General features: G+C 50.7%; 2 protein-coding genes and 2 long non-coding RNA genes across 12 annotated transcripts; 2 read left to right on the top strand and 2 right to left on the bottom strand.

The window, feature by feature from the left end:
- Positions 1-13,121: 13,121 nt before the first annotated feature.
- Positions 13,122-17,139, bottom strand: LOC131486155 (uncharacterized). The gene is made up of 3 exons (XR_009249204.1): positions 16,849-17,139; positions 14,693-14,785; positions 13,122-13,301 (listed from the first exon to the last, which is right to left on the bottom strand). It is a non-coding gene; the product is annotated as an uncharacterized LOC131486155 (long non-coding RNA).
- Positions 17,140-64,486: 47,347 nt separating this feature from the next.
- PDIA6 (protein disulfide isomerase family A member 6) lies at positions 64,487-86,864 on the top strand. Its single transcript, XM_058682539.1, has 13 exons — positions 64,487-64,625; positions 70,453-70,594; positions 74,839-74,896; positions 75,260-75,386; positions 77,121-77,227; positions 78,447-78,577; positions 78,962-79,076; positions 79,642-79,782; positions 80,537-80,621; positions 80,749-80,821; positions 81,929-82,087; positions 85,698-85,794; positions 86,391-86,864. The coding sequence occupies exons 1-13, from the start codon at positions 64,607-64,609 to the stop codon at positions 86,457-86,459; spliced, it is 1,323 nt and encodes a 440-aa protein (XP_058538522.1). The 5' UTR covers positions 64,487-64,606; the 3' UTR covers positions 86,460-86,864.
- On the bottom strand, positions 79,030-140,014 carry ATP6V1C2 (ATPase H+ transporting V1 subunit C2). 9 transcript variants are annotated; one of them, XM_058682536.1, is made up of 15 exons: positions 139,918-140,013; positions 138,563-138,718; positions 136,296-136,363; positions 112,327-112,412; positions 111,401-111,430; positions 106,117-106,211; positions 101,403-101,494; positions 98,680-98,778; positions 98,034-98,102; positions 95,694-95,786; positions 95,490-95,583; positions 92,993-93,130; positions 92,051-92,148; positions 87,898-88,030; positions 79,030-79,154 (listed from the first exon to the last, which is right to left on the bottom strand). In XM_058682536.1, exons 2-15 carry the CDS (start codon positions 138,689-138,691, stop codon positions 79,134-79,136), a joined length of 1,245 nt encoding a protein of 414 aa, XP_058538519.1. In that variant the 5' UTR covers positions 138,692-138,718; positions 139,918-140,013; the 3' UTR covers positions 79,030-79,133. The 9 variants fall into 9 exon arrangements, with proteins under 9 accessions (XP_058538519.1, XP_058538513.1, XP_058538516.1 ...); XM_058682530.1 differs by lacking the exon at positions 79,030-79,154 and adding an exon at positions 87,343-87,600 and having other exon boundaries at positions 87,894-88,030; XM_058682533.1 differs by lacking the exon at positions 79,030-79,154 and adding an exon at positions 87,343-87,600.
- Positions 105,143-106,887, top strand: LOC131484356 (uncharacterized). Its single transcript, XR_009248184.1, has 3 exons — positions 105,143-105,666; positions 106,025-106,269; positions 106,578-106,887. It is a non-coding gene; the product is annotated as an uncharacterized LOC131484356 (long non-coding RNA).
- Positions 140,015-141,790: the final 1,776 nt, after the last annotated feature.

Below are 141,790 nucleotides of genomic sequence, written 5' to 3'. Positions count from 1 at the left end.
CCCCCCTCTTTGGGTTCAACTGATTTGCTAGAGCAGCGCCTGGAACTCAGAGAAATATTTTACTTGCCAGATGACCAGATTATAAAAGGATATCACTCAGGAACAGCCCAATGGAAGAGACGCACAGGGCCAGGTATGGGGAAAGGGCGAGGAGCTCCCATGCCCTCTCCAGGTGCACCGCTCTCCTAAAGCCCCACGTGGGCCTCAACCCGGAAGCACTCCAAACCCTCTCCTTCTGGGCTTTTATGGAGCTTCGTTACCCAGGCATGACTGATTAAATCATTGACTGCTGCCATCTGAACTCCATCTCCGGCCCCTGGTCTCGTAGGAGTAAAAGCACCAACCCTGTAATCCCAAGGTTGGTTTTCCTGGCAGCCAGCCCCCATCCTTAGGTGTTTTCCAAAAGCCACCCCATTCACGTAACAGGACACCTGTATTGCTCTCATCATTTACGAAATTCTAAGGTTTGGGGGAGCTCCATGCCAAGAATGGGTCAACGACCAAAAATATAAGTGACCTTATTTCAAAGGAGGGTCTTTGCCGGTGTAATCAGTTTAAGGTGAGCTACGAATGATGCTGTACATTTATCCAGTAGAACTGGCGTCCTTGTAAGGCTCACGTCGCCCGTCCGACCCCCACCTCTCAGTACAGGAGGATAAGGGACTCCTCTCTGGGACAGCGTACGGCTTCTGACATCAGTCCCTCCCCTTCCTCCGTCCCGGTCATTTAACCAATCGGAACGGTACTAACTGGACGTATCAGAATAGAAACTACATCATCAGGCCGTTGTGAGATACACGGGAGATGACGAAGGTAAGAATTCTCAAAACCCAAAGGTGTTGCGAAGCAGATGTCACCTGCGTATGACCAACTCCGGCATCTCAAAGTTGGGACAGTAACCCTGGGGACATGCGCAGCTGGGTCCCCTGAGACCATAACCTTCTCAGGAATTCATTTGCCACCAGGTATTCCGCTGATGGCCGAGCTTCCAGGGGGAAAAAATCGGTCATAAACAGAGCTCCTAAGGTAATCTCTCCCTCGTTTTCCTTTGTACGAAATAACTACGGAGATACAAGTACCTGCTAATGAATAATGGCTACTAAGGCTAGTAGCCTTGAACACGGACAGTTCAAGAGGGGCAAGGTGAAATGTCCTGCCGGGACTTGGCATTTGTGCTCGCGGGTAGGGCCCGTCATTGAACGAGCTTCCGTAGCTCATCGGGCATCTGTCGGCACGCGCGCTGAGGAAACCGAACACGGAAACTCAGAGACATTAGCCCAGCTCAACGCCACCTGTGTCTTCATTTTATGAGATGGCTTTTTAATCCCTTCACGTGGGAAGGAAATGTGCTTCCTAGACACTGAGCACCTCCGGAGGGACGGTGCTTGCAGCGACAGTGGACTCCCCCTCCCGTCCCAGCCCCTTGCCTTGACAGGTGTTAATTATACCGTTGATCAGAGAGGAACGTCCGTGCGCCTCAGCATGGGGGGGAGGCAGCAATTTTCGGCTCAGTGGGAAATTGCTGGAATCTTGCTGGCCGCGTGGGAACCATCACTGAGATTCCCCGTGACTGTGGCTCCCCACCCTCAACGGACAGACAGGCTCCCCTTGTGTGTCTGGAGCACACGGGGGTGCTGAGGGGCAGCCCACAGGAGGGAGCCCCACCAGGTTCTCCAGTTTTCCTCCTCCTCATCCGCTACCTTCCATGCTCTTTCCACCAGAAGAGTCAGGGCTATCGAGTTGTTACCCTGCACAATCCTTGATGGGCCATCTTGAAAGTCTTTCCATATAGGTTTGTGGCATTCTCATTTGGTGGCAATACTAGCCCTGACTTGACTCTCCCCGGACTCACGTGAACACCAACAGGCAAACAAGAGTGCATCCCGAGAGCTTTCCCGATGTCCCTACACATTGGCCGTTTCCACCCATGCCCCGTTCCTTGCGAGGGAGGATAAGGTGGGCGCCCCTGGCCATACTTCTCATTTCCTGCACCATCTCCTCGCTGGGGACTCAGTTTCCCCATTGATCAAGTGAGGGCCTTGAGTGTTCCTGGGCTCTGAAACACCCACTATGAATCCCAGTGTTATAGATTGAATACACGTGTCCCCTCAAAATTTATACGTTGATGCCTTACCCCCCGGGGTGCCTGTATTTGGAGATGGGGCCTCAAGGAAGTAATTCAAGTTAAATGAGGTCTTAAGAGTGATCAGTAGGATTGCTGTCCTTATGAGAAGAGACACCAGAGAGATACCTCTTCCCACATCTCAGCCATGTAAGCACCCTTGGAGAAAGCAGCCGTCTGCAAGCCAGGGAGAGGGATCTCAGAGAGACCAAATCAGCCGCCCCTTGATCTTGGATGTCTGGCTTCCAGAACCGTGAGAAATACATTTCCGCTGCTGAAGCTTCCTAGTATTTTGTTAGGGCAGCCCGAGCAGACTAAGGCAGAGGGCAATTATTCTAGCTTCACTGATGAGAAAAGTAAATTCAGAAAGGGAACATCGAGTCTCGAAGGTTGAGTGGGAAATTAACGAGCAGCTGGGGCGGGGTGGGGGGTGGGAGAGAACACTCTTCAGCTAGAAGGACAGGGGCACGGAGGGATAGAGAGGCTGGCATGTTCAGAGCACGAGGCAGTGCCCCGGGGACAGGACCTGGGGCGTCATCGTCAGGCAACCACACGCTTTGAAAAAAATCGGGGCATATGGTCTGGCATGAATCTGTAAACGAGCCTCAATCTGGGAAATCCAAGATAGGATGCATGCCAGGAGTGGGTGGCAAACATCAGGAACCTCGGTCCTGAGGAAGTCAGTGGGATCTACCTGGACAGCAACACCTGAGTTTCTTCGCACCCGAACACAGTGTTATGGAGACAACCAAAAGGACAGGGATAGCTTCGTACCCCAACTCCCCTATTAGTAGCTAATCTGTCCGCCATGGTAACTGGGTACGTCACGTCGTTTTCCACATCCTTTCCACTGTTTTCTGCGTTTACCACAACTTCTTAATCTCAAGAAGATCCACAGGGAACATCCCAAGGGCCCAAACTGAAATATGCTGGACCTACCTCTGGACCTACCTTCCACTGGCCGCCTGTCACGTTCCCAATGGCCTTGTCTTTTTCTGCCCTTGAATAACATGTCTGTCTGCAGGGACAACCCCCCTCCCGTACAAATGGGCACCTCTCTTTCTCTGGGCAGCCACAGCCAGAATCTTGATTTGGGGTTTAGAAGAAAAATGACATCTGGGCTGATTTTCTAAGAGCTTCCCCCATTACAAAAAGTCCCCTTACATGATAATCGCTGACTTTTTCCCATTATCAACCACCCCCCCCACCCCCCACCCCCCACCCCTCGCCCCAAGCAGCTGGGCTTTAAAACCCGCTGCCGACTGCCTCCCTGGGGTTGGCTCCTTAATCGTTCCATCGCCAGGGACCTCGCACAGGTGTACGCACACATATATGCATATGCGCATGCGTGCACACACACGCACACTCACACACACACCCTCAAACCGCAAATATTAACTGCAAATACTAATCGAACACTGTGTGCAAGGCAGCGGAGGCCTGATTAGAGACGATGCCTGCCCTGAAGTCATGACAGTCCTCTTGGAGAGGGAGGGTGTAAATATGAGGAAAAAGTACCTTGCAAAGCAAGAGTTAAATCACGGAAGCGATAATCCCTCAGACAGATAGCTTAATCTTTTTTTTTTAATTTTTTTTTCAACGTTTTTTATTTATTTTTGGGACAGAGACAGAGCATGAACGGGGGAGGGGCAGAGAGAGAGGGAGACACAGAATCGAAAACAGGCTCCAGGCTCCGAGCCATCAGCCCAGAGCCCGACGCGGGGCTCGAACTCACAGACCGCGAGATCGTGACCTGGCTGAAGTCGGACGCTTAACCGACTGCGCCACCCAGGCGCCCCCAGATAGCTTAATCTTTAATGAAGCTGTCACCCCACTAGCTCATTGGGTCCCACAACAGCTCTGAGAAGCACTCGAGACTAAAAAAAGGCAAAGGGAACTGAGCAGTGAAGGAAGGACGAGGGGTTAAACCAGGGGGTTCTTAGCAGTGAGCAGAATGATGGGCCTCCGGAAGCCATCAGCAGGAGCAAGCATTTCATTTGTAGTCGTGGCAGCCCTCTGTGCCAAATAAGCGGCTTAACAAATGGACCTTGATTTTGATGGTGTTTAAATGGGAGCGCTGCTGATTTACCCAGCATCTGACTTTTGCAAAAATCAGCCGTTTGAGCTCCGGAGCACTCTGTTGCCCGTCTCCTGGGGTATGTGGACTTTTTATTTATTTATTTTTTTAAACAGAACTTTTTTTTTTTTTTCATGTATATTTATTTGTGACAGAGAGACAGAGTGCAAGTGGGGCAGAGACAGAGGGAGACACAGAATCCGAAGCAGGCTCCGGGCCCGACACGGAGCTCGAACCCACAAACTGCGAGATCGTGACCTGAGCCGAAGTCGGATGCTTAACCGGCTGAGCCACTCAGGTGCCCCTGGACTTTTTAAATGAACATAGCCAAGCACCCAAATCTCCGTAAGCAGGACAAGGCTGAGAAGCGCGCCCCTCTGACACAGCCATGCTGGTTTCTGTAGGGGTCGATCGACAATTCTCAGACTGTGGGTGCTGAGCCCTTTCCTCACCCTTCCCCCCCACCCCCCCGCCCCATGCACAAGAAAGCCAATGACGGTCGGCCTCCGTCGAGAGCAGACTCAAGGCCTGAGAAGTTGGGACAAGACAGCTTCAGGTCTGGGACTCAAGGGATACCAGGAAAGCCATTTCTCCACCCCACCGCCATTTTCTTTCCTCTTCACCTTTCACACATCAAAAGAGGAGAGGATTGAGCCCTTAGAGCCATGGTCCAGCCTGTGATGTGGGGACCCTTGGGGGGTAAAGATTGCTGGCAGGACTCTCATGGGGAGGATATTGATATATCATATCAATATGTATATTGATATTGATCCAGGCACTACCCATCCACCATGGCTCCACTGAACATTTCCAAGCCCCCCGCCCCCCACCACCTCCTTGTATTGTGCTGGGTGCTGTTGAGAAGGTGTAAATGAATCTGATGAGATCCCCGCCGTCAAGGACCTCATATACACCCATAAGGACATAGCTTAGGTAACCCTCAAAGAGCAATCTGCTTAAAACTGTGGCCGGACCCCTGCCTTCAAAGCATTGTGAAGTCAGACAGACCCAGGTTCAAAGCCCAGCCCTGCCACTCACCAGCTGTGTCTTCTGAAGCCTTGGATGTCTCACCAGCAAACTTCCAAGTCGAGTAAATGAACTGAAAACCATCATGTGGGTGAAATCTCTGAGCACAGAGCAGGTACTCAATAAATGCTCATTCCCATTCTCCTTCCCATGAGATGATTAGCATGAGCCTAATACCGGCCCACGGGACAGAAACTGAGACGGAGATATGACCGTTCCTGACGGGATTGGGAAAGACCTTCCATGCCTTACCTAAGAATGTCATTCTCTTGCCCAAGGCACTCTGCTTCCCTGCTCTCCAGTGTCGTCGCCACGTGTCCCCAGACGCACGGTGGGCGTCGATGAGGGTTTTGTTAAGTAAGGTCCTTTTGGTATTTCCCAAGTCAGTAGCTTCTGCAGCCTCTGGGGCTCTGTGTTCCTTTCTCAGCAAGCCCGTGTATTTTTTAGGGTATGGGGCTCACCCACTATAAAGATCCGGCCACATAAGGGAGAAATAATCTCCTATCATGAAGACAATCCAGGGAAGGTAGTGCTTTTTTATTAGTTTCTTCAAGGCCTTGTGCTCACGGTAACCTTCAGCATCGACTTTAACCCTCTAATGACACTGGAAGAGGTGGGCCGTGGCTGAACGTTTGTGTCCCCTCTACCACGGATTCATATGTGAAGTCTTAACTCCCAGTGGTGGCTGTCTTTGGGGATGGGGCTTCTAAGGAAGTCATTGAGATTCAATGAGATCATAAAGGTAGGGTCCTGCTCCAAAGAATTAGTGTTCTTGTAAGACCAGACATCAAAGAATTTGCTCTCTCTCGCTCTCTCTCTCTCCCCCCCACCACTGAAACGTGAGGACACAGCAGGAAGGTGGCAGTCTGCAAGCCAGGGAGAGAACGCTCAGCAGAAACCAAATCAGCGGCACCTTGACCTTGGACTTCCAGCCTCCACAACTGTGAGAAAACAAACTTCTGTTGTTTAAGCCCCCGAGGCTATGGTATTTTGTTATGGCCATCTCAGCGGACTAGGACAGATAGTGACTCTGGTTTTACAGGTAATGAAAGTAAGTGCAGCAGGTGACAGGACTTGCCCAAGGCCACCCAGTTACTACATGGCAAACGGGGACTTGGGCCTCCCAAGGCCAGTGCTCCTTACAGTTTTCACAGCTGTCCCTTTCGACGGTAACGAGCTGTGCGCTGACAACGCGGTTGGACTCCTGAGATTCTGACGTGTAGGGCGGCCAAAGAGCGTCCTGAGAGCCCTAACTCCGTGGGATGTGGACGCTATGGATCCACCTGTATCCCCCAAACAAGGTAAGTTGAAGTCCTCCCTCCCAGTGTCTTAGAAAGTAACCTTTTTTAGAAACAGGTCTTTGCTGGGGCGCCCGGGTGGCTCGGTGGGTTGAGCGTCCGACTTCGGCTCAGGTCACGGTCTTGCGGTTTGTGAGCTGGAGCCCCGCGTCAGGCTCACCGCCGTCAGCCTGTCTGTGCAGAGCCTGCTTCAGATCCTCTGTCCCCCTCTCTCTGCCCCTCCCCTGCGTGCACTCTCCCAATAAGTAAATAAATATTTAAAAGAGAGAGAGAGAAATAGGTCTTTGCAGATCTTAAGGTCACTGGGGTGGTCCCTAATCCAATAGGAGAGGTGTCCTTACAGAAGATGGAAATTTGGACAGAGACAGACACACACAGAGGAAGGGCGACGTGAAGAGACACGAGGAGGAGACGCTGTGAAGACGGAGGATTGGAATCATGCATCTGTCACGCAAGGACCACCCGAGGCTGCCAGAGGCTGAGAGAGAGGCCTGGGGTACCTCCATCCCCAGCACTTTCAGAGAGAGCATGGCCCTACCAACGTCTTGAGCCTCTCGCCAGTCTTTTCTGTTGATGACGGTGGGGGGGAAATTCAAATTTAACTTCACCCCCTCACTTCTGATTTTAAACTTTGATTCTTCTGGATAGTTAGCCAAATTCAGATTCTTCCCTTTCCCCTTATCCTCCCTAGTAGGACGTCTGTGTGTGAGGGCTGCTCAAGTCACATCGGGTGCTCCACAGGGAGAAGGTAGACACCTGTCTTCAGGCACCACGGCCTGGCGTCCGGGGGCTCCTCCTGTAGGCAGGCCACGCACAGCACAACCTCTGCCTCACCGCTCCCCGCCCGCCCCCCCCGCCCCCGGGGCCTCCTCTGGTCTATGACCCTCACATCAGGTGTGCTGTTCGTGAAAGAACACTCAGTGATGCCCCCCAAGCAATCCTGGGGTCCATGAAAACCTGTGGGCGAAAGACCTGGACAGACATCTCCCCAAAGAAGTTATACAAATGGCAGATAAGCACAAGGGAAGATTCTTAACATCGTATGTTAGTAAAGAATCGTAAATTAAAGCCGCAATGGGATATCACCACACCCATTAGAAGGATCAAAATCCAACACACTAGCAGTAGCAAATGCTGGTACGGATGTGGAGAAATGGGAATTTTTATTCTTACTGCTGGGAATGCAATATGGTGGGGCCACTTTGGGAGACAGTTCGGCAGCACAAACGAAACATATCCTTCCCCTAAGATCCGGGACTCGTGCTCCTGGGTATTTACCCAAAGGAATTGAGAGCACGTGGCCACATAAAACCCGCACGTGGATGTTTATAGCATCTTTGTTCATAATTGCCGAAGCTTGGAAGCAATCAAGATGCTCTACAGTAGGTGAGTGGAAAAATAGACTGCGGTTCATCCGCATTGAAAAGAAAATGAGCTATGAAGCCATGAACAGATACGGAGGGTCCCTAAATGCATCTTGCTAAGTGAAAGAAGTCAAATTGAAAAGGCTACATCCTGTATCATTCCAACTGTGTGACATTCTGGAAAAAAAACAAACAACGGGGACAATGAAAAGATCAGTGGTTGCCGGGGGTGAGGGAGGAGAGACAGATCAGCAGGAAATAGAGGATTTTTAGGATTTTTAATATGAAAATATTCCATACGATATAAGGATGGATATAGGTTCCTGTACATTTGTCCAAACTCATAGAATGTACAACGCCAAGAGTAAATCCTAAGATAAACTATGACACTTCAGGTGATTATAATAGGTCAGTGTAGGTTCTTGGTGAAAAAAGAATTCTATTCTGCTGAGTGGTGTTGATCATGAAGGAGGCTGAACACACGTGGGGGCAGAGATTATATGGGAAATCTCCGTATCTTCTCAATGTATTTTTTTTAAGTTTATTTATTTTTGAGAGAGAGAGCACGTGCACAAACTCAGGGAGGGACAGTGAGAGAGGGAGAGAGAGAGAGAGAGAGAGAGAGAATCTCAAGCAGGTTCTACGCTGTCAGTGTGCAGCCCAATGCGGGGCTTGAACCCATGAACCGTGAGATTGTGACTAAGCCAAAATCAGGAGTCAGACACTTAACTGACTGAGCCACCCAGGTGGCGCCCTTCTTCTCAGTTTAGTTATAAACCTAAAACTGCTCTTTAAGAAAAGTCTAGCGGGCATTGGGGTGGCTCAGTCAGTTAAGCGTCTGACTTCAGCTCAGGTCACGATCTCACGGGTCATGGGTTCGAGCCCCGTGTCAGGCTCAGTGCTGACAGCTCAGAGCCTGGGGCCTGATTCTGGTTCTATGTCTCCCTCTCTCTCTGCCCCTTCCCTGCTCGTGCTCTGTCTCCCTTTCTCTCAGAAATAAATAAACATTAAAAAAAATGCATATATATTAAAAAAAAAAAAAAAGGGAGAGTCTTACAAGCTCCCTCTACTTGCTAGATTGGGATGCGGCTTGATTCATGAATCACTTAATAAAGCCGATTAGACCTTCCAAAAAAAATTAAAAATAAGTAACAATGTTTAAAAGCCATTAAAAAAAAAAAGTCTGCGAAAACAAATAAATAGATCAGCAAACCAGGAAACGAAGAGATGTCTCAATCTGATAAAGGGCATCCATGAAAAGCCTACAGTGGACATCCTCCTTAATGGTGAAAGATGGGATGTATTCTCCCAAGGATCTGGAACAGGGTGAGAATGTCTGCTGTCACTGCTCACATTCAAGGAGGCCAAGCCACTGCAAGAGGAGGAGACATGTGGAAGAGGAGGAGGAGGAAGAGGTGGAGGGGTACACACTGGAAAGAAAGCAAATTGCCTTCATTTACAGAGGATGGGATCGTCTACCTAGAAAACCATAAAGAATCCACACCGAAAGCTACTCGCTTAGCCAGGTCACAGGACACAAGATCAGGGTATGAAAGTCCACTATATTTCTATATACTAGCCATGAGCGATTGGAAATAGGAATATAGAAATATTCATATATAATACAAATAAATACATTTATTTAGAATAGAACCAAAAGCATGAAATATTTGGTAAGGAAGTTTTTTAAATATGTAGTTTTCTGTTTGCTGAAAACTATACAAAGCTAAGTGAAATCAAAGAAGACCTAAATAAATGTATATGTCGTGTTCCTGGATCAGAAGACTCAATTTTAGGGGCACCTGGGTGGCTCAGTCGGTTAAGCGTCTGACTTTGGCTCAGGTCATGGTCTCGTGTCAGCCGTGCTGACAGTTCAGAGCCTGGAGCCTGCTTCAGATTCCGTGTCTCCCTCTCCCTCTGCTCCTCCCCCGCTCACATTCTGTCTCTGTCTCTGTCTCTCTCTCTCTCAAAAATAAACATTAAAAAAAAAAGAAGACTCAATCTTATTAATATGTCAATTCTCCTAAAGTTGATCTATAGATTCTAAGTGATACAAATTCAAATCTCAACAGGCTCTTTTGTAGAAATCGACCAAAATTTTGTCTGGAGCTTCAAAGAAAAAAAATTAAAAGAGTGTAACAATTTTGAAAAATAAGAACAAAGTTGGAGAAATCACATAATTTGATTTTAAAATTTAATATAAAGCCACAGTAGTCAGAACAGTGTGATATTGGTGAAAGAAAAACCATTTAGATCAATGGAACAAAATAGAGAATCCAGAAACAGAACCCTACACGTAGGGTCCACTGATGTTTCACTGAGATGAAAAGGTCATTGGTGGAGAGAGATACATTTTTTCAACAAATGGTGTGAGAACGATTGGATATCCCTACACACAGAAAAATAAAAGAACCCCAGCCCATACCTCACATCATATACAAAAATTATATATCATATCAAAATATATCATAGACATAAATGTAAAACCTAAAACAATAGAACTCTAAGAAAACATAAAAGAAAATCTTTCTGATGTGGGAACTGGGCAAAGGTTTTTTTTAAATTTCTTTTCTACATAAGACACAAAAAGTAGTAATCAAAATAGGAAAAAATCGAACTTCATCAAAATTAAGAAAACTGCTCTTTGAAAGACACTCAAGAAAACGGAAATGAAAAAAAAAATCATAGACTGAAAAAATATTTTCAAAACACACAGATTATGGAAGACAACCTGTCCCCGAAGTATTTCAAAAGTCTCAGAATTCAACACCACGAGCCAATTTTAAGATCAGGCAAAATATCTGAGTAGACACTTCAGTGAAGAAGAAATACGGATGGTAAGTAAGTACATGAAAAGATGTTCAGTATCATCGGGGCGCCTGGTGGCGGGTCATGATCTCGCAGTTCGTGGGTTCAAGTCCCACGTCAGGCTCTGTGCTAACAGCTCCGAGCCTGGAGCCTGCTTCGGATTCTGTGTCTCCCTCTCTCTCTCTGCCCCTCCCCCGCTCGTGCTCTGTCTGTCTGTCTCTCTCTCTCAAGAATAAATAAATATTAAAAAAAAAAGATGCTCAGTATCATTAGTCATTATGTAAATACAAATTAAAACCACGAGGGGACATCACCACACACCTGGGGGGACAGCTAAAGTTAAATATATATATATATAATAATATATATAATATCGTCAAGATATATATCTTGACGATATTAAGGACTCAGAAAGACGCGAAGCTATCGAACTCTCCATGCCAGTGGGCAGTCACGGTGGACGACAGTGTGACAGTGTCTCAAAAAGTTACACATACTCCTACCAGATGATCCAGTCATTCCCCCATCGAGGTATTTATCCAAAAGAAAGGAAAGCATGGCCATAGAAGGAGTCGTACATGGATGCTCCCAGAAGCTGTATTTGTCATAAGTCCAAACTGGCGACAACCCAAACGTCTGCCAGTGCGTGAGCAGATAAACAACGGTGGTTGCATCCGTACCGCGGCCTCAGCAGGCGAAAGGAATGAACTCCTGACACGTTCAACAACACGGATGAGTCTTAGAAGCATCGGTGGAGAGAAAGAAGTCAAACAGGAAGAGCTCCTGTACGATTTCACGGATATGTCGTTTACTGCTTCAGAGGGGACCCGGTCCACTTTGGGGATGACACAAATACTCTGTCCCGATTGGGATGATGTTTGCACGACTGGACGTAATTGGCAAATCTCCCCAAACCGCACGCCCCAATTGTAGGATAGGTCCTTTACATTCCCAATAAACCTGACCTAAAAGACGCGTTCTTCTGGGGCACCTGCGTGGCTCGGTGGGTTACGCGTCCGACTTGGGCTCAGGTCACAATCTCATGGTTCGTGGGTTCGAGCCCGGCGTCGGGCTCTGTGCTGACAGCTCGGAGCCCGGAGCCTGCTTCGGATTCTCTTGTCTCCCTCTCTTTCTGCCCCTCCCCCACTCATGCTCTGTCCCTCTCTCTCTCTCTCTCTGGAAAATAAATAAACATTAAAAAAAAAAAGATGCATGCTTCTTATTACCGTATTCAGAGAATGTTTCCTTTTACTTTTTCCTTCTAAAAGTTTATCCTTAAAAGAGAGAAAGGAAACACTTTTATGCTAATTTCTTCTGATTAATACATGACTAAGTACCATATTTTTGTATAGAAAGAGCTATAAATAAAGATATGTAACGCACTTACACGGTACATTTCGTGCATTGCACCTGACGAGGAACTTTGAGAGTCACTGCTTCTATAATAGTCCCTGGCACAGGATGGCGATGAGGAAGGTCAGCAGGGCTGGTGGTGTCATGGCTTCCATTTTATAAAGGCCAAGATGGGAGTTAGAGTCTATGCTGAAGGTCACACAGCAGGTCGGTGGCAAGCCCTGAACTTGAATCCCTGTCTTTTTTTTACCACGGAGAAAATGGTAAATTTTCCTTAATCTTCTCCCAGGAGGCAACAAATGGGGGGGGGGGGGGGGGGAAGGGCGTGAGGTGGGCGTTACGAACGTAATTGCAAAGCCCAGCTGAGGGGAAAATTGATAAGCAGGAAGGAAACTTGTTTACAGACGTGGGGTTTATTTTGAGCGCTTTCCATAAACTAGCTCAGGAGATGTGAAAACGCCACCCACATCAGCCCCTGGAGCCTGCGAGGTGGCACAGGCCCAGGTGTGACAGGAGCCGGGACCCACAGATGCTGCGTTTCCGCAGCTTCTTGGCTCTGACGGGTGGTGAGGTGGAGAGGGTAACCTGGACCCAGATTCCGCTGCACCCCGCGTTCGTCGGGCCCCCCTCTCCCCTGTGCAGGCCCGAAAGCCTCCTGTGGTACAGTCCTGGAAAAGCTGGCTCCTGTGGGCCTTCCCTGTCCCCACCCCCAGGCCTCAAGGAGGAACCCAGAACTGCCCTTTCTGCCCCAGGAGGCCTCCCGTGTGGTCACCTCAGTCCCCAAGTGAACCGCTCTCACCACCAGCTCGGCCCGGCCGCACCTTCCTTCGGGACTTCCAGCTTCCAGAACAATAAGAGAATAAGTTTCTGTTGTTTTCACCACCCCCCTGGACTGTGGGACTTTGTGACGGCGGGCCTGGGAAGCTCATACACAAAATTTTAAATATTCTTTATTTCCCAGAGACTTTAAGAAGCTGACCTGCAAGAATTTCCAAGGAGGAGGAAGCAAACCCACTTTCTCAGTTTATTTTACCACAGAACTTTTTTCCTCAAAAAAACAAAACAAAACAAAACATTAGCGTTCCAGGAAAATGCTCTCTGGGAAAGGGGGATCTTCGGGACTTATCTGTGGTACCTCAGGGAGATGATCCAGAATAAGGGGGCCGAGTGGGGTCCCTACAGCCTTGGTGCCCCTCCAGGGAGGGTGATCTATCCCACAGGCCCACCGCCAGGTCCCACAGAGAAACTCGTTCCTGCTCAGTGAAAGAACAAATGAATGAATGATGTCAGCAGTGATGTCAGAGGACAGATGACTGAACCTCCCTCCACCTTCAGGCTTCGCTGTCAAAGGGAGGCACCACAGGACACGCCCTTGCCCCCGTGGCCCTCACACCACGCACACCCAGGGCCTTAGTTACACCACGCGAAAACGTCCGTGCTTTCTCCCCTCTGGGCCTTCACTCCTGCTGTCTAGAATGATCCCCGCTCCCACCCTCGGCCTCCTTGGCGGCTTACCGCTCATTCTGTAAGGCCTTGTGAATGGTCCTAATAGAGTCCTGTGGCCTGGTCTCCAGCCAGGGTGGCCCCGCTGCCGTGGGACCAGCGACAGAGGGTAGCTCAATCAATTCTTACGTATGTACACATCCGTGAAACTACCCCCCAGATGGAGGTACAGAACATTCCCAGCACTCAAGGCCTTCCTAGCTCATCGTTTTGTCCTACCCTAGGCTGTTATCTTTGGGCCATGGTCAAAATTTCCTCATATTGTCACTCCACATTCCAGCCTACAGGAAACAGAGATGGGGCTGGGTGGTGTGGAGGCACACAATTTCCTAATTAAAAAAAAAAAAATGTAGGGGCGCCTGGGTGACTCAGTTGGTTGAGCATCCGACTTTGGCTCAGGTCATGATCTCACGGTTCGTGAGTTCGAGCCCCGCGTCGGGCTCTGTGCTGAATCTCAGAGCCCGGTGCCTGCTTCGGATTCTGTGTCTCCCTCTCTCTTTGTCGCTCCCCTGCTTTCTCTCTCTCTCTCTCTGTCTCTCTTTCAAAAATAAATAAAGATTAAAAAACTTTTAAAAAAATGTGATCTGGAAATGCATACATCACTTCTGTCTACACTCCATTGGCTAACTCTTGGTCCTATTGTCATATGGGCTGCAAGAGTACCCGGGAAAAAAAATCCCTCTCCGGCGGCCACGTGTGCCAAAACACTCATGAGGTTCCATGACTAAGGGAAGAAGCGGGGCCCAGGGTGTCAGGGAAGCAGGATGAACGGCCAGACAGCCGTGGCTTGCTGGAGCCTGTTCACGGAGGGGACTCATGGAGCAGTAGCAGGGGACATCAGGATCTGGGAGAGGAACGGACCCTGTCCTCGGGCTATGGCTTTTTAGCTGCATGATTAGTGGGACACAGGCTCCTCCCCCAGCCTGATAAAAGCTAGGATCCAACATGAGGCCTGGCGTGGGTCTGGTTCCAAGTCAGCCCTGCCATCACAGCCTCCGTGCTTTGAAGGGCACCAGCCCCTCCTATGTCATTATCAGGGGCTGGAACTGAAGTCCTACGGTTACAGCTTCTACCAGAATGGATTGCTTTAAGCTCTTGGCTTTACCTTGTCTCCAGGGGGTTTTGCAAGAGACTAACTTACAGCGAATTGGTCTGGGACAAATTCACCCTTACGTGTGAAAGGCACGACCAGCAGTGAGGGTCACAATGGTCACACTCCAGCAGGGACGTCAAACTGCGAAAGCAAATTCAGTGTGCTAGAAGTTCCAACAGAAGTCAGAGGGGAGTGCTCTGTATGGAAGGCCACCGGTGCACAGAGAAAACACTTCATTGAGTCATTGGGAAAGCAGGAGCTCAGGGAAAGAGGGGACAGGACACAGATGACAGAGGAAGGGCATGGACAAGGCACCCAGGGGCGTGACAGTAGGAGCAGTGAACCTCCTAACAAACAAATGTGGGGCCCCTGGGCTGCTCAGTCGGTTGGTTACACGTCCAGCTTCGGCCCAAGTCACGTCCTCACGGTTTGTGGGTTCGAGCCCTCACGGGGCTTTCTGCTGTCACCGCGGAGCCCGCTTGGAATCCTCTGTCTCCTTTCTCTGCCCCTCCTCTGCGCGTGCTCTCTCTCAAATAAATAACCATCTAAAAAATCTTATAAAAAAAAAATAAAACAAACAGACGTGAAAGATACATAGGGGAAGAAGTACGATAAAAAGAAACGTATAGCAATAAAGGTTTATAGCGAGCGTTTAACTAAACTGGCTCTAACTTTCCTGGAAGTCAAAGCATAAAGGGAACCCACCAGATGATATAACTTCCACTGCCTGATACAAATAAGTCCTCAGGCGTGTCAAGAGTGATATCTTCCATGTGTCCCCTCACGTATACTTGGTTTTAAAATTAAAAGGAATTCAAAATTATCAGCCAAAGAGGGGAAATAGGTCTACTACAATGTCTTGAGAAGCCTTAGCAATCTCTGTTAGAGTAAGGGTAGCAATAAATAACATAAATCTAAACCGAATCCGGCATAAAACCACATTGCAGATAATTAGGCACCTAGCCACGCCTTATGTTAGCTAGAATATATATTAGGCTACGCTGCTATGTCAGAGGCCCCCAAATACAGTGCCTTAAAATAGAAATGTGTTTTTCTTTCACATAACAGTCTGAATGTGGGCAGTAGGCCAATGTTGGCAGGTGTCTCTGCTCAGTGAGGTCATTTAGGGATCCAAGTTTCTTCCCTCTCGTCGCTTGGCCATCCCTACGCCTTTGATGAGGGAGCACAAGGCAAGCTGAGGGCCAAGCGCGAGTTAACAACACCCCCCCACCCCGGGGGGGATCCGTGCGACATTCTCCAGCACTCCCGGCTGCCCCAGGACAAAGGAAAGGAAAGGAAACAAATGGGTAACTGACAGAGATCACAGTCCCGCAGGACAGGAGTCTCCATCAAGGAAAAGGCGATCTTACCGACAGAAACCTGTAGCCTCTGTTTCCTGGAGCCCCAACATCACCCTCCCCTCCATGGTGATGTGGGGAACAAAGGCAAGAAGGAAATGGCGGTGAAATTACATTTCCTTATGACCTGCAGCCCATTGACACATCCTTGAGGCAAATACAGAGTAGAACCTTTCTCCGGGAACCCCCTCCTGTCGCAATAATGCCCTACTAGAGGGAAAACAACCTTAGCTTAATAGCAAGGCCTCTGGTATCTTGGGAGTCCTCGTTAGCACATCACAGTCCTTCCAGAAACCTCCCTTGCGCCTTTACCTCTCCCAACACCCTAGTATATAACTAATCACTCTTCACAAACCCAGCGCAGCTCTTCCTGCCCACAGGTCCTGTCCCTGTGCTTTAATCAAATCACCTTTTTTGTGCCAAAGGCATCTCAAGAATTCCTTCTTTCAAAAAAAACAAAAACAAAAACACATGTATTTATTTTTGAGACAGAGAGAGACAGAGCATGAATGAGGGAGGGTCAGAGAGAGAGGGAGACACAGACTCCGAAGCAGGCTCCAGGCTCTGAGCTGTCAGCACAGAGCCTGACGCGGGGCTCGAACTCACGGACCATGAGATCATGACCTGAGCCAAAGTCGGACACTTAACTGACTGAGCCACCCAGGCGCCCCTTGGGTGATGTTTAAACCCAGTCAGGCTGCCTCGAACCACCTAAGAGTTTTGCAGACCGTGAGGCCCTCAACACCAGCAAGAGGGCAGGAGCCTGCCCGTGTCACCCAGCAGGTCCCTGGCCCAGCTGGGAGGGCAAGAGGGGAGCAGGAGAGGATGAAACCCAGGGCACCGCACCTGCAATCATTTGTATGCGTTGTCAACCGCTGGGGCTCCCGCTTCCCCGGAATTTGTTTGCTGTGAACGGAATTCTCTTCTCAGCCCGGAGAGGGACCAGGAGTTTCTGGAGCGGCTCTGTGACTCATGGACACCCGGAGGGGCAGCCCAGAGGACACCAAAACAGGAGATGGCCGGGAGGGAGTGCATAGCTGGAAGGTGAGCTGGCATTTGATGAGGTGCCAGGGACTTAGGGCAGGAACCGCAGTGCTCTCTTGCCCGGGAACCTCTCCTGGAAGGGATGACTCCGCGGAACCCAAGGGCGCCCCTCCCGAGGACGTCTTCTGTGCAGCAGCAGGAGTGGGAGGCCCATCGGGTGACCATGGACCCAAGACCACAGACGGGAGCTTTCGCAATCTGGTTAATGTTTGCCTTCTCCCCTGAGACTCCACGTTCCCCGAGAGGGGGGTCGTGCCGGTCTTTCCCACTGTGCTATCCCTAGTGCCGCACATAGTAGGTGCTCAGTGCATCTCTGTTGACTGATATCGTCCCAACTCAGCCCCACCTGGAGCCACAGTACAAGAATGTTTATCATTGCCACCTGCCAGGAACTGAATGAGGTGTCTCCCCCTACGGTATCTTGGTTCATTTCAATAACCTTGAGAGTTCAGTGTGATTATCCTCACTGGGAACAGACAGAGCCCCTCCTGGACGATGTGCTCTCCTCTCAGGACGACAGACTTCCAAAGCAGAGGGCCAGAAGCAGACCCTAGAGACAGCTCAACCGCTTGATCATTCAAAGAGCAAGATGCCGAGGCTGGTGTCTCACGAGAGGGCAGAAAGGGGAGGAGTGGCCGGTCCCCGAGGACGGCAAGGCGCCAGCGGGTGTTCTCGGTGCTTCCCAATGGTCCCCTTTGATGAGGGAAACAAAGGCAAGAAAAATGTAGTTTAAATTAAATTCCCTTACAGCCTGCAGCCCATTGAGAGATGTCAGAGACCTGCAGCGCGGAACGTTCCCCAAGACGTTTATGGCCGCCCTGACGCCTTCGTGTTTACGCTTCCTTAAAAACTAAGAGCAACCTTGACAATTGCTAAATCTTCAGGGTCCTGTGAGCCCCTGCTTTCAGCATACAGAGATTCCTTAAAAACTGACTTTACCTAGGGGCATCTGGGTGGCTCAGTCGGTTAAGTGTCTGACTTCAGCTCAGGTCACGATCTTGCGGTTCGTGGGTTCGAGCCCCGCGTCGGGCTCTGTGCTGACAACTTGGAGCCTGGAGCCTGCTTTGCATTCTGTGTCTCCCTCTCTCTCAGCAACCACCCCCCACCCTGTTCGCACTCTGTCTGTCTCTCAAAAACAAAACAAAACAAAACAAAATTAGAAAAAATAAAATAAAAAACTTTGTCTCTAGCCCCACCCCTCACCAACCTACAAGTATATAATCAGTTGCCCCTCACAACCCCAGTGCAGCTCATTCTGCCCACGGGTCCTGTCCCTGTGCTTTAATAAAATGGCCTCTTTGCGCCAAAGGCATCTCAAGAATTCTTAGCCGTTTGCTCACGAACCCCACTTCACACTTCAGCACCCTTGACTAATCCTTGCACAAACCTTGCGCGCTGTGAACCCCCTTACCCCATCTCCCAGGAGAGAAATAGGCTGACAGGGGTGAATACTTGCCCAAGTTCCTCAGCTACGGGCGCAGGGCAGGGCTTGGGCCCACGTAAGTCCCACGGCAAGGCCCCGGCAGCTTCCACTTCTGCCCACTCGACACTTGAGTTTTGCTGGCCCAAGTTGTGTCCCCTGAAACTCATGCGTCAAGGCCCTCCCCCCGCATGACAGTATCGGAATCGGGGCCTCCAAGGAGGTGACGAAGGTTAAGTGAGGTGATGAGGGTAGAGCTCTGACCCAATGGGACTGGTGGCCTTGTAGGAAGAGTACGGAGAGGCCAGACCATGTGACAAAACAGCAAGATGGCGGCCGGATGCAACCCAGGGGCCCTCAACCAACAACCGGCTGTGGTGGCCTCCTGGTCTCAGACTCCCTACCTCCAAATGCATCTCCATTGTTGAAGCTACTGTGTCTATGGTATTTTGTTATGCACCATCCCCCCCTCCGCAGACTGAAACAAGTTTTCAAACACCAAAACCAGTGACATAAGGGAGATACGCTCTTAAGGACTCCTTTCCCCATCCTTCAGTATTGGCGGGGGAGGGGTGGGAATTGGTTGACCATCGCCCCAGACCATCATAGAGTTTATAGGGGAACTGGGAATTGCCTGAGGGCCAGGGTCTGCTGGCTTAACTACCTCATAAAGAATTCCCCGGGGCACAAAGACTTCACAGAAGCGTCCAGAATCCCCTTGAGCAATTCTTCCCAGTCTGAAGATCCCTTCTTATGAATGGGACCTCATGACGCCTCCCTGGAGTATAATTGCCTGATCCCCCGGAGGGTACCTGTTCAGCCAAGAATCCCTCACATCTCCCCACTTAACACAGAGCATCTACACCATGTGATCGGAGCCGGATCTCCGAAGGACTTGTCATCTCCGCAATTTCCTGCAAAGGAAACTGGGGATCACGGGGGCCCCCGACTTGCTGAGTAACAGAAGTTCTTGCATCCCAGCCTCCGTCTTCCGATATGAAGACCAGGGTCCCGGGGTCAATGCCACAGCCACCCTTTGCTGAATATTCTCATTCAAACACAGTGCAAAGAAGTACGTTTGAATAAAGTTTATTCAGTGAATCACTTTATGGGCAAACAATTAAATGCAACATGACAACTAAGTAATTAGAGCTCTTTGAATACCTTGCCAGCCAGAGAGAAATAACCCAAAAAGGAGGGAGGAAGAGGGGCAGAGAAGGAGGGTCCCTGTCTCTTGTGGACCTAGGCTCCTAGACGCCACCACCCGGTTCCCTGGGTCTAGCTGACACGGACGGAGGCCATGGGCCAGGCCCTGGTGAGGGCCGAGTCTCAGGCATGGCTCGTGCAAGCCCCCTAGAGGGCCGCTGCACTCTGTCACCTCTCCACTAAACGGTGCCCAGCAAAGCAGCCCCTGGAAATAGAAGGCATGGTTATGTCAGGCTCTGTCACCTCAAACTTGTGACATGGCTTCAGGGTCCTCCAATGCTTTGATCACCCCCTTCTTGAAACATGCCAGGTTTGCTGGTAAATTCCAAGTTTGAGCATTTTGGGGATGCTTCATCCCTTACAAAGTGCTTCCACAATCCTCGTCTCATTTATGCCTCACTATACCCTTCAGAGGAAGCTACTGTAACCGGCTCAGTTGTAGAGAAAAGGAAAATAAGATTCGGAAGCGAATTAGCACCCAGGTCAAGTAACCAGTAAGTGACCGAGCCATGCTTTGAACTCAGATCTTCCTGGATCCACATCCAGTGTTCTCTCCATCATCCAACTTGCCTCCCTGTCTCACTCCCGACACCCCATTAATACACATGTATGTCTAACTCGGCAGAGTGCATACAAATTTGCCCACATTCTGAGACTAGGAGCCGCGTGTGCCCTTTGAAGGAAACTATTTGTACCTGTTTCTTTTCTTTTTTTTTTTTTTCAACGTTTTTTATTTACTTTTGGGACAGAGAGAGACAGAGCATGAACGGGGGGGGCGGGGGCAGAGAGAGAGGGAGACACAGAATCGGAAACGGGCTCCGGGCTCCGAGCCGGCGGCCCCGAGCCCGACGTGGGGCTCGAACTCACGGAGCGCGAGATCGTGACCTGGCTGAAGTCGGACGCTTAACCGACGGCGCCACCCAGGCGCCCCTATTTGTCCCTGTTTCTAAGAGGGCTCATGAAACCATGAAAGTAATGCCAGGGAAGGAGCCCTGTCAATTGCCGAACCGCACAAATGTGTGTCGAGGCCGAGGTCAAGGTTACTTGCAGGAAATAGGACAGGGACCCCAAGGTCACATGGTATAGGCTCCCCGGGCACTCTCCAGACTCTGCCTGGCTGAGACTCCCCCACCCAGTCCCTGCCACAACCCCACCATGTCCTAAAGCCTCCACCTCTCCATCAACACAAATATAACTTAAAACATGTTTGATGATTCACTGCAAAGAAGGGAATGGCACCCCGGCATCTTAGCAGGTATTAGTTCTGCCAGAGCAAATCCTGATGGCTTTCAACAGCATCACACGCTGCTTTGAAAGTGCAAAGTGATTCCAGCCTTCGCAGTAGATGTTAAACCAGAAACGGAGTTTCAGATCTACATTTTGAAGGGCTTCGCAAAGTCTTCTACCGGAAATAGAAATGCTTTTGCTTTTTACCGAAACTCATGAAATAGTTCGTTTCTGAGCTCTTTGAGTGATCGGATTCTTTTCACGGCTGGGGTACAAAGGGGTAATGCGGAGATTTATACGTAATTCTCTTACAAGTGTTTCCCCCCCCCCGTATCTAATAATTCCACTGAAATCCAAGTGCATTGCCTCCTAGATTTCTTTGTGGCTTAATCATAGAATTGCTTCATTAACTCTGATGCATGCTCGTGAATCGAGCAAAAAAATTAAGAAGAGCTAAGAAAACAAGCCACTACGGACACGTGCGTTCCTGAGTTCTGAACACTCGTGGCGTCTAAGGCCTGCTCTTCCCTAACCGCCTCCCCTTCCTTACAGAGATGGGGCCGTCCTGTCACCCCATCCTTTTCCCCCCTGTCTTCCCACCGTGAAGGAAAGGGCCGTCACCCTCCTGAATAATGAAGACCTTCTGCCTCCGGCTCCCACATCCGGTCCCCAACCGTGACCTGCTTAACCTCCCGCATAAGTGCCTCACGCTGAGTAGTGCCCAAGAGCTGCAGACAGCCAAGGGTGGTGGGGACGCCCATATCTCCATTGTTTGCGCTGAGAAAACGGACACCCGGAGAGGAGACGAGACTTGACCAAGGTGACATCAACCAAGAGGCCAACCAGGTCTTGGAACCATGTTTCCTAGCCCGGTGCCTCACCCCTTCCTCCCCTGGGCCACGGATGGGTCCCTCCTCCCCTCCAAGCAGCACCTGCCTGCCTGCCTGGCCGCTCTCCCGGGGATGCCCCCTGCCTCCTGCCCGCCTCCCTCAATCCCCCATCCTGCCCATCTCCACAGTAACGGTTCTCTCCCCACTACATCATCCCTCAGTGCCTTCCAAGCAGGGCCCCGAAGCTTCCACCTGGAATCGGAGGACACGCTCACTCTACCCTTCCCACTACTTCCGGCAAAAACCCCACGAGCCCATCTGCTCTCCACCTTTCCCGGTTTCATTTCCTTCCAACTCAAACCACCCGTCAGCGGCTCCCCGCCCTCCACGTGCTGCTGGAGCACAGCGCTAGGCCCGTCTCCAGCACCCGTGGCCGTCAGCTGCCCGGCAGCTCTCTGTGGGATGTACTCACTCTGGAGTGGGGCTGGGCACTCCGGGGTGGGGCGGTGGTGGGCGGGAGCCACGGCTTAACCATTTCCGCGCAACTCTCCTTTTGGGCCCAATGCTTAGCACACCCCAGACATTCAACAATCAGGGACTCCAAAAAGGCAGAATGGGTGAATGAAGTGACAGTCCTTTTGAAGAGTGATAGTTCTCAGCATATTAACTAAAGTTCCCCCAAACTGTCACGGTGATCGTTGTCTATACTGCAAAGGATTTCCAATGGAAAGAGTTACCAAAATAAACCTACCTTCTAAGATGCTGCGTAAGGACAATGCGCATCAACTGTAAGGAGGACCCAAGCCAAGGACCTTCTGCAGAGTCACCAAGGAGTCCCCCCACAAAAGGGGGCACAGACACCTCCTACCAGGGGTCACTGAGTCAAGAGAACCAGCCCTACTCTTAGGGGCATCCCCCGCCCTCCCCCCCCCCCCCCCCACGCTCCTACAAGGTTAAGATTAGACTGGGGTGGAGGCTATGGGACAAATGCCCAGCACCAGGGAGCTCACAGCCCAGTAGAACTGGAACAAACAGCCGAAGAGAGCTCTGCCTTGGAGCAGAAGGCCATAGATACCGTCAAAGGGGACCCAGCAAGATGTGACCAGATGGAGGGAGACTGGCTTTGAGGGAGAGGTGGCCTCTCAGAGCTGGACCCAAGGGCTTTCCACTCTCTCACTCCGCCACCGTCTGCAATGTCCTCCCTCGTGGCCACACACAGGCTCTATCGCAAGCAAAGGGCCTCTAGTCCCAGAGGAGGGCATTTCCTCCTGGGAATTTCTTTTCTTAGAAACATCTTTCCCCAGAAACACCTTTCCCCTTTGCAGACTTGGCCAAGATGGGGCCACATTTCACATTCAAACAATCACAACTCGGGAATAGAATTATCATCGCAATTAACCAACCATCACTCCCTGGGGGCAGGGGGCCCGAGGACACAGAGCCCCTCACGTTGAACAACGTTGGGGTTTCGGTTTCGATGGTGAGGAAGGAAGCAGGGGACAGTCGCGGTATCAGTCGTTAAGGCAGAATGTCAGACGGCATAGTCAACCTTCGTAGTGGACTGTCGGCCCAACACACCCTCTCCTGTGGTGCAACCAAACGTCAGCCATGAGGGACAGTGTCAATGGCCTCCCCAAATCTGGATCTTCCATGCAGTTCTGATACACGTGAGTCACCCGAGCCTGTTTCGCATCTGAAAACTGGGGATTATAACCCTTCGCTCAGACACGGTAAAAAGATCAGATGGGGACAGATGGGCATGCTCTCTGTGACCTTCTATATATATAACCTTATTCCATGTAAAGGAGCCTTCTTGTCTTCTCTTCAGAACTGTGCAAAACATGAGTGGGATCCAGGATGCGGTTCGCTGGGCGGCACCGATGGAGGCTATTTTGGGAGGAGCGGTTACTAAGAAACACCCGGCTCTGGTAACCTTGACAACCATAGGTAAGACAGAATGATGGCGCATCAAATTTCTGTATTCCATTGCTGTCTCCTCCTCACCAAGCTTGTATCTGGTGACGTATTTGTCAGACGAGGCATCTTCCCGGCGCCCAGCGGAGCCTGGCACTGGTCCGCCTAAACTACTCCTAGACAAAATGGTCCAGGCGGGCTCTTGAAGGACATGGACGACTCCCTCCTTCTGAGGTCACCATGGAAGGTGCGGGGCGCCCACCTTCTGCCTCCCTCCTTCTTGTGGTTCTGAGCAGCATCCCATCCTCACTCCAGCTGGCCAGAGCCAGCCAAGCACTGTGGGCAGGAGTCAGGATTGCATTTAGTACGCCTGGTTAGCAGTCACGAGCTCACGGAGCAGCTCTCGGGGGCCGGCGGGGCTTCCAAGGAGGTGCAACAGTCATGCTCCCTTGTAAACCCAAAGCGTTTGAACCATTGTTTCTATTGAGTAGATGTAGAAGACGCTAGAAGATATGAACAGGTAGAGAAGGATCTTTATAACCAGCGTGTAGGGTGCAAAGACTGCCGTTGCTACAGGAGCCCACATCCCCACGACCCAGGTGAAGACCAGAACAAGGCTGGCATCCTCCCAGCCCAGTGCGCCCTTCCCCTCATCCCCCCACCGCGTCCCGGTCCATCGGGGAATTGTACGTCCGCGTTGCCTTGTTGTGCTTCATGGCCTTACCATGTTGGTCTCCCTGAAAAGGTATTCAGTTTTGCATATGTTTGAGCTTTCCATAAGTGGAATGATATAGACTCATGCCTTCCTCACTACTTTCATCATTCCTTTCTCTTCAGCCCATATTCCTGCTTCTCTTCTTTCTCAATGCACGTGTTCGTGGCGCATTTGTTTTTGTGGCCGTACAGCCTTCCGTCGTGCAAATACACCGAGAATTTAGTCATCCCTTCTCCGTTCTCAGTGAACGCTTAGGTTGTCTCCAATTTGATGCCAGCGGGAACAGGGCTTCTGTGAGCATCCTTGATAAGGTTTTCTCTAGAACAGATTCTTAGGAGCGCAGGGAAGACGGGTCCCCAGGCTCAGACCTCTTCAGCTCTGCCAGGCAGCACCGAACTGTTTCTGCAAGTACTCGCGTACGTCGAGAATGTGTCCGTCCACACTCTCGCCAGCAACGAACAGACTCGTGAATTCTCTTCGTATCTCTTTAGGGAGCAAGAATTCTTGTGCGAATGTATCAGACTTCCCCCACCTTTACCTTTATGATCTGTATTCCTTTGTATCCTTGTTCAAGAACTTCTATCTTAACTTCGGGTCATAAAGACAAATAAAATACTCTCTTATCTTCTTGAAGTTTTATAATTTTGACTTGTATAGCTAAGTCTTTAATCTGCTCGGGATTGGTTTTTGTAAATGGCGTGAGGAAGGATCCCATTTAACTTTTTTCTCCCACGTGGTCATTTGTATTTCCACACCTTTAATGATAAGTCCATTTCCCCCATTAGCCTACGTGGCTTTGTTTGGTCGGAAATTAAGTTTCTATGCATGCCTGTTCTATTTCTAGGCCTACATTCTATTCCATTGGTTTATTTTTAAACATTTTTAAGTTTCTTTATTTATTTTGAGAGAGGGAGTGAGTGGGGGAGGGACAGAGAGAGAAGGAGAGAGAGAAAGACAGAGAGAAAGAGAGAGAGAGAATCCCAAACAGGCTCCACACTGCCAGCGTGGAGCCCAACATAGGCTCGAAACCACGAACCGTGAGATCATGACCTGAGCCAAAACCAAGGGTCAGAGGCTTAACCGACTGAGTCACCCAGGTACCCCTCCATTGGCTTATTTTTACATCTCTGCCCCAGAGCCACACCATTACTGTGACTTTTCACTAAGTCCTACTGTCTTTCAGGGCTAGTCCCCACCTTGTTCTCCTGGAGAACAAGGCTGTTTGGTTATACTTGGCTAATTGCTTTTCTCTATACATTTTGGAATCAACTTGTCACTTACTGCATACAAAAAAATTGGTGGGTTGCCTGGGTGACTCACTCGGTTAAACATCCAACCTCAGCTCAGGTCATGATCTCACAGTCTGTGAGTTCGAGCCCCGCGTCAGACTCTGTGCTGACAGCTCGGAGCCTGGAGCCTGCTTCGGATTCTGTGTCCCCCTCTCTCTCTGCCCCTCCCTGCTCATGCTCTGTCTCTCTCTGTCTCAAAAATAAACAAAAACATTAAAAAATATATATTTTTTAAAAATTGGTGCTTAGAGTCACATAGAACTGATGTGTAGGGGGAGCCTGGGTGGCTCAGTCGGTTAAGCGTCCGACTTCAGCTCAGGTCACGATCTCACGGTCCGTGAGTCCGTGAGTTCGAGCCCTGTGTCGGGCTCTGGGCTGACGGCTCAGAGCCTGGAGCCTGCTTCCGATTCTGTGTCTCCCTCTCTCTCTGCCCCTCCCCCATTCATGCTCTGTCTCTCTCTGTCTCAAAAATAAATAAACGTTAAAAAAAAATTTTTTTTTTAAAAGAACTGACGTGTAGGTTGGTGTAGAAAGGATTAACACCTATATGATTTTGAATATCTTGTATCAGTGGACCTGACATATTTTGCCATTTATTTTTTTTTAATTTTTTTAACGTTTTATTTTATTATTTTTGAGACAGAGAGAGACAGAGCATGAACGGGGGAGGGGCAGAGAGAGAGGGAGACAGAATCGGAAGCAGGCTCCAGGCTCTGAGCCGTCAGCCCAGAGCCCGACGCGGGGCTCGAACTCACGGACCGCGAGATCGTGACCTGAGCCGAAGTCGGACGCCCAACTGACTGAGCCACCCAGGCGTGCCACCATTTATTTTTTTATGCCTCTCAGTACAAATCATATCATTTTCTCAACCTCGGTATTCCGCCCTTTTAAATGTATTTCTTTGCACTTAACACTGCTCGTTATATGATAAGTGACATTTATAGTATTTAATTGGCTGTTTGACTAGTAAAGTGCACTTGACTCTCTCCTGCCTTTCCTCTACAAACTGTATCTCTGGGTAACCCACAGCTGATAAGGATCTGATTATTTTTACATCAGTGTTCTAGCTTAAATGAAGGAATTACAGAATTAAATTGTCACCATTTCCCAATGCCTGATACATTCATGTTTATTGTCAATGATCGTAATACTTGCTGACCTTCCCCCAAAGGTAAAGAATCAGTTATTACATGGCTCCTGATGAAAGAGCACACGAATACCCTATGAAGCAGCCTTGCCTAAAAAAAAAAAAAAAAAAAAGAATCTAAAACTAAGTCTTTAGATTGAATTAATAATTTACAGGAAGAACAGAGAATAGGACACCTTAAACAACCCCATGGACACGCAATAAACAAAATCCACAACCAACAATCCAGTCGCTTCAACAAATAAGTTGCAAGGAAAATAAAAATTTAAAAAGCATGGAGAGGATTTTATAGATCGCAAGAGATACAAGAGACATGCCAACCAGCCAGTGTATGATTCAGACAACTGTGTATATGGGAACTGCAGAAATTTGAAGTCTGACTACATTTAAGGCTTTATTGTTAACATCTGTTTTGAGGTGTGAGCTTGGTATCGTGATTCTGTTTTTAGAATGTCTCTATCTTTTAAAGGCACATACTGAAATCCTTATGGATTAAATTGTGTAATGTCTGGGATTTGCTTCCAAAATAATCCAGGATGAAAAAAAAAATTAAAAAAAAAAAAAGGCTGGGGGGGGGGGCGCCTGGGTGGCTCAGTCGGTTGAGCCACCGACTTCGGCTCAGGTCACGATCTCACGGTTTGTGAGTTCGAGCCCCGCGTCGGGCTCTGGGCTGACGGCTCGGAGCCTGGAGCCCGCTTCGGATTCTGTGTCTCCCTCTGTCTCTGCCCCTCCCCCACACATGCTCTGTCTCTCTCTGTCTCAGAAATAAATCAACATTAAAAACAAATTTAAATAAAATAATCCAGGATGGAGGTGTTGGTGGGCATCTCTGAAACAGCAATGCCTGTGAGCTGATGAATCATTTAAGCCACTGATATATGCATGGGCACATGGGACTTTATTAGGCTATAATCTCCACTTCCGTACATTTTAGAAATTTCTCACAGTACAAAGCCTTTTTTTAAGACTAAAAAGAAGGGGGGTCCTTCATTCATTGGTTACAACGTTCTACATATCAATATACATACTACATCAAGGCTTATTAAATGTATTTCTCAAATTTTCTGTATCCACACTGAATTTTTTACCTGTTCTCTCTATCGGTTAATGAGAAAAGTATATGTAAATCTCCCAATTCGATGTAGATTCATCAATTTCCTCTTGCAATTCTTCAACTAACTGTTGCTTTATATATTTCAAGGCTACATCAGCAGGTAAATGCAAGTGTCAAGAACTGCATCTTTTTATTATTATGCAGTCATCCTTTTTAATCTCTAGTAATGCTTTAACCCGAAACTCTACTTTATCTGCAATTAGTTTATAGCTACACCTACTTCCGATTAGCATTTGCCTAATACTTTTTCTATACTTTTACTTCTAACAATTCTGTAGGCTTCTGGTTTGCCTGTTTGGTTTGGTATGTGTGCTTACTTTTTATTACAGAGGTGTCCATAAATGCACGAAAATAGATAGACTAGTATAATACATCTCATATAACCATTATCCAATCCCAGCAATGATTAATGTCCAAGCATGGCCAATCTGCCCGGCTATCCATTTACCTACCCCCAACCACTCATCTACCTATTCTGAAATAAACTCCAGCCCTTACATTTCAGATGTGTCCCGTAAAGAGCAGAAAGCTACGTTTGTTTTCCTAGCCGGTGTAGATTGTCTCTTTTAAATGAAATTTTAGTCCAGTTACATGTATTATGGTTACTGATGCATTTTGGTTTCTTTCTTTACCATATTTTGTTCTTTATATGTGCCCCACTTTTTAATGCATCTTTTATTTTCCTTCTTCCTTGCTTTTATACGGATTAATTAAGGTGGCATTTTATTCTTATCCCGTTACCAGTTCGGAAATATACACTCTCTCTTTTTCTGCAGGTAACCTACCGCTTTCAACATGCATACTTAACTAAAACCTACATGGTTTTCCTCTTCCAAACAAAGAAGAACTTTACAACTTTTCAACTTTACAGCGCTAACATTTCAGGTATATTTGTTCTCTCTCATCTGTTTAATCTCACAAATCAGCACTTGTTATCATTCATCTTGTTTCAGCATAATTGAAGGTTGTCAGGCGTATCTGTGTGTTTTAACCAGCTTCTTTGCCCTTCCATGAGGAAGGTCCTCCTGTCTTTAGAACTTCCTTCAGTGAGGTTGTATTTGGTGATGGATGCTGTGGCAGGTCTTGAAATGTCTTTATCGGGGCACCTGGACAGCTCAGCTAAGCATCTGACTTGATTTTGGCTCAGGTCATGATCTTGCGGTTGTGAGATCAAGACCTGCGTTGGGCTCTGGGCTGACAGGACAGAGCCTTCTTGGGATTCTCTCTCTCTCTCTCTCTCTCTGCCCCTCCCCCACTCATGCACCTCTCTCTCTCAAAATAAATAAATAAACATTTTTGAAACAAACCAAAAAAATGCTTCAAAAAAAAGAAATGGGGGCGCCTGGGTGGCTCAGTCGGTGGAGCGCCCGACTTTAGCTCAGGTCACGATCTGCAGTTCGTGAGTTCGAGCCCCGCGTCGGACTCTGGGCTGACGGCTCAGAGCCTGGAGCCTGCTTCGGATTCTGTGTCTCCCTCTCTCTCTCTGCCCCTCCCCTGCTCACACTCTGTCAATCTCTCTCTCACAAAATAAATAAACCTTAAAAAAAATTAAAAAGAAAAAAAATGTCTTTATTTTACCCTCATTCTTCTAAAGCAATTTTTCTGCATATAAAACTCTAGACTGTCAGCTCTATTTTCTAGGACACTGAATCCACACTACCTTCTACTTCCATGGCTACGAAGAAGTTCGTATGACCTTCTTACAAGCAGTGTTAAAAGCAAAACGTGAAACGCCCCACACCTTCCAAAACTCAGGTGAAAGCAGAGGCTTTGGAGGCCAGCTAGGCCATACAGAAAAGGCGTCCACAGCCACGAACAAGCGAAGATGAAGAAACAGAAGAACTTATCTCATGCCACCCACGTTCCCGCGGCCCAAGGCACAGCGGCTCTGAAAGCAATCCAAGCATCCTCAGAAGAACGCGCTCAAATCATCAGCTGGGCCCATATGCCGTCGTCACATTTCCCCTGAACGCATCATCGGCCGTGAAGGTGAGGACCAGCTGGGCACTGATGGTTCAACATGGATGTCGAGGCCAACAAACGGCAGATCCGATTAGCTGTGAAGAAGCTCTCGGATGCTGACGGGGCCAAGGCTATATCACTTGGCCCAGTGGAGAGAAGGTGGCACTCAAATCGTGGCCGAGGCCGCAGCTCTGGGTGTGGCCAAGAAGACTGGGGGGGATCATCCCAAAAGAGCATAGCTGGCGAGTCGTAAATGTAACGAAAATTTCTACCATCTACAAAAGGAAGGAGGAGGAGGAGAAAGAAAAGGAGAAGTCTCTTAGTATAAACTGTCATTCCTTTGAAAGTAATCTGACTCTTCTCTTACTATTTTTAATGTTCTTGTCCTTGGCGATCTGCAGGTGCAATATGATGTGATATGGTCTGTCATTTCTTCTTTCCTCAAAAAAATTTTTTTAATGTTTATTTATTTTGAGAGAAAGAGAGAAACAGTGCGTGAGCAGGGGAGGGGCAGAGAGGGAGGGAGACACGGAATCCGAAGCGGGCTCCAGGCTCCGAGCGGTCGGCCCAGAGCCCGACGGGGGGCTCAGACTCACGAGCTGTAAGATCATGACCTGAGTCGAAGTCGGGTGCTTAACCAACGGGGCCACCCAGGCGCTCCTGTGACATTCTTTACAACAACCCCAGACGCAGACAAGATAGCTACTGTTCTACCCCTTGACTGATTCGGAAGCTAAGGCTCAGGGAGGTCAAAGCTTACCAGGGACAGAAAGACTAGTTCTCAGCTTTGAAGACTCAGAAGCTCCAACTTGCTGGTCACCCAACTGCTAACACCCAAGCCCCTGAGAGGCCAACTGGGAGGGTGAGAAAGGATTTCAGAGAATTAATTTGCAGCTCAAAATAGAACGACCCCAGGGATCAGGCAGTCAAGAGCCTTGATCACCCTTTATTTTTTTTAATGCGCCGCCCATCAAGAAATGTGCATCCTCAGTAAACGCATATTTATCTCTTACAAATTTTGTCAGTGGGGGATATGATTAAACCACCACATTCTGTACATTATAACAACATAGGACAGGACTCTCTTGCACAGGACAGGACTGTGGGCTGGAACCCCCAGGCCAGAGCTCCCTTCTTCAGGCAAGGCCTGCCCCCGCTGCCTGCAGTTCTAGGCTTTTCTGCCCAGCTTTTCCTTCCGCTAGATACACACGATCTCTCCCAAGTCAACACCCAGCCTGCAGTCAGACTGTGCCCTTCCTTCTGGGCTAAGGACGTGTTCTCCCTGTTTAGGGACTTGAGTTTATCCGTGCTCGGGCTCCACCAACCTTGCCGCATCATGGTAGTTTTTCTGCCAACAAATGCCCCTCCTTCTGTTTTGAAAGACCTGTTCAGCCTTGTACATTAGGAGATAAGGAAAGATATCCAAGCCCATGGTGGTGGAGAGCTTGGCATGCTATCCTGGATAATTTAAAATGGCAATCCCGGGGTGCCTGGGTGGTGCAGTCGGTTAAGCGTCCGACTTCAGCCAGGTCACGATCTCGCGGTCCGTGGGTTCGAGCCCCGCGTCAGGCTCTGGGCTGATGGCTCGGAGCCTGGAGCCTGTTTCTGATTCTGTGTCTCCCTCTCTCTCTGCCCCTCCCCCGTTCATGCTCTGTCTCTCTCTGTCCCAAAAATAAATAAAAAACGTTGAAAAAAAAAATTTTAAATAGCAACCCCATTTCAATCAAGCAAACAGTATTAGCAAGCACCCTCCTGACAATCCTATTAGATACAAATATTGTCATTTACATTGAGGAAATCAGGGATCGGGAAGATCACAGCCTTGATCAATATCATACCCAGTAAGTGACCCAGCCGGGACTTGAACTCGTGTCTGCGTGGCTTCAAATCCGGGGATCTTTCCACCCAGTTGTCTTCTCCCTAGCGCCAGGGGCAACCAAGTGAAGACGGGAGCTTTAGCAGTGGTGGTGTTGCTCATGCTATCGTTGTCAATAATTATAAGCTGAAACAGCCCTGACTTCAATACCATATTTAATTTTTGTAAATACTTGACTTTTTTATTGCATATGAACAAAAATGCCCATTACACTAACCAGATACCTAGCATTAGAAAATAAGACATTTTTAAACCACTGAAACATCTACGGGCATATAATTACTCACCGCCTACAGACTTTGTATTTTTAAAATAGTCACAAAGAGCAGGAATAATGAAGCTGGCATTGTTACTCCATTATTAGATCACCATTGTGTTATAATCACACGATTAACAAATGTCCCGCCTGATTGAAACTGAAATGCCAATCAGAATTAGTTGGACTTCAGGGTCAATCATGGGAAAATATAAAATGTAACTGGGAGTTCTGGTTAAACAAACCAAGAACGTGGCAGTGGGCAGCGTCTGAAATTGGCGTGTTGTCCTGAACAGTCTACAAGGTAACGATGTGAGTTCCCTTTGATGCTATTGGAAGGAAAGTCACAGTGAGTGGCAAATTGTCCTTGCCTGATGCTTCCTCCCCTAAAATCAACCTGGAGAAATTCCAGAGCGAGAGAAACAGATCGGGGGAATGAACAAGAACAATGAGATGAAAAAGATCTGGAAAACCAAAGACTGGTTTTTGACACCCGGGGCCGGGTGTCAAAAGCCGTCTCTCAAACATCATCCACACGACCTGCTGAGGGGGCTAAGTGGAGTTTATTGTTTCCCACAATAAAAGGGAACGGTGCTTCCCGGATGTTTGTCAATGTCTCAGAGGGGATAAGCCACTGTCAAAATTTACTGAGAATTGGAAGTTTGATTTAAGGCAGTCTTTCCAACGGGGGACAGCTTCATCAGGATGGGATGACAGTCAGGGTTGGTGGAAACAGAAAGTCAGGATTCTGAGCAAAGAACTCAAAGAATCTTAGGGCACAAACTGTCTCTTGAAGCTTTCCACTGAAAAACTGATGAGTCTTTCTGGAAATTTCTACAACAATAATCAGGCAATTACCTGGGCTGGAGGCTCCTGGAAAAATGAAGTCATGTGAATGAAGAGAGAAGCCACATTAATGTAGATAACATTAGAGCCTGTAGACAGGCTCTGTGCTGTCAGTGTGGAGCCCGACGTGGGGCTTGAACTCACGAGCCGGTAAGATCATGACCTGAGTGAAAATCAAAAGTTGGACTCTTAACCGTCTGAAACACCCAGGCACCCTAGCTCAAAATACCTCTTATGTCAAAGTAGCAAATTGGGGGTGGCATAGCCTGATCCCTTCTAGTCCATTCCTCCCCTCCGGTTACACTCTGGGGTTGAGGCCAACCTGACCTTTGACAGGTGTCCGGAACACACAGGCCAAAGTAACCAGAGTGCCAAGGAAGACAACCGTTCCAAAATAGACAGCCAAATAAATCTTATTTACTGCCTGAAGCAGAATTATTGGAAGAGGAGGACCAAAAATGCAAAAGAGCAGAATAATAAACATAATGAAGCTAAAGAAAGAATTGGCAAAAATTATTTGCAAAGATAAGAAAACATTTTAAAAGACGAAGAAGAAACCCACAGCAACTTCTTACTCAACACGTCTCAGGAGACAAGGGAAACAAAAGCGAAAATGAACTACTGGGACCTCATCAAAATAAAAAGCTTCTGCACAAGGAAGGAAACGATCAACAAAACTAAAAGGCAACTGACAGAATGGGAGAAGATATTTACAAATGACATATCAGATAAAGGGTTAGTATCCAAAATCTGTAAAGAACTTATCAAACTCAACACCCAAAAAACAAATAATCCAGTGAAGAAATGGGCAAAAGACATGAAATAGACACTTCTCCAAGGAAGACATCCAGATGGCCAACTGACACATGAAAAAATGCTCCACATCATTCATCATCAGGGAAATACAAATCAAAACCATAATGAGATACCACCTTACCCCTGTCAGAATGGCTAACATGAACAACTCAGGCAACAACACATGTTGGCGAGGATGCGGAGAGAGAGGATCTCTTTTGCATTGTTGGTGGCAATGCAGGCTGGTGCAGCCACTCTGGAAACCAGTATGGAGGTTCCTCAAAAAACTAAAAATAGAACTACCCTACAACCCAGCAATTGCACTACTAGGCATTTATCCAAGGGATACGGGTGTGCTGTTTCGAAGGGACACACGCACCCCCATGTTTATAGCAGCACTATGGACAATAGCCACAGTATGGAAAGGGCCCAAATGTCCATCGATGGATGAATGGATAAAGAAGATGTGGTATGTATATACAGTGGAATATTACTTGGCAATCAAAAAGAATGAAATCTTGCCATTTGCAACTACACGGATGGAACTGGAGGGTATTATGCTGAGTGAAATTAGTCAGTCAGAGAAAGACAAAAATCAGATGACTTCACTCGTATGAGGACTTTAAGAGACAAAACAGAGGAACATAAGGGAAGGGAAACAAAAAGAATATAAAAACAGGGAGGGGGACAAAACAGAAGAGACTCATAAATATGGAGAACAAACTGAGGGTTACGGGAGGGGCTGTAGGAGGGGGGATGAGCTAAATGGGTCGGGGCACTAAGGAATCTACTCTTGAAATCATCGTTGCACGATATGCTAACTGATTTGGATGTAAATTTTAAAGAATAAAAAATAAAATTAAAAAAAAAGAAAAAAGAAAAAAAGAAGAAGAAGAGAAAGGGCAAAAGACTCGCATAGATATTTCTCGGAAGAAGGGGTACAAATGACCAACAAGCTCGTGAAAAGATGCTCAGTATCGTTCGTCCTTAAGGAGGTGCAAACCAATCCCACAACGAGACACCGCTTCGCACTGGTCAGGATGGCTGTTGCACGGGTGTGGGGGCACAGAAAGTAACGAGGGTAGACAGGGAGACGGAGAACTTGGACCTTGCTGGTGAAAGTCTAAAATGGTGTCACTGCTATGGGAAACGGTGTGGCACGTCCTCAAAAAGCGACGCGTGCAATTACCATTCAATCCAGCAGTCCAGGAGAACTCAAACAGGTGTTTGGACGCCCCTGTTAGTAGCAGCATTATTCACGATAGACAGAAGGTGGAAGCAATCCCAGTGTTCGTCAACAGACGACTGGGTAAACAAAATATGGAATTTTTTCAGGCCGACGAAGGAAGGAAAATATGGAATATTTTCAGGCCGACGAAGGAAGGAAAATCTGGCACGTGCGGCCAGAAGGGGGAGGGCCCGTGGGGAGCTATCGCCCCAGTTTGGGATGATGAGAAAATTCTGGGGGTGGGTCGTAGTCGCGGTTGTACAATGATGTCAGTGCCCTTAATGCGACTGGTTTGTACACTGAAAAAGGTTGTAACGGTACCTTTTATGTTATGTATGTTTGTATGTGTGTTACATACATGTATCAAAATGCCTCCACCTTTCTGACCCCATTGAGAACGAGACCCTACTTTACCTGTAGTCTGACTGTCCCTAAGAAGACCTACGTGTCCCCTGGAGGGTCTGCCCCAGGCCCTAGGACCATGGGGGATGGGTCGGTTGGCTGGAAAGGGGCACCAGGGAACTCTGGAAAGTGAGGAAGTGTTAAATCATGATTGTGGTGATGGTTACGGGAGTGTCTAAATCCGTGGAAAGGGGGGCGCCTGGGGGGCTCAGATGGTTAAGCGCCGACTTCAGCCCAGGTCATGATCTCGCGGTTTGTGGGTTCCAGCCCCGCATCGGGCTCCGTGCTGACGGCTCGGAGCCTGGAGCTTGCTTCGGATTCTGTATCTCCCTCTCTCTCTCCCCCTTCCCTGCTCGTGCTCTGTTTCTCTCTGTCTCTCAAAAATGAATAAACATTAAAAAAAATTTTTTTAATTCATGGAAAGGTATGTTTAGGTGCATTATCTGTATATAAATTATACCTCCATAAAGATAATACTTTTACAGGGAATGGATGAGACACAATTGGCCAAATGCGGTTAATGGTTGACATTGGCAATGAGTACAATGGAAAACCATTATTCTATTCCCCCTACTTTCACTTGTATTTGAAAATTGCCTTAACTAAAAGCTTGAGAAAATCGAAATACGCATCATCCCGATTTCCCTGACCACCTCCCCAAAGACACGCCTCCGCGGGACTGAAAAGTAAAGGCAGTAACTCCTGACGTTGGCATTTTACTCACAAAATAGGATTCACAAGCTTTAACGCTTATTATACGCATGAGAATCCGGGGCAGCCATAAATTATCATCAGCTCCCTCTCACGTGGGGACTCTCGGGAACCAGTGGGAAATGACTTGCCCAAGATCCCACCGGCGGGGCAGTGAGGCTGGGGCCTGAGCCCGAGGTTCCTGACGGCAGGCAGATGTAGATGTTTCTCCCAAAGCACCTGCAAGGTCCCAGGGCCACGGGGGACAGTCCCCACTCAGTGGGACTTGTGCCTCACACAGCACCTTTCCAGGCTCCCCCGAGGACGTTCAAAGAGCTTCCAACAGGGCGATTGTAACCCAGATTAGCAACCGGAGTTGGAGGTAATTGCCTGTTAGTTACCATGGTTATGTCTTACTCAGCGGCCATGGAGCCCCAAAGCAGAAACTAATCCAACGGTAGGAAAACATCTCTGGTGGTGTCAGAAGTGGTCCCTGGCCGTTCGTCAATTTTCTCCAGTTTCTGAGAACGGCTCTATGCAGAGATAGTCACTAACGTGCAGAAGGAACACCCTTTCCTGCCATCCTAAGCCACAAGCCGCGTGTGTAGAGGTGTCACGGTTTAAGGAAGAAAAGCCACAGTGTGCTGGCCTTCTCCAGCACCCACCTCGGATAGCGGGTGTGAGGACCGAACGAACCAACTCTCAGAATGTGCTTAAAACAATGGCTGGCTGGGGCGCCTGGGTGGCTCAGTGGTTGAGGGTCTGACTCTTGATTTCGGCTCAGGTCATGATCTCACGTTGCATGAGATCGAGCCCCGTGTCAGGCTGTGCAGACAGTGAGGAGCCTGCTTGCGATTCTCTCCTTTCTATTCCTCCCCCACTTGCGCATGTGCTCTCTCTCTCTCTCTCTCAAAATAAATAAACTTTAAACAATTTCTTTAAATTTTTTCAATGCTTATTTATTTTTGAGAGAGAGACAGACAGGCAGAACATGGGCAGGGGAGGGGCAGAGAGAGAGGGAGACACAGAATCCAAAGCAGGTTCCAGGCTCTGAGCTGTCAGCACAGAGCCTGACGCGGGGCTCGAACTCACGAACTTTAGAGCTGTGAGATCATGACCTGAGCTGAAGTCGGCCGCCCAGCCAACTGAGCCACCCAGGCAGCCCCCCCCTTTTTGAAAAAAACATTTTTTTTTAATTTTGTCAATGCTTATTTATTTTTGAGAGAGAGACAGAGCACGAGGAGGGGAGGAACAGAGACGGAGAGGGAGGCACAGAATCCGAAGCAGTCAAAATAAATAAATAAACTTTAAACACAAGTAGCTGGCTCACAGTGAACCCCCAGTGTCTTAATGAATATAACTATTTCAAATATCCTCACAGAACGTAGTAAAACAGTGTTTTAATTTCTTGTATAAAGTAGAATTTCCTTGCAGATCGCTTATCTTGGTTCCAGAATCTCATTCATCCAGAATATAGATGAGAACAATCCTTTTTTTTTCCTATATTATATATAATTTATTGTCAAGTCGGTTTCCATGCAACACCCAGCGCTCATCCCAACAGGTGCCCCCCTCGATGCCCATCGCCCACTTTCTCCTCCCTCCCACCCCCCATCAACCCTCAGTTTGTTCTCAGTTTTTAAGTCTCTTATGTTTTGGCTCCCTCCCTAACCTTTTTCCCCCCCCTTCCCCTCCCCCAAGGTCTTCTGTTAAGTTTCTCAGGATCCACATGATGAGTGAAAACATACGGGATCTGTCTTTCTCTGCCTGACTTATTTCACTCAGCATCAGAGATGAGAACAATCCTAAGCACAAGGCCTCAGAGCATCCCCAGAAGCTATCGAGAAGCTGCCCTTCGACTTCGGCCTCCACACTTCCCTGGGAATCCGATCTCTTGGCGTCTGTCGCGTGACACGCAAGGCGGGCCAGGTAACCTCTTGAAGAGCTAGCCTCTTGAAACCTCAGCCGGGTCATGGGAAGGGTGAGCTGTACCCCAGCGGCACAGCGTCGCCTTGGAGATGAGTGTGTCGTGAGGGGCGATGACGGTTGGCCCAGGGCAGGACCCCGGAGCTTGCTCGGTCTGGCACAGACACGCGCACGCTCCCCACACGACGACATCTCGGGCACCAGGAGGTACCCGACTCAGAACCGGACGGGGTCAGCCCGACCCCCTGTCCAGAGCGCAGCTCTCATGGGCGCTCCACACCAGGGCGTCAAGACCTTCCGGCACCAACAGGAGGGGCTGCTGGGTGGGCCCAGGTGCCACCAGGGAAGGCTGTCACATCACTGGAGGCGTCTGGCGGGCTCTCACGCACTGGGAATGCCGCGAGACCCCTCGCCGTGGGGCTTCCCTGGGCCCATCACCGTCTCTCCATTCTTGGGTGATTTCCTGGGACCAGCACCCAGGTTCCAACCCAGAGGGTCTTGCTCAGTGGATCTTAGTGGCCCATAAATCCCAGAGCAACTGACATATCGGTCCCTCTTTCTTCCAGGACGGAGAGAGCTTAATTCCCTGACCGTGTTATCAAGCAGGGGAATAATTACCTCCCATCCTTCTAGCACAGCGGAGATGTTTTTTTTTAAGTTGCATATTAAACCAGGCTAACCGTTTATATGCTGCCACTATCTCAATCCATCACTTTATTTCTGAGGGCCTACCACGTGCCTCCTCTAGGTGCTGAGGCTCTAATAAGAGAGCTGTGTCTGTGCTCTTTGGATTCTGGTCAACCGGGCAGGTGCTAAGGAGCGCGCCCTCTGGTGAGGGAACGAGGGAACAGGCAGCGTGAGAGGTCCCAACAAGCAGCCTGAGAAGATGTCCCAGCTACCACGTCCTAGGGCACTCATCTGAGTATAGGTTTGGGGCTGAGCAGAGACGGGACCCGAGAAAGAACAGAGGGTTCCACCAGCAAAATGGCAGAAGGGAGGACATCAGGGCGGTCCAGAACTAGCTCGTACCTCAGGGCCACTTCTGGGGAGCCCTGTTGGCCGGGCTGAGGGGCTGGCCCGGAGGACCCGGAAAGAGGCAGGATCCAAGGGCTGGGGCCATCCCAGGGAACAGGCTACCTGTCGACTAAGGGGTCAGCCAGCGCTCTGCCACGGCTTTGAGTTCCAGCGCTGGCCCCTGAGCCCAGGCTGGCCTGACCAGGAAGGCGAGAAGGTGTTTCCGGCCCGGCAGCGAGCTGGCGCCTGTTGCCCACTGACTGCGTCAGTAGAGCCTGCGGTTCGGGCCCCAGAGCCCCGATGGGGGATTGGTTGAACACTCCTGTCCACGGTGAGCCGCCCTGAGCATCTTTTCATCTTTTCGTCTGTGCATCCTCAGGGCACAGCTGGGGACGCTGCAGGAGCCTGCGGACTGGATCCGGTTTCTGGCGGTCTGTGTTTGACGCACACCGACCTCAAAACAGGCCTTCGCTTCGGGTCCCCTCTCACAGGTCTGGCCTGAGTCCCCAGCTGCCGAGCGTGGAGAGAGAGAAGATGTTTATGCACCTGCTTTGCATCTCTCCCTTGCCTCATTGCAAAAAGGATCTGCGATAACAGCAGGGAAAAGTGGATCCATTTAAAAGTCAGGGCCTCGGGAGACAGTGGGGCAGTTTCCGACAAGCTAAACATAATCTTTGTTTTTATTATTCCCATTTTTTACTTCAGGTTGGCTCCACGCTCCATGTGAGGCTTGAACTCACAACCCTGAGATTAAGAGTCGCATGCTCAGTCGGTTAAGTGGCCGACTTCGGCTCAGGTCGTGATCTCACGTTTCCCGGGTTTGAGCCCCACATCGGGCTCCGTGCTGACAGCTCAGAGCCTGGAGGCTGCTTCGGATTCTGTGTCTCCCTCTCTCTCTGCCCCTCCCCTGCCCATACTCTGTGTGTGTGTGTGTCTCTCTCAAAAATAAACACGCATTAAAAAGTAATAATAATAAATTAAAAGAGTCGCATGCTCTATCGTCTGAGCCAGCCCGGTGCCCCCAAACATATTCTTACCCTGTAATTTAACAGTCGTGTTCCTTGGTATTTACCCAAATGAGCTCAAAACAGGTCTACACAAAACCCGGCACACAGATATTTGTAGCAGCTTGATTCCTAATTGCCAAGGGTCAGAGGCCACCAACGTGTCCTCCGGAGGTAAAAGGACAAACTGTGGTACATTCAGACAATGGAATATTACTCAGCACTGAAAGGAAATAAGCCATCAAGCCATGAACAGCCATGTCAGAAACGTAAACGCGTATCAATTACTAAGTAAAAGAAGCCAATCTGAAAAGGCTACCTATTGCCCGATCCGAGCTATATGACATTCTGGAAAGGGCAACACAATGGAGACAGTTGGGGGGCTGGGGAGGAGGGAGGGATGAATAGGCGGAGATCAGAGGCTTTTTAGGGTAGTAAAGTTATTCTAGAGGATGCTGTCGTGTTAGATACGTGCTATTACACATGCGTTAAAACCCATGGCATGTCCAGGGCAAAGAAAAATACAGGTAGAGCAGAAAGATGATGCCTGAGGGAGAGCGGATGTGTGCATACTCAGTTATAAGATCAGGGCAGGGATTTCCAAGAGCAAAAAGACAGAAACCAGAGCTGCCGACGCGTTCACCATACCGGGTACGATAAACCAGCTGCTGCTCTGTGCATCTGCAGCCATCGATCTCCACACTTTGGACGGCTGAGTAGAAAAGCAAGTCCAAAACACTGTCAACCACTTACACGTAAAATTTCTGAACACACTCTTCGATGCTGCCTGTTGCTTAAGGAAGCCTGCGGTAGAAATTAGCGAGGCATGGCACGGACTCATCCGAACTCATGACAGTGGTTTCCTCTAAGGAAAGATGAGGCAGAACAAGACTGGGAAGGAGAACAGAAAAAAACCCAAAACAACGACAACAACAACAAACACACAACTTCAACTTTCTCTGTATTGTTTTACTTCAGTAAAACGAGCAAACCAAAGTAAACAGGGAAGCCTGTTACGATCTGTTCGTGTAGGGCGTCGGCAACGTGAGCGTTCTGTTCCCCTTTGTACTTGTCTGTATTTTTTTTTTTTTAATTTTTTTTTCAACGTTTTTTTTTTTTTTTTTTTTTTTTTTTTTTTTTTTTGGGACAGAGAGAGACAGAGCATGAACGGGGGAGGGGCACAGAGAGAGGGAGACACAGAATCGGAAACAGGCTCCAGGCTCCGAGCCATCAGCCCAGAGCCCGACGCGGGGCTCGAACTCACGGACCGCGAGATCGTGACCTGGCTGAAGTCGGACGCTTAACCGACTGCGCCACCCAGGCGCCCCTGTACTTGTCTGTATTTTTAAGTGCGCCAAATAACCATTTCTAACTTCACCGCTTACCGCCATAGACACCAAAACGGACTACCTCCAAAACGGTTAGATCAAGCCAGCCACTCAGATAGCTTTTCCTGGGGCAAACGTCTCCCCAGGCACCTGTAAGCAAGGCCCTCCACGACCAACGTGCTTCACAATCTCAACAGCAAAGTCTGTTTCTCAGGGCGTCCCTCCGGACAAACTGAAGGCATCACCATAAAAGATGAAGGAACCAGGGAGAGAAAGATCCGAGGCTCGACCCCACCCAAGGCCATTTCATATTATTTTATGTAACACTCAAGAGAACCAGAGGGACAGCTGTTATCCCTCTGTCATCTCGCATGGGGGACGGGTTCTGCGGGAACAGAGTCTATGCTGCCTCAAAGCCCGCCAGTCTGCAGGGCTCAGTGGACCCCATCCCCTTCGTTCTCACCACGCCCCCAGGCTCAGAGGCTCTAGGACGGAGGGTGGCTTCGCACTTCACCCTGCTTTGCCTAAAGAAAGACCTTGAACCTGTCGACTTCTTGATCCCACGGCATGGCCAGGGCCACCCTGTGCCAGGCACAGTGTCCGGGAACTGCCTTTCTAGACCCTGGGCCCCAGCGTCTTATAACTTGCCATGCTAGCCCACCCCTTCCAAGGCCAGAAACATCCTTCTATGCCTTCTACCAGGCTGACTCTTTCTTGTGTTACAAGACGCACAGCTTGGGCATCACCTCCTCTGAGAAGCATCTGCTGATTGCCCCCGTGCTGGGTAAGCTGCCCCTCATCCTGGTTTCTTCTCTCTGATTTGTTGCATTTCGTCCAAGGACTAGGTTACGTCTTCCGCTCAACCACGGGACCCTCAGAGGAGGAGACCAGACCTTACTCGTGCTCACGTCTCCTAAGCCTGGCACACAGCAGCCCCTGACCCCTTACCCCTGGGAGGGAATTCTACCTGAGCCCCACCCCTGCCTCCCAGACCAGCTCCCTAGCTCTCTGTTGGGAGACAGGAATTAAGAGAACAACCAGCCTACATCGGGAAGGCCAAGTGCTCTCCCTGAGCTACGCCAGGTGCTGGGAGGGAGTACCCAGCAGGGGAACAGCAGCCTGGAGGTCAAATACCCATCCCATTTTGTGAGCTCTGGTAATCAGCCACCACGAGGGGAGGGAAAGAAGGCACTGCCTGTACTGTCCCGGGAGAGCAGATCATCCCACAGCGACTTCTTAAGTGATGTTTGATTTTAAAGGCTAAGTACGACTCACGGCTCATTTTCCCTGCTGGGACCCCACTCTTCTCCTGTTTGCCCTCAGGTTAACTTTGAATTCCAGGACTGACCCAGGCCGTGACCCAGGCAAAGCACTTAAATTCTATTAGTGTACTAAACGCCTATCGTGGACTACCTGGAAATTGAAAGGAAAAGAGCGTAGTTTTTACCAATCTCCCGAATACCTCTAAGAAGGAAATTGGCTGACAAACCCATGCAGACATTCTAGAACGCGGTGTTCTTGTATAATTTGGTCTTGCTTTCTAGAACACTTAGCCCTGTTGAGAACACGCTGTTGCTAGGATACAACCAATGAGTAAACACGCTGACTTTCCATTACTGTTTCATAGAATCCCAGTCTCTGTCCACGTCGGAAACCGACTCCGCTAAGGGCGCCCGTGATCTCCTAATTGCTGTGCCTAATGGACACATTCGAGTCCCTCCCTTATCAGACCTGTTGCCTCCAGATTCAGGAATTTATCTCCTGGGCTTCTAGAACATTCCTTGTGCCTCTTCTCTCAGCCTGCCCCTTAAATATGGCTGACCGCCAGTCTCCCCCTCGACCTGGGCCTGCACGGAATGAGGCAAGGAGGGACCCGGACAGCAACAGTTAGGGAGACCCTGCCTCTCGAGATGTGCAAGAGCAGAGCCGGGACCCAAAGGGAGGCCTTCGTGCGGCACTGCATCCGGGCCCCTGGCTCGCCCTTCACTCCGATGCTGGCTCCCCAGGCGTGCTGGCCCAGGCTGCCCCGTCAGCTCTCAGGCCCCAACTCCCACACCTACTGGAGCGTCACCTAGAGCTTCTCCCTGGCCTCAGGCACATGCATCCAACTTTTTCTGGACGTTTCTACCTGGACGCCCTCAGCTCCTCTGAAACGACCCTCCCAAAAGATTGCATTCTCTATCTCCATCCATAAACTCACCTGCACCCCTCAGTTACACAAGGCAGGAGTGGAAGGTCACCCCCCCCCCACCCCCGTCATCCCCTTGTATGCCTCTCTATCGTGTGGTTAGGGGGATTTTACCTCTTTTTTTTTTTTTTTTAAGTTTATTTATTTATTTTGAGAGAGAGAGAGAGAACCAGTGGAGAAGGGGCAGAGAGAGAAGGAGACAGAGGATCGGGTGCGGGCCCTGTGCTGTCAGCAGAGAGCCCGATGTGGGGCTCGAACTCACAAACTGTGAACTGAAGTCAGACGCTTAACTGACTGATCCCCCAGGCACCCCAGGGGGACTTTCCTCTTAATGTGTCTCTCCAAATCATCCCTTCCCGGTGGCCACCACTGTGACTGCCTCACATGAGACCCTCATGTCTCTCTCCGGGACGTCGCACTAATCACCTGTCCACATTCCCTGCCTCCGGCTGGACAACCCACCTCGCCCGGTCACCCAGCACTCAACGCGTCCCTGCTGCAGTTAATGTCCTCGGGCACAGGCACGTGTGAATAGAACGAATTCCCCGCCTGTGAGGGACGGTTTGGCAATGTTCATCAAAGTTACAAATGGATATATGCCCTTCGACTCGGTAATTCCATTTCGGGGCACTCATTCCAGGCACACATTTCACGGGTGAGGATATCGATCGCAGCTTTGTTTACAAGAGCAAAGGCCCATCCACGGGGCAAACATGGAATGCAGACTGTGGAATCCGTGGAACATGTTAAAGCCAGCAAAAGATGAACGCAGATCGCATGTGCTAAGACAGGATGATTTCCACGGCCTATCAGTAAACGGCCAAGGGTAGAACAGCCTATCAAGTGCTACCGCTGTGCCGAAGGGAGATATATACACACACGCTCCTATATTCAGACTCCCTCTGGAACGAAACACTACCAGTGAGGACAGACACTGGTTTTGAGAAGGGGACTCCGGGCTCAGGGCCAAGGAAGACTTACTTCTCACTGCGTTCTTTTCCTACCGTCTCATATTTTAACTCTGCAAATTAATATGCCCGAGGGGCGCCTGGGTGGCTCAGTCGGTTGAGCGTCCGACTTTGGCTCAGGTCACGATCTCACGGTGCGTGGGTTCGAGCCCCGCATCGGGCTCTGTGCTGACAGCTCGGAGCCTGGAGCCTGCTTCCAGATTGTGTGTCTCCCTCTGTCTGCCTCTCGGCCGCTTGCACTCTGTCTCTTGCATTGATCTGCGGAGGCCCCTTCTGCTATCACGGAGGCCTCAGCCTCGCCTCCCTGTGGAAACCAAGGCCAAAGAGGGACTCCCTGTTCCCTTCACGAGGAAAAGTCTCAGGATTACGTATAAGATTGGGAGCTCGGGGGAGGTCCGGCTGACTCAGCCCGAGAAGCAAGGGACTCTTGAGCTTGGGGTCATGAGTTCAAGCCCCACCTCAGGTGTAGAGATTACAGAAAGAAATAAAAGAAAATAGGGGAAGCTCCGTCTCCAAACACCAGATTTTAGAATGCCGCTTCTTTGATTTTGCCCTACCCCGGGGTCAAACATTAGACAAGGTAAGGTGGGAAGCCAGATTTTATTTTTACTGTCCACATTGACAAATGGCCATTGTCACTTAAGCAGAACCTTAAGAAGTTCCGTCGCAGAGAATCACCTAAAATGGGAGAGGAATCAGGCCCGGGATCAAGCAACACCCTTCCCTCGGCTAGCACCTCGGTTAATGCGATCATCTCAGGCACGAGCAGCGCTTTCAGTTTCCAAGCCTACTGGAGACATTCCTTCGCTTGAGGGCTGAGGCCGCCAGGCATCCCCGTTTGACTGCTGAGCAAAGGCGAAACTCAAAGGTGGAGCCGAGCCAGCGCTGCGCGCCAGTTTCCTCCTGGGTCCCCCAGGTCCGCCTTTCACTTACGAAAACATTTTCTTGATTGCACAGACGTGCCTTTCAATGCATTGAGCAGCCCTACTTCCGGTTCCCCCCTCTTTCCCAGCCTCCCAGGCCTCCCGCGCCACCTCCCGCGCTCCCTGCAGCGACACCTGGCGGACGTTGAGGGCCTCGCCGGTAGCTTCCATCAGCCAGACGGAGCAAGGGCTTCTGGAAGAGGGTGCTCAAAGAAATATGCCCAAGAATGAGGCCAGACAGTGATACGTCAGAAAACAGAGTCCCACTCACTCACTCACCCACTGCACATCAGTATGGTCAGACGCTCATAAATACACGTTACAAAATTAGTTCATTCAACAAACATTTGTTCAATGTCCAGTGCCTTTGTGTCAGGCACACACGGCCAAAGAGAAGGGAAGAGACCTACTTTTTTGTGTTTATATCAAAGAAGGACTTGGACTCCCCTAGACCACAGGAGCCCCAGTCCTTTATCCAATCAACATCGGTTGCTGAGCACCTCGTGGGTCCAAGCCCAACAAGAGCCCCCCAGCCCCTCCCCAGGGGTCTCAGACCAGAGGGGCAAGTGGTCTCATGGGGAAGTACCACCGGTTGGTGCCTGCCAGAGGTCTGTACCTGCCCCAGGAAGGGAGGGAAGCCTCTTAGAGGAAGAGGCACACAAGTCTAGAAGGTTCCAGAATGTTCCCTTTCCACTGAGAGTCTATTTCTCTCCAAAGCACAGTGCTGTGGGCAGCATCCGTGGCCCACATAGAAATAGAGCTTCCCTTTGATCCAGCTCGAGATTTTTACCTTTTTAATCTCTGCCCAGAAGTAGAGCCTGAGTGGAGATTGAGTGGCTGCCTTCCTTTGAAATCATGCAGCTATTCCACCAGAGAAAAGATAAAAATTCATTGGGGATTTTTCTTCAGATCTGCACTTTGCACGCTGTTTAAGCTGTTGGGATTTTGCAACACTATTTAGAAAATTTGTAACGCAAGGCTTAAATCTTCTTCAGAAGTCTGGGGGTTGGGGGGGGAGAGAGGAATTTATTTTAGAATTCCATTTCCTTATGGCATCAGCAAATGATAAGGAGAATGGAGAGAAGCGGTGGCAAGGCCTGGGAGAAAGGAAAGATTCTCTGATGAGAGCCCACAGCTCCTACTAGCAGATGATGGCTGCTGTCCCGGGGCCCTGGTTCTCAGACCTGCTGTCCCGGGGCCCTGGTACTCAGAGCTGCTGTGTCCCAATTCAAGGGGCTTAGAAGACCTGTACCAAGTATACCGGCATTCGGGAAAGTTCTGAGAAGGGGCTCAGAAATATTCTGAGCCGACTGCTGGCCAAAGTCAAGGAATGAGTCCTCCGATGGTTTCTGAGGTCCTGGGGCCACTCCCCTTGTCTGTGTCTGTGCTGTGTAGGACTGATTGACACCCCCCCCCAGTGGAGGTGGGGTGCGTACAAGCTGGGAAAGACAGTAGCAGAGAAGGAGCCCCGAGAACCTGCCTCCAGGCCATCCTGGTCCCAAGAATTCCAAAGAAGCTGGCGGCAGCTGTAGCCAGCAGTGGGACCGAAGGAGGGGAGAGTTAAGTGGGAGAGGAGAGGAGACCCTGAATCCCAGCGTCTCTCCCACAGCTGGAGTCAGCCTGGGCCAGACTGGGTCTGGAGGCCAAGCCGACATCTGCCCCTTCTGACCACCGGGAGGCTGGGCTGCAGGCCACTTATTGTACCTGAATCAGTACCTGGCGATGCATCCCATCCGGGCTGTGGAGAGGCCTGACGAGGCTCCATCCCCACCTTGTGCGCATGGGGCCGTCGGATAAAACACAGAACGTGCGGCTGGAAGTTGAGAGGCTAGAGCCACAAGACCACCGGCTTTCCGCGCAGAAGACCCGGGCACCTTCTCCGCAGGCAACATGACCAGTGCCGTGTAACTTAGCAAACTGAGTGGCTCTGCAGAGGTGGCATAGCCCTCGGGGACCAGCCAGGCCCGGGGTTCCCACAAGCCAAGTGGGTGCCACTTACGTAGATTACAATATAAGCGGGGCCCCTGGAGGCCGTCAAAGTGGAGGCCCTGGCCTGGGGAAGGGGGTGAGGGAAGGCTAAGTGGGGGGGGGGGGGGGGGGGGGCGTGAGTGGTCCCAGAGCCAATCAACGCGAAGCCTGTCCTGCTGCAAGTCTAACACCCCACCCTATAGCATCGGGTGTCGAGTGTCACCTCTGGCTGCGGGTGTCAAGTGTGAAACTGACCCAAGCTGACTGTAAGCACAAGGGATCCCAGAAAGAAAGGAATGGGTGCGAGGGGTGGTTTCAGAAAGGACTGGAAGCAGAGCGGTGCCCCTTTCACTTCCAGAAGGACTCCCGAGTTAAGCAGGGAGGGAAGGAGCCCCCACAGCTCAGGGACAGTGAGAGGAGGGTGCCTGTGGAGCAAGGAGTCACTACCGACTAGAAGACATGGGGCCGAGAGCTCAGGTCGGGGAGCAGTAGATATTCCCGCGAAGAGTTCCTGTGAGCGGTCCGTGCCGGGAGGAGACCAGGCCGGCGTACCTGTTTGCCTCTTGAACAGCCAGCCCACCAAGGTAACTCTGGGTAGTGGACCTGGGTTCTAGTGTGTTCCGTGAAGGCAGACTTCCTGTGTGTCCGGAGGCACAGGTGCGCCCTCTCTGGGGCCTCGGCGGCTGGAGCAGGGGTGACCAGAGGGCCCGTAAGAACAGTCTCGCAGTTCTGCCCCATTTGGACTCATTTTGGACTAATCTCTCCCTTCCACCGAATTTAGATATCTTTTACAAAATTTCTTTTCCTCCGTGGGCCGTGCTTGGGGTTTTAGAGTGAGCTCATGGACGCACCTTGCAGAATACAGTCTTCAAAAATCTTGGGTCTCTTGGAATGGGCTCCCGGGGCCTTACTAGATAGAAGATGTGGCTTGCGGCTGTCCAGCACGGGGACTTAGCGCCACCTGGTGGCCCTCGTGATTCCACTCCGGAGCCATAACCTCGTGCCGCCGGCAGAGTAGGAGGATTTGGGCCTCTGGCCGCAACGGTGGCAGTCTCCCAGATTCACCAAGTTCCACCAGCTGAAACAAAAGCATCTAGCCCCAAACCAACGGAGCACTGATCCGCAGAGCACCGTGTGGCATTTCATCCATTTTTACATTTATTCACTGGAACGCTCATTCATGCATTTCCCTGGGCGTCTGCGAGAAGCTGGGAACGTAGACGTGACCGAGCCGTGGTCCTTGTCTTCAAGTAGCTCACGGAGCGCTGGAGGGGGCCGGACACGATGAGCCGTTCTCCGCGTGGTGGTACGAAGTCAGCCGCACGGGATGCAGGCAGAGCTGGGAAGAGGAGTCCCTCAACCTCCCGAGGGGCACAGGTGGGGACACTGCTCAGAGGGAAAACACACGTGGCCTTAGACCTTAGAGGGTGAGTGGGATTCAGCCAAGGGCAGGATGGGCGTGAAGCCAGAGACTGAAGTGCATCTACAAGGCCCGAAGCACCCAAGCAGGGTGGGGTAGGCGGCCCGGACAAGGCATTTGGACTTCACAGTACAGCCCCCGGAGTCACCGAAATTTGATTTGTGCCACAGTGGGTGGCCAGAAGGCCCAACTTCTTCCTCTTCTTCTCCTCCTTCTCCTCCTTCTTCTCCTCCTTCTCCTCCTCCTTCTCCTTCTCCTCCTCCTCCTTCTTCTTCTTCTTTTTAAATTATTTATTCTTGAGAGAGAGAGAGAGAGACATAGCGTGTGTTGGGGAGGGGCAGAGAGAGAGGGAGACACGGAATCCGAAACAGGCTCCGGGCTCTGAGCTGTCAGCACAGAGCCTGACACGGGGCTCGAACCCACAAACTGTGAGACCATGACCTGAGCCGAAGTCAGAGGCTTAACCGACTAAGCCACCCAGGCGCCTCCAGGGAAACCCAGCTTCTAATTCTCAAAGGAATCTACGGTCGGACTTTCAAGGTTATATCTTCAAATAAGATTCAACATTCCGTCACAAGGACATACTGGCAGAGTTAAAAAAAAAAAAAAAAGTAGTATTCGTGGAACTACTTTGGACCTGCGTCCTATGAGCAGGTCACACCATTTGGAATGTACTCTTTTAATTTTTTTTAATTCTACCACTATCTTGTGAGTAGCCCAACTGAATAGCATTACATTTTTTTAATCTAAAGCATTAATTCCGTGAAAAGCAAACACGTATAATGCATCATAACCTTGCAACCCTGTTTTGACTTGTCTTTGTTTTCTAGTATGTCAAACAATAAAATAAGGAAGGGGCCCGGGCCTCTCTCAACCTCCGGGGTGTTCTAGAAAGTTCTGGAGAGAAGGATGGAATGGAAGAGAACCAAAAGAAGGTGAAGCAGGGGGCTGTTTTAATAGTTGAGGTCTGAAATGCTGAAACCCCGGCCAGGTCAGGATCTCTGTGGAAGGAGAGGAGAAATGCTAGTGATGCTTCAAATTTAGCAAGATTTGGTGATGATTCTGTGAAAAGGAAAAAAAAAAAAAAGTTAATAACCCATGAGCCTGCTAATGAGGACAGGTCCTGGTAGCCACAGGATCTTGTGTTTGGAGAGCAGAAAGTCAACATCCTTGGTCTGATGGCTTTTGGCCAAGTTGCAGGCAGGATCAGGTCTGGGAGGCTGGGGACTGAGAGCTTGCAGGAGCAGGATGGAATCGAACTGCTCAACCAGGAAGGGAGGAGGGATGTGGAATGTTCCTGAGGCTGCGGGAGCCAGCGATCCTGGGGGGGGGGGGGGGTCTCCATCACACCGGGCTCTGGGTTGTAGGTGGCCCAGAAGGGACCCAGGAAACTTCAATCAGCCAAGAAGCCCCTTAACTTCCATTTAGCATCAAACCTTTAACCTCTGAAACCCAAGGAAAAACTCAACAAGGTGACTTATTCAGACCGCCTCTACTCTGGAGAAAGGCGTCACAGCGTGCTATCCACTGTAGTCTTGTCCCAGACCGGATGAGCATAAGCCACGCCAAGACCCTGGAGTATTCTAAGATCAGCCCCAGACAAGTCATGGGATGCAGGGCATAAAAACTTCCCACGGCCTATAGTAGAGCTCCAGCTGGAGACGAGCCACCAAGAGAGGTTGGGAAAGGGGACCCCCCACCCACCCCCCACCCCGCTGTCTGTGCTCAGGACGCTCTGTTCACCACCAGTCTCCTGAAACTTGGTACAAGAGCAACGTGTAATAAGGAAGGCCGACCCCACATTGCCCTTGAACAGTGGCCTTGAGCCCTACGGCTCAAGGGGCAGGGCACTGGTCTTGTAAAGTGGCTGTTCCTTTGGCTTTAGCTTTGCCTAGGAACCTTGCAAATTGTTTAGCAATGTAAAGCCAGGCCAGGACGTGTTATCAAAAGCCACTGGGGTGACCCCTGAGCTGCTTGTTTGACTTGTTAGGTGGTGTAGAGGGTGGGGACAGCATTGCTCAGTGAAATGCCTCTTTAGGAAGGATTTCCTGATAAGGAACATAAGCCCAGTTATCTCTGTTTGCTGACCCACACTAAAAATCATTTGTTATTGCCCTCAGCTAGGAACTCTAAAGCCACAGAAATACTTACTGCCCTGCAGAGGGAAAAATGCCGGGTTAGCCAACAATGCTTCCATTTTTCTGGATGTCTGGTTCACATCGATTCAGATATAAGAGGCATACACCCGACTGCGCGGCCAGAGGACGCCCGCGTGTGGGGACCTGGCCTTCCCTGCACCCTCTTCCTTTTCCCTCTACCCCTTCAGTTTCTCAGCTAGCATTCATTTATCCAACACTCATTTATTGGGGTGCTTGCCTTGTAGGGGACGTTCTGTCTGGCCGCAGGAGCAGTGAATATCGATGGACTAAATCCTGCTCTCCACTTGCCTACAGGGCAATGGTAGAGACACGGGAAACAAGATCATTTCAACGGAGAGGAAAACAGGTTTCAGCAGGGATGTGAAGGATGAGCAGAATTTCAACAGCGGAAACGTGAGAAAAGAACAATTCCAACCTGTGACTAAATTTCCAGCTCCTTAATAAAATAAAGCTCTGAAGTCACTTTTAAAACATGCCCATAAGGGGCGCCTGGGTGGCTCTGTCGGTTAAGCGTCCGATTTCGGCTCAGGTGGTGATCTCACGGTTCATGAGTTCGAGCCCCATGTCGGGCTGTCAGCACAGATCCAGCTTGGGATCCTGTCTCCCTCTCTCTCTGCCCCTCCCGCCTCTCAAAAACAAATAAGCATTTAAAAAATTATAAAACATGGCCATAAAATTCTTTGATACTCTTCTAATTGCGAGGTGGGTCTTGAGAGGTGGGTCTAAACCCCTTCCCCTGAGTCTGGGTTCTATCACTGCTCAGCCAACGGCAGCTTCAGTCTCTACCTGAATCCTGGGGGGCTCACTCTTGGGCCCAGCTTCCAGACCTGAAAGGGACCCCCCCCCCCAACTAGCCCATGTAGAGACCACTGGGCAAGGTAGGGGTTCCAGCCGACAACTCCAGCTGAGGTCCCCGCCAAGAGTCAGCGTCAACTTCCCGACACGAGTGAGCGAGCCTACAGATATTACCCCAGCCGTGGCCAGTGTCAAAAATCCCCACTCTTGGAAATACATTCCTTGGAGAAACTTAGACATGAACTGTTGTGATCACTCTCAAATGCTGCTGATCGAACTATAAATTGACATAAGATATCTGGAAGATAGGGATGCCTGGGGGGCTCAGTCGGTTAAGCTTCCGACTTCAGCTCAGGTCACGATCTCGCCATTCGTGAGTTCGAGCCCCGTGACGGGCTCTGTGCTGACAGCTCAGAGCCTGGAGCCTGCTTCGGATTCTGTGTCTCCCTCGCTCTCTGCCCCTCCCCCGCTCATGCTCTGTCTCTCTCAAAAATGAATAAACATTAAAAAAATAAAATTAAAAAGATATATCTGGAAGGTAACTGGGAAATATAAATCAAGATCCCTAAAATGATCGTGGGTAGGCACGTAGTGGTGAAATATGGCAAAGACAGCAAAACATTATATAGAACTTGGATGGTGGGTTTATGAACATTCACTGAAAAATTCTTTCGGTAGTCCTATATGTTTGAAATTTTTAATAATAACGCATGGGGAAGTAGATGGCCTTGTGAGTCACTAAGAGTGAAACCTAAGGAAATAGTCAAGAGACGCAATTTTTAAACATCAATAGTCCCTTGTACGGTTGGTGGGAACGCAAACTGGTGCAGCCACTGTGGAAATCAGCGTGGAGGTGCCTCAAAAAGTTAAAAATAGAACTGCCCTGCAATCCAGTAATTGTAAATAGTATTTACCCAAAAAACACAAAAACACTCATTCAAAGGGATACGTGCACGCCTCTGTTTACTGCCACATTATTTACAATAGCCAAGATACAGAAACAGCCCAAGTGTCCGTCAGTAGATGAGTGGGTACAGATGTTGTAGCGTGCCTCCCGTGGAATATTACTTAGCCATAAAAAAAGAACGAAATCTTGCCATTTGCAATGACGTGGACGGAGCTAGAGAGCGTAATGCTAAGTGAAAGAAGCCAGTCGGAGAAAGACAAATACCATATGATTTCACAGATGTGGAATTTAAGAAACAAAACAAACAAAGGGAATAAAAGAGAGGGAGGGAGAGAGACGCCACGAAACAGACTCTTAACTATTAAGAACAAACAGATGGTCACCAGAGGGGAGGTGAATGGGGAGATGGGGGAAATAGGTGATGGGGATTAATGAGCGCGATGGTGATTAATGGCACTGAGTAATGAACAGAACTGTTGAATCATCATACTGAACCCCTGAAACTAATATAACACTGTTTGTTAACTGTATTGGAACAAAAATTAAAAATAACTAAATTTTAAAAATAATATAAATCAATATTCCAGGATGTCTGTGGTGGATGCCAATGGCCTCTCTCGTTGGCCTGGACCCTGCCCTCCTCTCTCCGTCCCAAGGGTTGGTCTCGGCAGTCGTGCCCCTCCAGGTATGGTGGACGGGCCTGGGCACGTGACCTGCACCTATCAGGATTCTGTCCCCAGGAAGTTGGAATTTGACTTCCAAATGTGAGTTTATTCTCAGCCGGTCCCTTAAATGGAAAGATGTCAAAACTTAAAAGCTACACTGTGGCTCTTCTGGATGGAGTTGCGTCCCCTGGAAGGATTATGTTGAAATTCAAACCTCAGAACGTGGCTCTATTTGGGAACGGGGTGTTTGCAGGTGTAATGAGTTAAGATGGGGTCATACTGGAGTAGGGTGGGCCCTCGATGCAATACAACAGGAGACCTTTCAAGAAGAGGAGATACCCAGACATGGGGAGGAGGCCGTGTGAGTCACAGAGGCAGAGATGGGAGCGAGGCACCTTCACGGAGCACCAGAACACCGCCAGGAGCCAAAAAAGGCGAGAGAGGACTCCCCTGCAGTCTCAGAGGGAGCACCCTGAGGGTTCTTGATTCAGACTTCTGGCCCCCAGGACTGTGAGACCATGCTTTTCCATGGTCTTATCTGTGGTACTTCGTTAGGGCAGCCCTAGCGACCACCATAGCAGCCACCTTCCACCATGGGAACCCAGCAGAAAAAAGAACAAGGCAGATGAATGGAGAGATGGGGGGGGGGGGGGGGTGGCGCAGGGCAGGGGGAGACATGGCTCTCTTTCTCCAGTCCCTCCCTGAAGGCAGGCACATGCCCTCCCTCGGCCGGGTGGGACGGCTCCTGCCCTCACCCTACGGCTCCCTACTCCATTTAAGTCAGTTGTTACTTATAACCGTAATTTAGTACCGTGGTCAGCACAGCCTCACTCATAGTAGCAAAAATAAAAGGGAAACCAATGAAATGGCCAACAAAGAGGACCAGGGAAATCAATGGTGGTACATTCATAAGGCTCTTAAGCAGTCCATCCAAAATCGCGGCGTGGAAGCCTCTGGACCCCTGTACTTAACACACTCCCCCTCCAATAGGTGATTATCGCGGATTTGATCTCTGTCACCTGCAGGGGGCGCCCTCATCTCCCCGCCCTCCAGGTTCCGGGGCACTGCCTCACTTCGCCGCCAGGGGCCCCTGCGGCCATCACAGCCATCTGGCTGCGAGGAGCACGGAGTTTGTGGTCTTCCCAGCTGGAAGGCGGACCCAGCCTCTCCAGGCCCAGTGTCCAGACAGCAGTCCTGCTAGGACGCCCTTCTGAGAAAGGTGGCCTTCCACGACGTGTGCTCTCTGTCCCAATTTGCCTGATGCTCTTGGGGAAACAGGCGAGATTGTTACTCCCTGCTGCCTATACCAGAGCGCTGCCCGTTCTCCAGGGGCTGCTCAGTGAACTTGAGCTCCCCCGAGGTGCTCAGCTTCGTGGAACAGGCTGTACATGGGCAAGCTCCCAGACATGCACCAGACTAAGGGTCACTCGCTTTTCTCGCTAAAACAAAACACATATTAGCGGCCTAATTATGTCAGGTACCGTCCCAGGTGCCATTGCTGAGCCCTGGGGGGCACTTGGCCAACAGAGAAGCACAGAACATACTAGTACATTATACTGATCCGGAGACATCCCCCCCACAGGCACACACACACACCGGAAGCCCAGCAGAATACCTTCTTCTTCTTCTTTTTAATGTTTATTTAATTTTTGAAGGAGAAAGAAAGACAGTGTGAGTGGGGGAGGGGCAGAGAGAGAAGGAGACACGGAATCCAACCAGGCTCCAGGCTCTGAGCTGTCAGCCCAGAGCCGGACATGGGGCTCGAACTCAAGAGCTGTGAGATCATGACCTGAACTGAAGTTGGACGCCCAACCCACTGAGCCACCCAGGCGCCCCCAGAATACCTTCTCTCTGCGTGTGATTATGGTGGAAAAACTCACATGGAAGAAAAGTTACCACTTTAACTGTTTTCCCGTACACATTTCAGTGGCAGTAAGTACATTCACATTGTTGTCCAGCCATGACCGCCAGCTGTCTCTAGAGCTGTTTCATCTTGCCAAACAAAAACTCTGTCCCCATTACACAACAGTTCCCCATGACTCCCTCCCCAGGCTCTGGAAACTTCTTTTCTACTTTTTGTCCGTATGGATTTGACTAAGGCATATACTATTTGTCCTTTTGTGTCTGGTGTATTTCATACACATAACATACTGTACATACGTTAGCATGTATGCTTTCGAGATTCATCCATATTATAGCGTGAGTCCGAATTTCACTCGTTTGTAAGGCTGACTAATATTCCGATGTATGGATGTACCACATTTTGTTTATCCATTCATCCATCCGCGGACAACGGTATAGTCTTCACCTTTTGAGTCCTAAGACTAATGCTGGACTGAACATTGACAGGTCTAAGCCCCAGCTTTCGATTCTTTTTTTTTCTTCAATGTTTATTTATTTTTGAGAAAGAGAGACAGAGACTGTGAGCAGAGAACGGCAGAGAGAAAGGGAGACTGAGGATCCAAAGCGGGCTCTGCAGTGACAGGCGGGAGCCCAACGTGGGGCTCGAACTCACGCACCGCGAGATCATGACCTGAGCCGAAGCGGGCCGCTTAATGGACTGAGCCACCCAGGGGCCCCTCCATTTTTCAAATCATAGCCATCCTAGCGGGTGTGAGGTGAAGAATAATCTCTGAGCTGAGTTAGTCTGGAGGAACGTGTAGAATAGTCAAGCAACCGGGCAGGAGGAAGGACATCCCCAGCGGAGCCAGCCGTACATAGAACGTCGGGAAGGTGTGAGAGTTCTGGAAGCCAGGGGACCGAGTGGGGAAGCCAGGGATGAGGCTGGGGCGCCAGGGAGAACCAGACGTGGGGGCCACGGAGGCGGCGCCCAGGCGACCAGACTGTCCTAGAGCAGTGGGTTCCCCCAAGAGGAGAGGCAGGGTAACCTCATGGAGTGCGGTGCATGGCCTGGAGGCAGACGGACTTGGGGGGAACCTTCTACTGCTCTTATCACCTGTGTGTCCTTCGCACACATCACTCAACCTTCCTGATTCTGCCTCCTGACTGAGAACTGGGACCCGACTGTTGCTCATCACGGGATTGCGGCCAGACGGCGGTGACACGATCCATGTAAGCCCGCCACCCAGCATCCACCCCAGGAGCGCTCCCTCGGTGGTGGCCGGGAGCGTCACGGGGGTTAATTACCATCCCAATAAAATAATAACCGTGTGCACATCTGAGTGCATGTGATGAGTCATTAGCAGCCACCGACCGGGCCGCTCGGAGGACAGAGAGGAGAAAGCGAGGCCTCTCTCTTTCAGTGGGCTCACGATCCGCCTGCTGGACTTTGGCATCAGAGAGGCTGGGTTAGGATCTGTGGTGGATTATATATATTTCCTGCCAAACGTTCCACTTCCCCTCCCCACGATGTTCTTCCGTAAGAGAAAGTGACACATCACTGTCACCAACTAGTGTCCCCTCAAAATTCACATGTTGAAGCCCTGACCACCACCACCCCCACCGCCGCCCCACTCCGTGGGACTATATATTCGGAGATAGGGCCTTGATGGAGATAATTCAGGTCAAACAAGGTCATAAGGGTGGCGCCCTAATCCGATACAACTGGCGTCCTTACGAGGAGAGCGAGAGACACCAGTGACGTTCGTGTCCCGGGGAGTCTCCTCACCACGGGAGGACACGGTGTGACGATGGCCGTCCGCAAGGCAAAAGAGGCCTCAGGAGAAAGCGTCCGGCACCATGATCTTGGATCTCCGGCCCCCAGAACCGTGGGATGGTACATTTCTGTGGTTTAAGTGGCCCCATCTGAGGCGTTCTGTTGTGGCTGCCTGAGCAGGCTAAGACAGTCCCCGCTAGCTCAACTCCTGAGTTCCGGTTGGTTCACTGAATGTGGGTAGGAGTGAGTGAGGAGTGCCACTTCTAAGCAGAAGATTGAAGTGCCTGTGTGGTGGGGTCGTACCAGGGGCTCCTTTTCCCTCTGCCGTGACAACAGCAACGTCCCTATTGAGGCTGTTCCCTTACTTGGGTCCCAGAGCAAAGGTGCCATGGAGCAGAGCCATGGCCAGCCCGCAAGAGACAGGCGGCATGGGAGAACAAACCCTTCGTCATCATAAGCCCCTGAGATGAGGCCTTGTGTACTGTAGGATAACCTAGCCCATCCTGACCATCACCGGTGCTAAGATCCATGGCTCTGTGAGCTGGGGTGCCTTTGTTCACCTCTCTGAGCCCCGCCTGACACATAAAAGGGTCGTGATAACACCTGCCATGTAGGGTCATTCGTTCCTTCACTCAACACATTCACTGAGTGCGACATTACACGTCAAAGGGGAATTCAGGTTGCAGAAGGAATGAAGGGCTGCTGATTAAGTTAATAGGGAGATTATCCTGAATTATTTGGATGGGCCCTTGGAATCAACAAGGGCCCTTAAAAGTGGAGGAGGGAAGCAGGAGGGAGAGAACAGAGAGATGGGATGTGAGAAGGACTCAGCCGGCCATAATCGGTGGCTTTGCAGATGGAGGAGGGGCCACAAGGCAAGGAAGGCAGGAAGTTCTAGAAGCTGGAAAGCCAAGGAAGCGGATGTGCTTCGGGAGCCTCCAGGAAGGAGCCCAGCCGGGACCAACCCTTGTCTACAGCCCAGTGAGACCTGTGTTGCACTTCTAACCTGCAGCACCAGGAGATAAGAAATTTCGAATTATTTGAGTCACTAAGGCAGAGGTAATTTGTTACAACAGCCGCGAGAAGCTGACACAATTTCCGAGAAGGGGTAAAGCAAGGGGAGGCGATAGAAAATCATGGTGGCCTGGGGCGGTGGCCAGCCTCACAGGGTGCGGTCAGGGAAGAGCTTCAGAAGACTTGAAATTCAAGCAGAGCCATAAAGGCTGAAAAGGATAGGTAGACTCTTGTGTGCAGATTTCCTAAATCAATAAAGGTCAAGAGCATGAACTTAGCATCATGCCTGACATGTGGGAAGCAACCAGCATGTTGTAGTTGGATTCTAAGACCTGTGCCCGGTTTTAAGAAAAAATCCAGCAGCCGAGAGATAAAGCCATGTGCTCTCATGCCTCCATGCCTTTGCTGATGCCAGGCTCTCTGCCTGGAACACCTTCCTCCTTTTCCTCTGACTGGTAAAATCCTCCGCTGGTGGCAAGGGGGGCGAGGTCAGGTGATAATCCAGTTCCTCCCTCAGGGTTTTCATTTCATTCACCCTTTTTTCTTCATTATTTTTAAAAAATCTTTATTTTTCAGAGAGAGAGAGAGAGAGAGAGACAGAGCATGAGCAGGGAAAGAACAGAGAGAGAGGGAGACACAGAATCTGAAGCAGGCTCCAGGCTCTGAGCCGTCAGGACAGAGCCCAACGTGGGGCTTGAACTCACGAACCGCCCCATCATGACCTGAGCTGAAGTTGGATGGTTAAGTGACTGAGCCACCCAGGCTCCCCGAATTTCATTCACTTTTAAGCAAATATCATGACCACGAGAACGCCCCCCCCACCCCGCCCCACCAGAGATGCTTCTAATCTAGCCCCATCTGCCTTTGTCTACTCTCCTTTCTGAATGGAAAGGGTGCTTTAGGAAGAAGTCAGGGTGAGGGACAAGGTCAGGTAAGCAGCAACCACAGTAACGCAGCTGGCAGAAACCATAGGGAAATACAAGAAAAAAGAAATTTCTGGTTTATTCATTGACCTCCCCATGTTACACCCTGCTTAAAAAAAACCTGGGGGAAGGGGAGCCTGGGTGGCTCAGTCGGTTAAGCCTCCCCAACTCTTGATTTCAGCTCAGATCATGATCTCAGGGTTTGTAGGTTCAAGCCTCACGTCAGGCTCTGCACTGTCTGCTTGGGATTCCCCCTCTCTCTCTTTCTCTCTGCCCCCTCTTGCTTGTGTGCTCTCTCTGTCTCTCTCTCTCAAAATAAATTAAAAAACTTAAAAAAAAATCTTGGGAAGCACATGCAAAGTTATCATATGTTATTTATTATCATTATTAAGTATATGAAGTTTGGTGAAAATGTGAGTTACTAATTCTGTTCATCGTTCTACAAAAAAAAAATCAAGGTTTCTGGACTGTCCTTTCCTCTTCCCTAAATCCTCTGGTTTATTCTTTTCTGGTTAGTGAGCAAGACAGAGAAGGCAGAAAAGGAAGAGAAGCCTGCTGCACTTGAGAAAATATTATTGTCCCTTGTCTTTTCCAGGAACTGGGGCCCAGCGCTGGGGCTTGATTGGCTCAGCTTCTGGCCCAGGCCAATGAGACTTTCTGGAACTGTCTCAAATCTTGGTCGCCTAACTCTGGAACACTGAGTTTACTCAGCGCCAAAAAAAGCAGTATTGAATTTGCACCCAAAGTTCTAGAATTCAAAAAGTTTAGTCACGTAAAATGTTTTGATCTCTTGATCTTAAAACCCAGTGTCGCTAAATGGGCGACCCGCAGTGTTTGTCGTCTCTGCAGCTTAGCGTAGCTGTTGAGACTGGTCTCAATGGGCCTGCCGGGAGGGCTGTCCAAGATTCACTGCACCCTGCACACTGTTCTGCTTCTGTGCCTTTGTTCATGGGCTGCCCTTGCCGGGAGCACCCCTCCTGCCTCGCTGTCACCCCAGAAAAGCCTCTTCGACATCAGACTCCCTCAACCAGAGCAAACTGCTTGCCTCTGTTGTGGTCTCATAGAACTTTCTGTATATACTTCCGTTGTAGCTCCTTATTGACCTGCATCCTCTCGTGGACCGTGGGCTTCTATCAGCCAGGAACATCTACTAATCATCATAATAACCACCACCACCCACCCCCCCCGACCTAGCACCGTACCTGAAATAAACGGATATTCAGTACATACTTCTCAAATGAATGAGTGGAGGATGGAATGAGCGAATGAATGAGTGAACAGCGAACGCGTTTAAGCCTTTAAGAAGAGACAGAATATCCTAGATGATAGCAAAACATACTGATCAACCCACCTTGTGATGGCTAAAACAGTGTTTTCCATGTTTCTTCTGTTCTCCCCACAGCATCCAGGATGCTTCAAACGCATAGCCATTGAGGGAAGCGTCCGCAAACCTGATTCCGTAGACCGCTGACTCTTTTCGTCATCACATAATTCTTTTGTACTAAGTGGCACTGATCAAGTGACGTCGGGTCTGCTAAACAGTTGGTGGTTATGAGGTATTTGTTGGAGCTGAGGTTTTTTTTTTTTAAACACTTATTATTTATTTATTTATTTATTTAATTATTTTTTTAAATGTTTATTTATTTTTGAGAGAGAGAGAGAGAGAGGGAGACACAGAATCTGAGACAGGGTCCAAGCTGTCAGTGCAGAGCCCGATGTGGGGCTCAAACCCACGAACTGCAAGATCATGACCTGAGCCAAAGTCGGACGCTTAACTGGTTGAGGCACCCAGGCGCCCCATGTTGGAGCTGAGTTTTAAACTCGAATAGCCCATGATACCCTTGGCAATACTTTGAAAATGACCTGCAGCATTAACAGGAAGGTGTGTGTCTGGCCTCTGAAAGGGGATGCAAGGTCAAATGTGATATTCACTTTATGGAAACGTCAAGGCACTGTTGCCCTTAAAGAATTGTGCTCTATTTTAAGGGGGATGTTTGTATTAACCTGCTCAGGCTGCCATGACTAAGTACCACAGATTGGAGGGCTTAAACAGAAATGCACTGTTTTTCACAGCCCTGGAGGCTGGAAGTCCAAGATCAAGGTGCAGGAGGGTTAGTTTCTGGGGAGACCTCTCTCCTTGGCTTGCAGACGACCACTTCTAGCTGTCCTCATGAAGCTTATCTTCTGTGTGTGCTCACTCTGGTGTCTCTTCCTCTTCTTATAAGGTCATTAGGCCTATTGGCTTAGGGCCCCACCCTTTGACCTCACTTCACCTGAATTACTTCTTTAAAGGCTCTATCTCCAACTATAGTCATTTGGAGATTAAGGCTTCAACATTATGGATTTGGGGGAGACGCAATTCAGTCAATAACAATGTCATACTTTATTTTATTTTTAAAGTTCATTTATGTATTTTGAGAGAGAGAGAGAGAGGGAGGGGCAAAGAGAGAGGGAGAGAGAGAATCCCAAGCAGTCTCCAGGCTATGAGCACAGACCCCCCTCCCCATGTGGGGCAGGATCCCACCACCCTGGGATCACGACTTGAGCCGAAATCAAGAGCCAGATGCTTAACCTACTGAACCCACCCAGGTGCCTCAACAATGTGGTATTTTAATAAAAGGTTCACTTAAAGCAAAACAAAAGGCAAAACACAAAACCCAAAATGCCCTTGGAGGGGCGCCTCGGTGGCTCAGTTGGTTAAGTGTCCTACTTTTGATCTCAGCCCCGGTCTTGATCTCAGGGTTGTGAGTTCAAGCCCTGCATAGGGCTCCACACTGGGCAGGAGTGAAGCCTACTTCAAAACAAAACAAAACAAAACAAAACAAAACAAAACAAAACAAAACAAAACAAAACCCTTGACTCCCAATCTTTCCTAGGCAAGAGACAGGTTTTGGCTAGAGGAACCCCCCCCCCATCCCAAGGAGAGATGGGTAGGAGACTAATCACCAAGGGAAGCCTCCCAAAGAGTGGAGCAGACCACAGAGTTCCTCCCAGAGAACAGAATCAGAACCTAATTGAGGGGCTGTCTTTCCTCCATGTGGGAGCCTTACGGTGTCCACCCATAAGGGATTTCAGAATTACCCTGAACCATGCACTGCAGTGTATCTCTTACTTTTCTCCTTTCTGAAAGGTAATATTGATTACGATTCTCCTGCTCTGTCCCCACATCATATATTCTGAGTTTGGGGGTGGGAGAATAGCTCTTCTTTTCAGTTTATGAGCTCTACACCATGCGGACTCACACCCTGACCTGGTGGGGGGGATTCAACACTTCACCCAGACATCCAGGGCCTCGAGCTGGCTATAGTGATACACATCGGGTTGACTCCTTTGGGGAGAGGCTAAATGTGTTCCACATGTGGAGAAGAAGTAAACATGGATATTTGGAGGCCAGAGCACGTACTGCAGCAGAGATTGTCTTGATCCTCACCAATGCAGTTTCTCTTCTTGGAGACAGAACACTATTTCCCAGCCTCCCTTGCAGTTAAGTTGGGGCCACTGGCTGGCTCTAGCCAATGGAGTGTGAGTGGAAGGACACTACCAGGCCTGGCCAGAACTACCTGTGCAGTCTCCCTTAGTCCCACCTTGCTCCTCAGTCACTCAGGCAGAAGAACCAATCAAGGACTCTAAGGAGGTTCTAGAACTGTGCCGTCCAACAGATAGCTACTAGCTCTGTGTGGCTATTGACCACGTGAAATGTGGCCAGTTTAACTTAAGATGTGCCCTAAGTATAGAATAGACTCTGGGTTTCAAAGAATTGACATGGGGGTGGGGGAAGGTAAAACAGCTCATTAACCATTTTTATATAATTACATGTTGAAATGGTAACATTTGGAATATTTTGGGTTAAACTATATTATTAGATTTAATCTCCTTGGTTTTACTTTTGTTAGTTTTGTTTTTACTTTAAAAATTTTTTTAATTTTAATTCCAGTTCAGTTAACATGCAATGGTATATTAGTTTAGGGTGTTCTTTTTTACCTTTTTAACGTGGCTACTAGAAATCTTCCATTTTCATATGTCGTGGCCGACATTATATTTCCATTGAACAATCCTGTTCTAGAACAGCGTTTCTCAGCCTTTTTTTTTTTTTCTTTCTTTTTTTGTTTTTTCCTTATCATGCCCCTAAGGAGACTTTTTAGATATATCTTTTCCTAAATTCCTCTCTCCCATGAAATTTGGAAAACACAGATACACTGTATATCCGTTTATGTATTGTGGCCCTTGTAATAGCTAAGATTTTTTCACTGCTATCCCCCAAGAACCAATTTTGCCCTCTTGGGGGTAACATCTCCCATGCGGAGAGTGCCTGTTTTAGAAGATAGTGGCATTGTACGATGGGAGAAGCCAGAATTCCTGAGTCACCCATGGAAAGCTCCTTTCCAGCGAGAGCAAGAAATAAAGCATTATGGGGTAAGCCACCCAGATTTTAGGGCTGTTTGCTTTAGAGGCCACCGCTGATTATCCTGACACACCAAACCCTAGAGCTTACAATGCCATCAGTAAACCCAAAGAGATCTCTCAGAGAATCAAAAATCGGGGATCCACAGGGCGCAGCCCACAAGTGGTCTGGATGTCTCACGATTTCCCCACACAGCCCCCCGGCACCACCCCATCATCTGGCATTTGCTGCCAGCTTCCTCTGCTTGGTGTCAGTTCACCCTGAGGGAGCTTCTTCACTCCCTTTGCTTCCTGTGCATGGATGACTCTCCTGTTTGCCCAGCAAACGTTTCAGACTCAGCTCTAGGGCCACTTCCTCCAGGAAGCGCTCGCTACAGGCCATCACCACCCCGGGCTTCCACTGTAGTGACTCCCAAATCCTTCCGCCAGAAGCAGAACGGTCTCACGCATTCAGCACCACAGAGAAATAAACCAGTACGAATACGAAAACAAAATGCTCAAGGTCAATCCAAACACAGGAGGGGACACCTGAGTGGAAAGATGCCATAGCTTAGCCTGCAACGCTTAAAATATTTTACTTTTGCAAATTTTACAAAACACGTGATCACTGATCATATTGCAAAGGCCCCTCCCAGGGTGAGGAAGGAAACCCTCTGAGGAGCTCTGAAGCTTAAGCCCCAAGGGCTTCTACAGAGAACAAGGTCCTATCAGTGAAAAAAAGTTTTGGAGTCAGATGCCCTGGACGTGGGAACTTCTAACTAAAGTAATTCAACCAAACAAATAAGTGTTGAATTATGGTAGGCACAGTACGCACAGTATGATTAGCAAGAGTTTGACTGAATACCCATCAAGGCACAGGACAAATTAAAGTGTCATTTAATAAGGTCATACATGTACTGAGCGCCCAAAGAAAGTTATCCTCTCTGGGGGACAAAGAGGATAAGGGGTGGAGAGTAGGGGGGGGGGGGGCAGGGGATGAGTGAAGGCTGAAAAGGGGCTCGTTAGAGGCAAGGGAGGGAAAGAGAGAATAAAGACCCTTAAGATAAGAAGAACCAAATACTGGACTCTACGGGGGGAAAGTACCGACAGCCCGCTTCGGGCTGGGGGAATCCGAGAGCCACGGAGGAAGGAAAGGGTGGTCCGCCCCGCCCCCAGCAAGCCCCTCCTTCCGCCGCTCGCTCCGCCCTCCATAAAAAAATCAAACCGGTAACCTCTACCCGGCCGCCTCCCATTGGTCACGCGAACGAGCGAAGCCTGCTGGAACCAATGGGCCGCGGCCACGGCTTGGCGAGCGCCTTCCGGCCCGTCCCCGCCGCACCGCCCGGCGCCTGCCTCACGGGCCGAGGGCGGGACGTGGGGCGGCGGGGGCGCGGCGCGCGGAGCTGAGGCGTCGGTGGGACTGCGCGGCGGCCCGGGAGCTCGGCATGGCTCGCCTCGTGCTGGGTAGGCGCGGGCCTCCTCGTCCCGGGGGACCGCCGGGGAGGCCCGGGGCAGGGCGGGCGGGCGGCCTCGCGGGGCCAGGGCTGGGGTGGGGGATGCGGCCGGGGCCGCCCCTCGCGCGGGGGTGCGGGGCCCTGCCGGTCTCGGGGCGCGTGCGGAGGGGAGGCAGCGCGGCGGGGCTCCCGCAGCCCACCCCGGGGAGCGAGCGCGACGGGGTCGGGGAGTCCCGGGGTGGTGCGTCCTGAGAACCACCGGGAGCCCCGGGCCGAGGGGGGCGGCGGCGGGCCGGGCGAGGGTGAGGGCCGGGAGCTGCGTTCGAGCCGTGCGGAGCAGCTAGGACTCGATCCCTGGCGGAGGTGGAGCCGGGGGCGACCGGAGAGGGTTAGGGTCAGGGGTCCCTTGTCCTGGGCCCGCCCTCCTCACCCTGGCGTGTAGACGGCACGGCCGCGGGGTCCTCACCCTGCAGCTCGTCCTCACCACTTGTTTAATGCCGTCCCCACTAATTGAGAAAAACTGAAATGCCGAAACCCAGCCCTGGAAGAGGCCGAAGAGTTTGCTTTAGAAAGGGAACGGTGCCTTCCCAAAGCGCTTCAAGTGTGAGCGAACTTCTAAAAACTAAATGGGACGCAGACCACCATGAATTATGTTAAATCCCTGTTTTAGAAACTGTGCAGTGAGTGGGGTTGAGGATCCCGACCCTTTTCTGGCTCGCCTTGGTCCCCGCCGAGGCGCCCTTAACCTTCGTTACCTGAACGCCCTGGATCCAGACCGCAGAGTTTGAGCCCCAGCCGGCCCTGCCCCGCATTTCCTAGCTGTGTGACGGCGAGCTAGTGACTTAGTCACTCTGGGCTAGTCCTCCCCCGCTGGGTGGTTCTCAGGATGCACGAGTTCACATGGGTGTCAAGAGGGTAAACAAGATGTAAATATTTGCTGTAGTGCAGAGAGAACGTAGAGGAGGGGAAAAGATTCTAGTCTCTGTTCAGTGTCCCTTGGGTGGATTCATACTGGGCGCGGAAAGAGTCTGTGATTCTATCATTTATTTGCATCAATGGAGTCAGACCTTTTGGGGAGCCCTCTTGGTTTCTAGATGAGTGCTAGGGGATCGTGTACTCTTGGTAGCAGGTGTGGGACAGAGAGGCTACTGATGGGGATTTATGACGTCCTTCACTACCGTGGACGAATAATGGGGAGCCACAGATGGCAAAACCATCTGCTCACATAGATTCTAGACACTTGGATGTTCCAATTTCCCATTGGTGCTCATTATCAGTGAGTGGAACAGCCACGTGAATTTTAGAAACAGAACACTATTAGTCGGCATTGACCCAGTTGATCATCTTAAGTGGCCTGGAGTGTTTTGTTTGTCTTCTTGAGGGTTTTCATAGGGGGTAGTTAACATCTTTCAGTCTGTTTTTCTGAGTAGTATGGTTCGATTTTTTTTTCCAGCCCTATGTGGTCATATTGCCTTCTAGGGAGTGTAAGTCTCAAATCTTTATCATCAAGACATTCCCACTAGAGAGCCATTTATAAGGAAGGTGGGTTGGGGGGCTCTTCTGAGAATTCGGCAAAACGTAAAGACAAAACAGTCGGGGCGCCTGGGTGGCTCAGTTGGTTAAGCGTCCGACTTCCGCTCAGGTCGTGATCTCACGGTTTGTGGGTTCGAGCCCCGCATTGGGCTCTGTGCTGGCGGCTCGGAGCCTGGAGCCTGCTTCGGATTCTGTGTCTCCCTCTCTCTCTGCCCCTCCCCTGCTGGCACTCTGTCTCCCTCAGAAATGAATAAAAACATTAAAAAAATTTTAAAGACAAAAAGCCTAGCACCGTTACTAGGAGAAAAAAAAAAAAAAAAGCAGCCCAAGTCCATGTTATACTGAGTGTCAGCAGCCACGACCATCTTTGTATGTAAAGGAAGCACATTCCTGAGGTGGAGTCATGGTCCATCCCTTTGGTGACTCCAGCCTGCTGTCCCGGATTGGCAAGAGAATGCAGTGAACCTAATTCTCCTGCCACAAGCTAACTAATGACCCTCCTTGGGATTATACTAATGCAGTCTCCAGTCCTTTGGTTTAAAATGTGGGTTGCATAACCGTGTTCTCTCTCTTTCTAATTATGTGGCCTTAGGCAAGTTACCCTTTCTGTGTCTCCATTTCCAGGTCTAAAAATGGGCATGATGAGACACATACCACATAGAGTTCTTAAAATGAGTTACTATATCCTAAGTGTTTACGCACTGCCTGGTGTGTAGTGTCATTTAAGTGTTATTCTCAGTTAACATGTCAGTTTCTGGAGGGTAGTTGGATAGATACATAGATCAAAGTGTTAGCTATACTATACCCCCAATCCCTTTGTAAGATTATCTCTTAAGGAAATACTCATATTTATCTGAAGGGGGAAGAGTGTAAGAATTTTCAGCATTGGCCTGTTAATAGTGAAAAATTGGAAAGAAATTCTGTTAGTGGTGGATGGGCAATGTGATATAGCCATTAAAAATGGTTATACGGGGGGTAAAAAGTAATCCATAATTATGTAGAAAACTTGTTTGAGTGGGAAAAAAGGCTACAAAAAGGAATGTATAGTAAGATCACATGCATATAAATATAATAAAGTTTTGGACTTCCGAATAGCACAGAGAAGTCCATATGAATATCACCAAAATATGAATTGCCCATTCTAGTGGGACTGTTCATGGGTTTTCTTTTGGTTTTCCATTTTTGAAAATTTCACAGTGAGCTCAGTGTATTGAACAAGTATTGATTTATGTTGATTTTTTTTTACAAAAAATACACTTTAGAGTAGATCTCCATGGAGGATTTTCCAGGCCCAGTCTTAACTTGTAAGCTTATTCAGAATTAGGATGGTCTCTGCTTGGTCTTAATTTACTTGATTCGTTAAATATGTCAAACTCCACTTAACCTTTACTGCAGCAACAAAAAGATTATCAAGCAGCACAATCCAGTAGAGATATGCAAATTTTATATCTAATTTTAAATAGTCTCGTAGCCACATTTCAAAAGGCAAAAAGAAACAGGTGATGTTAATTTTAACATATTTATTCCCCACTGTATCTCAAATATCATTGTAGCATGTAACCAATATCAAAAATATTAATAAGGTACTTTTTTTTTCCCCCTACCAAGTCTTCAAAATTTACCACTTTTTATACCTTCACTCCATGTGGTGACTGGTTAGCATGTTGGACAGCGGCAGTTATTAAGGCAACCCCAGTTTGGTTGGCCTGACCTCCATCCACATGCACTCTTTCCCACCTCTCAAAGTGGAAAAGGGGCCATCCTGCCCCAGGCTACCCCTGCCACTGACTCTGGGTTCCCTCCCTTCCCGATTCAGATTCCAGGCATTTTGTTTCATTATTCCTCTACTTTATCTTTAGCCTCTCCCACTCCACATATTTTTTTCCCTTCAAGCTCAGATCACTCTGGTCTTTAAAAAGAAACCTTCCTTCTGCCCCACGTTTGCTTGCTCTCTTGTGCTCTTTATAGTGAAACTTGTTACAGAATTCCCTTTTCATGAACTTGTTCCCTCCTACTGTCTCCAGTCTTTTGCACATTGGCTGCTGCCTGTTTTCACTCCTCCACCTCAGCTGTCCTGGGCTCTGGGGATCCTCTGTCATGAAATCCACCAGATCGTTTTCAGTCTCCTACTTGACCCCCCCAGCAGCGGGTGTTACTGCTGGCCATTCCATCTTCCCCTGAGTTTAGGTGTGACCCCACTCTCCTGAGAGTTCCCCCATCTGCTGTCCACATTGCAGCCAAAACGCCCTTTCTAGAAAGCAAATCTGGTCATACCCCCTGCAGGATAGGCTTTTAGTGGTTTCATGTCCCCCTTACCAAAGTCCACAGTTTTATTTCATATAAAGTTCCTACATTATTAGCCACGTCTATAAATCAAATGCAGTGTTCTTGAAAAATAGAATTATGTTGTTTATTCATGCCCCTGACATACTGAACCATTTTATCCTGAGCTCTAAAAGACAACATGGTTTGATGGGAAGAGCTTGGAAATAGAAGTTAGAGACAGCAGATGGGTCCCTAGAAGTGCCTTTGTTTCCTTATTTACAAACGAGGGGCGATTCCTACTCTTAGTTAGTAATGCTGTGAAAACCCAAGTGGTCCAGTGTATTTGGAGTCATTTGAAAGTGGTTCCGTAAGCATAAGGTGAAATATTTAGCAACAGAACAGTTAACACTGGTGTACATTCCTTCCAGAAGAAATTTACCATTGGGTTATTCAAAAAGGTTCCCTTTGAAATCTTCCAAATTCCGTCTACAGAATAAGCATATGAGCAGGTGACCACAATGGCATACCCGTCCGCTGCCTTAGGACACAGGTCCGCCTCACCGTTTGTTGCATCAGTAGACTAAAAGAAAGAAGTTATATGATCATCTTCACAGATGCTAAAAAGAAATAGGTAGAAATTTCTTTAATATCCTAAAGTTTATCTGTTTCAACTCCAAAGCCAGCAAATGAGAAAATACTAAAGTCAAGAACAGTCCATTACTTAGCATTGCCCTGGAGGTCTTAGTCAATGCAATTAGAAAACATAAAGAAATCATATGTTTAAAGGGAGAATTGGAATTTTGATAGCACTACCAATTCAAAAACGTTTTGAGTGTTTAAGATATTTCTTTTTTTTATATTTATTTATTTTTGAGAGACAGAGTGAGACAAAGTGAGAGTGGGGGAGGGGCAGAGAGAGAGGGAGACACAGGATCTGAAGCAGGCTCCAGGCTCTGAGCTGTCCGCACAGAGCCCGACGCAGGGCTCCAACCCACAGACTGTGAGATCGTGACCTGAGCCGAAGTCGGACGCTCAACCGACTGAGCCACCCAGGCGCCCCTAGTTTTTAAGATATTTCTAAGTCCATCCAGAACTTGTTTTCCTATATAATTGTTAACAATTACGTTTTAAGTTCCTACAGTAGCCAACAAAAATGCATTTGGGCCACAGTGTGGCTAAACTATGCTGTTAATAAGACAATAACACTCCATCCTTCTTTTGTAACATTTACGTGAAAATTCTTTGTAAGCTCATCCAGCAGCATTGCAAGTGTCTGGTGACTGCCATACATAGTGTGAGTAGAAATAAAAATATTTATAAAAACAAGTATTGCCCTTGATAGAGTCCCAGTTTAGTAGACAAGACAAATAATTAATTTTTCCTTCAAAGGAAGTTTAATAAAGATACTGTACTCGGGCGCCCGGGTGGCTCAGTCAGTTGGGCGTCCACCTTTGGCTCAGGTCATGATCTTGTGGTTCGTGAGTTCGCGCCCCACATCAGGCTCAGTGCTGTCAGCGTGGAGTCCACTTCGGATCCTCTGTTCCCTTCTCTCTCTGCCCCTCCCCCGCTCGTGCTCTCTCTTGCTCAAAAATAAATAGACGTTAAAAAAAGATAGTGTGTTAATATTGCAACTGAATAACACAAAAAATAAACGCTGTGTGGATTACTCGGGGCCACAGGGTAGCCTCCCAATTTTTCGGTGTCTTCGCCCATAAAATGGCACGAATACTATTACTTCACGAGGTGATTGTGAAGAATGAAAATGTTAATACATAAAAAGCACCTAAGTTAGAGATCTTTTTCGATTGCAGCTCAAGAGATGAGAGTGTGGATCTCTTTCCTACTTGCTCTGTGCTGCACCGGTGGCAGTGAAATTCCAGGGGCTGCCACAGCAACAAAGGGGATGGGCACTGGGGGGTTAGAAAGGACCTGACCCAGGCCATCCTCCTGTGTGAAGAACCTTGGGCAATTCAAGAAGACGTTTCCTGCCAGAGCTTGAACCCCGTCATTAATGGTGTGCTTTTTGTCTTTTACTGCAGGTCTAATAAGCTGTACCTTCTTTCTAGCAGTGAATGGTCTCTATTCCTCTAGTGACGATGTAATTGAATTAACTCCATCCAATTTCAACCGAGAAGTTATTCAAAGTGATAGTCTGTGGCTTGTAGAGTTCTATGCTCCATGGTAAGTATAAAGCACTTGTGGATTATTTATGGTACTTTATAAAATTAGGAATATTATATAAAAATGTGATTTTATTTAGTCATCTAGTTTGTCTAGTTTACTGCTTGTTTAAAAGAAGTAGAGAGGGGGCGCCTGGGTGGCTCAGTCGGTTAAGCGTCCGACTTCGGCTCAGGTCATGATCTCACGGTCCGTGAGTTCGAGCCCCGCGTCGGGCTCTGTGCTGACCGCTCAGAGCCTGGAGCCCGCTTCAGATTCTGTGTCTCCCTCTCTCTCTGCCCCTCCCCTGTTCATGCTCTGTCTCTCTCTGTCTCAAAAATAAATAAACGTTAAAAAAAAAAAAAAAAAATTAAAAAAAAAAATAAATAAATAAAAGAAGTAGAGAGGAAAATGGGGGATTCCACAAAGTGTTGTCTGTTAAAGGCCATGGAGATTGAGTCCATTGGGGGGAAAAAGGTTGAAGTAGCTAATTGTTGCAAGAAAGAAGAAAGAAATATTTTCTTATAATTTTAAGAAGATATATCTCTGTAATGAGGTAGTAAGTAGCGTCTTGATGGAAGGGAAACTCCTTTATGCTGAAAGAATATTGGGCACAGGAAAGGGAAAAGCTAGTGATTGATTCCATTCTGTTTCTTGAAGAAGAGAGTGGCTTCTAGAAATACATAATTGTAACAATCTGATTTAATTTAAAAATTCCTCTCTTGACTTACATGCATTGCTGGAAAAAAATCCTTGTGGAGTAAAGATAGAATTTTCATTGAAATTAACGGTCACAACTATACATCGTCAAAATGCGGTATTGCACTAATTGTTTATGGAGTTAAACGTGTAATGCAAACAAAACAAAAACGCAACAGGTAGAAGTGCAGAGACTGGCTAATGGAAACTGCAGACGGTGCCCGAAGCTGTTACATCTCTAAACCAGCAGGGCCGTGGGCACTCAGGTCCGGGGAGGCCTGAGCCCCAGCCAGCTGTATCTGCAGATCAACCGTACAGCGATCTGAGATCCGATCGTCCTTTTAGATGTGAGCGATGTCCCCTAAGCTCACATAGGAGGTAGTGAATGGAGTTATCACAAGTTCCTCTTACCTGAGTGGGTGCACTTCAGAGTATGCCTGATGAGAGGTTTCCTTTTATTGCTTTCATTTTTTCTCTGCAAGACCATGAAACAGTTTTGGAAACTCAATGCCGGTCCTTGTGGACTGTTTCGCTTAATGTTCAGTGTGGCAAATTAAGGTAATACCCTCTGCTTAAAAATTTATGTTAACACTCTGTGAATACTGTTCATCCTAATGCCTTCATCATTTTTTTTAAATTTTTTTTTTTTAATGTTTATTTATTTTTGAGACAGAGGGAGACAGAGCATGAGCAGGGAAGGGGCAGAGAGAGAGGGAGACACAGAATGGGAAGCAGGCTCCAGGCTCTGAGCTGTCAGCACAGAGCCCGACGTGGGGCTCGAACTCACAAACTGTGAGATCATGACCTGCGCTGCAGTCGGACGCTTAACCGACTGAGCCACCCAGGCGCCCCCTTCATCGTTTTTTTTTAAAGCTTCTCTTTGTTTTTTGTTTGTCAAATCCAAATGAGGATTCTGTGTGGAATGTACCAATTGTAAATGTACGAACTGTTATCTTGTTGAATGCCTTTGTATGCAGTTTTTGCAAGTTTGATTTTTTTTTGTTTATCATTTATGGCATGAGTAATTTACATTGTTTTGGGAAGCTTCGATATGAGAGAATGTACCTCATTCCAAAATGGAATCAAACAGCATCATTGAGAAGGCTGGGTCTGGATCCTGTAGTTAATTGTTCTTGTGACATGGCACTTGGGCCTCCCAGTGTTTTGGGTGAGAGGAGGTGTCATTAGAGCAGGTGCCTTTAACCTCTTCTTGTGCTCAGACTTGGCAGCTTGGTGAAGGCTTTGAATTCTTTCCAGAATAAAGGTTTTCCTTTTCCATCTATGGGGTAAAGCATATAGGATCACAAAGGGAACCTAAAACATTGAAATAACCTTCACAAAATACTAAAACAAATTTCGATGTGATTACGTAGTACTCTTGTACTGGGACAGCAAATACCAGGCTCCAGCAGCAGATGTAACACCTAGGCATCATAACTTTGAAATAGCAATGGACAGAAATGAAATTGAACTGTAGTAGCCATCTGAAAGGGGCTGAGCTTTCATTTGTGACAAAGTCACAAGTGCTCATGGTGTGTTGTTAATGTTTATAATTGAAGGGAAGTCTGCGTTTCATTTACAAGTTAGTGAAATGGGGGGGGCCTGCGTGGCTCAGTCGAGGTTGAGCATCCGGCTCTGAATTTCAGCTCAGGTCTTCATCCCAAGGTCATGGGAAAGAGCCCTGTGTTGGACTCCAGTGCAGAGTGCGGAGCCTGTTTAAGATTCTCTCTCTCTTCCTCTGGCTCTCTCTCTCTCTCTCTCTCTCTCTCTCTCTTAAAAACATTAAAAAAAACCCAAAAAGTGAAATAGAGGTGTTTTTACCCCCACCAAAAGTTCCTAGAGCCCCTGAATTTTTCTACACCAGTCCTTCGGGGTCTGGATTGCAGGGAAAGAACCCTTGGGTCAGAGGTGTGCTGTACCTCGACTCGTGCGGCATTTCTGTCGGTGTTTACTGCGCTTAATATTGAAATTGAAGGAGTGTGGACTCTGACGTCTCCAATAGGAGTCCTTTCATAGAATAAACTCATTGAAAGAGGCACAAAGTCCTATAAAATTTTGACCCCCAGACTTCTAAGTAGCTCACCTGAACTGCAAAAAACTACTATATGCAAGTATGTAAACCAGCATCACAGGACATTTCTCAGAAGATCCTGACCTTTAAAATACTGGATTAAGGTTAGGCCCCTATGGAAGGGGCCACCAATATACAGGGATGAAGAATGTGGGACCTGGAGCCACATAGACCTATGCAGCAGCTCTGTGACCAGATGACTTGTGATACTGGGTAGGTTTCTTAACTCCTCAGCCCGTCTCCTCATCTGTAAGATGAAAATAGCAAGGCCCGTCTTCAGTGATGTGCTGACGGAATGAAATCCTGTATGAAGGGCTCCTCTTGGTCTGGGCACCTGGCATTTACTCATTAGGTTCTTGAAAACTGAATTAGGAGACTCGACTTTGTTAAAAAAACAACTAATCACCTGTGGATAAACTAGCTTTAGTATCTTCATGCAGTGGATGTTATTCAGTATTGAAAATGAACAGTAAAACTGCAACCTTGATAAACGGTATGAACGTACCAGGTTTTTGTATATATAACTTCTAAAAGCACTGTCTGTGTGTGATGTTTCACAATAATTTATTTCAGATACTGTAACGTGAAGGATTTTCTTCTTATCTCTGTCTCTTGCTCGCTCCTGTTCTTCTATCACCATCTTGTGGTATTGAATACTTTTCAGCTTGCTAGGCATATAAAATTGGGATTACGTGTACATTTGTAACCCCACGTGCTGCTGTGGGAGCCAAAGAGCATTGAGATTTAGGCTCTAATTCAGATGCTTCATCTGTAAAATGAAAAGGTTGGACTAGATCAGGGAATATGAAATCTTGATGGGCTTAAAAATCACTGGTTGAACTTCCTAAGATGTAGGTTCCTGAACCCTTTCTCTAGGTGTTTGGATTTCATGCGGCCTAAGAATCTGCCTTTTGCCTAGGCTTACAACTCAGACCACACATTGGGACACACTTGACCAGATGAATGCTAAAGTTCCTACCCAGGGATAGAGTTACAAATGCTGGTTTGTTTAAACTCTTTAGACACAATTTAAACAGTAGCTTGGGGGGACACCTGGGTGGCTCAGTCAGTTCAGTGGCCGACTTCAGCTCAGGTCACGATCTCACGGTTTGAGTTCGAGCCCCGCGTCAGGCTCCGTGCCGACAGCTTGGAGCCCGCAGCCTGCTTCGGATTCTGTGTCTCCCTCTCTCTCCGCCCCTCCCCCATTCACACGCTGTCTCTCTCTCTCTTTCAAAAATGAATGAATGTTAAAAAAAAATTAAAAAAAAAACAAACCAGTGGCTTGGAAACTTTTAAAATTAGTACATGAGGAAGAGTGATAGTAGAATCCTAAAATGGCGAGTTCCTTCACGTCACCGATCATGTTTCACTAGCGCCTTTGCTCCCTGCCAGCAGCCACCCCTGTGCGTGTCCCTCAGTAGAGTGTTGGTAGAGTATTTTTGAATCGACGATCGAAGACTTGAACCGTTGCCTCATTTGTGCTTTTATCTCCTGAAAGGTGTGGCCACTGCCAGAGGTTAACACCAGAATGGAAGAAAGTAGCAACCGCGCTAAAAGTAAGTTTCCAAGATGCCCACGTGCATTCACCTGTGTGTGTATAATAAGTAAGAACGCAGCCGGGCTTAACGTGCCGCCGGAAGTTCATTGGCTATTTTCATTGAGTCGGTTTTCCCGATTAATGACATAATCCTCGCGGTCTCACCAATTCTTGGTGCTGCAGAGGCCCCTCCGGAGCTCCGTCCATTTCTCCCGTCATCCCACGTAGGCGTGACTTCCCAGGCCCCAGGTCTCGTTAAATCTGTCTGTAAACCTAACCTTGCCCTGTATCCTCTTGGAGTCTACATGAGTTCAGTGATGGATCTTTGTGGAATCTGCTCCAGTGGAAAAGAAAAATGGATAAAACTCTTACATTTTCACAGGATGTTGTAAAAGTTGGCGCAGTTGACGCAGATAAACACCAGTCCCTAGGAGGTCAATATGGTGTTCAGGGATTTCCTACCATTAAGATTTTTGGATCCAACAAAAACAGACCAGAAGATTATCAGGGTAAGGACTTTTCCTAACTACTCTATTCCCCTGGTTGGAATTTTAATTTGAACAAGTAGGTAAAAAATAGGAGCAAGGGCCCGTTTGTTTTTGTAAATAAAGGTTTTCAAAACAGTCACACCTACTTTCATGTCGTGTGTAGCTGCTGTCACACTGAAGTGGCCGAAGTGAGTCGCTGCAGCAGACCGGGTGGCCCGCAGCCCTCAAAATCGTTTGTGTTTGCCGCTTTACAAAGAGTTTGCCACCTCTTGGTCTAGAGCGCAAAACCCCTCTCTTTTTTCCTAGTACATTTGTTTTCTTTTTTTATTTTGAGAGAGAGAGAGAGAGTGTTTGCGAGTGGGGGAGGGGCAGAGAGAGGGGGAGAGAGAATCCCAAGCAAGGCCCCTCACTGGCTCATTCCCACAAACAGCAAGATCGTGACCTGAGCCAGAATCAAAAGTCAGACACCTAACCTGAGCCACCCAGGCGCCCCTCCTAGTATATTTCTTGATTTGGCATATTTCCAAGTAGATTGGTAGCAGGGGCACCGGTTCTGAGGATGGAGGTCTTGGCCCTTCTGTATTAGAAAGTGATACACGTGGTGATGTCAGCCGGGGCCGCAGTCCCACACGATCTGACTATATACTGCGTGTTGCTGTACTGTATTTTCTTTCTAATGTCAGGGCTAAAAGTGTGCTCAGATGTTTTTCTATCTTCCTTGGCAGTTTGGTAAGAAACTATTTAAAAAATACATGGAATTTTCTAGAGACATTTTATTAGAGTTTTCCCTTTGAACGCTAAAGATAGCGTGGCCCATATTATTCGTACGTTTTTCATACCTTAAAGGCCCCCCTGACTTTTTCTCGAGTGTATAGTTTTTTGGTTAAACTTCTAAAGGCTGTTGTCATTATTGAGTTTCAGTACAGTGTTTGTTACTTCTTAGATTAGGAGAGAATTCAGCTAAAGAACCTAAAACAGCCCAAGTATTGTAAGCAAGATAGAAAGAAGGCGCCTGGATTGCTTTCCAGTTACTTGGCTTCACTGCTTTTTCTACAGTTTTTTCTGCTTATCATCATAGAAATAGTTTCTTCTGGGGAGCCCGGGTGGGTCAGTTGGTTAAGCATCCAGCTTCAGCTCAGGTCATGATCTCGTGGTCTGTGAGTTTGAGCCCTGAATTGGGCTCTGTGCTGACAGCTCGGAGCCTGGAGCCTGCTTCGGATTCTGTGTCTCCCTTTGTCTCTGCCCCGCCCCCGTGCACCCTCATTCTCTCTCAAAAATAAAAAAAATAGAAAGGGAGAGAAATAGATCAAAAATAAAATAGAAAGAGGAAGGAAGGAAGAAAAAAAAATAGTTGTCCTGTATTTTCCTCGATGTCATTTGTATTTAGAAACGTCCCCTGCTTTTTTTTTAACTAGATAATAGGCTTATTCATCTGTATACATGTTACACGTTCAGTAGACATTTGTGAGTTTCTCTCATTTGCGGATGGCATTAGTAGGTGAACAGGATGTTTGTGTTTAATAAACTAAAACTGAAGGAGAGGATTTGGTTTTCCAAGGGAAAAGTCAAGTGCGGTGTATATTACAGGGAGAACTTGACTGTGTGTTAAATACCCATGTGTTGTTGGGTCTGTTCAAACATCAGATAAAGCTGACAGAAATCTGACAAATGTAAAGGGCCATGTCTTTAGGTCGTGTCATTATAGGCACACGGCCCCCACCACCCATTCGTCTGATTGTCCTTTGTCTTCTGTAGGTGGCCGAACTGGTGAAGCCATTGTAGATGCTGCTCTCAGTGCTCTGCGCCAGCTCGTGAAGGATCGCCTTGGGGGGAGGGGTGGTGGATATGGTTCTGGAAAACAAGTAAGACTGTGTGATGTCAACTTTGAATGTGTGTGATGAGTTTGATGCCACAATATGGACTCTTTGTAGAGGATAGTTTTGGGGCGGGTTATTTTTGTTTTTTGGGGGGTTTTTTTGTAGTTACTACTAATGTTTTAAATTAGTGAACTTTCAGTTAAAAGATATTACAAGGTTGGATCAGCTCATGCCAGAGGGAATGAGCCACGTAGCCTGTTGATTTGGCCTCCTCAGAAGTCTCTAGTCCCAGAGCATCTGGCCACCACTATAGGCCAAGAATCAGGCCACAAGATGGGCTTCCTCGGCCCAGCACTGAAAGGGAAGAGTTTGGGCTGTACACCTCTCGAGAAAGAGCTTCAGACCGGGAAGCCAGGTTCTGGGACCCTTTGGCATTTGTAGTTCCAGAGTGGGGAGAGAGAGACCAGATCGGCTTGGGGACAAAGAGGGATGAAATTTGAACGACCTCTTGGCCTGTATCTGGCAATCAGCCTGAAATTTTGGAAAATTCAATCTCAGTGGACACGGAAGAAGAGAAAAATTCCTGTTCCATGGATTGGTATTTTAGATGCCCATGTATGAGATGTGAAGTTTAACCAAATGTTCTTGTGAAAAGGCATTAAATTCTTACAAATGAAGGTAAAATGGCCCTTCACTCTTACAGAGACCAGTAAAAGTAGCTTCTTTATACAGATGTAGAATTTACCCGAAGATTCCATGCTCTTGGCTTTTGGCCCAGGCATCCGAAAGCAGTATAGTGAAACTGCTTCTTGGGTTTGGTACTCAAGAACATTCTTTGAAAATAAAGAATTAAATGTTACTTTTAGCTCTCTTGAATGGTAGAGACTTTCTCTATGGAAAGGTAGTAACTGGTTACGTTTAACATCCTGGGATGAGGAAGCAGCTGTGCCCAGTCGGAACTAGAGTAGAATCGGGTGGTTCTGTGAGCCGTGTGGGGGTTTCTCTTAGCACAACGGCAGGCGAGAGAATTCCGGTATATTCATAGCTTACACTGGAGGTGCTGGTGATTGAAAGTAAACAGTGTTTGACAAGTGATAATAATATTAAGGAATGACCCCAATTGGAGTAGAATGGTTTTCACTAGAAAGAAGAACTCCAAACTTCGTTAAGATGCGGAAGAGATCATTGTCTGTTATCTGTTTAGAATAAGAACAGCGTTCTTTCTGGCCAAGTGTAACTAAATGTTTAATGTCACATGCGACAGGGTAGAGGTGAGAGTTCGAGTAAGAAGGATGTAATTGAGCTGACGGACGACAGCTTCGATAAGAATGTCCTTGATAGCGAAGACGTTTGGATGGTTGAGTTTTACGCTCCTTGGTGTGGACACTGCAAAAAGTAAGGGCTTTTTACCAAGTATTTTGAGTCCCAGTGCTTTTAATATATTCACCTAGCTGGCTCTGAAAAAGCTGATCCAGACGGCAGGTCAGTCACCAAGATCTCCTCCAGGAAAGCTCTGACCCCGAGTGAATGTTAAACATTGGCATTGGTGCCGAGTTTCTTCTGTCACAGCTTCAAAGATTAACAGGGACCTAGCGCGGGGGAGGGAGTGACAGAGACCTGGGAGGTGAACGTGAAAAGACAGCATCACATTGTACGCAAAGCTACGCACAGTGGTTTCCAAGCGCGGTGTGACTGGATTGGGCAGAGATGCGCGTCTCGGTTAAAGTATTCGTGCTGACGGTTAAAACACACTTTTAAAGTGCAAATATTTTTCCATAGTCTTGAGCCAGAATGGGCTGCTGCAGCCACAGAGGTAAAAGAGCAAACCAAAGGAAAAGTGAAGCTCGCGGCTGTGGACGCCACGGTTAACCAGGTTCTGGCCGGCCGGTATGGGGTGAGTGTCCAGATGGCGAACGTCTTTGAGGAGTACACGCTGTTTTCAGCTGTGACTTCATCGGGTATCCGGGCTTCCCTGTGTGGTAGGAGGGGAGATGTTTGGCCATTTTGTAATGAAACTAAATTACTTTATTGTTAAAACTAACGAGTCTTGAACTCAGGACTGTGTCTGTCTCTCTCTCTCTCTCTCTCTCTCTCTCTCTCTCTCTCTCTCTCTCTTTTAAGTCCAGTATCTCACTGTTTCTGCTGTGTGCTGCATGTGAATTTTCAGCTTGCTCAGGCTCTTACAAGTCACTACTAGTGCTTTTGAAGTTGGTCCGCTTGTTCTAGAGCAGATAACGTTGTATTCAGTACATATGGAAGGTTTGAATAATACTCCGCTAAGCCTGGTGGGCAGGCTGTTAAAACTGCCTGATCAACAGATCTCTGTGTATCCTCCCTGATCACTGATGCAGCCTCGGACTGTTGTTCTATTAAATTACCTATAAGGTAGCCTTAGAACCCGTGAAGATTATTCCTTATTAAATATTAGTTTGATTTTATATTCTTGTCTTTTTTAATAGATTAGGGGATTTCCTACAATCAAGATATTTCAGAAGGGGGAATCTCCTGTGGATTACGATGGGGGGCGGACGCGATCTGACATCGTCTCCCGGGCCCTGGATTTGTTTTCTGACAATGCCCCACCTCCTGAGCTGCTTGAGGTAAACCGCTTCCGTCACTCGTGATCAGAACCGACCATGTCTGATGGGGGAGGCTCTCACACAGTAATGACACTCCTTTGGTGTTTCCAAATGGACTTTGTCCCTTCTCTTTTAAAATGCTCTCTTTAAAGTATTATTGGACTTTCAAGTGGGGAAAACCTGCCTGATAAACTGCTGCTTTTCATAATTTTAGTACTACAATCCTTACACTAGGAGGACGAGTGTGCCAAGCTTTTTAAAAATAGAATGCGCCTGGCCGCTCTCTCCCCGTTGTCTCAGACGCAGCTGCTGTTTGTGGAGCACCTAGTCATGTGACAGTGTGACAGCATCAGTCTGCTCTTACGTATATTTTCTTTTCAGTTCGCACATGAATGCCTAGAGGTAAATACTGTTTTTGTCTCATTTTATGTGAGGAAACAGGCACAGAGAGCCTCAAATCCCCATAAATATATAATACACATGTATCTGTCTAGCTAGGTGATTGTCAGAGCCAGGCTCCTCCGAGGCTGTCTGCTTTTGGAGCCCACGTGTGTCAGCAGGTGCCGAGTCAGCACCGGGATGGCCCGGGGACAGACCCGGAAGGCCAGCTATCCGTGGTGCCGTAGCGCGAACCTGGAGTGTCAGGGGGAGTGCTCTGTCTCTTGAAGTCTTTGCTCTTCACTGAACGTGATGATACCGAGTCTCTGTCGTCAGGCTCACCTTTGGGTTTTGTGTCCGTGGCCTTCCAACCACCCCTTGTGCTCTGGGCCCACAGATCATCGACGAGGACATCGCTAAGAAGACCTGTGAGGAACACCAGCTGTGTGTCGTGGCCGTGCTGCCCCACATCCTGGACACGGGTACGGCGAACAGGGGCGCCCTTCTCCGTGACTGCTCTGTGCTGCCTGCTCTGAGAACGCTTTCTAAGCTGATGAATGTTTCGGATTCTTTTATTTTTACCTTTTCAAAATTTTCTGTTTAAATTAGGAGCTGCTGGCAGAAACTCGTACTTAGAAGTTCTTCTTAAGTTGGCAGACAAATACAAAAAGAAAATGTGGGGGTAAGTTGCTGAACTTATTTTCTCAGTATGATTTGGACAGGAGAGCATAGTGCTACCTGGATACTGTCTGGTTCAGGGTGCCTGGGCGGCTCAGTCAGTTAAGCGTCTGACTCCGGCTCAGGTCATGATCTTCGTGGGTTCGAGCCCCGCGTCGGGCTCTGTGCTGACAGCTCAGAGCCTGGAGTCTGCTTCGGGTTCTGTGTCTCCCTCTCTCTCTGCCCCTCCCCCGCTTGTGCTGTGTCTCTTCGTCTCTCAGAAGGAAAAGAAGTAATGCAAGTCTTTTACCTGTCTGTGCCACAGCACCTTTTCTCATAAGAATCATTTTATTTTATTTTTTTTTTAAGTTTATTTTGAGAGCGCGCGCATGAGTGGGAGAGGGGCAGGGAGAGGGAGAGAGAGAGAGAATTCACGGAGCCCAGCTCGGGGCTCGATCTCACGAACTGTGAGGGCATTACCTGAGCCAAAATCGAGTTGGACTCTTAACCAGCTGAGCCACCCAGGCGCCCCAGATACAGGTGTGTTTTTAAAACAAAGTATGTCTGCTTCTTTCCGATTTAACTTTTTGTTTCTCGTCCTTTATCCATTGCTGTCTCACCCTCCTCGGGCCATTGCTGTCCCCCTCAAGTGACCTTGTGCCCCCTCCCGTTAGTTCAACAAAGTGTGGTGTGCCTACAGAGCACCGCATTCTGGCACCCTTCTTCTTCACCATTGTAGAAGTTGAGTAAGAGCTGTGGCTGAGCATCGTTACAGGGATTGAATAATGATACACCAGTAAGTCTTAAGAAGAAGTTATCCTGCTGGCGAACGTGCCCTGTTGTCCAAATGATATTAGTAGCATTTCACGTAATAGAGACAGAAAACCCAGCAGGTTTGGCGGATAGTATTTTGGAGGCTGGGAGCAAACTGTATATAGATTTGGGAGACTTCTGGAGGTAGAGTGTAGGGAACATCCAGAATACATTATTTTTGTATTTTATTTCTGTTTCTACATCCATTTCATTCCATGAAATGTTGGGAGTGTAATCCGTTTTTTTTTTTAGTATCGGCTGATTCGATTCTAACTACTTTGAAAGGGATCTCTACCCTAAAACAAGCCTGTTTTTCTAGGTGGCTGTGGACAGAAGCTGGGGCCCAATCTGAACTTGAAAACGCGTTGGGGATCGGAGGCTTCGGGTACCCTGCCATGGCAGCCATCAATGCACGCAAGATGAAATTTGCTCTTCTGAAAGGATCTTTCAGCGAGCAAGGCATTAACGAGTTTCTCAGGTAATCTCTTGCCTCCTTGAGTTGTTTTTGTTCTGTGGCTTGGTTCTGCGTGGCGTGGGTTCAAAGCTAGGTTTACGTGGACCAGGCAGTGCGTGGAGTTGGTGTGCATTTGGCATTCCGGGGAATTAGGTGTTCGAGTTCTAAGTCATCGTTTTGCGCTTCTGTTCTTTTCCGTGGAAGCATTCTGTAGGGGAAGAGGCCACCTTGCTGTTGTGCCATTGCATTGAGCTCTCTGATCTCATGCAAGTCTCCTCTGGGCTGGTAGCAGCCCTCCGCCCCCCCAGCATGCTTTGTGCCTCTCGCCTCAGCTAACGCGGCTTCCGTTTCTGGCCGGTAGCGGTAGAACGTGTACTTCTGAAGTGATTCCAGCAACGTGCAAACAACATAATGGGTTCTGAAACTCAAAATCCAGTTGATAGAGCTCTCTGTCTTGCCCGGCCATTCAACTCCTCCAAAAGTTGACTTGATCATCTTTCAGGTAAACATGAGGCATTGACACTGTGCTAATTCTCAGGTGTGCGGTAATTTGGTTCGTACCTCGTCCTCCTGACTGAGTCTCACAGGTACATCTCTCACAGACCTTCTCTCTGCTCACTACTACAGGGCCTGGCTGATCGTCAGCTCTTGGTAAATAGTACGGTTTTTGTATGGTTTATGTACCATCTACTGTATTCTTACAATAAGTGGTATTTAGAAAATGCTAGAAAATATACTCACATTACCGTAAAATTCTGCAAGTGGACTTGTATGGCTCACCCCATGTGCAGGGGTCAGCTGTGCTTATCAAATGTCATCCTTTTTCAGCAGCTGATTCCAGTGTCACAGATCGTAAGAAATGTGTGAGAATATCGTAAGAAATGTTTGAGGGGGATCAGTAACCATGAGGTTGAGCCTGTGGACTCATTGGAAATGGCAGGTCGAACTGCGGCTTTGATTTTATTCACATTTCTTTCAACCGGTTTCCCTTCTCTGGTTTGTTGTTCTTTGTCGTGTGTTTTGTGTCTCAGTACGGAGGAGGTGGCTGGTTCGTGGGAAAGCTGCGGACAATAGCGTATTGTCAACTTGAGACCATCGCTGTTGCGCTGGAGATCGTACAGGCCACTGGTTCTCCAACTTCGTGCCTTAAAGGCGGCAGAGAACCTCAGAACCCACCCAGTTACCAGTGGGGAAGAGGACGCAGTAATGGGTCGAAAGGAGACACAGTGGGCGACAGCATACTTGTCTCTAGTCCCGTGCGCCTTGTTTTCTGACGAGACTGGACGTGCGTGCGGCTCGTCGCCGGTGAGGGGTGAGGGGGCTGCCGCCAGTAGACGGTGCCAGGCCCGCCCGGGAGTTGGTGTCCACGTCCACCAACGTGTGCGCTTGGAAACCACAGACCTGAAGCTGAGACGGCCTGTGATGAATACATTGGCAGCGACTCACAGCTACAGTCAACCCAAGACGAGTGTTAGCGATTCCCATACCTCTCCCTGCAGGTGTGTTATTGAAGTGTCCTTTCGGTGTAGCAGCCAAACATACGAGTACGTCACTGTGCGTGATGCAGCCGGAAGTGAAGAAAGGACTCGAGTTTCATAGAAGTTCATTGTTTGAAGCAGCAGCCGTGTTTCTCGGGGCTCTTTGAGAAGAGACGATAGCATTTAGCCCTGCAAAGAGAATGGGGCCGCAGGGGAGGAGCGGGACTGAGCTGTTAAAACACTTTTTTTTTTTTAAACAATTGAACCCTGCCCTCAAGGCATAGTTCCCTTACATTTTTGCTCTTTTTTGGGGCGCCTGGGTGGCTCAGTCGGTTGAGCATCTGACTTCAGCTCAGGTCATGGTCTCATGGTTCATGAGTTCGAGCCCTGCATCGGGCTCTGTGTTGACGGCTCAGGGCCTGGAGCCTGCTTTGGATCCTGTGTTTTTCTCTCTCTCTCTTTCTCTCTGTCTCAAAAAATACATAAACATTAGAAAAGAAGAATTTTGTTCCACTTTAAAGGAGGCCTGGCATCTTTCCATTAGTCCTTCTGTTTGCTGCTGCTGAGGACATTAAGTAGGAATGTTGGGGCACCTGGGTGGCTCAGTCGGTTGGGCGGCTGACTTCGGCTCAGGTCATGATCTCACAGCTCGTGAGTTTGAGCCCCGTGACGGGCTCTGTGCTGACAGCTCAGAGCCTGGAGCCTGCTTCGGATTCTGTGTCTCCCTCACTTTCTCTACCCTCCTCCGCTCATGCTCGGTCTCTAAAATAAACATTAAAAAATCTTTTTCTAATTAAAAAAAGTAGGAAGGTAGCTGCTTTCTGAGCACCGACTCCCTACATCTCGGCATCTTCTTGATGAAGAGACTGATGTTCAGAGATGATGAATAATCGGATTAAGGGTCCCAAACTAGTAAGAAGTAGAACCACTGGCTTGCCTTTGATTACTTGCATGGGTTTGTATTTCTTAGGTCAGCCAGAGCTTGGGTCGGCCTGTGCCCCCTCACAGCAAATGGAGCCATTCTGGTGTAGGTTTTTGATGGACTACGAGAGACACAGGTCTGACTCGCTGTGCCCAGTACCTCTTGACCCTGCACGCGCATCGGCGTGGAGGCCAGCGTCCTGCCCGGTGTTACACTTAGAGCTCAGCGGGTGGCGGTGGAGCGCGGCTCTAGAGCATGTGGATAATCGGTTTTCTGAACGTAACTCCTCTTCGGACATCAGGGTTTCTCGATGTTGGCGCTTGTGACATCGTGGGCCAGAAGTTTGTCCTGTGTGTTACAGGGTGTTTCGTACCTGTCCTCTAGATGCCAATTGCACACTGTCCGCATACACACACAGTTGTGATCATAAAAATGTCTCCAGGCATTGTCACATGTCCCCTAGGGAGAAACTCGCTCCACTGAGAACCACTGATAACACGCCATAAAAAATGCAGGGTAGCCAAAGGCAGTGGATAGAATTCCCCCCTTTTCCACCGTGCCAAAGAACTGCCAGACACACGTGGGACACTTCCACTCCTGTCTCTTTTCCTCTCTTCCCTGTAGTCCAAGCACCCTTCACCATCTGGAAACTTTTTAAAGAAGGCTTGCTCCCAGTCTGGCGGTTGCCTCTACATCTTTCTAATGAAATGTTTATCAGAGTTGGTCAAAGTCAAGACCTACTACGCCCTGTCACCATAGAACTCTTTCTTCTGTGTCTTAAAAGTTGGAGATGAGGATTGCCACCATCACCTCTAGATCTGCCCGTGGGCTGGTGTTAAGTGCTTCTGCTCGCTATTGGAAGTCTGGGGAAGGAAACCGAATTTTTGTTTTAAGATGCCATCTTTCATAAAGTGTTTTGGGGGTTAGTCTACAGTTTTGTTCATCAAACGTTTTGCCTGTGTTCTACGTTAATGTTGATAGGTTTTGCGTACTTAAATTTGTATTCTAGCAAAATAAGTTTATTTTTCTTAATTAGTAGTAGTAACTAGCTTTATCTGATGCCAAGACCTTAGTCATTTCATGCCCGGTTACGTTGTCGTCCTTGCTTGAGCGGATAGCACTGTGCGGGAGCAAGACGTGAGAGGCACCTGTGCAGAAACTTAGCCGGCGAGTCATTGTTTTAACACATCGTGTCTTCATCAGTATGTCCTTGCTTTGGTCACTGTCCCCTCAGGGAGCTCTCTTTCGGGCGCGGATCTACAGCACCTGTGGGAGGTGGGGCCTTCCCCGCCATCAGCACCAGAGAGCCTTGGGACGGCAAGGATGGCGAGGTGAGTCCCCAGGGCTGGAGGCCACGCGCGTGCGGGACTCCTCACCGGGGTGCTTGTCCCGCCCGCCTCTCCTCACTTTCCCCGGCCCAGGGCGCCTTTGCTGTTGTAGGCTGAGTCCTTTCCATCCGTGGCGTGGTGTCAGAAGTGCCATAGCCTCGCGAGCCTTTCAGGGCTGCGTGACAGAGTCTTGACAGACAACCAAGATAAATTTCAGGAATGAGGTTTCATTCCTGATGATTACTGCTAAACGGAGCATTTCACCCGGAATCCATTTACTTTGTGTCTGAGAAGCACAAAATGACAACTTTGGAATTATCGTGGATTCTGGCACACTTCTGCCCCTCCCCCCTCAAAACGACGAGCTAAGTAGCTGTCGGTGTTAAAGAGGTAGGTGATCTGTTAAAATCCTACCTCACCTAAGTTCTCGGCTTTTCCGGCTGTAAAATGATACGCAAAGCTAAAAGCGGGAGCCAGATTAGGGCAGAACTGGCTCTGTGATCTGGGGTGTCTCTAGAAACTACCTTGCTCCTCCGCCGTGAGCCCGTGAGCTCTCCCAGCTCTTCCTGCAGGGCCTAACAAGTGGCTTTGTTTCCCAGCTTCCCGTGGAAGACGACATTGACCTCAGTGACGTGGAGCTGGACGATTTGGAAAAGGATGAGCTGTGAGAGGCTTGGCACAGACTTCAGTTTTCTTTTCTTGGGAGCAGATTTCCCCAGCAGTGAAGGAACATTCTTCACGATCGGATGAATCTACCAGTGGCCTTTTTAACCAAGAAGTAGCACTTGATTGGTCATTTGAAAACACTGCAACAGTGAACTTTTGCATCTCAAGAAAACAATGAAAAATTCTATGAATTGTTGTAGCCGGTGAATTGGGTTGTATTCTGTCAAGTAATATTTTGGAGAAAACTGATGGGCTGTTGAAATATTTTTCCCTCCCTCTCTCTGACTGCTGCTTGAATGTTCTTGGAGGCTGTTTCTTATATATAAGTTTTTTAATGTGATTCTTTCATTTGAATATTGATGGCTTTTTTCCATTAAAAAATAAAATAATATTTTGGACAATGCCAATATACGTATGAAATTAGTGTCCACATCATAAATTCAGTAAATTTAGCCATTCAGTAAATTGATACCATGAAGGGATGACCCTGATGTCTTTCCTCCCTATAAAATACTTGTGATTCCAAGGACACCATCTGGACGCCTGCCACAATACGGATTTTTACGTGTGTCCCGCAAGGCCAGGTGCCATCTGTGGAATGTGAAACGTAAGGCGAGTTTACGGAAAGAAGGATGAAGAACAGTGGGTTGTCCGTTGGGAACGACATTTCATGCCCAACATTTTGTCTTTGGGCCATCCCCACTGACTGTTAGGAAATCTAGCTGGTTATACGGTCAGCTCAGGATTTTTAATGTTCTTCCCAAGCCGTCCCAAGAGATCCGTTAAGACACAAAATTAAAACAGCAGGTGACCAATTTCTAGGCAGTCCCCATTTATGTAAAGTGAGGTTTTGAATTACGTTCGAACATAAAAGACCATTCAAAGGACGGGGCATTTCTTTATTGTAACTTAAAAAAAAATAAATACAACTGTAACTAACTTTTGTGAGCAATTTCTCTCAAACTCTAAGTTCCGTGGGGTTCCGCGGCCGAGGGAAAGAGCGGCGTCTGCGGAGTCCGCACGGACGGGAAGGCCTCGTGGGGCCAGCGCCTCCTAGTCGAGCAGGCTGAGGTCGATGTGGAAATAGACGTAAGGAAAGTAGTCTTGGTTGCCGAGCTGCAGTCCCGGGATGTCCACAGACGCCTGCAAAAGAGGACGCGGTGCTGTCGCTCTAGGCGCAGAAGGCAGTTCGCTGTCCCGTCTTTATGTTTTTGAGGAGGCTCTCCGGGCCGTGACGGCATCTTCTGCCCCGCGCAGTGCACCCTCGCCAGGCACGCGCGCGCGCACACACACACACACACACACAGCCTCTTCCTTGTTAACTTTAGCATTTGTGAAACGTACATCTTCGTAACAGGCAGTTTCGGGATCTGGCAAGTTCCCAGGTGGGGAGGCTGACCTGAGCACAGAACCCCGGCCGCTTCTGGATCGTATACCTACATCCAACACGCTTGCAGCCGCTACTTGATCCAGATGTCTGAAGACAGAGTTCAGAACCTCTCTTAAACGTTTGGTGGAGGACTTCTTGTGAGGCTGGAGGAGCACCGCCTGGAAATTCACTGGAAGCCCGTACCTTCCCAGACAGACAAAATGTGCGGATAAGTTACCCCAGATGGAAACGTGGGGAAAACAACCCTGACAAGAAACAGAGGCGGTGCTAGTAAGAAGAAAAAAGCTTCAGCTGACACCGCTTAAGACAGTAAAACTCAGTGGAATGAAATATTTAGGGTCAGAGGTGAGACTGGTGACTGGATTTTTCTGGAGGGGAATGTGCCAGAACAGGCTGACCGGCCGTTTCTGGATAACGGTGCGGCGTGCACTAAAACGCGGAGGTCTGCTGGATCTGCGGGCGGGAAGCAGAGTGTACGTGAAGGAGGCCATGCCCACGCGTGTCGCTGCCTTCGCCACACACCGAGCCTAACACCTGCTTAGTCCTGTGCGTTTCCAGGATGCTGGGCCGGCAGGACCCCGATGTCCGAGCCCCGCCTAAATGGTCTTTCCAGGAGGCAAGAGCCAGAGAAGCTGGCGGGTGCAGACGGGTGGTGGCGCGTGGGCTGGGTCACGGGCGAGGGGAATGGCCTCATCTCCGTGTCCCCTCTTACCACAAAGCTCTGGTACCCCCCGGGGGAGTGAGCGGAGGGGCCGTGGCCATCTTACCTGAGCGAGCAGCCCCCCCTCCTGACTCCCTCCCGCAACTCCCAGTGCTTTCCAGAAACCCACTCCACACCCTCGGCCTCACCGACACCGACACCGCTGTCTCCACCTGCTGACCACACACCCCAGGCAACACGCACGTTAAGGACGCGCATTCCAGCTCCCAGACCATGGTGCCACCGCGCTCTGTCGTCCGACCTGGTCGTTCCGCCAGTCGTTGCAGGTTGCCCTGGGAGCTCGCTTACCCTCCCGAACGAGGACCCCTGTGTCCCAGCTGTCCTGTCTTGCCCAGCCCGCGAGCTCCCATCGGGGCAGAGGCACGGGTCTGTTTTGTGCACAGTCTACTGTGTCCCCAGACCTGGAGGGCGGCGGGCACTCCAACACTTCGTGAATGTTGACTGACTGCTCCTCGTTCCCCCCATCAAGCCTCCAAGCCCTGGGCCCCTTTCTCAGACCACTCTCTCGACTTCGGGGCTTCCCACGTTCTTCCCAGATCCTTCCAGCCCTTTCCCTGCTGACCCTCCCTCTGGATCGATGTCAATGAACACCTCCTCTATTCTGCTCAGAACACGCCTTCCAGAACAGCCGGGTCAGGGCTCATTCTCCACAAGGCCGCCCCCACACTGCTCCTTCTTGCTCCGCTCAGTAGAGGACCCTCCTCCTCCCTGACCGCCGAGGTCACCCGGCGGGGAGCCCTGACGTGAGGCCCCCACACCGAGACCTCTGTGCCACGGGGGCACCAGCATCGTCTACCGCTGTCCCCTTCCCTGTAACATCTCGCCATCCTGCCCTCCTTTGTAAGAAACGCCCTCAGCCCCCTTGGGCTCTCATTCCAAACTTGAGAGTGCCCAGTGTCCCGTGTCACCCAGTCATCCGGCCACCACACTCGAGCTTGTCCCACCGATGACCTCGTGACCCTCTTCACGGGGACACCTAAATCCTTAAGCTTCTCCTCCCTTTGACTCATCAGCCACTCCCTCCTCCTGCCTGACTTCCTCATGGGCTTCTCTCCTCCACTCTAAATATTGGGGTTCCCCGAGGTGCCCTTTCAGTACCTTCCCTCTGCAGGGCTCTCCCTAGACGATCGCGGCCACACAGCCGCCGTCAGGATTCCGTAACCTCTGTTCCCCACCGAGATCCAGACTGACAGCTTCCTGGCTGGCCCCTCCACCCTGTGCCCGGCAGCCCCCGGTTCACTGCGCCCTGAGGGTCAACCAGCTCTCCCTCAACTGAGGGCTGTCTACTTCACTTTGACTTTATGGAGTCCACGACCATTTCACATCTGGAAGTGTCTGGCAGATGTCCATTTCACATCTGTCCGACTCTGAGCGGGGTGACAGAGGCAGAGAGCACGTCGGCCCCTCCCACCCCCCCAGGCGGGAAGTACAAAACGGCTCGGAGAAGAGGGAGACAGCGGCCAAGAGCCAACTGGGGGGGGCGGGGCAAAGACCAACAGGGGGTCAGAGGAACAGGCGAGCAGGTGAACTTCACCGTCTGTGTGCCCCAGCAAACGTGTTCAGCCTCTGTTTTCCCGGATTACGATCTGTCCACAGGATAGAATATGAAAAAGCCATTAAAAAAGGATCAGGTAGCTTCACCCGTGCTGAAGAGACTGATTCAGAGCAGAAGAAGACAGCAAGCCGCAGGACGCTGAACGATCCCATTTGGGGGAGAAAGAAGAGTCTCGAAACCATTAACCGTGATTATCTATGGGCAGTGGGGACTGGGAACTGTTTCCACAGTATGTATTTCTGAACTTGAATTTTTCAAACAGCGCTCACATATACAACCGTATTCCGGAAAAATACAGACACAGTAAAAAAAAAAAAAAATCCTACATTGAGAGTCTTGTAAAGAATTACTTTTACATATACTTTTAGGAGAAATCCTGTTTCATCCAACTTAAGGACGTCCATCTCTACCTCTCTCGAGCAAACGGGCATCCGCACTGTAGTGAGCCTGAGAACCACTGATTTTCGAGCCCAGCAGGGTCAGTCTCGGGCCCCGTCTACACCACAGGTGGCTGACACACTCCAGGTTTGCTCGTCTGCGCCCCGCAGCCCAATGCCACAATCCACGCCACTCCGGGCCTCTGAGATGGGTGGGGGTGGATGACCACGAGAGGAGCCACGGTCAGATCCTGGCAGCCGCCATATCGTGCTTGGACAAAACCACACCGGCAGCCGCGTGGAGGATGAACCGGAGGCACAGGACCAAGTGAGAGCCCGTGGCAAGAGCTGGCCCGGCCAGGTGAGGCCGGGGACGGAGGGAAGAGAGAAAGCAGGGGCAGGCCAGGTGGCCCACCGGAAGCGTCGTGGGGTGCAGGAGTGGGCGTAGGAGGCGAGGGTGAGGGAGCAGAGGGATCTGAGCCCGCCCTGAGGTTTGGGGTCTGGAAACAGGAAAGACGTGAGCCCGGGGCAGCTGGGGGAAGGGGTCGGGAGGGAAGATGAGCCAGATGTCCAGGGGAAGCCCGTGTGAGGTGAGAGGCGGACAGGACGAGGTAGGAGGCACAGACTCGAAAGGGAAAGTACGGAACAGGCCTCCAGGTGGACGGCTGGGAAGGGATCGGGGGCCGCCCGCCTTGCAGGCAGGGGAGGGGCTGGGGAGAGCACTCCAGAGGGTCAGAGGGCCAGAGGGGGCCAAGAAGCAGGGGTGGAAGCTTCCAGAAAAAGGGTACAGCCAGCCGTGTGTGATGCTACCAAGATCCCCCCCTCCCCACATAGCTCATGTCACTGCACATGTTCAAAACGTGGCAGAAAAACAGGCTTTAAAAAATACTGCTTGATTCCATTTTTGCAAAAATTTAGTAAAAAAAAAAAATATGCATATCTGTAAACTAGAATAAAAAAAAAAGCAAAACACAAAGGAACAAAAACTCCTAAAATTCACACCTGCACACTAGCCAGCAGAGTTTTCTCCCGGCATTAAAATTACAGGTGATTTTTTTATTCATTGGTCGTGCTTACCTACAGTTCCCAAATCTCCCACGGTGATTGTTTTCACTTTGGTGAAAAAAACAAACAAGGCCAAATTTTTGTTGTCGTTAGTTCGGTTTGGTTCAGGGCTTTCGTTTTTTGTGCCGCCTTGGGCTCAGAGGTCAAGGACTGAGACCGTGCTGGTGTTTCCTCTAGGAGTCGCCAGGCCCCGGCAGGTGCACGGGGCGGGGCGGAGCCTGCCGCGGAGAGTCTGGCAGGAACGGGATGCGGGGCACAGGACAGCAGGGCCCGCAGGGCCGAGGGAAGGCTCGTGTGACTCAGGAGATCCTAAACATGTTGCCAAGAGCCAGGAGGAGCGCGCGGAGAGGACGGGAGGGCCCGGCAGGTGCCAGAGGAGACCGGGGGGGGGGGGGGGGGGGGGGGCGGCGGAAGGGGCAGGCGGCAGCCCTAGGGGCCCCCAGAGCTCACTGTCCCACCCCGGGCTGGGCGCCTCCTCCACGCACCTGAGCACGGACTCCACAAACACCCTCAGGGCCTTGATGTGGATCCAGGCAACGAAGGCTTCGCTGAAGTTCACCTTGAGCCAGCGCAGCAGCGGGCCCTGCAGAGACAGGAGAGCCGGTGACGCCCGCTGGCCGCTCGGCCCACGCGAGGCCGAGCAGGACGTGGGTTTTGACAGAGCAGGCCCCGAGCGGCGAAGAAATGCCCGGCGGCCAGCGGAAGCAGCGAGGTGGTTGGACGAGGGCCGGGACCGCGTCGGCCCAGCCGCCCCGGGGGGCGGGGGGGGGGGCCGGGGAAGCGCCGCGGGCCAGCCACCCGGCGCATGCGCGGGGCCACCGCAGACCGGGCTGCAGGGGCTGGGCAGCCCCTGACCTCAGGGCTGTCAGCAGGCAGCCCGCAGGCTTCCCTCTGACGCTGTGCTGCGAAGGGGCCCGCCTCCCAGGGAGGCGCTGCCCCGGGGTCCTGGCGTCATCCACCGGCCGCCGCTTCCAGGGGGCCCTCCGAGGAGCCCGCCTCACTCGGCCACGACAGCTGCCACTAATGCCGCTGTGGCCGCTCCTCGGGGGGAGGGAGCCTCGAGTCTTGGAGCAAAGGCACCTCCAAGTGCCCACCAAGGTCAGGGGTGGGTCCAGCCGGGGCAGCCAGGGGAGGAGAGCCGAGCCGCCCGACCACCAGCACCTGTCCCCGTCACCAGCTCCAGCCACCTCCAGACAGGGCGGGGGGCACCCTGGCCAGCAAGCACCATCCACTGCCGGGGGCGGGGGGCAGCTCCAAGGAGGCCCCCCGGATGAGGAGGAAAGGCGTTTGATGCTGGGCTCCTTGATTTGAGCCCTCAAAAGCCACCTTCGGTAACAGAAAACGCAAGGCTTTGTTTTCTCAGAAGACGCCTGCACTGGCGAGGACATGCGAGCGGGGGAAGCCCAGGGCTCCCGGGTGCTGCTTACCTCTCCCTCGCCCTCACTCTCTCTCTCTCTGTCCGTCTGCCCCGCACCGGGCCTATCGGGGTTCCCTAGCGGGGTTACCTGAACCTTGTGGTCCGGGAAGGTGGATGATCCCTTTTTAAGAGCAACACAGGAAGTTTGCTAAAGGCACAGAAATGATTTATTAATCTTTCGGCAAACATGCATCACAACAAACAGAAATAACTCGCATTGCCTGAAAAGCACAGGGAGGCCGGCAAGGCCGGCCCGCCCTCCAGGATTGCGTGCTGGTCAGACTCGAGATGGGACCGGGGTGTTAAGGTCTTCAGGCCCCATATTCCAGGGACAGAGCCGGTGCCCACATCACCCCCCCCGCTCTGCCTGGCCCTGGTCAGGACCTCCCCTCCATGGGGACAGGACGGGGACAGCTCCAGGCAGCGTTCGTGGAAACGGCTCTGCCTGAGGAGCGTGTCCCCACCACGTCCAGCCTCGGTGGCAACAGGGCAATCGGGGTGCACTTAAGCATGCCACACGCGGACGGCGGGTGTGCCGTTGGGACACAGCCTCCTTTACCCTCTCTGCAAACAGAAAGCACAGGAAGCCCCCACCCCGTGCTCTCACAGGGGGGCCGAAGCCCCAGGCCCCAGCCTGCCCCCTCTGGCTGGCGAGTAATCAAAACGGCGGAGGATGCCGACCGCACCCGCCTCCCAACAAGCTAAGGGGGAAAGGGTCTACGCGGCCAGGGTAGGGCCGACCCCGGCTGACCCCCGCTCACTGGCACCCAGCGAGAGCCTCGCAGGGAGCTAAATGTTTCCGAGCTAGTGTGTCTCCTTCGCATCTCCATTTCCCCTGCACAGAGAGACCCTGGAAGGGCTCCCAGGGCAGCGTCGGGGAGCAGCACCCTCCGCCGGCGGGTAACCGGAGACCCGGGCGGCAGGTGTCGAGCTCCTGCGTATCACCTCGATCCTCGGGGGTCTGTGCCAGCGCGGAGGGAGGGGCCAAAGGCACGGACCTGACCACCTGGCCTGCAGGCAGGGCCTCCCTCCTGGAGACCGTGACAGCAGCCACAGTCTAGCCCCCAACCGGAGGCCAGCCAGGGCCGGCCCGAGGCCAGCAGGGTTGCTCAACTATGATAGAGACCACCGAGCGCTCCTGGGTGATGAGGGTTTGGGGCGAGCTGAGGTCAAGGGGAAAAACCCTTTGGTTTTCCAGCTTGTTGGCGAGCACCTTTCCTGCCTGGGCGTGTCAGATCTGAGGCCTCGGGCCCGGGGCCACCTCAGCCCTTTGTCTCGGGAAGGGGTCTCAGCCAGAGAAGCCCGGCAGATTTGGGATCCGAAAAGCGTGTTCCCCTAGTGTGCGCACACACGTCCACACACATACGTGTGTGCTCGGGGCCGGGAGGGGCCGAAACCGTGCACGGGCACGACTATAGGACCAGCCCCCCGTTCCTCCTCAAGGGGGATGGGCCAGTCTGGGGGGGCTGGGAGAACCCTATTTTGGGAACCCCCATGCTGCTGCCACTTCTGAGGGGGTTGACTTGTCCGGACTCCCTGTGAAAAGGCCACCGACCCGGAGAGGTCACGTCGGACGTGCAGACTCCCCCGGCCCGAAAGCAGAGAAGGCTCGGGGCAAACACTTGGCCACATGGGAGGTACATCTTGCATCGTCCGAGCACATACTTACAGCCTTATGTTTACACACCGGTCTTCCTCCAACAGGCCCGAAGTACATTCTACTCATTCTTCCCCTCCTCTCTACTCCAGAGGCTGACTAGGAAGCTTCTCCGAGAACCCGCCCCGGGTGGGGGGTGGGGGTGGGGGGATGGGAGAGAAGGGACCCGGAGACATTCCACCGAGGCAGGCCCCGGGAGCCACCTGGCTTAGGCCCGCTCTGCAGAGGGAGGATGCCACGTGGGGAACGTGCCCGTCTTACGGAGCGGGGTGCCCAAGGCCACGCTGTTCACACTTCTAGACTAAAAGCCTGGTTTTCTCCCCCCTGAGCTCAGCTGCCCTTGCACACGGGAGGTTGGCTGTTGTCAGTTCCTCCGGGACAAGCACCCACTCTTTGCTGAAAGCGTAGGGGACATAAATACAGGTGCTGGTGACAGAAGGTGTCACATCGCACCCGGGGAGCCGCACTGCTGAGAATAGCAGGGGGACGGAGGGGACGGAGCCGCCCACTTTCCACTCAGGGATCCCCGCCTTGCCCTGCCCGACCTTGGGGCGGAGAAGGCTCAGGTGGGGCCCTCTTCCTGGGGGAGGTGCTCACTGACCTCCCCCCCCCCCCCCCCCAGAGCCTGTTTCTCAGCTGCAGAGCGGAACTGGGAGTCCCTTCCTGGAAGGGCAGCACCAGGACTCAGGAGCTCGGATGGACTCACAGCTCAGGCGCCACCTCGGGGCCCCTCTGCCTTCCCCAGACGCACCCCGGCAGCCCCAGGGGGGCACCCATTCCCGGGGCCGTGTGCCCCCAGGGAGGAGCCACCCTTGCCCGGAGCCCGGCCGCCACGAAGAAGTCTACTCACATACTGTTGCTTCTTATCAGACAGCAAACGGCTCAGCTCTTCCCTTTCCCTCTTTATCTCTTTCTCATCATAGTAAAATTCACGGACAGTGAACCTTAAAACAAGCAAATGAGAGGCGTTTGCCAAGAAGCTTCCAGTCGGAGCAGAGGCCCCTCCGGTGCAGACAGACCAGACCCAGAGCAACCCCCCAAGGCCAGCCCTTACTTGTTCTCTTTGGCTTTGGTTTTGAAATCGTCGATCACTTTTCGAAACAGGGTCACCGTGAAGAGGCCGCCCTCGTTGTCCTCGGCGATCAGTCTGGGGGAGAGAAGCATCTGTTCACGGGACTCATCGCCGGGCCTGGCGTCAGAGCTGGGCTAGGAGAGCCCTGTTCTCTCCCGTCGGGGAGGCGGGTCACCGTAGAGGTGAGGCTCCGTCCCCATCAGCCCACTGGCCCGTGTGCAGGGGCCCAGCCAGCAGCGGAGGGCAGGGAACCGGACGTCCCTTATTTCCCAACTCCTGGCCGTGTGGGCTCAGCCACCTGCTGCGGCCCGCCCTCTCGGGCTCCTGCCATTCAACCTCCAGGCTGAGGCCTCAGGGGCCTCCAGGTGATCTAAACGCAGGCCCTCGAGGGGAGGAAAGGACAGACTAGCTGTGCAGAGATGCGCGATTCAGCTCTCGTTTGTGAAATGCCCAAGAGATCACGCTACTCCCGGGTCTCAGTCGCCTCGTGTGCGGACGGGGGGCCCTCGCTCTGACGTGCTGTGCTCACAGCGAAGCAGGGCAGAGCTCGGTGGTGGGAAACCACCCCGCCACGTCCCCTCGCGTCCGATGTTGTAATCGGGCGGCCTCCCGAGGCACACCTCAACACGGGACCCCCGTGGGCACCGCCCCAAACACAGAGCCAGGGGCCTGCGTCTTTGGGTCACAGACCTGAAGCCCTTCGCCAAGCCCAGGCAGGTCTCGTGGACACGCTCAGGGCCGGGTCACCTTTCCGCTCTCCCAGAGTCCGTGCCCAGAAGGGCCGCCCCAGGCTCCAGAGACTTTTCCTGAGTCACCTCTGCGGATTCTCGGGCGCCTTCTGACAACGAAGGGCCTGGGGGCTCTGGTCTGAGAAGCCAAGCCACCTACTGAGGCAGCCTTTTGGGCGGGGCCCCCTGGCACCTGGCCACAGAATGCCACTGTTACAAGAGCTGGGGTCGTCTCTGCTGAGCCGGGTGACTTCAAGGACCAGCCCCTCCACTCATCTGTGTGCCTTCCTCCCCACCCCACCCGCCCTGCCCCTGCAGACGTGGCTGCCCCGGGCCTGTTCCTCTGGCCTCCCCTGTGGCCTCAGGCTATGACCGTCCTGTTCCCTGCACCCCTCAACTCAGCTCCTAACTGCTACCTCCAGTGAGTTGTGACCCTGGAAGAGCCGCCCTGCAGCAGGTACCCCCAGCCAGACGCCTCCGGGCCGAGATGGACTTGGGCAGGGGCCACCCTCCCTCTCGCCACGGTGCCCTAGGAAGCAGGTGAATTGGCATGTCTGGCCAAGACTCACCCGCCAAATCTTTTAAAATGACAAACCATTCGCGGGACGCCTGAGTGGCTCAGTCGGTTACGCGTCCGACTTCAGCTCAGGGCATGACCTCGCGGTTTGTGAGTTCGAGCCCCGCGTCGGGCTCTGTGCCGACAGTTCAGAGCCTGGAGCCTGTGTCTCCCTCTCTCTCTGTGCCCCTCTCCTGATCATGCTCTGTCTCTCTCTCTCAAAACGAAGTGAACATTAAAATTTTTTTCAAGGACCAGCCATTTCAGACGTGTGAAAAGGTATAGAGAATAACAAATACCTGTGTCTCAGCCGCCCCATTTAAGACCTAAAGCAATTCTCATACGGCAGACCCCCCCCCTCCCGTGGCCCTCCCTGGGTGCACGTCGCGCTGTGCCCCCAGGTCACCACGTTTCCCATGCCCACACACCTCCACGGCTCTACTGGGCACCTGCGTGTGCCCAGATCGCGTGCGGTTTAGTTGTGTCTGTTTCTAGAGCTAAAGTAAAAGAACTTGCTTCCCCTGCTCAGTACTGCATCGTGAGAGCCTTTCCTGCTGCTGCGTGCGGCCCTGAGATGCTGGTCTCCCCAGATGCGTGGGAGTCACTCACGGTTTGTGAACCTTCTCCTGCCACCTTCCCAGGCCTCATTGGCCACTCCTGCTCTGACCCCAGGAGGCCGGACGCTGAGAATGCCTTCCTCCCCTGTTCCCGCCCTGTGGCCATCAGAGCCAGGCCCTTGCTTGACCCTCAGGCGGGGAAGAATGACCTGGGCTGAGAAGGCACCGCAGAGTGCACTGAGTGGGGGGGGGGGGGGGGGGGGGGGTCCTCTGCCAGGAGGCAGCCAGAGAGGGCTTCCTGGAGGAGGGGGCAGGGAAACCGCATTTTAAAAGATGGAGAGAGTCTGGCATGGGGCCGGGTGTGCGGCTGCAAAGGAGCTCCAGGCCAAGGGACTCTTGTGAGAGCGAGTGGGGCGGGCCGAGGGTCCTCACACCTTCCGGCACGCTTGGTGGCCGGGTGCCAAGTTGGGGTCTCACTTACTTAGTCGACCGAGGGACCACCATGTCCGAGAGGGATTCGTAGGTTTTTTGCCATTGCGCGTAGCTTGGTCTGCGAGGATACGGGATCATTCAGTGATTTCTGCTTAAAAACTTCGGGGCGTCCCAAGTATTTGGGACCCTGTATACCCCTCTTCCCAAAGGACTGGAGTGAGCAGGCCTGGGCCGGAGTGCCCCCCACCCCCCGAGGCCCTGCCATGGGCACCGAGAATCTCCTGCCCAGCCCCATCCCGGCCCCAGCCTCCCCGTGAGGGCCCGGGACCCCGCAGAGGGCCCGTGTGACTGTGTCGGAACTTTCTAGTCCCGGCCCTGTGTGGCCTCGGGCAAGCCAGCTGACCTCTCTGGCCTCAGGACAAGGGAGTAACAGCAGCCCGGGGTTTGTTGAGAGTGAGGCGTGTGGCAGGCACGCCTCGAGCGCTCAAGAAACGGCTGCTTCTGTCACTGCGTCCCACCGCAGGTGCTGTCCCCCTGCTCCCGTGCCGGCCCACGCAACTCCCATTTAGTGCTCCTGGGGGCCAGGCCGTTGGGGGGGGGGGCTCTCCTTCCTCTCCGTCGGGCAGGCCGGTTTCCTTCCGGGATCACCAACACGGGCTGAGGCCCCGCACCACCCACCTTCCCAGGCCACTTACTTGGGCACGATGACCAGAAGTGTGACAAGATACTCGGAATCCAACACGAAGTCTTCCTTGCTCACAATATCGCTCAGCGTCCGAGTGAAGAGGTTTCCCCTGAATCCGTGCGGGACAAAGGGGGTGTGATCAGGAGAAAGGCGGAGGGAGGCAGCGTGGGCCTGGGCTTCTGGGCCGCATGGACCCCCTCCCCCCACCCCGTACACCCACCAGCACGCGGGCCCGGGGACCGGAGGGCAGGCAGGAGACAGGCAGGGCTCAGATGTCTCCCCCCCCCGCCCCGGGAGTGCCAGGGCCCTGGGCTGAGTGTGTCCCTGACCCCCCAGTTCTGGTGGCCAGACCTGCTGTGGCTGGCAGGGCCTGAGGCCCCGTCACAGTCACCGAGGGGTGGCTGAGTTCAACACCTCCGTCGCCTGCACTGCCCCCGGTGCGAGCCACCGGCTGTTGGGAGGGGACCGCGGGGGAGGGGGGCGGGGGGGCAGGCAGCTTGAGTTACTCGAGCGTCGGGCTGTCCTGAGCAGACACAGGGACCAGAGAGAGGTCCGTGTCACTTTTCACGCCTCACAGGTCCAGCCGCCAGGGGCCCTTCACCTGAAATAGCTTTCATCGTGCCCAGTGGAACCCGGTCTACATCGAGGTCGTGGTATTTTTAGCACCCGGTTCAAGGCTATTGTATCAGCAGACGAGCCAAGGTAGAGCTACGGAGACCGTCTACAGCCTCAGCACCCAGCCAGGGTATCAGTGCAGCACAGGACGTCTCCCTGGTGAATGGCTCTCAAGCACTCGGCCAAGGCCAAAGCCTCAGGTACAATGCCCCCCTCCGACCTCACCTCTCCTACCTGCGCCGTCACTGCTAAGTCCCTTAGGACCCTCTCCGAGGGCACAGGGCCTGTACCTCCTACCTTGGCGTTTCCACATCACCGTCCCACCCGTCAGGTCCTATCTGTCTGGGTTATGCCTGTACTACTCCCTGCACAAAGCAGATTTTCTGTAAATGTTTGTTGAGTGAACAATTGTGAGCTCTCCAAGTGCAGAAATGACCTTTTATTCTGCTTTGCATCTTTAGGGCCTGGCATAAAGGCTGAGGGTATGGTAGGTGCTTAATAAACGTTTATCAAAAGAAGAAAAAGGGGGGCACCTGGGGGGGCTCAGTCGGTTGAGCATCAGACTCTTGATCTCTTGATCTCACGGTTCGTGAGTTCGAGCCCTGCATTGGGCTCTGTGCTGACAGCGTGGAGCCTGCTTGGGATCCTCTCTCTCTCTCTCTCTCTCTCTCTCCCTCTCTCTCTCTGCCCTTCCCCCACTTGCACTCTCTCTCTCAAAATAAATAAATTGAAAAAAAAAGACAGGAATAACGGACAAGGAGGTAAAGAACAGCCTTATCCTCCCTTTTCCTCCCTTTCCCTTCTCTTCCCTCCCCTGCCCTCCCCTGCCCTCCCCTTCCCTCTCCTTCCCTCAGCAAACACTCTGGACAGACCAATGCTGCTGTGACTCAGTGGACGGCTCCTTCACTGGTCGACTGAAGAGGCCGCACCAGATGTTTGCTAAGCCCCAGACAATTCTCAAGGAGCCCACAGTTCGGTGATGCAATGAGGCAGGCAGATGGTCAATGCCATGACTGACCTACGCCAAGGTCACCATTTAGGGCTCTCTGCCATCGGCACCCTGCCCTTTTCCCATCCTCACCCCTCCGTAGGGCCAAGGAGGAGGCAAAACTCAGGTGACGCCCATTTAGTTCTGACACAAAGGCCGCCACCACTGGCCATTTCCAGTCAAGGTGCGTCCCTCCCTTTTTGGTTTTCCATTTTCCACTAAGGCACCATTTGCCTCGTTCACAAGACGGCTGGCCCAGTGGCCATCCGAAGGGAGAGGCGGAAATGAGAGGGTGAGCTATTCAGAGGAATGGCCGAACGAGAGGACAGCCGGTTCTGACCTCCCCTGGGTACTTCCCTTCTCTGGAGTATCTGCAGAGAACTGTCAACAGAATCAGATCCAGAATCTGGGGAGACTGGGAAGGTCCTCCGTGCCAACTCAGCCCCATTCAGGAGCAACTTCCACACTTCCTGGCAGGAGCTCATCTGGCTTTTTCTTACATGCCTCCAACAACAGGGCGCTCACTACCTTACGAGATCATTGCTGCCTTCACAACCCTGGGCTTATGCTTTCCTCCAGACACCTCCTGCCGTCTTGGTGCCTCGTGACTGCTGGGCCAAGCAGTCTGCTTCCTCTCCCTCACGAGGTGGTCCTTCAGCTGAGTGGAGAAGGCACCGGAGTCCCTGGGGTTGCTCTGCTCTGGGCTGCAGAACCCACTGCTCTTGGGGGGCTCTCACAAAGGGCCAGGCTCTGACAGTCTGGTCCCCCACTGCCTCGGCGGGGAAGGTCCTCTGTAAAGAAAGATCTTGGGGCACAGCCTAGGTATTCTCGGGAAACCGGCGAGGGTGGGAGAGGAAGGGGAGGCAGGGGAGGGCCAGCATCGGATTCCTCTCCGGGCACAGGCCCCCTCCCTGCTTCAGCCTTTCCTCCGGTGATGTGCACCGGGGTCTCTCCTCTCCTCTCCCTGCACACACCTCCTGGAGAGGCAGGCGTGCCCTGTGTCCGCCTGCCCGGCTCGTCTCTCTCTCAGATGAGGGTACAGACCCTGGCTCACCCAGTGACCTGAAAGGCCCGCTCCTGCCCCAGCCGGGCCCCTGCCCTGGCCCGGTTCCAGCCGTGTGGCCACTCACATGGATTTCTTCTCCAGGTTCTCCAGGTTTGTCTTCAGGGTGTTGTAGGCGGCCGTTCGGGACTTCAGGTCGGTCTCGATTTGTGCCAGCTGCTGTGTGGAAAAGCAAGAGAGTTTCGAGAGTCGGCCAAACTTTCCAAAACGGGCATACGCTGTTCACGGTGCACTTAGGAATCCGTGTCAGGAATCCTCACGTTTTTGCCCCTGCTGCTCTCCCACACGTGCCATCGTCTGGCCCTACCAGCAGCCTGAGGGGAGCAGGGAAGGGACTCCTGTCCCCACTTTGCGGGTACCGAGGCCCGAGACACGAGTGGCTCTGCCGGGATCACTCAGTGAGCTGAACCTTCTGATTTCAAGCCCTTCGTGGGCCGCCAGGCCAGCCTGGGTGACCCCCGACCTGGCTTCTATGGGGACCCACGTGATGGCTCAGTCCCGACCAGCGCCGGGTCCCCAGGCTCAGATGGGCCCAGCAGCCCCTTCCGTTCTTCGCAGGTAGGAAGGTTCCTTTCAGCCCGGAGGCAGGTCACCCGCTGGGCACTAAGGACACCCCCTGTTCTCAAGTTTCAGGGAGCGAGTCGCGGACCCCCTCCCGCAGCAGGCCGGGGAAAGAGGGGACACAGGACGAGCCCGGGCCCACGGCCTCCCTCTCCTGCTTTCTGGCCGCCTGGCCTCAGATGCCCCATGTCCCCGGGCAGAGTGATAACGTCCTCCCCAAGGGGTCCAAACACCGAAAGGCAAATGCCGGCCAAGGCCCACCTCCCCGGAAGCCCTCGAAACACAGTAGCTGTTAAAACGACCACAGCCACCCTCCAGGGCTCGGTGGGGTCCATGACTACAGAGTTGGTTCAACAAAGTATGGTGCCCCACGTGATGGAGAACCGAGCGGCCGTCAAAATGATGGCAGTAGATTCCCGCACATGGGCACGCGGTGGGGTGCAGGGCCAACCCCCACAGCTCCCGACACAGATGGCACACAGTCCTCCCAACTCTCTTCTCAGCCCCACGTTCTGTGACCCCCCCACCCGGCGGTGTACAAGTGCCCGTGCGGGCACCACGCCAACAAACGCGACATGTCAGCACTCCGCTGTGACCCGGAAGACCCCCCAGAGTCATTAGACGAGGAAACGGAGGCAATCTGAGGGCACGAACAGTTCTGAGTTGAAACACAGAGGTTTCGTATATAGATGGAAGGATCCACTTGCAGCTGTTAAACCCTGGTCACCTGTAGGGCGTTTCAAAGCGAGAGGGGGCAGCCGGCTGGCTCAGCCGGTTAAGCGTCCCACTCTTGACTTCGGCTCAGGTCGTGATCTCCCAGTCTCCGTGAGTTCAAGCCCCCGTGTCGGACTCTGTGCTGACAGCTCAGGGCCTGCTTGGGATTCTCTCTATCTCTCAATCTCTCTCTCTCTCTCCCTCTCCCTCTCTCCTCCTCCCCCACTCACTCGTGCTCTCTTGCTCTCAAGATAAATAAATAAACTTGCAAAAGTTAATGGGAGAGGAAGGGGAGGGGGGACACGTCATGGCAAGCCTTCAACGTTTTGATCTTTACATCGTGATATGTTTGACTTTCAAAATAAGATTGATAATTTTTTGACAATCTCTTTTCAAACCTTTTCCTTTTAGGTGATGACAGACAGACTCATGGGAAATTACAAAATTTACAAAAATAGGACACAGAGATCCCACGTACCAGTTTCCCCCGTTAGTGACATCTTACATAACATTAATGCACCACTGTAACCAAGAAACGGACACAGGTCAAATGCACAGACCTTGATTTTTAAAATCATATACATATGTATTAGGGGGACTGGGTGGCGAGCATCTGACTCTTGACTTCGGCTCGGATCGTGATCCCAGGGTCGAGGGATCAAGTCCCGCCCCTCACCACCCCTGTCCCCATGCTCTCTCTCTAATTACAATAAATTAATTCAATGACATCTATGTTTTTAAAGGAAAAAAATCGAACTAAAAAAAAAAATCTTCCATCTTCCCTTCTCTCCTGGTTTCACCGCAAGCCAGTGAAACCCCGCAGAAGAGCGTTTGGAAACCAACGGACGGTGGGAGGGGGCAGGGCTTTGGAACTGGCCAGGCCCAAACCGGATGCCAGTTCCCTGCGTGTCTGCCCGTGAGCTGGCGGTCGGGTTCTGAACCTCTCTGAGCTCGGGGCCCCGGCATGGCCGCGGGCTCACAGAATCCGCAGAGCGGGCCAGTCCCCAAGGCGAGGCCCGCCTCCACCAGACCGAGCTCCTCCAGCGGGGCCGGGTCCCGCCCGTCTCCGCAACCCCGGGGACGGGCCGCTGCACGGGCACCGCGGAGGGCATGCGATCGGCCGAGGGGGGCTCCCGGGCGTGTGGCTGGCCGGCACTGCCCACCGCTCGGCAGCCGTGCCCGCCGGCAGCCTTGGGGGCCTCGTGGGACTGCCCCGCAGAACCCGGGGATGTTTCGGGGGGGGTGCAGACACGAGCAACCAGCGCCCCGAGGGGGTTGGCCCGGAGCCACCCCACCCTGGGCTGGACGCGTGCGCAGTGAAAGAATAAACGCTTTGCCGTGTTACACTGGTGACATCTGGGGGCTTTTGTGAAACCGCGGCGTGACCCGGCCTGCGGAGACCGACAGAGCCCCGGGCTGGGCGCCTGCCCAGGTGACAGGACGGGCCGCCACGTGCCGCGTGCGGGACCGGAAGGGGGCGAAGCCCTCCCCACCCTTGAGCCTCTTCCCTTAAGGGAAGCAGGTGGGCTCAGTTCCCAGCCGTTGGGAGGGTCCGGAGGCCTGGCCCTGGCCATGTCAGCACGGGGCTCCTCCCAGGCTGGGACACCTGCCGGGACACCCAGAAAGTGTTCCTCGACGCCCAGCGGCCCAGCGGCTTTCGCCTCCCTGAGGGTCTTTCTGTGCAGGGAGTTCCTTTGACCAGGATGTCTCTACTTAACAGATTTAGGCCCCCGCTGGAGGAACAGACCTAAACCAGGGCTGCGGGCATCACACACGTGGTCCTGTTGCAGGACAACCTCAGGGAGCCAATCCTCATTGCTTCTGCCCAGCCAGCCTCAAAGAGCTGGTTCCCTGCAGTGGAGACGGCCCAGGGCTTCCTTGTGAAGCTGAGTCTCACACACACACACACACACACACACACACACACACACACACACAGCCCAGCCAAGACCCGCATGCCCATCCCGGGTCACCTAACCTCTCGGCCAGCTTCCCCACCTGAGACCGGAGGATGCGAGAAGGAAGAGCCTCGTGTGTTCTGGGCACACAGGCAGGGCTGTCAAAACCCGTGCCCTCCTCCCACCCCTGCTCTCCTGCCGGAGTCACCCTTCGGGGTCTCGGGACTAGAGAGAAGCTGAGTCCTGTCCTCTGCAACGGCTCTGCTCGCCCCCTCTCAGCGGACGCCCTGATGTGTTCCGGGGGGCCCTCATCACCGTCTGGCGTCCCTGGGACAGCCAGGCCAGCGAGCATTGTCCCGAGCGGACTCAGAGAGTGGCCTGAGCGCCCCGCCCGGCTCAGCCTGGCCTCGTTAGCGCAACGCGGGGTGCGGCCAGCCCCACAAACTACGGGGTGCTTCTGGGCTGGTGACAGAGGTGCACAATACCTCCGGGAAGCCACACCTGGCACAGGTGCTCTGGGCAGCCCCCCCTCAGAGGGCTTTCCAGAACCACTGCCCAATTGTCGCAGGAGGGGCCGGGACCTCTGTGATGTAAGAGTGGTGAAGCAACCGCACCCAGATTCCGGAGCCTTCTGGCCCCACCCGAGTTCCCAGAGACACAGGCCGGGCACCAGCGAGCTGTGAGGAGAACGCAGGGTCCCAGGGGCCCATCTCCTCCGCCTGACCTGCCCAGACACACCTGGGTGGCGCTGGGCTCTGAGGAGACAACAGGAAGGCTTTGTTCCTGGCCTGGCTGAGACTCTCTCTCCCGGCCACTCCAGGAAGAGACCTGCCCTTTCAGGGACTCAGTTTATGGTGGAGGGAGGGGGACAGACAATCAGCGCTCACCCTCAGCGAGACAAGCAGGAGTCAACAAGGCCGCGAGACCCCCACCATGTCCCAGAGACCTGTGCCACCGGGCTTTTATTTATGAAGTGACAGCTGGAGGCCATCGCTTACCGGACTGGTGGGATCAGGGGTGCGGCACTCACGGGCCTCCCTTGTGTCACAGGCCCCTCAGAGCAGGAGCCTGGGCCCCTGGGGATGCCTTCCATCAACGCCTCCCAGGACTTAGGGCTCCTGGGCCAGACTCTCCACAGAAGCAGATAGTTTTCGTCAGGTAAACACTCGGGGGTGGGGGGTGGGGGTGGGGGGGTTAGGCTCCCATCAGCAAAGAGCAGGAGGGGTGTGCCAAAGGGACACCGGGGTCCGGGCTCACCGCACTGGGGGCTCAAGAGCAGGTCAGGGGAGTGTCCTGTAAGGTGCAGCCGCCTGCCGGGTGACAGGGCCAGAGGAGGTGCAGGGAGGGCAGGTGCCCGCCTTGAAACGCAAAAGCCCCTATCCTTGCCCAGGGCATGGAAGGCCACACCTCAGAAAGGCACCGGGCCTGGTCAGGGCTGGCAGGAGGCAGGTGGGAAGGGGACCCCACCCAGCCTCCTGGCTCTGGCCTCCCAGAAAGTTCCTCTTTGCATCACCAGGGTCCAGACACCAATGCAGATCCACCCCAGATGGTCAGCTATCCCCGGTCACCGAAGTTTCACTGTCCCCTACGCGAAGGCCCTTCTCTTACCTTTGCTAGAGTATCCACTACGCACACCAGCGGCTGCTTCGCAGGATATTTGGCCATGTCCCACTCAAAGTGGGTCACGAAGGATGTTAAGTCGACTGGAAGAAACACATTTCAACAAGTGAGCGGGGCTCTCCCCATCTGGTGGAGACCAAGGTTGCCACACCCCCGGGCCAAGCGTCCCCCCTTGAACCGAGAGAAGCTGGAGGGCAGGCTGGGGGCCCTGGGAAAACACTGTCCCCGGGGGAGCAGGACACCGAGGCAGCGGGCTGGCCTTCGGCAAGGACCCGCAGCAGCACCCACAGCCCCTCTGGAAAGCCCGCCACCAGCCCCAGGGCCGCTGGACCCGGCGCACTCCTGCACCCCAAACTCTCTCCCAGAGATGTGCAGTGGGGAGATCCCGCTCTCCCAAGAGGAGAGCTTCTGAGGGCCGGGCTGATTCCCCGTCTTTTCCTGCTGTGTAGGACACACACCCCTGCTGGGTTATTGTTCTGTTTTGAAGTACCTCCAAGATAAGACTCGCCAGAGAGCCTCCAGCCAACCCTCCAAGACCACAGAGCCAGTTAGGGTGCCGCCTGCCCTCAGGGCGAGCTGCCTTCTCGCCTCCCTCGTCCAAGCCCTGGACGGAGTGGATTTCCACACACGTGGTCTGTTTTAAAGAAGGCGTGTCGAACCCTGGCAAAATCCTAGAAGCTGCGACTGCTGTTTTTACCACCCGGGGTGGGGGTGCCCTGGTCACTGTATGTCCTTTATATAAGAGTCTATGTACAGGGAGTAGACGAAGTCGGTGTTTTCTCACCACGTGTCCCTTCTCCCCTTACTTTCTCCAGAAACAAACCTGAACCTGCCGCCCTCGGGAGGTTTCTAGTTCCCTAATCAGCCGCGGGCGGACGGGCGGAGGAAGGAGCTCTGGAGTTTGAGGTCAGACAAGACACACTGAGTGGCCCTGGGCTGATCCCGAGACCCGGGGCCTCGAGCACATTAGCATCTAAGTCCCTTTGCACCTCAGTCTCCTGACCTGAGAAATGGGGCAGGGAAAGGAGGCCACACGGCTCTCCGAGCGCCTCCTTTCCAGATCAGCTCCATGCACACTTAGGGAGGGCTCCCGGGGGCCAGCTGCTGGAGACACCCAGCCCATTCTCCTTCCAGTAAGTCAGGTCAGCCTATGCGATGCTGACACAGCCCCCCAGGATCCCGTGAGCCTGTGCAAGACCAGCCTTCCTATGCTAGATTCTCACCCCGGGATACGTGCACGCCTGCCCTTCCCAGTACGTCCTTGGGCGGATAAAAGGGACACTTTTGCTCACTCGAAGGTCAGTCACTTACGCTGAACGTCAGCGCGCTACCCTGAGGGGAGGAACAGACCACACCCCCTAATTTCAAGGTGCTCAGTTTCTTAGAGAGACAGCCAGGCAAACGTCACACCACAGTGAGCGGCAACAGAGTGTATCAGGGTGCTTGCTAAGGGTGGGAGAGACGGTGTCTAGCCCCCAGGGAGGGCACGGAGGGCGGCACAGGGGAGCTGGAGGTGACCCGAGTTTGCCATGTGGCCAGCGGGGGAGGGCGCTGGGTGTTAGCGGAGGGCGCCTGGGGGACATCCTGTGTGGGGCATGGGAATCTCTGGGACAACCCGGTGGAGCAGGAGGGCCAGGGCAGGGTCATGGAAGGCGGCGCCCGCACTTTCTCCCTGTGGCGAGCAAGACACTGGGGCGCAGCTACGGAGCCCCCCATGATGTGCCAGAGATCGGCCCCACGTCGACTCCAACAGCGGGGCTGAAGAGGTCACCGAGCGGGCCGGGACACCAAGCATCCAGCGGCTACGCGGCCAGTCAAGGGCACGCACACGCTGGGGTTTCTGGGGGCTTTGCGGGAGAGAGGTGCAGGCGTGGGAGACAAGAAGGCGCAGCTAAGAGGGGCCACAGCTCTGGGCGCAGAAAAGGGAGGGCCGGCCCAGCAGGGTGCAGGCACCATGGGCCACCAAGGAGGCCAGGTGGAGGGAGGGGACATGCATTAAGCCGGGCAGCATGGGACGGGGCAGAGGGGAGAGGAGGTGGGCTCAACCAGGGGCAAGTTGGAGGCTGATAATGACCGCAGGCGACTCCCCAGGAGCCACGTGGAAATGAAACGGGGCTCGGAGGAGCGACCCAGCCCTGGCGGCAGAGGTACGAGCGCACAGGAAGTTGAAAGCGCCTTATATAAGGACGCCGTCGCCGCCCATGACAGCCGTGAGGGTGGGGGACGCTGACTGCCCACCTTGGCCAGGACACAGGAATTACCTCATTCAACCGAGCTTTCAACCCTATTAAGTACTGTTATCTTCCCCACCTTAGAGGTGAGGGGATGGGCACAGGGTAGTTACCTAACTAACACCCACTACGAGATGAGACGGTGACCGCGGAGCACGTGAAGGACCACGGTCCCGCGCGGCCCGCCCACCGTCAGGTCACAGCTCCCCTGCGGGGGAGCAGGGGGCTCGTGGCCCATCTGCGCAAGAACCACATGCTGATGCGTCTGGGCCAGTCGCACCTAGAAGACGGCCTTCAGATTCCCACGGTGCCGGAACAGACGACAGGCACCAAGGTGGGGCCCTGATCCGATAGGACAAGCGTCCTTGTAAGGAGAGACGCCAGAGATCGCTCTCTCTCTCTCCCCCTCCCCATGGGCTCACACCAAGGACGCAGCAAAGGAACCAACCTCCCGGCACCTTGACCTTGGACTTCCAGCTTCCAGAACTGCGGGAGGTAAGTGGCTGCTGTGTAAGCACCGCCCCCCCCCCCCCCCCCCCCGCCAACCCCAGTCTGTGGTATTGTGTTATGACACTTCAAGCTAGTACAGATGTGGGGATAAATCTGGTATTAATATGGGTTTGGGAACTGCCACACTCCAGCAGGGAACGATTTGTGCAAGGGCGCGGGCCAGGGAGGAACCGAACAAGCATATGAATTATGGGGGGGTGGGTTGCAGTCAGAGGCAAAACCAGAAGGTCTTCTCGACTCCCTCTGGGGCAGCCGATCCCACTCACGGAGCCCTGGCGAGGGCCACGAACGCCGGCCACATGCCGTCCACACCCATCACCTCTGGTGACAACATGGTCTGAGGCCGGTCCTCCGTCTCAAAAAGCCACGGCCCCCTTGGGTCTGCCCATCCTTCCAATACGGCAGCCTTCTGCCTGCCCAGGGAAGAACCGCCTCCCCTCCCCTGGCTGGGGTCAGAGAGGCCTGGCCTCCGAGGGAGCAACTCAGGGCTGGGGCTGTTGGCCAAGGTCGAGGTCAGACCGTCAACAGCAGCTCGTGAGCAACCGTGATGTCATATCAGAACCCAAACAAGGCCTTCCCGGCAGGCAGAACGAAGGACCCGTGACCACAGGGGCTGCCGGTCAGCCAGCCAGATCTCCAGGTGTTTGTGACTTCCGTCACATTCTAGGGTCTGCGCCAGGCAGGGGTGTGCTTGCCCCGCTTCTGCTACAATCCAAAGCATCCCTGTCCTTCCAGCCTCAAAGCTCGGTTGGGGGCGGAGGACAAGCAGAAACACGAGATGCCGCAGCCAGGCTAGGAGCCCTCGAGGGGATGAAGTCCACTGACAGGTGAGAACACCAAGACCCAGCCAGGTGACCTGCCAAGGTCCAGGACCAGGTCTGACCGCTCCAGGGCTGCTGCGGCTGCTGGCTGGCCGGGCAGCGCTGCCCCACCCCCTCCCGCCGGGAGATGGCTTAAACCCCACCTACTGGGGGCAACACTGAGCCTTCCAGTTAATCGTGTCAGTAGCTAGTCCCGTGGGTGTCCTGCAGAAGAAAAAGAAAAAGGTTTCCCGGCCCAAACGATATCAGGAAAACCTGAGCCAAAGTCAGTCTGAACAGAGGTCTTGACTGCAGTACTTTTCAGAGCCTTTACACATTGTGAATGTCAGGAGTCCTTGGCAGGAACACTGCTGTAGAGCCCTTGACCTTTATTTGCACAGGGCTGGTTACAGAACAAGGCTTAGAAGCTCTGGTCTCAGAAGTCACAGGGACCCGATTCACTGGTGGGGGTGGGGGAGCTGGAGACAATGAAGCAGATTATGTAAACAGATAAAGCTGAATTTTCGGGGCGCCGGGGCGGCTCCGTCGGTGGAGCGGCCGACTTCGGCCCGGGTCACGATCTCGCGGTCCGCGGGTTCGAGCCCCGCGTTGGGCTCTGGGCCGACGGCTCGGAGCCCGGAGCCCGCTTCGGATTCTGTGGCTCCCTCTCTCTCTCCGCCCCTCCCCCGCTCATGCTCTGTCTCTCTCTGTCTCAAAAATAAATAAAAACATTAAAAAACAAAAATCTTAAGCTGAATTTCCTCCTCCCGAGATGAGAGGTGGCCCTCAGAGTAGCTGCCATCTGCACTGGGGATGGGGACAGTGGAGTGATGGCCTCTAGTTCTAAGTAACGTGAATTCTGAGTAGAATATAAGCATCCTGATTGCTATTAACTTATTTATTTTATTTTTTCCTGACTGCTATTGTAATGTGAGCTCGAATCCTCGTGCCTCAAAGACCAGGTTTTGATGCAGAACAGGAGCTCTCTACCTTAAGTCAGCTCTTCGGTCTAGCCACCTGCTGGAAAACAAGTCCAGCTGATCAATGAAACAAAATAATTTTTTATCAGCGCCAGCAAGAAATTTCCACATAAACAAACGGATGGCATGTGGAAAGGTATTTGGAGAAGTGCCAATTGGTAAAGATTTGTGCTCATCCCGAATGGGTTGGCTGGCCTTAATTCCACCAGTTTGAGCCAGTTGGAGAAAACCCAAAGCAAAGGGCTCCTTCTTTCTAACGCTGAAGCCAGGAGTGGCCCGTTGGGGCGCAGGGGCTCCCCCAGGAGGCTCAGGAGAAGAAGGGTCCTTGGCCGAGCGAACCCCCTCAGGGCCACGCAAAGCTAAGCCTGACATTTGAGCCGCCAGGGTCCACCAAGCAACCGGCTTCCAAGGGTGGGCAGGAGAGGGGACACTGAGGACAGACATCCAAGCGAGTAGAAGACCACGAGCCGAAAGATGCAGAAGTCCGCCTTGAACTCGAGAGCCAGGGCACTCCCCACTCCTGGAGGCATGCAGTGCTCGGGCGGAAAGGCAGGGCAGGCACGAGAGGGAGGGAAGAGGAACAAAACCGGCGATGGGTCGTACGGATACGGTGACCAAGGTGCCAGGGTGTTCCTCGAGAAATCCCCCGTGACCCCATCACCGCACCCCTACGACCAGGGGAGAATCCACCTTCCCAGGGGCATGCGGGCATCACACCAGGCACACTCACGGCAAACAACGCATAACCTACTCTTTAAACATTTCAGTTTTTCCTTCAAACCTGCAACGTAATAAGGGGAGGGCGGTTATTCCACTGCGTTAACACACGAAGCCAAGTTCAGGTTGGGGAGTACGAGCGTTCCCATTTGTCCAGTTAAGCAAGCAAATAACACGGCCTTTTATGGGGTTCCCAAGAGGGGACAGTGAACACGAACTGATGTGTAACGAGTGACAGAAGTGGTAAATACAGAATAACACGTGCAGCACCCGCGCACGCATACAGCCACACGTTTAACGACCTCCACGGAGTTTCAGCACGGAGTTCTAAAGTTCCCAAAGCCTCAGAGTTTCTGTCGTGCACATTGTAAGTGCACTCAGTCGGTACACGATTAAGGGGCCTGAATGTCTCCGGAATCCGAAGGTCTCTAGTGGACCACAGGGGAGACGGACGTTCAAAACGCGAACACAGGACACAGAGCAGTTTTGGTCTCTCTCGAGTAGCTACTGGGCACAATGAAGACTGAAGTTGGAGGCTTTCCTCAGCCCCTCAAGGCATTTTCCAGTGTGGCGACAGGGATAAATGGGTGGGGCAGGGGTGGGAGGGGTGGGGGAAACGGATGGAATTTTCCACGCAGGATAAGAGCACAAATTGATAGACGTGGCAGGTAGGCCAAACAACCGTTAGCCCCCACCGACCCCGTTCTCCCTCCCGATTTCTACAGGGTAAGCAACGCCAGGTTCTGGGGCTTTAGAAAGGCCGCCGCTGGACCACAGACGTGCCCAGGGGCATCTCTTCAAACCAGTCGTGCTGCTGGGCTCAAAACAGCGAGCACGGCCCTGTCCGACGTGTCAACTCAGACGCTCCGCGGGGGCTCGTAACATTTCAGCACGGCCAGGGCCACCGATGGGCTACAAGCGGCTGGGAGAGCCCCGGCTAAGGACATTCCAGCGACCTACCTCCGTTGGCCAGGAGGTTCTCCGGAACCTTCCCCTTGGAGTCTTCCATAACTTCTACCACGCTCTGGGCCATCCTCTTTATGAGGCTTCAGGAAAAGAACAAGAGACCATTAGACCAGGAACGTGTCCTCCGAATACTCACGCTGGGTGCCGCCCTCTGGGGAACCGTGGGGCAATATGTAGGCAGACACTTAAAATGTGAACAGTCTTTGAACCAGTATTTCCACTTCTGAGAAAGTAGCTTAAGGAAATAGGACAAACAGAAAAAAAACAAAACACCGTTCTGAATAAAAAGATGTCCTTCCCCAGCACCGCTGCTGACAGCGGAGAACCGGAAACCACGAGAAGATTCAACAATGGGGGGATTGTTGGAGGAAATGATGGTATATCCAACGGAGGGATTATTAGGCATCCGTTGGAAATAAGGTTTACAAAGAACTCCTAACGTGTAGAACAAGGCATGTATTATAATCTTCCGTGGAAAAAAGCCCCAAGGTCCGAATTTATGCAGACAGCGTGGCTGTGACCATGTGAAACTGTTCTTCCGACTTCGCGTATTTCCGATCATAATCCGTAATGATAATTCGGATCATCGTAATGATAACTGAATTAATACTGAGTATAGTTCAGGATTGCTTTTATAATGAGAAAATCAAAACTGTTTAAGTCTCCAGCAAGGATCCCAAAGGATTCAGAAAGTATGAGAAAGGACGGTGGGCTGGCAGAGCATAAGGTTGTCAACATCACTGTTGTATACCTGAAACTGATGTAACATTTAAGGATCCAGGAAAGAATAAACCAAACAAAAAAGGTCTCCTCCCTCCAACCAAAAACAAAGCATGAGAAAAGAAAGGGAAGTACAGGATTTCAAGGCAGAAGGACTCAAATTCCCACGGCTCTGCCAATTACCAAATGTGTCATTCGTTTCTCTGTTTTGGTTTTAATTTTTTTAATATTTTATTTTTGAGAGAGTGCGAGCGCGCAAGCGGGGGAGGGGCAGAGAGCAGGGGACAGAGGATCCCAAGCGGGCTCTGCATGGACAGCAGAGAGCCCAATGCGGGGCTCGAACTCACGAACCGTGAGATCACGACCTGAGCTGAAGCCAGACGCTCAACCGACTAAGCCACCCAGGGGCCCCTGTTTTGTTTTTAATTTTTAAGTAGGCTTCATGTCTAACGTGGGGCTCGAACTCACAACCCCGAGATCAAGAGTCGCATCCTCCACTGACTGAGCCAGCCAGGTGCCCCTTGCAGGTGTCTTGTTTTGTTTTGTTTTTCCTTTTTCTTTTTAGTAATCTCCACACCCAAGGTGGGGCTCAAACCCATGACCCTGAGATCACGAGTCACACGCGCTTCCGGCTGAGCCAGCCAGGCACCCCCAAACGTGTGATTTCGACCTCATTTATTCCATCTCTTTGTGCCTCAGTCCTTTTACCTGGAGGATGCGGAGTACAGCCCATTTTGTAGGATTATCACACATATGAATACAACAACATATTAATACAACATATTAATCAGACACCGCGTTATCTAGGAGCAAGTGTCTGCTCCTAGAGGCTGAGCAGTGAGAAGTCGGATCAGAAAGCAAGCCAAACTAGGACCCAAGTCTAAAAGCCCTGAAGACCCAAATATCTGCCTTAGGCGCCCCCCGCCGCCCCCCCCCCGGCCACACCTTCCCTTGGCTCCCATGAGGGAGGCCGCGTCTGCAGGCAGCGTGGATCAGGTCACTGAACTCCAGATGGGGAACATGGCCCTTCTGCTCTTGCAGACACTGGCCGTGTTGGCCGCTCAGAGCGTGAGGCCAGGGGGCTGGGGACCAACACAGGAAACTGAGTCAGAAGGGCACTGAGAGGCCCCGGATAAAATGAAGAGAGGGAGGGCGGAAAGAAGAGAGGGAGGGAGGAACCTGGTCTCCTAGCAGAGTGACATGTATTCGTGGTCAAAATCGGAAAAAAATATCAGAAAAAAGAACGACCGTTTTCCTCCACCCAAGAGGAAACACGCACTCTCATTCCGGTGGGTTTCCAAAGCCTTAACTCTTCTACAGTGTATGTGGCTTGAGGTTTTCCGTCCATAACACCGACTAGTTAGTGGAGTCTACCAGGCACCCCATTCTCTCATCATTATCTCCTTCGATCCCCGCAAACACTCTAGAGACGGGCATCATCCCATTTTACAGATGAGGCCCAGAGAAGTAAATCGGCCCCACCCGCCCAGTCCGGCTGAGGACTCCCAGGCTCTCAGCCACCCGGCCACGCGGCCGTCTCTACAGTCCCCGAGACCCATCCTGGGCTCAAGTCTTTACGAACGTGTTGGGAATTTCCTAGAATCGTAGCTCGCCTCTTACTAATCATAACTAATGAGAATTCTTTTGCCAATGCGTCGTTACCCAACGAATCTGTTTCCTCGGCCGTAAAGTGTAGATGATGCTGTGCCTCTCACGGGACTATTTGTGGAGTCTGATGCAACGCACGTGATGTTCCAGGCGCGGGGAGTTTGTGGCAAACGTCTCCAGTTGTGTTCGAAGCAGCCTGGTGGACCGCCTCCGGGCTCTCTGCCACCCCCCCTGGCTCGTGGGGACATCAGGGTGGGCGGGGGACAGGGTCAGAAACCTCTCCCCTCCCTTCCCCTGCAGCCTAGGGCTGTGACAATGCCTCCCCATCTGCCTGGCTTCGTACACCGTCCCTTGTGGGTCACCTACAGCCCCCACACAAGTGTCTGTCCCTTTACCAATGGACTCTCCTCAAATTCTCCTAATGTGAGTGTCTTTCCGTTATCTGTTGAGACTGACTCGACACGTTCGTTCATTCGTTTGCGCATTCATGTGGCAAATTCCATACATTAAGCAACTGTGTGCCCAGCACTTTCATAACGCCATGGACCAAACAGAGTCCCTGCTCCTTGGAAGCTTCTATCCTAATGCCGTCAACAGCTCCTCTGTGATGCTTTGAAGTAATTATCAGTCACCCCGACCACAATGCCGCTGCTCAGGAAATGTTTGTTGGGTGAATAAATGAACTCTTTTTAAAAAGAGGAACCGACCAGCAAAAAAAAACCCCAAAAAACCCCAAAACCAGCAAAGGGCATGAACACGCTATTCACAGAAGACAAAAACAGGCCATTCGTAGAGTCCACGAATCTATGAAAAGAGGTCCAGCCCTCCTCAGCGCCTAAGTAACACCCACCCTTCCTTCCAGGTCAACCTAAAAAGAGAACTCACTCACCATTTCGGTGATGGCTTTTTGCCTGCTCCCGATTCTAGCCTGTGTGAAGTTTTTAACAATAACCAGGATGGCCACACGCCTGCCCTCGGGCGGGTACACGACCACGGAACATCTCAGAATAACGTGGTCCGATAAAGCCTAGCTGCTGGAAAGATCACTTACGGCACATAACAAAAAGGGCCCTGGCTTAGCTGTGACAATTAACTACAGTCACCAGGAAACTGTGGCATTACGGAATCAGAGCGCTTGTCTTCTTGGAAGGAGCCTGAGAGTCTGCGTGATGTCTCCCTTTGGCGACGCTCCAGTCCACTGCGAACACGTTTTCAGGACCAGAGCTTCCCGTTCCTGATGTCTCTTGCGTGGCATTTCGCTGCGTGACTGTATCACAACTACTTCTCCTGGACACGGGGGTCGGTTCCCTGTGATCGCATGTCGCAACGACACACACGTCTCGCACGCTTGTGTAGGCGGAATAAGTTGTTAAAGAAAAACTCCTGTCATAAAGGGTACGGACGTTTACAATTTTAACGAACAGGCCAAGCCACTCTCCAGACATACAGAGGCAGTCTACGCTCCCACCAGCAATGGACAAGAGTGCCCGCTTCCCTGAACCTTCGCCAACGTTAGGCATCATGAGCGTTTAATCTCTGCCAATCTGATAGCTGAAAATTTTTATCTCATGGTTGCTGTGATGTGCGTCTCTTTGATCATGAGTGAGGCTGGCCATCTTTTCAGAGATTCACGGACTCTACAAACGGCCTGGTTTCTTCTGTGGCCGGCCCACCCAAATCCTTTGCCGGTTTTTCTGCTGCCTTGTTCCCCTTTTTAAAAAAAACCGACTTGTAAGAGCTCTTAAGGATCTCAGGAACTCAGCTGCTGAGACAGTGCTTTGAGTCAGGTAACATCCTCACTTCGAAGGTGAAGACGTGAAGACTTACGTGGCTGAAAGGGGCCCTACACAGGGTGACAGGTGTCCAAGCAGAAACCGATCCCAAATCTACATGACTCCAGAGTCCATGCTCCTCATTGCTAGCTTACACCACGCTCTGGAGCTCTCCTCTAGAAGACCTGACAAAAATGTGCACTAATCCAAAAGGGAAGATGTACAGATCGTATTTTTAATCAAAAAAGCAAACTGCTGGGGCGCCTGTGTGGCTGAGTCGGTTAAGTGTTGGACTTTGGCTCAGGTCACGATCTCACGGTTTGTGAGTTCAGGCCCCACGTCGGGGCCTGTGCTGACAGTTCAGAACCTGGATCCTGCTTCGGATTCTGTGTCTCCTCCTCTCTCTCTGTACCTCCCATGCTCATGCTCTGTCTCTGTCTCTCAATAATAAATAAACATTTAAAAAAAAAAAAAGCAAACTGCAAACACCGTGTCATCTTGATTGGGGTGTTGGGTACCTCGGTGTCTGTCTCTGTGATGTAACCATTTGGGAGCCTGGAGTCTACGGAAGGCTGAGACCTTAAATTGTGGTTAACTTGCTCATCAGTTTCCGCTCTCAGCACAGTGGCAGCGACCCCCTTCCCATCCCCCAGCCGCATGGCAGGCACCTGTGTGTTCCTGGAATGACTTGTTCACAGTCTATGGGAGCCAGGGTGGCCATAAGCGACCCTGTCCTCAAGACACTGAGGATCTGTGTTCCGATCGCTGCTTGTGATCACACAGGTACAAAGAGGGGGTTATCATTGTTGTTGTACCTCCCTGCACTGTGCAAGCTCCTCCCCCTTCAGCTACAGAGACCTCCAAGGGGTTTAAAGAGCTTCTCTTCCCTTCATTTTCCTTTTTCTCATGTGGCAGTCAGACACGAAGACTAGGACATTCAAAAACAACTGTGTACATGGGAAACATTAGAAAATGAGTGTTCAAATCCAGGGAAGGGCTCAGAAAACACCTGTGGCGACTGTATCTTTACACGTCAGGCTGATCCTTGGCACAAAGACAACAATTTAAAATAAACACAAGCAGGGCGCCTGGGTGGCTCAGTTGGTTAAGCGTCCGACTTCGGCTCAGGGCACGATCTCACAGTCCGTGAGTTCGAGCCCTGCGTTGGGCTCTGTGCTGACAGCTCAGAGCCTGGAGCCTGCTTTGGGTTCTGTGTCTCCCTCTGTCTCTGTCTTTCCCCCGCTCACACTGTCTCTCTCTGTCTCTCAAAAAATGAATAAATGTTAAAAAAAAAAAAAAACTTTAAATAAACATAAGCAAAACTAATAACAAAAAACAGCAAATCCAGGGAGGGAGGAGGATATGATTTCCAGAGTTACCACATCATTAGACTCAAATGTCCAGTGTTCAAGAAAAAAAATCACAGGGCATACAAAGAAGCAGGAAAGCACTGCTCATTCAGAGGAAAGAAATGAAGGAACGTAACATGATGGCAGATCCACCAGACAACGACTTTAAAGCAACTGTTTCAAAGATGCTCAAAGAACTAAAAGATGATGCGATGAACCTTAAGGAAGCAAGCTATGAGCAAAACAGAAATATCCATAAAGAGACAGAAAATCCAAAATAACAAAGAAAAGCACCAAAAAAAAAAAAAAAATTCTAGAGCTAAAAAATACAGTACCTGAAATGAAAAATCCACTAGAGGGACTCCCAGGCAGATTCAAGCAGAAAGACTCATCAAACGAGAAGACAGGATACAGAGAGTATCAAGTCTGAGGAATAGAAAGACCAAAGATTGAAGAAAAGTAAACAGAGGTTAAGGAACCTGTGGGCCCCATCCAGCAGCCAATATATGCATTGTGGGAGTCCCAAAAGAAGGAGAGAGAGAAAGGGGTGGGAGAACATTTGAAAAAATAAGAACAAAGCTGAAGGACTTATACTTCCTGATTACAAAACTCACTACAAACCTACAGTAGTGAAAACAGTGTGGTACTGGCATAAAGACAGACAAACGGACCAATGGAATAGAACAGAGAACCCAGAAATAAACCCTCAGATACATCTTCAAATGATTTTTGACAAAGACGTCAACACCATTCAGTGGGGGAAAGGACAGCTGTTTCAACACAGAGTGCTGGGGAAGCTGGAGATCCACACATAAAAGACTGAAGTTGGAGCCCTACCTCACACCATATATAAAAATTAACTCAAAACAGGACAAAGACTTGGACCCCTACCTCACACCATATATAAAAATTAACTCAAAACAGGACAAAGACTTGGACCCCTACCTCACACCATATATAAAAATTAACTCAAAATATCACTAATCAGCACTAATGGCATGGAGGGAACAACAAATGGCCCAAAAACATTTAGAATAAAAGCTCAACCTCACTCGCTGTGAAATATTTTTCACTTATCATAGTGGCATATTGAAAGGATTTATGATTTCAGCACTGGCAAGTACTCTGGGAAACAGGAATACCAATGCCCTGTGGATACAAGGTGTTAATCGGTACAGCCTAGTTACAGAGTACTTTCAGAACAGCCATCAAAAGTCTTTAACACATAAGATACTTTTGCCCAGCAATTTCACTTCTGGGAATTGGTTCTTCTGATAATCTTGCTCCTGTGCACAAAACCATCTACACAGAGATGCAAAAGACATCTCTATGGTACCAGCAAGGGACCCAGGTGATAAAAATGGATCACCAAGAAGTCTCTAAAAAAGAAGGAGGAAGCGGGGTGCCTGGGTGGCTCAGTCGGTTGGGCATCCAACTTCGACTCAGGTCATGATCTCGTGGTTCGTGAGTTCGAGCCCCACGTTGGGCTCTGTGCTGACAGCTCAGAGCCTGGAGCCTGCTTCAGATTTTGTGTCTCCCTCTCTCTCTGCCCCTCCTCCACTCATGCTCTCTCTTTCAAAAAAAACATTAAAAAAAAAAAAAAAGAAGGAGGAAGGTCTTTTATGGGTTGCCATGAAAGGTTGTACATCTTTGGGTATAAGGGGAAAAAAAATAGGGGCACCTGGGTGGTTCAATCAGTTAAGCATCTGACTTCGGTTCAGGTCATGATCTCGCGGTTTGTGGGTTTGAGCCCCACATTGGTCTCTGTGCTGACAGTTCAGAGCCTGGAGCCCGCTTCGGATTCTGTGTCTCCCTCTCTCTCTGCCACCCTCCCCCCTGCCCCTTCCCCACTCTTGCTCTCTCTCTCTCTCTCTCTCAAAAATAAATAAACATTAAAAAAAACATTTTTAAGGGGAAAAAGAATAATAAATAATACCTATAGGTATGGTCCCATTTTTGTAAAAACAAAAACAAAAGCCATAAAACTACACGCTTGTATTATGCATGGAAAAGTCCATAAAGATTGGCACTATATTGTTGAAATGGTTTCTCTTATGGAATAGAACTGCAGAGGTGGGATCCGGATTTTAAAACTACCAGCCATGTATTAATAATAAAGCAAGAATAATGGTAGTGCAAATGAACAAAGCAATGAGTAAATGAAGTATTAAATTCAAGGGCATGCTGCCTGGGCTCAGCTGGTTAAGATTTCTTTCAAATTAACCTTGCCAGTCAAATGGGGAGCCAAGGGGAGAAAGTGAGAAAGATGGGGACGGGGAGGTGGGGGCATCACCCAGGTGTGAGGCAGGGCAGGTAGGGAACTGACGGGGCGAGGGGGGGGTGCCCTTCAGGAGCTGGGCAGGCAGAATCCAGATGCTAGAACCCCAGGGGAGGGGCGGGAAGAGGTCGGGAAAGAAGGGCTGCCTGGGCCCGGTATGCAATGAAAATGCTCTTTCTGAGAACACTGTGTGGCACCTCTCAGCGCTGCTGATTTCTGGACCCCGAGATCCAAGGGGGCTGTTCCCTCCGGTCCTTGGGACCCAGGATAACTCAAGCACTGAGAGCACAGTAGGACAAAGACCCCTGAGATCTCTGTCTCCCTCTTCTCCTCCTCCCGAAATCCCATGCTCACCCGACCGGCTGTCATGAAGGGCCCCAGGGCCCTTCCAGACCCTTCTTAGATGGACAACGGACACACAGGAGAGGACTAATCTCCACTCACCGGAGTGCCCCTGGCCCAGGACCCAAGCACAGAGGACAATCTTCCTAAAGGGTAGCCCCACTGCAACCACGCACAGCAAAGCTTCGTGTGTTTCCTCCTTCCAGAGCGCCCCTGTGGGTCCAGCTTTCATCATGGCGCCCCCCTTCGGCCGGAGGTCGGCTCCCACCTGCCCCACCCCTGGCCTTGTGGGAAGACAGGCTGAGTCTCACCCGCCCAGTTCGCTGCGGAGTGTGGTTATCAGGTTCCGAGGCCCTGAGTGCATCCCTGGGAAGCAGAACTGAGGGCTTTCCCCCCTTCCCCGGGTTTTCTGGATAATTCAGGCAAAAGCAGACTGAGGTTAGTCTGTTTTTCAGAATTACTCCAAGCCTGGGAGTTGAGGGCCAACAGGTGACTGGGAGGGTTGGAGGGAGTTTCCATAGGGTTTTGAAGCAAGAGTAGCAATAACTTGTCTCTAGTGAGCTGTCCTCGGGCCTCATGCACTTTGTGTACATGTATGTTTCCATAAACCAATGACAGAGGAGGCGAGGCCATGGTGAGCTCAGGAAACTGAGGTTCAGAGAGACGAAGACACTTGCCCAAGAGCCCTCTGCTGGTGGCCTTGACATCAGCTAGTACTACCCCCCTACCCCGCCCCTACCGCAAGCCTCTGTCCACGGCAAGAACTGCTCTCAGCGCACCAGCGGCTAATGTGTCCCTCTCTGGATAATCAAAACCCCAAGCACACCCCGCGGAGGAGGAGGTGGGGGGGGAGGGGCTCTGATAGGTCCAGCCTCCCTTTGCAGCCACACAGAAGCCCTGAGAAGTGAGGCCCACAAGCTTCCGCACAGCTGGTGACTCACAGAGCCTCTGGGCACCTCACCCCGCTCCTTTGTCTCTGCTTCCTCCTCGGTGGCCACAGGACAATGAAATCAAGATGCCTTGCAGCAATGATCAGGAACAAGTGACTGGACTGTGATTCTGTGACTTTCTTTTAATAAATATAAAGATCCAATGAGGCCTCTGAGAAGGTTTCCCACTCGGGGCTCTGGAGGGCTCTGGCCACAGAGATACGATGCTTTGAATTCTGACCTTGCTTCTTAGAAACTGGGAGTTGCAATAAGGGACCAATATTCTCCATCCTTAGAGGGATCCCCTCTGCACACCGTTTGTAAAGCCATTCAGCAAGATTCGCCATCGTTCCAAACAGAATTTGCTTTGGCCAAGTTGGCATTACGCAGCTGGATTTACCCACACGGTCGTTGATGATCCTTGGTTCTCTTCAAAAACCAGTCTACCCTCAGAGAAAATTTGCTCCCTAAGGGGCTATGGCCAAGGAAGGCCCCTTGTTCTGAAGGGTTACTGAAATGCTCCGGGGTCCCACAGCCTTTGAGGGGTAACCAGGCAGTCCCCTAAGCACCTGGCTTAGAAGAGAGACTGGGATTTGCTCAAGGTCTGGAGCATTTTCCAGAAAGTCAATCCACCCAGCAGCCCAGGCACCGTGCCCAACTGCAGGGGTCCCACCCCCACGGGGCTGGGCCCAGCGCCCACAGTGTGAACAGCGGCCCCGGAGTGGTCCAACCTGCGGCCCGCCCCAGAAGGCACAAAGGCCAGAGCCCGCAAATCACAAAACCCAGTGGCTGACGCGCACCTGAAAATATGCTTCCTCTTGCGGGTTACCGAGAAATACGCATTAAAACAATCACACCTCATTTTCATTTCGCCAGGTAAACGACAAGAGTGTTTTCGAGGCAGTAAACTAACAAGGGTATGATGAAACAGGACTTCCTGGCAACCTCACTGGAGAACAATTTAGCCATATGTACAAACCGCTTTAAATATGCCTATATCCTTTGACCCGGTAATTCCACTTTTGGAAATGCCGCTGTAGGAGGCAGCCAAAAATGTGGCTGAAGATGTACGTGATGATGTTAATCAGGGTGTTATGAGAATAGAATGAAGTAAGTGTTTTACTACCACGAAAAAGAAAAACTTAAAGAAGCCGTCCCTCCATTAAAAATCCTTGACATTAGGGGCGCCTGGGTGGCGCAGTCGGTTAAGCGTCCGACTTCAGCCAGGTCACGATCTCGCGGTCCGTGAGTTCGAGCCCCGCGTCGGGCTCTGGGCTGATGGCTCGGAGCCTGGAGCCTGTTTCCGATTCTGTGTCTCCCTCTCTCTCTGACCCTCTCCCGTTCATGCTCTGTCTCTCTCTGTCCCAAAAATAAAATAAAAAAAAAACATTAAAAAAAAAAAAAAATTAAAAAAAAAAAAATCCTTGACATTAGAGTCACGCCTGGGTAGGGTGACAAGAATATGGTCTGCCCACAACGGTAACTAAATGGTTAGTTTACCATTGTGTGGGGCCCCGGTTGGAAGGGCCTTCAGAGACCCAGGAGAGATGGGGACTTATTTGAGGTCACACGGCCTGGAGGTAGCCGACCAGGGTAAAAATAAGACCTCCGGTTTACACTAAGAAAGTGGATTTAATAACAATGTTCTTTCATAAAACCTCTTCTTGGGGGCGCCTGGGTGGCTCAGTCAGTTAAGCGTCCGACTTCGGCTCAGGTTGTGATCTCACAGTTCATGGGTTCAAGCCCCACATCAGGCTCTGTGCTGACCGCTCAGAGCCCGGAGCCTGCTTCAGATTCTGTGTCTCCCCTCTCTCTGCCCCTCCCCTGCTCATGCTCTGTCTCTCTCTGTCTCTCAATAATAAATAAATGTTAAAAACCAAACAAACAAACCCTCTTCTCATTTAAATTCCTTGTCTCTTTGCACTACGATAATTTTTTTTTTTTTTTTTTTTTTTTTTTTTTTTAACGAAAAGAAAGCAATAGACTGTTCAGGCAAACATTTTCTCAAGGCCACAGAGTGGGGGCCTCCCAGCCACTCTGACTACGGGACTCCCCTCACGGTCAATCACCTTCTAGGGCCCGTCAACACACATTTCATGGTAAATCGGCAGGGAAGGTGTTACTTCTCTTGGTTTATCTGAAAGCACCCAGGCTTTCTATTTGCATGAAATGCCCAAAACAGGCAAATCCATATAGCAAGTGGTTTGGGGGGATGGAGGAGGGAGGGGGTGGTGGCGAATAGGCACAGGGCTTCCTTCTGAGATGATGAGAAGGTTCTGGAACCAGATGGTGGTGATGGCTGCATTACTTTGGAAATATACCAGAGACCAATGACTAGCGCACATCGAAGGGGTGAATATTCCAGTGTGTGAATTATATCTTAATTTTTCAGAACACGCCCCAGCCTTTCTCTTGGCTTTGAGGGTGAAGACCCAGTCTGGAGGAGAATGTCAAGGACGGATTTGGCCCTTTAGGCTGGATGTCACCACCTTCTCCTAAGCTCCTTGGCTCTGCTCCTTCCTTTTCCATCACGGCTATAATTTTATAGTTCCCACAAACCTGCCTGAGCCCTGTCCTGGGTCACTGTCCGAGGCGGGCCACGTCATCTTTCTCCAACTTTCCTTCAATGGTTTCCTCTCTGGTTGTCTTGCCTTGCTCAGTCTGGACCCCTCCTGTTCTATCCTGCCAACGGCAACCAGAGGGATCTCTAAAAATATACAGCTTAGCGTGCCATTGGGCCATTTCAACTACGTCCGCGGTTTTCCAAGAAGTTCAAATATTGATGTTCGAGCTTCTGAGCAGAGTTTACAAAGAACGCTCCTGCCTGTCTGGTCTTCTCCTTCCCCACCCACTCACCACTGCCCGTCCCGTGCCAGCCTCCTCTGCAGGCACCTGGAATATCTTGAGCCACCTGGATGCTGCTCACCCTTTGTGACAACAGCCCAAGTGCCCCTCCTTGTGGCAAGTCCACCCCTAACAAACACAAGAGAGCATCGGATAACGCCCCCACCCAGTACATGCTGCTTCTTGCCCTCAATAGAAACACACAGTCCATTATGTCCCAGGCAATATTATGCGGGAGTGCTAGTGAACAAAGCGACCACAGTTGCTGCCCCCATGGGGCTCCCTAGAAACTGCCCTCCACCATAGCAGTTATCATACTGTCAGAAGTGTTGGTTTCCTCATCTGGGTGCTCCGTCAAAACAAAGAGAGCTCTGAAAAATTACGAATTGTACGACCACCAGCTCCAAGGAAAATACAGTGGTTCCTGGAAAATGCACAGATGCCCAGCAAATGCTGGCATTTGCCTTAAGATGTGAAGCAGGATGTTGGACCGGTGCTCCTCAGAGCCATCATGGTCCTCCCCCATTTTTGCTTTGTCCACGTGTCACACGGGATTGAAATGATCTCTACAGTCATCTACCTCTTCTCCCAGAATGTGATCTTTTCAAAGAATGGCCATTTCCTTAAACAACAACAACAACAACAACAACAACTTAGTATTCCCCATGTCCACAAAATTCTAAGTACTCGATGCAACTGAAATAGTAAGCCTAGCCCATGACAAGGGGGCCATGTCCTGGGACCACAGGGGACCCCAGGCCTTAGAAGGTCCCCAGGTGACCTTCCTCCAAGCCACATCCATCCCATAGGGCCAGGAAGCAATCCAAAGGTTTGAGGGTCAAAGGGGATGTGTGTACCCACACTCTGTGTACCCAGGACCCCAGCTGCCTCAACGGGTAGGCATTTACCTAAGAGAAATTAAAAACATATGCCAACGCAAAGATTTTACATGAATGTTCATGACAGCTTTCTTTTTAAGAGTCCCAAACTGGAAGGCATCTAAGTGTCCCCCACCAGGTAAATGGATAAAGAAATTGGGGCTTACCCATAAAATAGAATATTACTCAGCAGTTAAAAAATGACTGTTAATAGACACACAACAACATGGATAAATCTCAAATAATGATGTGGCATGGAAAACCCAGACCAAAAAAAGAAGAGTACACACCATCTCATTCTTTTCATACAAATGTTCTACAAGACGCCAACAGTCTTATAGGGACAGAAAGCATATCAGCGTTCAAACTGCTGAGAAGGAAACTGATCACAGAGAGGCACAAAGAAACTTTGCGGGGGAAGGATATGTTCATTATCTTGACTGTGGCGGTGGCTTCACAGATGTGTGTGTCTCAAAACTCATCAAATTGTCCACTTTGAAAACTTGCTATCTATGGCTTATCATTTGTCTACATAGAGCCATAAAAAAAAAAAAAAAAAAAAAAAGCTACTATACCCAGGCAGCGTTACTTAGCTGTCAAGTTCATATAAACCCAACATTTGACAACACGCTTTATGAGAACGGGTTAGGGAAATGCAGACTGTCCTTCATTGCGGGTGGAAAGGCAAAAGGGTCAACCCAGAGACATCTGGCGACATCTGTCAAAGTTACAAAAGCATAGGACCCTCAGACCCAGCAGTCTGCCTCTGAGAATTCGTCCTGCAGATACACGCACACTCTCTCCCATGCAGAGTAATGGTAAAGGTGCAAGATTATATCCCGAGGCACCGTTGCCAAGAGCCCCCTTCCCCATCAGAGTAAATAAGCCAGTGCCCACCTTGGGGCTGGTCAATAAACTATGGGACCGTCCCCATGTGGAATGCTGGCTAGCTTAAAAAGAGAGAAAGCTCTTTATGGACCAACAGGAGAAATCTCCCAGCATATAATGCTAAGTGAGAAATCAGCAAGATACACCCCAGCACATGTGGAGAACTACTTTAAAAAGGGAAACAATACAGATATATACTGGAATTTTCTTGCGTTTGCATTAGGAAGCACTGAAAATGTATTGAAGCAACTCATAAAACTGGCTTTCTTCAGCAGAGGCCAGGGAAGGGGGGAGAGTGCAAGGGAGACTTCTCATTGTTTTTATCTTTGATGCATGTGAATGTATTACCTACCTGCTCAGAAAAAAAAATTTTTATTATAAACTTTCTAATCTCCATTTAGAGTCCCTGGTCTTGAGATCAACTTCCTAGAAATGCGTTAAGATTGAACAGGGTTGGGGCCCTGGGTGGCTCAGTCGGTTGAGCGTCCGGCTTCAGCTCAGGTCACGATCTCAAGGTTCAGGAGTTCGAGCCCCGCGTCGGGCTCTGTGCTGACAGCGCGGAGCCTGGAGCCCGCTTCGGATTCTGTGTCTCCCTCTCTCTCCGCCCCACCCCACCTTGCGCTCTCTGTCTCTCAAAAATGAGTAAGTGTTAAAAAATATTGTTTTTAACTTGCCCCTCCAGCCCCTGAATATCAGGGGAGTATAAGTGGCTGCCATCCACGTAAGGTGTGACGAGCCAACTCAGAGCACAGGGTGAACGTGTTTGGGCTGAGGCCTGGAGGAGAGTGGAGCCCTAGGGTCCCAGGATCGGGAGAGATCCGAGATGCAAGTAAGCGCCTTCCACTAAAGTTAGCCTCCAAAGGATTATTTTGTGGATTTCACAATGTTGCCTCAGGCTGACCCTGACCCCAGGCCTGCTGCACACAAAGGGGCCAGCCGGTATTCCTTCCTTCCCTGCTGGCCGGACTTCTGGTTTGGTGAGAGCTCCCAGGAGCTGGGGGTGGGGGCGGGGACTGTCAGGTACTGGGCCACCTCAGGCAAAGCAGAGATCGCCACAGCAGGGCCCCCGAGGAAGGGATAAAGGCAGGGCGGGCAGGGGGGAAGCTAACCGAGCCATGTGCCAAAGCCTCTGGCTGAGGCAGGCAGAGAAGCAGGTGCACGGGGCTCAGGCCTGACACTCATCAGCCACGTGACGTTGCACACACAACTCCACTCCGTGCGCGTCAATATTCTCGTCTATAACGGGAGGATAGTCACGCCGTCCGCAGGGCTGTGGTGAAGATTTCATAAGAAATAGAGAACTGAGCAGTGCCCGATACGGTGCCTGGCACCCAGCGAGCGATCCGTGAACGGCACCTGCCAGAACAGGGTGGTGGAGAACTCAAGACCGAAAACAACACAAACAGAGGCACACAGGACATCAAGTGCAGCCCTCGGTGGAGGCCCCAGTGTCAGAGCTTTTTTGCATCCGGCAAGAACGGCAAACCGCGCCCTGTATGAACACGGGGACACAGCAGGTATGAAAATCATTGATAACTGTCGTTTCTACACACACGTATGTTGAGCCTGAATCCCAGGCTCAGCCCAGTGCCCTCGATACAATGAGAACAAGAGAACCAGGCAACCGCGGAACGCTCAGAAAAAGCAGCAAGATAGGAGGTCACAAGAGCACTTCCGAATGTCCGAAGATGGAAACAGCACTGACTTCACACTGAAAATGCAGATTTTCGGGCCCCACCTAGACCTACTGACTCAGAAATTCTGGAGGAGTCAGTAATCTATTTCTTCCTTCCTTCCTTCCTTCCTTCCTTCCTTCCTTCCTTTCTTTCTTTTTAATGTTTATTTTTGACAGAGAGAGAGGCAGACTACAAGTGGGGGAGGGGCAGAGAGAGAGGGGGACACAGAATCCGAAGCAGGCTCCAGGCTCTGAGCTGTCAGCACAGAGCCCGATGCAGGGCTTGAACCCACAAACCGTGAGGTCATGACTACAGCTGAAGTCGAATGCTTAACTGACCGAGCCGCCCAGGCGCCCCCAGGAATCTATTTCTTAGCAAACCTTCCAGATGAGTCTGATGCACCCGGCAGTTTAAGAGCCACTGATTTAAGTGTCTGGAAGTGACATGCCAAGTGTGGTCTGCAACCCAGCAGCACAGTATGACTGCAGAGCTTGTAAGAAACGTTGAATCCCAGGGGCGCCTGGGCGGCTCAGTTGGTTAAGCATCCGACTTCAGCTCGGGTCATGATCTCACGGTTCGTGAGTTTGATCCCTGTGTTGGGCTCTGTGCTGACAGCTCAGAGCCTAGAGACTGCTTAAGATTCTGTATCTCCCTCTCTCTGCACCCCTCTGCTTGTACTCTGTCTCTCTCTCTCTCTCTGAAAAATAAATAAACATAGAAAGCAAGAAAGAAAGAAATGCTGAATCCCAGGCTCAGCCCAGACCCACTGAGTCAGAATCTGCATTTTCCCAAGATCCCCAGGGCATTCACCTGTCTGTTTGAGAAGCACTGTCTAGAATTCTAGCCCAATGCTGTCTAATAGAAATATAATGGAGCCACATATGTAATTTAAAATTTTCTAGTAGCCGTGTTAAAAAAATAACAGTGAAACTAATTTTAGTAATATATTTTATGGAACCCGCTATCCCAAACATGGTTGTTTCAACAGGTAACCAGCATAAAATGTTTATGGAGATTTTCCTTTTTTTTTTTTTTTTTTTTTGGTACTAAGTCTTTGAAATCTGATGTTTTATACTTTACCCATCTCATTCCAAACTAGCCACCTCTCAAGAGCTCAAGGCCCCATGTGTACAGTGTACTGAGGACGGAGAACAGAGAACTCTTCCAAATTCTTTTTACGGAGCCATCATCATTCAGACACTAATGTGGCTTTGTGATTCTGTGCTGTCACACAACAGACCAATCTTAATTTTGTGTTAAAAATGAGGACTCTGAGAGCACCATCAATTGAGCGTGCGATTCTTCATTTCAGCCTAGGTCATGATCCCAGGGTCGTGAGTTCGAGCCTCGTGTTGGGCTCCTCACTGACAGCGTGGAGCCGGCTTGGGATTCTCTCTCTCTGCCTCTCTCTCTCTCTCTGCCTGTCTTTCCCTCTCTCAAAAATAAACTTTTTTTTAAAAAAATGGGGGACTCTGGGGGCTCCTGGGTGGCTCAGTCGGTTAAGCGTCCAACTTCAGCTCAGTTCATGATCTTGCAGTTCGTGGATTCAAGCCCCGCGTCAGGCGCTGTGCTGAGCCTGGAGCCTGCTTTGGATTCTGTGTCTCCCTCTCTCTCTGCCCCTCCCCCACTCGTTCTCTGTCTTTCTGTCTCTCTCTCAAAAATAAATAACATTAAAAAAATTTTTTTTTTAATTGAGGATTCTGGAGCTAGACTCCTTTACACCTTACCTTAGCTTCCAATAAGGAAGTTCAGGGCATTTGTGGGCCATAAAATTAATACATGAAAATCCCAATTTATAAATCGTAAACATTTAGAGAAAAGATTTCATTTCTAATAGGAACTAAATAAAAAACAAAATTTGGAGGAAAGTAATCAGTGAGATACTGTGCAGGAATTTTACTGAATGAAACATGAAAGTTCTCTACCAGAGGACAAAAGAAAAGGAGTTCAGTCAATTGAAAGATGTACTGTGTTCACAGAAGTACACAAAATGATAAGAATGTTAATCTCCCATAATTTCAGTGTAATCTCTTTTTGTATCATTAAAAAAAATTTTTTTTAATATTTATTTTTGAAAGAGAGAGAAACAGAGCACAAGCGGGGGTGGGGGGCAGAGAGAGAGAGGGAGACACAGAATCCAAAGCAGGCTCCAGGCTCTGAGCTGTCAGCACAGAGCCCACGCAGGGCTGGAACCCACGGACCGCGAGATCATGACCTGAGCCGAAGTCAGACGCTTCACCAACTAAGCCACCCAGGTGCCCCTCAGCGTAATCTTAAATAAATTATCAGTAGGATTGTTGCACTAACCATGTGATAGGTTCTGTCCTAAATGCTTGGGACATATCTAAGTTTAAAAACCTGTACTTAATAGATACCTCAAAATAAGGTCTTCAAAGTTTACAAATATTAGGGCTAGAGCATGAACGTATGTGTATTTTTTTTTTTTTTGTTTTACCAAGGAAGGAACCATACAAAATCCTCATAATGATTGCCTCTGGGGAGAGGGACAGGGGTAAACTGGAATTTTCTTTTTGTACCTTTCTATATCATTCGATTAAAAAAAAAATTAATATTTATTTTTGAGAGAGAGAAAGAGAATGAGCAAGGGAGGGGCAGAGAGAGAAGGAGACCCAGAATCCGAAGCAGGCTCCAGGTTCTGAGCTGCCAGCACAGAGCCCGACGCGGGGCTCGAACCCATAAACCATGAGATCACGACCTGAGCAGAAGTCGGACGCTTAACCGACTGAGCCACCCAGGCGCCCCCTCATTTTTTTAAATGTGTAAGCATAATACTTTGTGAAATGCCAATGAGGAAGACATTTTTAAATGTTGTATTTAAGGGGCGCCTGGGTGGCGCAGTCGGTTGGGCGTCCGACTTCAGCCAGGTCACGATCTCGCGGTCCGCGAGTTCGAGCCCCGCGTCGGGCTCTGGGCTGACGGCTCGGAGCCCGGAGCCTGTTTCCGATTCTGCGTCTCCCTCTCTCTCTGCCCCTCCCCCGTTCATGCTCTGTCTCTCTCTGTCCCCAAAAATAAATAAATGTTGAAAAAGAAAAAAAAAAAAAAAATTTAAATGTTGTATTTAAAAATGTCATGATGATTGACTGGTGAATCTGGGTCAAGGCTCTATTCCTTCTCTGCTGCCCTGAGCCCATCCAAGCTCTTTCTAAGAGCATCTTTCTGGGCACGTTGCCTCGTCTGGAACATGAAGGGGTTAGATTAGCTCTCTCAGGGTCTCCGTGCAGCTCTAATATTTCAGGATTCTTTCTTCCACTCATTCATTCAGCTGGTTTTGAGGGCCTAGAACGTTACAGGTGCAGGGAGCTATGTGTACCAGTGACCAGCCTCAGGGACCTTACAGCGCGCTCTGGTTAAGTGCTGTGACGCAGGGGTGTGCCTGGTTGTATTAGGACAGGGTAGATCAGCACGTCTGAAAGCAGGGGTGGGGAGGAGAGTCTGGGGGAGCTGAGCAGCATGAGTGGGTACTACTGGGGGTTTACAAGGAGGGGGAGGTAGGAAACAGTCATTAAGAGCTGAACAGCAAGCACATCCGGTTAGGACTGTGACACCTAGAGGAGTCCAGATCATTAAAAGGTGTTCAGTTGATATTTGTCCAGTGACTTGAAGAAATGTCACGCGGCCAGGGTAGTTTTTTAACTTATATTTTGCTTCTCTTTATTTAAAAAATGGGGTTTTTTCTAAGTTTATTTATTTTGAGAGAGAGAGAGAGAGAGAGCGAGCGAGCATGAGTGGGGAGGGGCAGAGAGAAGCGAGAGACAGACAGACAGAATCCCAGGTAGGCTTCGCAGCTGTCAGTGCAGAGCCTGACACGGGGCTCGAACTCGCACACCGTGAGATTATGACCTGAGCTGAAACCTAGAGTCAGACACTTAACCAACTGAACCACCCAGGCGCCCCTTGCTTCTCTGTAGAATGCCCTCAAGGGCGCCTGGGCGCCTGGGTGGCTCAGTCGGTGAAGCGTCTGACTTCGGCTCAGGTCATGATCTTGTGGTCCGTGAGTTCGAGCCCCGCGTCGGGCTCTGGGCTGACAGCTCAGAGCCTGGAGCCTGCTTCGGATCCTGTGTCTCCCTCTCTCTCTGACCCTCCCCCGCTCATGCTCTGTCTCTCCCTGTCTCAAAAATAAATAAACGTTAAAAAAAAAATTAAAAAAACAAACAAACCAGCTTTCTAGAATGCCCTTAGAAGAACCCACTCCTTAAGATCTGCATCATTCAGCAGACGTCCACACTCAGATACGTAATCTCCGATCCACATCTTTGAGCTAACCCTCAGCCAACTTCATGGAACCACACGGGTGAAGAGAAGCCACCAGCTATACCACAGGTAGGCACTGTGCTCAGGGGCGAGTGACAGTCACCAATGTACCACAGAAACCCAGGAGGTATATACGGGTGTCTAAGCACCTGTGAAATGCAATATTTCAATCAGCATCTTGTCGAAGCAAGCTAAGACACTGGGAAGAACTCAAAACAACTGCTAATGGGGGGTGGGGGGACGCCTTTTTCAAGACTGAATCCTTTGGTTTCTCAAATGTTCGCGAATTACAGGGTCAATACAGAGTAAATTAACAAAGTCACCATGGAGGAACAAATCAAACAAACAAACAAAAGAAAACAAAACAAAAGGAGAGAGGGAGAGAGAAAAGCCAGGAAGCGAAACCTGCCTTCCAGCTACATGGAAAAACACTCTAGTGCCCCGAGTAAATAAATAATAAAAGGATATGGAAACAATACACCCTGAAAACTCTCGTCCCTCCTCTGTTCTCCTGGCCAGAAGCAGTGCCGACAGGTTGGTGCTGCCTGAGCTATAAACCCAGCTAGCATTTATTTAGCTAATAACACTCGAGGACTCTTTAAAGAGTCAGGTAGGGCATTTCAAAGCCCCGAAGCCTGTCAGTTAGTGTATCCCATTATTGGACTCCAAGCTCCAGTATCAACTCGGGAGACAAAGTACCTTGGCCCCCGGGCCAGATCAATGCTAGAAATAAAGGGGGCTCAGATCACACCATTTTCCTTTCTCGCCGGTAGGAAGGCTCCTGAGAACATGTACCCACAAAGAAAAAGACTGAAACAACGCAGTGACTGTCAATTCTCACCACACCTAGCCCTGTTTTTAGAAAACATCTTAATTCATATAGGTTCTGGTTCCCGATGATAGCCTTGACCTTGCCTGCTCACATACTTTCATATTATTTCTTCGACACACGCTGTGCCACCAGCACAAACAAGCCGTGCAACCAGTAGGTGTGGAACAGCACACGGATAAAAACAAAGCAAAACACAAAGGAAATGAAGGTGGAAATGAAAATCCAGCATCACAGAATTTTAGAGCTAGAGGAGGCTTTGGGGAGTAAGAAACAGGCGAAGGACCTGCACTAGGGCAGATAATTGGTAGCAAAGAAAGATCTAGAAGGGTCTAGAAAAGTCTAGAAAGGTAAAAATGTTGACTAGCTGTCACTTCTGCGGGAGGCCTGGAAACAATTCTCTTCTTAAAGGCAATATTGCCCCTTCTCACTATAGGACCTCATGAAGTGGTTTGTCAGGGCTGCTGAGAAAACTGAAAGCAATGACCAGCCTAGGGCAGTGGGCTGGCCCCCATGGTGTCTGTCACACCCACCTCCCTATGGAGAGCAGCCTAAGAAAGGAGTTGATATTTAGGGATCAAGCCACTTTCGGGGGGGGGGGTGTCCATTTTTCACAGAACCTGTCCTGGGATTTGACAGTATTTGATTTAACATGATTTCACTCCCTTTCATTCTTCTATGGAAGCAGAGATGTTCCGTACTATCCCATCTTACAGATGAGAAAGCCAAAGGTTTGCTTTCTTTTTCAAAGACTCCGTGCTGCCAACTACTTGGGGACAAGGGCTGCCTTTATGTGGTCAGAGCAACATCCTCCATGTAGCAAAACGTTACCAACAAAGGCTGATTTCCACTCTCAGGCAAGGGGTGGGTGAGCCCCAACAGAAGCAGAAAACCTAATTTCTACCTCGCGGCACCAATCTGCAGATTGAGACTCCTCGAAGATCAGTAGGGCTCCTATAAAAATGCGGAGGGGGGCGCCTGGGGGGCTCAGTCGGTTAAGCATCTGACTTGATTCCGGCTCGGGTCACGATCTCACCATTCACAGGATCGAGCCCCGCGTCGGGCTGTGCGCGGACCGCGTGGAGCCTGCTTGGCATTCCCTCTCTGCCTCTCTTTCTCTCAAAATAAATTAAACAATTTTTTTTCAACGTGTTAAAACAAAGCGGTGACATGTCACATCACCGTTGCACTGAAAAGACAAAACAGCAATGTCGACAGGCCCTGAGGATCTGAAACCCTCTGTGGGGGTGGTGACATCCAGCGGGGGGCTGGCTCTGGGTCTGTGTCCTAGTCAAGACCTGGCCGTCATGGACCATTTTCCTCATCTACTCCATCTGTATTCTTTTTCTTGTCTTCCTTTTTTTTTTTTTTTTAGAGACAGAGAGAGAGAGAACATGCAAGCTGGGAAGTGGAGCGGGGTGGGGGGGGGGGGAGAGAGAGAGAGAGAGAGAGAGAGAGAGAGAGAGAGAGAACCTTAAGCAGACTCCACACTCAGCACAGAGCCACACATGGGGCTTGATCCCACGACACTGGGATATGACCTGAGCCGAAATCAAGAAGTCGTTCTCTCAACTAACTGACTGAGCCACCCAGGCGGCCCTGCATTCTTTTTCAATTAAATGAGAACATCTGGTAAGCAACATGTTTTCAGTTTCACCCAAACTAGGGATTATTATTATTTTGAAACACCCAAATAAACAAATTATGGCAAATCTCTATGACGTAACACTACAGTGGAAGAGTTAATGGCGAGAGCCAAAGTGTAAGATGTGAATGGGGCGCCTGGGCGGCTTCGAGTTCGAGTCCTGCATCAGACTCCGTGCCGACAGCTCGAAGCCTGGAGCCTGCTTCGGATTCTGTGTCTGCCTCTCCCCTGCTTAGCATCTGTCTGTCTGTCTCAAAAATAAACATTAAGAAAATTAAAAAAAACAACAACAACAAAGTTTAAGATATGAAGAGAAGAGCAAGTTACAACCACATATAACATGATGTCACTGTTACTAATATATGCATGCATAAATAACGCGGGTAGAAAAAAACTGCAAATACGATATAACATCACAGTGGTTTTCTCTGATGGCATAACTCCTGGTGATCTGTATTTTTGTTTTCACGCTTTTCTGTGATCCATATATATTTTCTAATGCTTATGTCCCGGGTGTGTAGCAATTAAAAAATAAATAAATAAATGCCTTGAAGACTTTAAAATATCTTCATGTACTTTTGGTGGGAGTGTGGATAGGGAACAATTCCTTGGAGAAGGGATGTGGGCATATGTGTACAACGTTGCATGCAAATACTCTTCGACCCGGCATTTCAACTTGTGATGACCCGCTCCCACAGGTGCGCAAAGAAGTAGACAAAAGGACCATCAAGACAGCATTGGTTGTAACAGCAAAAGTCCAGAAGACTCAAATGTCCATCGATAGGGAAATACAAGTAAATTAGGGCACGTCTATTCATGCTAATACAGCCAGTAGAAAAACCCAGCTGCGGACTGACATGAAACTATCTCTAAGTGGGGCACCTGGGTGGCTCAGTCGGTTAAACGTCCAACTTCGGCTCAGGTCGTGATCTCGCAGTTGGTAGGTTTGAGCCCCACATCGGGCTCTGTGCTAATGGCTCAGAGTCTGGAGCCTGCTTCGTTCGGATTCTGTGTCTCCCTCTCTCTCTGCCCCTCCCCAGCTCACACTGTGTCTCTCTCTCTCTCTCTCTCAAAAATAAAGAAACATTAAAAAAAAAACAAAACACCTCTATCTCTAAGATACGTGATTAACTGAGAAAAGCAAGGTGCAGGATATATGCTATCATTTGTGTAAAACTGTTTTTGGTATTTGCACATGTACAGGCTGTCTCCAGAAGGTGCTCCTAAAGACTGTCATAATGTTGCCTCAAAAGAAGGAAATGAGGGAAACAGGAAAGAGGAAACCAGATGAGAGGAAAGTTTAATGTAATTGGATAGCCTTCCTTCTGTACTTTGAATCTTTGACTTTGAGCAAATATTACCACAAAAACAAAACCAAACAAAAAACTTGAAAATGTAAAAGCCTCAGGGGAAACCGCATCAATTATTTTTCTAAAGGTTTCAGCACCTTATGCCATAAGCCTCTTCATTTTGAAGGCAGCCCCCCAGTATTGCTGCCTCCAGGAAAAAAAAAAACAAAACACAACTATTCAAGGGACCCCAAGTGTTGCTGTTGACCTGGGGCCCTCATGCAGAGTCACGCTGGCTCTTTTTTTATAATTTTTTTAAGTTTATTTTTATTTGCAAGAGAGAAAGAGAGCCAGTGGGGGAGGGGCAGAGAGAACGGGAGACAGAATCCCAACCAGACTCTGAACTGCCAGCACAGAGCCCCCTGCGGGCCTCGAACTCACAAACCATGAGATCATGACCTGAGCCGAAATCAAGAGTCTGACGCTTAACTGACTGAGCCACCCAGGCATCTCCACACTGGTTCTTGATGTGACCTCTAGGATCGGGTTTGGACAAGCATGGGTTCAGGCAAAGCAAGAGCGCTGTGTCCTTTGACAACACCATCAAATTCTCACTTGTATGCAGTAAATAAGAAATTGTTTACCTTTCAGCAAAGGTATCGAGTTTCCCCAGCTCATCAGAGAGGCCAACAAGGGAATCCAAGGTCCCCACCTAGAAAGGTTGCAAAGACGTTAGCGGCTCGAGCTTTATGGCAGGGAAGGTGTAGGTCACTTTCAACAACAGTGCAGGGACTTCTGTGACTTCCGTCTTGCCTTAGTTATTCTGGGTCAACGGCCAAACTGGAAATTGGGAAGAGCTCTTAAGAGAATCAGCAGATTAGGGATATTTTCTCATTTTTAAAGTTTAGCTGTTATTATTATTACTGCCAACAGGATGAACTGTTACATTTCTGCCACAGGAAGGAGCAACTTCTGTATCATTGTGGGACCCCAGCTCATTATCTTCTTAAAGTGGCAATCTGCTGGTCACATGATCAATCCCCATCGCTGAGGAGGAAATGTACCAGAAAGCAAGTTAAAGAAGTTACCTTTTTTTTTTTTTTCAGTTTTTATTTATTTATTTTTTAGGAGAGAGAGAAAGAATGCACACGTGTGAGCAGGGGAGGGGCGGAGAGAGCGAGAGAATCCCAAGCAGGCTCTGTGCTGTCAGCGCAGAGCCCAACACGGGCCTCGAGCTCATGACCCTGAGATCATGACCTGAGCTGAAATCAAGCATCGGATGCTTAACTGACTGAGCCACCCAGGTGCCCCAAGAAGTCACCATTTCTAAACGCTTTTCTTCTCCAAGATGTCCAACCAATCCCTGTCTCTGTTCTGCTCTGCTGTTATTAACAATGATCTTGCGGGGGGGGGGGGGGGGGGGGGGGGGAGGGGGAGGGAGGCAAGCTTCCTCCCGTCCCCCCCCCGCCGCCTCATCATTCCTGCAAGTCTTTCTCCTTTCAGATTACTTATTACGATCTATTTCTTAATGTGAAAATTATTACACAGCCCAAAACTGTATTTAAAGGTCTCTTCCCGGAATCAGAAGGAGAGACTCTGTGTTCAGATTACCAATCCCCAATCGGATATTAAAAAGCAATTAAGATTAACACTGCATGTCAAGTATACTTTAATATAAAAAAAATACTTTAAGAAATACCTTAAGAAAGGCAGTTAGGAAATGATGAAGCACAGCTATCTCTAATAAGTGCAGTTTGCTTCTCTTTCAAGTGACCTGATGTTAAGCAATATTTGGCAGAGGTCCTGCCTCTTATCTTTGTTCCCTCCAGTCTAACACATTGCCTTACAAAGAGTAAGCGGGCGAGTGGATGCTGAATTCCCCGACCTTCCCAGCGCCGGTCGCCAGGCAAACAGTGGCAGCAACGTACGGATTCAGAAATCAGTGCTGCCACTGACCAGATCTATCACCCTTGTCTCCTTTCCCCGCCCTTCCTGATCTATAACGTGGGCCTTGTGAACATTCCAGATGGTGTGTTCAAAGTGCCTGGCCCCCAGCATACCGCTCGATAAACACTAGCAAATAGGGTCGCATCACCAATGATGCTGACAGTGCAGCCCTTTTGGTAGACTGGCCGACTGAGGTTTGAAAAAGAGGATAGGGCAGTTTTCTAGAACGGCTACCGCTGGGCAGTTAGGGCCATCCCTCCAGCACCCACAGTGCATCTGCATAGCTGTCATTGAAAAATGCCTCAAGCCTCTTCTCTCTGGAAGCTTACAATCTCAGGAAGGACTGCGACAAGGCTACTCTTCGGAAGTAAAAAGACCGCACACCTCGTTCCTCTCTCACATTTGTTAGTTTCCAACTTTGTTCTCCACAGCAAGAACCCTTAGACTTCCCTGCCTCGTGTCTTTCTGCCATCGGCCCGGTTGCCATTAAGTTCCCTTCCTGCCTCTCCATCAGATTCCATCTGAATCTCCCACCCTGCTTCCAGTTCAAGAGCACAATCAAGACCGAAGCTCTCCACGCCTGTACATTTCCACTGTATCGTGGGGCTTCTTGGATGTCGAAGACAAAACAGGAAGAATCCTAGAACAACAACTCACAAGAGCCTCGGTGTGGAAAACCCTCTCCCCATTTTTCTTTTTTTTGAAGACACTGCTACCCACACCCTTCTCTCCCTGTTCATTCTGTTCTGTGTTTTTGGGTCCATAGGAACCACAACTAACTCTGGGCTGTGGCACGAAGTCCCATCCAGACCACTGACTTCCCTGTGCATCGTCCCCCCCCCCCCCCCCACCAGGCTTATCCTCAACGTTGCTGCCTTTGACCTGTTATTTTCTCCTTGGCTTCCCAGGAGACACCCACCCACCCCACACCATCATGTCCTTCCTCTTTCCCCAGGAACTTTACCTTGAAGTCCGGAATCGAGAATTTGGTGTTGTAAGACAGGTTGGACTTGGAGGTTACTGTGTTCATCCTCTCCAGGGCTTGTAAGTTTTCCTTATCGCCGGGGGCAGAAATTAACCAAAACTCCGACATGGCTTCCGGACTTCTTTTATCCAGTTACTGACCAGAACCACAGCAACACGCACAAACAGAAACAGGAGGAGAGAAGTGTCAAATATCTCTACTCCTTCACCACTTCCCTTCCCTCAGAATTAATCCTCTCCAGGAGGTGTTGCCTTTACTATATCCCATTCTTCGTCCCCCGCGACCTTCCAATTCAGATTCTCCAGTTCCAAGGACACCCATGTGCTGATCTGCAGTGCTCTTATCTTTGCTTGAAAAGACCGCAAAGTCTTCCGTTGGAAAGCCCTCAGGTCTCCACAAAGACTCCCAAACCATCCCTAGGGTGGTTCTGACTGGTTTTAAGGGTTGGGGGGAGGGATGGGGACAGCAAGATTCCCGGTCCTTTTACTCCCCTCTCTCCTGACATCAGAATACAAACGGGGGGTGAGGGGGGTGGACAGCCAGCCAGCCAGGCTGGGGCCTTCTGAAATAGTTCCCTCCTTTCCACATTGTACTTTCTGCGATGAAGCGAAGGCAGGAATGAGACAAGGTGGCGTTTTCACATCAGGAGCTTGGGCAAACCCCAGATCGTTTACTGACCGGCCTTCAGAATGGTGCTAGCCTTAAAAGTAAGACTTCAGAAGAGCTCCCCTCGTTCCCAAATAAGCAAAAAAGCCGGGGGGGGGGGGGGGACGACTAAAGTCGTCTTCCACCAGCCCAGGTGTGCACTCTGCAGAGGCGGGCATCGTGCTGGGCCTGGCAGTTTCTGTCCAGCGCCTGCCGCTTGCAAAGTCGATTCGTTCTGCTCATTCAAACGTGCACACGCCCACACCTCTGTCCCCTCGGCCCGTGCCTCCCTTCCCATCGCCTCGCGAAGCGTCTCCGGAAGGCTAGGGAGAAACAGGCGACAGCCAGCCAGAGCCCTGGCCTGGAAGTTTTTCCTTTTGACCCTCATCTCACTCCACTCCAAGGTACCCTCGGTCCCTCCTAACTCCGGGCACAACGGACGCAGTTCCTCTCGGTCTTGACCGCCGATGGCCTGGGGACAAACTGGCCCGGCGCAGAAGCTGGGGAGATGCCACCTGCCCGGCCCCGGGGAGGGCGCCGCGGAGGCGCTGGTTCTCTGGCTCCCACCGGGAAAGCGCGGCCCGGGACGGCGGACCCGCGTGCGCGGGGCGGCCCGCCCCGGTCCCCCGGGTCTCGGCGCCGCCTCTCCCGCCGCCGCCCCGCGTCCCCGACCCGCCGCGCGTCCTTACCGGGAGCCGGCGGCCGCGCGGGCGTGCTGCGGGCGGGCACGGGGCCGGAGCGCACGGCCGGCTCCCGGGAGGCAGCGGCTTCTGCGCAGCGCCCCGCCCCGAGCTTTTATCCGGAGCGGGAGGCGGCCCCCGCCCGCCCCTCGGGCATTTGCATACCCGGCCGCCCGCCTCCCGCGGGGGCCCGGCTGCGGCCCGCGCGCGTCCCGGGCCGCCCGGGCCCTGGGTCGCCCCCCGCCCCCCACCCCGCCCAGGTGGGTCGGGGCGGGACCCGGGGGGAGCCTCGGGCGGGGTCTGCAGTCCACAACGTAGCGGAGCGCGCGGGACGTGCCGGACCGAGCGAAGCAGGGGGTGCGAAGTACTCGGGACTCCCGCCCCCACCCGGCGATGACCGAGCACGGGGGCTCGGGAATCCCGCGGCGAAGAGGCCTGATCTGTGGGAAGAAACGCCACAGGTCCACGTGTGTTCTGGAACACACCTGGACAGAGGCCCAGACCTTCCTGGGCTTGTGGGCGAGAGCTTACGGCTGGTTGCCAGGGAAACTCCCCACTGCCAGGCGCGCCCACCTCACCTTACCCCCTTCAAAGCTGCCCTGGGTATTGGAGGGGTTTAAAACTCAGAGTCTGAGTACCAGGATGTGGGGTCGTGATCCGTGCTGTTTGAAAAAAGACAAGGACCCCCCCGGAAACTAACGTCTGAATGTTAAACAAAACAAGAAAACCCCGACTTCATTTCCTCTGGAGTAATGGAGGAAACTTTAGTGTAGCCTTCCCTGTGGGCGATGTTTTTGGTGGTTTCTGGGAAAGATAAAAATCTCAGAATGAGTTTTGTTTTTTTTGGGGGGGGGGGCGGGTGTTGAAGAAGGTTTGGTGGCTTCCTGGAGAATGAACTGTGCCTTCCTAGATAAAACTAGGGGGACCATCATCCCATTGCCGAGAATGCTTTCGGGTCTTCGGAAGGGAAGGGAAGGTGTAACTCCAGATGCTGGCACGAGAAGCCCCAGACGCGGAACAGAAAGGTGGTTTCTAAGATCACAACAGGCTCGCACTGCAATCCTGTTGTGGGTTTGGAACTGGCAGTTCGGAACTCCCAACACCTGCGCCGTGCATCATCGTTATTGGGACACTCGTGTGCATTAGTCAGTCCTTGCAACATCTTCCCGAGGGTGGACACCTGAAACCAAGGGATGAGGAAACGCCATGGGCACAGGGAGGTTAAATGGTGATTCCAAGCGAAGGAGTGGCCTGGTTGCACATTGAACCTGGGGTCTCCAATCTTGGACTTGACCCCGTGATGCCATTCTTTCCAGCTAGGCAAAACAGAATTGTAGAGCTGGGGGCAAACCCCAAGTACAAAGAAGAGTAAGGTTGCCCCACAAGTTGCATGAATTGCTGGGTGTCGTGTCACTGGCTAATGGCAAAGCTACGCGTGGGACCGAGGGTCCTTTGCCTTGCTCCCAGCAAGCCTGCAGGATGGGGTCGTAACTCTGGGGAAGAAAGCACGTTTTCCATTTCAGATAACATTCAGAGCCACTGACCTGGCTTCTTAGAGACTGGGCAACACATGTAGAGGTGTTCCCAACTTTTGCTTATGGCACCATTCTTTCTGTAAGTATGGTTTCCTCTAACAAGCTTGTTTCATGGAATAAAAGACAAGTCAGACACAAAATAACTCCCGGACGTCTGATAAAGAAAATATTGAGGGCCTCCAGTGTTCCTTGTCTGACTTAAAACCTTCCTACTCAAAATCTAAAATCTTTCTGGTTATTGTACATCTTGCTTGGGCTTCTTGTGAAACATCGGAAGTTGTAATAGTTGATGACTACTGTTCTAGAGATAGCATGACTTTTTTCAACTAACTTTTTTCTGCTTCTCA

Source organism: Neofelis nebulosa, chromosome 9 (genome assembly GCF_028018385.1).
Source record: "Neofelis nebulosa isolate mNeoNeb1 chromosome 9, mNeoNeb1.pri, whole genome shotgun sequence".
NCBI lineage: Eukaryota > Metazoa > Chordata > Mammalia > Carnivora > Felidae > Neofelis > Neofelis nebulosa.
Note: the sequence above shows the minus strand (reverse complement) of the source record. Positions and strands in the feature narration are given on the sequence as shown.

Excerpts from the sequence above, each read along its gene's own strand:
- PDIA6 (XM_058682539.1), top strand. Across the intron at positions 74,897-75,259 it reads AAGTAGCAACCGCGCTAAAA|GATGTTGTAAAAGTTGGCGC; the intron begins GTAAGTTTCCAA and ends ACATTTTCACAG. Across the intron at positions 79,783-80,536 it reads CACCTCCTGAGCTGCTTGAG|ATCATCGACGAGGACATCGC; the intron begins GTAAACCGCTTC and ends CTGGGCCCACAG.
- ATP6V1C2 (XM_058682530.1), bottom strand. The coding sequence starts at position 138,691 with ATGTCGGAGTTTTGGTTAATTTCTGCCCCCGGCGATAAGGAAAACTTA. Across the intron at positions 111,431-112,326 it reads GAACCTCCTGGCCAACGGAG|GTTTGAAGGAAAAACTGAAA; the intron begins GTAGGTCGCTGG and ends ATTACGTTGCAG. Across the intron at positions 95,787-98,033 it reads GTGGTCCCTCGGTCGACTAA|ACTGATCGCCGAGGACAACG; the intron begins GTAAGTGAGACC and ends TCTCTCCCCCAG.